Below are 144,179 nucleotides of genomic sequence, written 5' to 3' on the forward strand. Positions count from 1 at the left end.
CTATGTAATCATGATAGATAACTTGCACATTAAACCGTTATGTTGTCAAATTCTATAGACATATAGGGTCTCAATATAATTGGTGTTTATTCTTGTTCTATCTCTTTAGTGGATGTATGGTAGTAGGGTATTCGTACAACGAAAGTTGGCATTTACTAGTTTCTTGTTATCTGATTAGTGTCATCACCATTTCATGCTAAGGTTAAGAATAAAGGGACTAATGAATGAAGTATTTAATGAAGTTAGAATCCCATGTTTGTGTCATATAAGTAAATCAAACCTTTTAATCTCTTAGTTAATTGCATGTTAGTTAATATCTTAGTTATAAACAATCTCAAATTTTTATCATCTTAGCATTGAATAATAACCATACCATTGTTGCATAAGTGCATAGATTGAAGTTAATCTAAACCAGTCTCTGTGGGAACGAACTAGAAATAATTCAATATTACTTGTGAACGCGTACACTTGCGTGAATATTAGCGCGTATTTTCGTCCTAACAAGTTTTTGGCGCCGCTGTCGGGGACTCGGTGTTAATTTTTAGTTTATGTTCTTGACATCAGTGATTGTTAAAGTTCACTGACTCAGATATTTTACTTACTTGTTTGCTTGTTGCTTTTTCTGGTACTCTAGAGAGCGTTTATACTAACGCGTTCTCGATCTCGAAAGAGAACACTGAATAAAGCGGTGGAAGAAGTTTTAGTAGAGGAAGAAGTTCTTGTAGTAGAGGAGAAAGTTGATGAAGAAGCTCTTGTTGCAATGGGTAAACCAGAAATAAATACAAAGGCTCTGATGGACTACTCTCAGCCGAAGATCAATGATATTCAGTCTAGCATTGTTAGACCAGCCATCTCGGCTAACACTTTTGAAATCAAGGCTAGCACGATTCAGATGGTGCAGAACTCGGTTCAGTTTGGGGGTTCTCCAACGGAAGATTCCAATATGCATATTAGAGATTTCATCGAGACATGTGACACCTTCAAATTGAACAATATGTCTAAAGATGCTATAAAGCTATGTCTTTTCCCATTCTCTCTAAGGGATAAAGCTAAGTGTTGGTTGCATTCTCTACCACCAGGCTTTATCACCAAGTGGGAAGAACTTGTTCAGAAGTTTCTCACTAAGTTCTTTCCTATGGCGAAGACTGCTGCAATCAGGAATGCTCTTACTCAATTTGCGCAGCAATCGAGAGAATCTTTGTGTGAAGCTTGAGATCATTATAAGAAGATGCTTAGAAAGTGTCATCATCATGGGATGCCTGACTGGATGATCATTAACTGCTTTTATAATGGTTTGGGTGTGACTTCTAGACCCATGCTTGATACAACATCAGGTGGAGCCTTATGGGCTAAGAGCTACGATGAAGCACATGATTTGATTGAACTGATGGCTGCTAATGAATACCAGAACCCATCTCAGAGACTGACTCAAGGCAAGGTAGCGGGAATTCTGAAGGTAGATGTAGCTACTGCTATAGCTGCTCAACTTAAGGCTTTGATGATAAAGGTGGATTCTTTGGCTAATTATGAAATTAATCAGATCACTAGTGTCTGTGAGCTTTGTGCTGGTGCCCATGAGACAGAGCAGTGTGCTATTTCTAGTGAATCAGCTCAGTTCGTGAGCAACTTTCAGAGGTCGCAGCAACCAGTTACAGCCACCTATCATCCTAACAACCGCAATCATCCTAACTTTAGCTGGAGCAACACTCAAAATGCGGTGCAACAGCCTTATCAGCAGTATGCAACAAAGCAACACAACCCTACTGGTTTTTAACAACCGCATTATGCCCCAAGACAGCAAATCCAACTACAACAATCTAATAAAAAATCTGAATTGGAGGAGTTGAGGCTCATGTACAAGAGCCAAGCGGTATCTATCAAGACCTTGGAGAATCAAATTGGGCAGATTGTCGATGCCTTGCTGAATCCACAACCTAGTACACTCCCTAGTGACACATAAGTACCAGGTTAGAAGGAAACAAAAGAGCAGGTGAAGGCAATTACATTGAGGTCTGGGAAGGTTGCAAGCCAAGAAAAAGCTCAAGTTTTGGAATTTGAAGGTGTGGCTGAAGAAGAAATACCAAAGGAAGCAGAAGTGGAAACAAGGAAGAAAACTATAGAACACACTCCTCTTGAGGGTAATACAGGGGAGAAATAGGTCTATCCTCCGCCTCATTTTCCTAAAAGGTTGCAGAAGCAAAAGTTGGATAAGCAGTTTGCTAAGTTTCTGGAGGTGTTCAATAAACTTCATATCACCAAACCTTTCGCTGAAGCTCTTGAACAGATGCCTAGCTATGCGAAGTTCATGAAAGGTATTCTCTCTCGAAAAGAAGCTAGATGACTTAGATACCATTGCTCTCACGGAGGAATGCAGTGTTGTGCTACAATAGAAGTTGCCTCCAAAGCTTAAACATCCTAAAAGCTTCACTGTTCCTTGTACTATCGTAAAAGTGTCATTCGACAAATGCTTTTGTGACTTGGGAGCTAGCATCAATCTGATGCCTTTGTCTATCTTAAAGAAGTTGGATTTACCTAATCCAAATCCCACTTCTATGTCCTTGTAGTTGGTCGATCGCTCTATTACGTATCCACGAGGCATTGAGGAGGATATCTTGGTCAAGTTGGACAAACCCATCTTTCCAGCGGACTTTGTAAATCTTGATTTCGAGGAGGATAAAAAGATTCCCATAATTTTGGGAAGACCATTCTTGGCTACGGGCCGAACCTTGATTGATGTGTAGAAGGGTGAGCTCAATATGCGAGTGCTGGATCAAGATGTGACTCTTAATGTGTTTAACGCCATGAAATTCCCTACTGATAATGAGGAGTGCTTAAAAGTGGAGTTGGTCGATCCTGTGGTTACTTCAGAACTTGACCAAATGCTAAGGTCTGATGCATTAGAAAAGGCCTTCTTGGGGAATTCAAATAGTGTAGATGATGAAGGTGATGAGCAGTTGCAATATTTGAATGCTTCTCCTTGGAAGCGAAGGCTGGATATGCCTTTTGAATCTTTTGGATTGGAAGAGCTGAAAAATTCTCCAAAGCGCCTTAAGGAGAAAGCTCCTACACTCGAGCTTAAACCTTTGCCTAAACACTTAAGGTATGCTTTTTTAGGTGATGAATCTACTTTTCCAGTTATTATTGCATCTGACCTTTCAGGTAGTGATGAGGAAAAGCTTTTAAGATTTCTGAGAGAATTCAAATCGACAATTGGAAGAAATATAGCAGATATCAAGGGAATCAGCCCTTCTTATTGCATGCATAAAATTTTGCTAGGGAAAGGAAGCAAGCCAAATGTTAAGCAGCAGAGAAGGATAAATCCGATAATGAAAGAGGTTGTGAAAAAGGAAATTCTCAAGTGGCTAGATGCAGGGATCATCTATCCTATTTCTGACAGTTCTTGGGTGAGTCCAATACATTGTGTGCCGAAGAAAGGAGGTATCATTATGGTCGCTAATGAGAAGAATGAGTTCATTCCTACTCGAACAGTCATGGGGTGGAGAGTTTGCATGGATTACAGGAAGCTGAACAAAGCCACGAGGAAGGATCATTTCCCTCTTCCTTTCATTGATCAGATGCTTGACAGGTTGGCTTGGCATGAATACTATTGTCTTCTGGATGCCTATTCGGGTTATAATCAGATTTGCATTGCTCTAGAAGATCAGGAAAAGACTACCTTCACTTGTCCGTTTGGTACTTTTTCCTTTAGAAGAGTTTCTTTTGGGTTGTGTGGTGCACATGTCACATTTCAGAGATGCATGATGGCTATCTTCTCTGACATGATTGGTTAGAATGTGGAGGTGTTCATGGACGATTTTTCTGTGTTCGATGATTCTTTTGACGAGTACTTGCAAAATCTTGGCACAGTTCTTAAAAGGTGTGTTGAGACCAATCTGGTTCTCAACTGGGAGAAATGTCACTTTATGGTGCAATAGGGCATCATGCTTGGGCACAAGGTCTCTAGTAAAGGACTTGAGGTGGACAAAGCCAAGGTGGGGTTCATTGAAAACCTTCCTCCACCAATTTTTGTTAAGGGAGTCCACAACTTTTTTGGTCATGCGGGTTTCCATAGGCGGCTCATCAAGGACTTCTTGAAATTCTCTAAACCATTGTGCAATCTTCTAGAGAGAGATGTCCCATTTAAGTTTGATGACAAATGCCTAGCTGCTTTTGAGATCTTAAAGAAGAGTTTAATCACGACACCTATCATAACTGCGCCTGATTTGAATAAACCTTTTGAGATGATGTGCGATGCAAGTGACTTTGCAGTTGGAGTAGATCTTGGGCAGAGGAAGAACAATATATTTTATGTGGTCTACTATGCTAGTAAGACCCTAAATGGTGCTCAACTGAACTATATAATACTGAGAAAGAACCTTTAGCCAATGTCTACGGTTTTGAGAAGTTTCGATCTTATTTTCTTGGGATGAAGGTGACAGTTTTCACTGATCACATTGTTATTCGCTATCTCATCTCGAAGAAGGACTCGAAGCCTAGATTAATTTGATTGATTCTTTTACAGCAGGATTTTGAATTGGAGATCAAAAATGTTCTGGGAAGAAAATTTTGAAGATTTTGAATGTGCCGGGACTGACTAGGACATAAGTAAACAGCCATTTGCAGGTCTTTCTGCAACCTTTAGTAGTTTAATTTTTATATTAGATTTGAAATCTTTAAATACGGTGCTCCACAATTTTTAATCTGTCAAACAATTAAATTAACATAATTAAGTATAATATATTATGAAAATCATAATCTCCATTTTAGGTTACAAAAGGATTTATTATCTATCGATGTTTATCTAGAAAAAATAACTTGGCCTACTTACTGAGAATAAAACATTTAGCTATTCATATATACTGAACCATATGTATTTGATATGCATGATTCGTAGGTAATTTTAACCATCTTACTTGCCCTATGTAATCATGATAGATAACTTGCACATTAAACCGTTAAGTTATCAAATTCTATAGACATATAGGGTCTCAATATAATTGGTATCTATTCTTGTTCTGCCTCTTTAGTGGATGTCTGGTAGTAGGGTATTGATATAACGAAAGTTGGCGTTTACTAGTTTTTTGTTATCTGATTAGTGTCATCACCATTTCATGCTAAGGTTTAGAACAAAGAGACTAATGCATGAAGTATTTAATGAAGTTAGAATCCCATGTTTGTATCATATAAGTAAATTAAACCTTTTAATCTCTTAGTTAATTACATGTTAGTTAATATCTTAGTTATAAACAATCTCAACTTGTTATCATCTTAGCATTGAATAATAACCATACCATTGTTGCATAAGTACATAGATTGAAGTTAATCTAAACCAGTCTCTGTGGGAACGAACTAGAAATAATTCAATATTACTTGTGAACGTGTACACTTGCGTGAATATTAGCGCGTGTTTTCGTCCTAACAAGTTTTTGGCGCCGCTGTCGGGGACTCGGTGTTAATTTTTAGTTTATGTTCTTGACATCAGTGGTCGTTAAAGTTCACTGACTCAGATATTGTACTTACTTGTTTGCTTGTTGCTTTTTCAGGTACTCTAGAGAACGTTTATACTAACGCGTTCTCGATCTCGAAAGAGAACACTGAATAAAGTGGAGGAAGAAGTTTTAGTAGAGGAAGAAGTTCTTGTAGTAGAGGAAAAAATTGATGAAGAACCTCTTGTTGCAATGGGTAAACCAGAAATAAATACAAAGGCTCTGATGGACTACTCTCAGCCGAAGATCAATGATGTTAAGTCTAGCATTGTCAGACCAGCCATCTCGGCTAACACTTTTGAAATCAAGGCTAACACTTTTGAAATCAAGGCTAGCAACTCAACAGACAATCTTTGGTCCAGCATAACTTTCTCAGAGGAGCCTGACTCCAAAAGGAACTGGAACTCTGCCCTAACTACCGCGGAAGAATCTCCTAAGCATCTGTAATATATATAAAACATTCTGCAAGGGCGAGCGATTGCTTGCTCAGCAGTACCATTATATGAATAACAATAAAACAATGTATGATAAAACAGTGATAGGAACCGAATTCATAACTCGTTAGAAAACATTCATAACCGGATATTCAAAACTAGCATGCTTCCAGAAATAACAATATTAGTCCTTTGTTGTGTATAATTACCAGAATCAAGGCTTAGCATACTATTTCATTTTCACATCATCTGTCTTAATAAGTTGATTTGTTAAATCAATTTTAAAACTGAATCAATCAAATCTATTGGACGTTTAACGGTGAAGATAGCTGATCAGTCTACCCTCACTGGACAGCGACTAGCGGCCATCAAGAAATAGAATGTGTTCCAGAACTTCGGAAAAGACTAGCTAGGTCTTTCCCCCACGCTGGACTAATCGGTTAAATACGATGGTTTGATGGGTTGTTTTGACCTTAAATTCGAAATTAAACGAACCGAGTTGCAATTAAAATAAACTCGTAAAAGCACACAAATAGTTTTCAAATTTTCTAAAAATCCTGAAACTAATAAAATAAATTTTTCATAATTTTTAAAGCATTTTTGAAACACAACTCATACCCGCATTTGATAATTAACGAACCGAGCTACACTTAAAAGAAATTCAGAAAATCATGGAAACAGTCTTAAAATGTTACAAATATCTGAAGTAAATAAAAACGTATATTTCGAAATTTTAAAACAATTTCTGAAATGCAATTTATACCCGCTTTTCTCAAATAAATGAATCAACGCGCGGGTAAAATTAATCTCAAAAATCCCCAAAATAATTTAAAAATTCCCAGAATATTACCAACTTAAATAAATATGAGTTCCATAATTTTTGAAGAATTCGGAATTTAAATACAGATTTTACAAATAAATGCAGTTAGATAATCATACAGGGTTAAATAATTGTTGAAATATTGATTTCTAAATTTTATAAAATCCCAAAATAAATATTAAAATTATAAAGTCATAAAAACAATTTTAGAGACAATCCACATATTTACACAAATAAACTTGTATTAAATCCACTTTTAAAAGTGAAAACAATTCAATACAAGTCCATAATTAATTACACAACCACCCTGGACACCATAATTCACACACATAGATAAAAGTAAAACAACACATAGCTGACAGAAGCTATACACATATATTATCCAATTAATAATTTTGTAAATACACTTTAATTAAATATAAAAGTATACGAGTCGTTACAGATATGTTGTGCATTATTTTTTGATAAGCGTAATAGGCAATATATATCTATAGTTTGAAAACTGTGATATATTTGGATTTGAATGGGTAAATGTGTGTGTTGTCATCAACCATATCTCTTCTTAGTTATAGTTATTATAGAATTGGAGCTGAAGAATGGCCTAATTAAAACTATTGATTTGTAACTATAGATCAAAGAGAGACATGAAGGTAAGAAATATGCTTTGTAATTGTATGAAGTACCATGACTACTTATTAAATGAGAGAAATGCACCTCACATCTAAATAAAATTAGATCTTCTAATGGAAGCATTTCAAATTGCAAATAAACAATCTTAAAATGATATATGCCCCCAATATACACATAAACTTATGTGTGTATGGGCATCATTTTGTTAGCACAAAAATTAATAATGAAATGATAAAATGATAAAAAAAATGCACTAAACAGACCGAAAATATTACCAGGAAAGAGTATTTGTTGGTGCTCACTAATTTTTTGATATGGTTGGAAACCTCTTCCTCGTGGATGTGTTCTATCCATCTCTAGCTCAAGTGAAGTGAGAAATGCTAATTGTATAGTGTGTTTAAATGAACACAAGAGAGTTGTAGGAGTTGCATATTACACGTGCCTTTGGCATGTGGCAAAGACGTGATGAACGAGAAAATGAAGGGCAATATTACAAATTGGTCTTGTTTATCTCTAGTATATTATGCTTGAGTTATTAGTGAAAGTTAAATTTTGATGGTTAGTCCCCATTCCCAAATATGCTCACCTTTCACTGTGTCTAAATTCTTTGTATTTTATCAATAACATCATCTCCTCTGGTGCTCACCGTCTCTTTAAAATTTAAAATTGTAATTGAACCTTCTAATGTACATTTTATAATTTTATTATATTTAATTATATTTTCTAATCATCTTAACAATCAAATATATTTTTGATTCCATATTTTTATCAAAATTTATTGATTGCTTTTGTTTAACTGAATTACTATTAAAATTATTTATATAAAATAAGTTAAATTTCTAAAAATGATACCAACAATATCAAAAACATCAAAATATAACTAATTCAAAATGCTATTTTTAAAAATTTCTTAATGATTGTTATGTTGATCTTACACTAAGTTATTTATTGTGAAAATCAAACTAAATGCTTATATATAATTGAAATAAGTGGTTGATTTGATAGGGTTTTGTTAACAAAAATAATTCTAAACATAAAAAATATTTTAATAACAAATAATATTATAATATTAACCATGACTTATTACTAAACCGAGTTACTAATTAGCATGTTTGAATTTTATGCAAACACCCATTGATAATGTAAATATTTGTTTTTGGTAATATTTATACTTGAGAACTTATATATATTTTTATAAATTCGAACCTGAGAACTTATTTTAGTATTTGAATCTAACAGGATGTGATTATTTGATGAAGAAAATCCGACTATCCTAACCGAAATGAGGGTTAACCAAACTAAAAAGTATACCATATTCCATTATAGTATAGTATAGTATTGATATGTCTAAATTTGGATACTCCAACCATTTAAAATCCCCTTAGCTAAAAATATAGCCAACCTCCTCATATTGGCTAAACTTTTGTGAATCTCTAGAAAGATGTAGCAAATATCTAAGCATAAATTTAACATTATAACCGTCCCTAGTAGAACAGCTCAGTTACACGTTCAGTAAAGTTTACATAATCATCATTTTATATTATTTTAGACACCATTTACACTAATACCAGATGCTCTTATGTGGTATAGAAAAAAATGTTTAAAGTATGTATGCACATTTAAAAAGGTTGTACATTCTAAAATAAATCATAAAAGTAATTCTAAATATAATTAATATAAACTAAAATTTCTTTTAACATTATAATCAAAATTTTATAATTTGTCAAATATAACTTTAGAAAAATCTATAAGATTCTCCAAAATTAAAGGTAATCTCTTAAATAATGGCTGGTATTACTATATATATATGATCAATTATAAACCTACCTTAAAATAATACTAAAAACACCCTTATCTAGTACTATCCACCCACCTCACTTTTAATTCAGTGTACTGAATCCCCCTGACTCTTCCTTCAAAATCGCACACTTAACTTATCTCATTACACTACACCATATAAGGCCTATCGCAACTCCCGCTTGAAGAATGTTACCTGATATGTTACCCAAGATATGGTACTCATAAGCTAATCGAACATTGTGGTTTTTTTATCGTACGGAACCCACAACCGCTACCATTCGGGTGCACACTGGGTAAACCTACGGGCTCACGCAATAGCTTGCAAACCACGTGAGCCAAGGTAAATCGCATTTAAGTGACAAACTCTGACTCAGGAGGTATATTCATATATTCTCCTCCACAGGATTCGAACCTGTGACCAAGAGGATTGTTATCCCCTCTTTAACCAACTGAACGAACCATTGGGTGTTGTTTTTGTGTTACCTTAGCCAAAAAATTGATGTTGCATTAGGTAGAAAGTGTTGCAGCTTGGAGCATTTTTGTCAAAGTGTTACCTTAGAGTATTGAAACATAATTATAATATTTTTAAGATTAAATATTAATTTTAATTCATTTTTCAAGAATCTAAGCTGATATACTAATACAAATTTAATAAATGAGATATGTGATACACAAATATCTTTATAACAAAATAAAAAAAAATAAAAAAAATGTAATATACAAATTTATATAAAATATTAAAATACATAAAAATTGTATAATAATTTGAATATTAATTATTACATAACTGTTGCAATTTGGGCATGAACATATATCCAAATTATGGGCCCAGTAATTTGTAGAGAGGGGGAAATTTTGGGGAAAAATCTACCCAAATCTTTTTAGACAAATTGAGAATTTTTGCAAGTCAAACTAGTCCGCCTCTCATTCTATCTCAAGACACACTCTCTCGTTACCCATCTCTCTCAGCAAACTCTCTCTGTCCACCACTCTCTCGTTACTCTCTCTCTCTCTCTCTTTAGGTGCAAGTAGACACACAATGGCTACATGGTTTGAGAATAATATTTCCTAGGGAAAACCATTCAAACCAAGTTCAATTCAAATGGAGGTTCAGTTTATTTGAATAACATCCCTCACAACTATTGACTAAGATACACTTTATAGAAATGTTGAGACAATAAGTAAAACTATTTTGATTTGTCAAGATAGGAAACCCTTAAATTGGTAGTCCCTTTTTAAAGGGAACCAGGGTTTGAATATACTATCAAACTGAAAGATGTAGTTAAATCCCCTCTAGTATACTGGAGTTTCATGAAAGTGAAGAACACATCCATATAACCAAAGAAATCATTTAATGCTAAATCATTAATTATGTGAGTTCAGTTGTTCATTTCAGAACAAGAGGCATCTCACTCATTGAGACAATGCCTTTCTTAAATTCAGATTGATGTGATACCTGTCTCTGCAAAATTACAACCAAAATCTTGTAAATCAATCTTGAAATAAAACTCACATAATCACCGTAGCAGATCACCTACTCATCTCATGAATGTGGGTTAAATAACAATACCTCAAGGCAGTTTTACAACTCTTGAATTCATGGTGAAGTCTTTCACTAAAGCTAATAATCATAAATATCTCATTTAAATCACATGTATCTAAAACTATGCTCTTAACTCTTTAATTAATTTTCACAGACTTTAACCACAGTGACATCTTCTATCCACCTCATCAGTGACTATCTATCAGCCATTGATAAGTGTTAGTCCATCAATGGCTATTCTAACAGCACAACCATTGATGGTTTAAATTGTTCGATCAACTGCTACTTCATTGCAGTTGATAAAGGTACATGTTGTATTGCATCTCCACATGATAAAACAATTACTTTACCATATATAGGTATGAAGGAAGGGAGTGAACACTCTGAGAGTAGGGAACTGCTCTGGTACTAGTCAACAAAAGAGAAGTGTGAATGAGAGGTAAGCTAATTCTTCCGATCATGCAAGTAAGACATGGAGTTCCACCTTAGAAGGTTTTAAGTGGAATTTATGTCTACGTAGAACATCCTATAAAGGCTTGGATTGGTGTTTTGTACTCAAGTATTTTATGTATTTGATTAGTTTTTATAGTGTTTTGCATTTCAGGCATTAATAAGGGATCAAGGAGAGTTAGCATTGTTTTGGTGCTAAAGTGGTGTTAGGAGGGTGTCTAGGAAGTTTGATCCTGGAACATGGAAGTTTGTCGAGGTTTAATCACTTTTTATATTTAGAATTTAAATTCTCTTAATGGTAATATAACATGGATATTTAAAAATTGGAGAAAACATTGGATTTCATTGCTAGTTGTTGTGGTTAGGTGTCAAATGGCTAGTAGCCGGCTCATTTCATATGAGTAGACTAGGGTTGAACTAGATGGAGCGAAATGCACTCGTTTGGAAATTATGTGAAAAAAAAAAAGAAAAAAAAAGAAAAAAAAGAAAAAAAAAAGAAAAAAATATATGTCGATGCATAATTGATCACCAGTGGCCTCTTTAATACCCGAGTTATTAAGTTCTTAGGGGACTTTGTGCCTAGTGACCTACGGCTTTTATAGTATGGGATCCACTAACCTAATGCTCGCTACATGATTATTATTGTATATGTCTTTTGTGGACCTCACTCATTGCACGGTCAAATAAGCATATTTGTGATTGTTTATGTGTTATAAATAAAAGCATAAAACAAATAATAACTCCGATAAAAGAATTGAAGTGTTGTTAATCATTTTGAGTTTAGCTTTTATTTTATTTATAACCTTGTGATTGCCTTGATGAGTAGTGAGTCATGATTATTGATCTAGTTACGACAATATATCTGTTAAGCAATTGCACACACGCACATTTCTGGCTTGTGAGTTGATTTGTGGGATTTGATTGATCTTTGTGCGAATAACTTCTTTTGTTGAGATGTTACTTATTGGTTGGTTTAGTTATTCTGAGGGGATCATTGTATTCATGTTAGTTGCATTCATGCATTTTTATTTCTTGTTCTTTGTGTCTGTTTATACTTGAGGACAAGCATCGGTTCAAGTTTTGGGGTGTGTTAAGTGGCATTTATGTCTACAAAGAACGTCCTATAAAGGTTTGGATTAGTATTCTGTACTCTAGTATTTTATGTATTTGATTCGTTTTTGTAGTATTTTGCATTTCAAGCATAAATAAGGGATCAAGGAGATTTAGCATTGTTTTGCTGCTAAAGTGGTGTTAGGAGGGTGTCTAGGAAGTTTGCTCATAGAACACCATCTCAAACCAGTCAAGAAAACAAGCAGAAGTAGAAATTCCAGAATGTCAGCGCGCCCGCCCTCTGATAGCGCGCGCCCGCGCCGGAACTACAGAGAGACAGAACCCTGTTTCAAGTAGAGAACTGATTTTCTGGAATTATAATCTGTATGGGCTGCTATATAATGATGACTTAAGGTCGTTTTTCATAAGAATTACGTAACGGAGCTTAAGCAGAAGACATCGAGAAGACCTAGGAGCACAAATACAACAAAAGAGAAGAAAAACTTGTTTATACTTGTGATTCTTTAATTGAGTTGTAATCTTGGATGCTAGTTTTCTTATTTATTAATCTCTATTGAAGCGAAAGTGAATATAGGGGTTTAGAACTTGCTATTCTAGCATAGGTTCATGTAATTGATATGCATGATTCGTAGGTAATTTTAACCATCTTACTTGCCCTATGTATCATAATAGATAACTTGCATATTAAACCATTATGTTGTCAAATTCTATAGACATATAGGGTCTCAATATAATTGGTGTCTATTCTTGTTCTATCTCTTTAGTGGATGTATGGTAGTAGGGTATTCGTACAACGAAAGTTGGCGTTTACTAGTTTCTTGTTATCTGATTAGTGTCATCACCATTTCATGCTAAGGTTAAGAACAAAGAGACTAATGAATAAAGTATTTAATGAAGTTAGAATTCCATGTTTATGTCATATAAGTAAATCAAACCTTTTAATCTCTTAGTTAATTGCATGTTAGTTAATATCTTAGTTATAAACTATCTCAACTTGTTATCATCATAGCATTGAATAATAACCATACCATTGTTGCATAAGTGCATAGATTGAAGTTAATCTAAACCAGTCTATGTGGGAACGAACTAGAAATAATTCAATATTACTTGTGAACGCATACACTTGGTGAATATTAGCGCATGTTTTCATCCTAACAAGTTTTTGGCGCCGCTGTCGGGGACTCGGTGTTAATTTTTAGTTTATGTTCTTGACATCAGTGGTCGTTAAAGTTCACTGACTCAGATATTTTACTTACTTGTTTGCTTGTTGCTTTTTCAGGTACTCTAGAGAGCGTTTATACTAACGCGTTCTCGATCTCGAAAGAGAACTCTGAATAAAGCGGAGGAAGAAGTTTTAGTAGAGGAAGAAGTTCTTGTAGTAGAGGAGAAAGTTGATGAAGAAGCTCTTGTTACAATGGGTAAACCAGAAATAAATACAAAGGCTCTGAATGACTACTCTCAGCCGAAGATCAATGATATTCAGTCTAGCATTGTCAGCCTAGCCATCTTGGCTAACACTTTTGAAATCAAGGCTAGCACGATTCAGATGGTGCAGAACTCGGTTCAGTTTGGGGGCTCTCCAACGGAAGATCCCAATATGCATATTAAAGATTTCATCAAGATCTGCGACACCTTCAAATTGAACAATGTGTCTGAAGATGCTATAAAGCTAAGTCTTTTCCCATTCTCTCTAAGGGATAAACCTAAGTGTTGGTTGCATTCTCTACCACCAAGCTCTATCACCAAGTGGGAAGATCTTGCTCAAAAATTTCTCCCTAAGTTCTTTCCTATGGCGAAGACTGCTGCAATCAGGAATGCTCTTACCTAATTTGCGCAGCAATCGAGAGAATCTTTGTGTGAAGCTTGAGATCATTATAAGAAGATGCTTAAAAATTGTCCTCATCATGGGATGCCTGACTGGATGATCATTAACTGCTTTTATAATGGTTTGGGTGTGACTTCTAGACCCATGCTTGATACAACATCAGGTGGAGCCTTATGGGCTAAGAGCTACGATGAAGCACATGATTTGATTGAACCGATGGCTGCTAATGAATACCAGAACCCATCTCAGAGACTGACTCAAGGCAAGGTAGCGGGAATTCTGAAGGTAGATGTAGCTACTGCTATAGCTGCTCAACTTAAGGCTTTGATGATAAAAGTGGATTTTTTGGCTAATTATGGAATTAATCAGATCACTAGTGTCTGTGAGCTTTGTGCTGGTGCCCATGAGACAGAGCAGTGTGCTATTTCAAGTGAATCAGCTCAGTTCGTGAGCAACTTTCAGAGGTCGCAGCAACCAGTTACAGCCACATATCAACCCAACAACCGCAATCATCCTAACTTTAGCTGGAGCAACACTCAGAATGCGGTGTAACAGCCTTATCAGCAGTATGCAGTAAAGCAATACAACCCTACTGGTTTTCAATAACCGCAATATGCCCCAAGACAACAACTCCAACTATAACAATCTAATAAAAAATCTGAATTGGAGGAGCTGAGGCTCATGTGCAAGAGCCAAGCGGTATCTATCAAGACCTTGGAGAATCAAATTGGGCAGATTGTCGATGCCTTGCTGAATCGACAACCTAGTACACTCCGTAGTGACACATAAGTACCAAGTAAGAAGGAATCAAAAGAGCAGGTGAAGGAAATTACATTGAGGTCCGGGAAGGTTGCAAGCCAAGAAAAAGCTCAAGTTTCGGAATTTGAAGGTGTGGCTGAAGAAGAAATGCCAAAGGAAGCAGAAGTGGAAACAAGGAAGAAAACTATAGAACACACTCCTCTTGAGGGTAATACAGGGGAGAAACATGTCTATCCTCCGCCTCATTTTCCTAAAAGGTTGCAGAAGCAAAAGTTGGATAAGCAGTTTGCTAAGTTTCTCGAGGTGTTCAATAAACTTCATATCAATAAACCTTTCGCTGAAGCTCTTGAACAGATGCCTAGCTATGCGAAGTTCATGAAAGGTATTCTCTCTCGAAAAGAAGCTAGATGACTTAGAGACCGTTGCTCTCACGGAGGAATGCAGTGTTATGCTACAACAGAAGTTGCCTCCAAAGCTTAAACATCCTAAAAGCTTCACTATTCCTTGTACTATCAGAAAAGTGTCATTCGACAAATGCTTTTGTGACTTGGGAGCTAGCATCAATCTGATGCCTTTGTCTATCTTAAAGAAGTTGGACTTACCTAATCCAAATCCCATTCCTATGTCTTTGTAGTTGGTCGATCGCTCTATTACGTATCCACGAGGCATTGTGAAGGATGTCTTGGTCAAGGTGGACAAACCCATCTTTCCAGCGGACTTTGTAATTCTTGATTTTGAGGAGGATAAAAAGATTCCCATAATTTTGGGAAGACCATTCTTGGCTACGGGCCGAACCTTGATTGATGTGTAGAAGGGTGAGCTCAATATGCGAGTGCTGGATCAAGATGTGACTCTTAATGTGTTTAACGCCATGAAATTCCCTACTGATAATCAGGAATGCTTAAAAGTGGAGTTGGTCGATCCTGTGGTTACTTCAGAACTTGACCAAATGCCAAGGTCTGATGCCTTAGAAAAGGCCTTCTTGGGGAATTCAGATTGTGAAGATGATGAAGATGATGAGCAGTTGCAATATTTGCATGCTTCTCCTTGGAAGCGAAGGCTGGATATGCCTTTTGAATCTTTTGGATTGTAAGAGCTGAAAAATTCTCCAAAGCGCCTCAAGGAGGAAGCTCCTACACTCGAGCTTAAACCTTTGCCTAAACACTTAAGGTATGCTTTTTTAGGTGATGAATCTACTTTTCCTGTTATTATTACATCTGACCTTTCAGGTAGTGATGAGGAAAAGCTTTTGAGATTTTTGAGAGAATTCAAATCGACAATTGGAAGAAACATAGCAGATATCAAGGGAATCAGCCTTTCTTATTGCATGCATAAAATTCTACTAGGGAAAGGAAGCAAGCCAAATGTTATGCCGCAGAGAAGGCTAAATCCGATAATGAAAGAGGTTTTGAAAAAGGAAATTCTCAAGTGGCTAGATGCAGGGATCATCTATCCTATTTCTGACAGTTCTTGGGTGAGTCCAATACATTGTGTGCCGAAGAAAGGAGGTATCATTATGGTCGCTAATGAGAAGAATGAGCTCATTCCTACTCGAACAGTCATGGGGTGGAGAGTTTACATGGATTACAGGAAGCTGAACAAAGCCAAGAGGAAGGATCATTTCCCTCTTCCTTTCATTGATCAGATGCTTGACAGGTTGGCTGGGCATGAATAGTATTATCTTCTGGATGGCTATTCAGGTTATAATCAGATTTGCATTGCTCTAGAAGATCAGGAAAAGACTACCTTCACTTGTCCGTTTGGTACTTTTTCCTTTAGAAGAGTTTCTTTTGGGTTGTGTGGTGCACCTGCCACATTTCAGAGATGCATGATGGCTATCTTCTCTGACATGATTGGTTAGAATGTGGAGGTGTTCATGGACGATTTTTCTGTGTTCGGTGATTCTTTTGACGAGTACTTGCAAAATCTTGGCGCAGTTCTTAAAAGGTGTGTTGAGACCAATCTGGTTCTCAACTGGGAGAAATGTCACTTTATGGTGCAACAGGTCATCATGCTTGGGCACAAGGTCTCTACTAAAGGACTTGAGGTGGACAAAGCCAAGGTGGGGTTCATTGAAAACCTTCCTCCACCAATTTTTGTTAAGGGAGTCCACAACTTTTTTGGTCATGCGGGTTTCCATAGGCGGCTCATCAAGGACTTCTTGAAATTCTCTAAACCATTGTGCAATCTTCTAGAGAGAGATGTCCCCTTTAAGTTTGATGACGAATGCCTAGCTGCTTTTGAGATCTTAAAGAAGAGTTTAATCACGGCACCTGTCATAACTGCGCCTGATCGGAATGAACCTTTTGAGATGATGTGCGATGTAAGTGACTTTGCAGTTTGAGCAGTTCTTGGGCAGAGGAAGAACAATATATTTCATGTGGTCTACTATGCTAGTAAGACCATAAATGGTGCTCAACTAAACTATACTAATACTGAGCTAGAACTCTTAGCCAATGTCTACGGTTTTGAGAAGTTTCGATCTTATTTTCTTGGGACGAAGGTGACAGTTTTCACTGATCATGTTGCTATTCGCTATCTTGTCTCGAAGAAGGACTCGAAGCCTGGATTGATTCGATTGGTTCTTTTACTGCAGGAGTTTGAATTGGAGATCAAAGATGTTCTGGGAAGAAAATTTTGAAGATTTTGAATGTGCCGGGACTGACTAGGACACAAGTAAACAGCCATTTGCAGGTCTTTCTGCAACCTATAGTAGTTTAATTTTTATATTAGATTTGAAATCTTTAAATACGGTGCTTCACAATTTTTAATCTGTCAAACAGTTAAATTAACATAATTAAGTATAATATATTATTAAAATCATAATCTCCATTTTAGGTTACAAAAGGATTTATTATCTATCGATGTTTATCTAGAAAAAAATAACTTGGCCTACTTATTGAGAATATATACCCTCCATTGAAGCTTGCCAATAAAGATTTGTTACTTCTTCGATAACTAGATACTAAACTTTAATTTGTTTGAACTAACAAATGCAGAAATTTCGACAACGGCAGTAGAAATCATCATAGGCAATTAAGATCCATCCACACCTAGTTACAACTAGTGAGTTGGTGCAAGCTTTTGGTCAGTCCAGTATTCTACATCCAACAAATTTAAATTCCATGTTGAAATTATAATTTGAACTACTGAGACGTGCATTGGATGTTTCTGGATTTTAGCATGACACCCTTCAAGTTCAGGATTATTGTCCTTGTGTAATTACAGTATTTTGTAACTGATTTATTTTGACTCATTCTTAGCTTTAATTAATTAGTAGGAAAGGTTTTTTTCCTTCAGATCCTTTTTTCCTGCATGAGAACATCTCCATTTCAAAAGCCATGGATCTTTAAGTATTTCTGGAGGGAACAAAATTGGTACCTGATTTTAGTTGCTGCAATGTAGCTTCACCATTATTCAAGCATCAACATTATGAACCTTTGAGTTTTAAATATAAACTTTGAGATTGTCAAGTACTACACATATTTTTAAGGATTGAGATTTGCACTATGATGTGGATTGAAACATCTCAAATATATAAACATCTGCACTCACACACACAACAATAGGAGGAAACATTAATTTGCAAGCTTATCTACATCTGATAAAAATAATTCATTTAAAAATTAAGTTCTAAATATATGTGAGTTCTCATAATTTGGAATCTTTATTTGGTGCTTATATCCGAGTTAGCAGGGATGCCTACACCAATTATATATTATCTTATTTGAACTGCTTTCACTAAACTCCATCAAGATGATTAAATTGTTTATCAAAATTAGAGCATCTCAGACTTTACATCTACATAAATTAAGCACAAAAATTATTATTAAAGCACATATTGGTGTGGTTATGTAATAGACATGATATGATATGAGTATTGAATGCCCTTGACTTTGAAAATTATGGAGTCTAGACTTCACGACATAGCTTGTCAGAGTTTACTATATGGTGAGTTTTATTGACTATTTTACCTGGTGACTTCATGATATAATATTATGTACTTAATAATACTGCCTTCTCTAGGACTTTGAAATATCCTAATGTAGAAGAATCTCCTTCCACCATTTTTCTGCAACTGCATGATTTTGAAAGCCTTCTCCTTCACTTAGGGTATGATCAAGTTGTCTCCTTTCAAACATTTTTACACCGGCTTGATTATATAGAGAGTATATAAAATGTATCCTAACCTACTACATGCAAACTTGAATTTACAATAAAACAAAGGGTTCTACAGTTAATATGTCATGTAATGCATTGTATTACCTTACAATAAGTTTGTTACAGAATGCCTTTATGCCTAAAATAATAAAAATTAAGTATCATGGATTTTAAGTGGCCAAAGTACACATAAGTTAGACAAATACATTTAAATTCTCTAGAAGAACCCTTCTTTATAAAATCAAAAATCAATGCAAAATTAGCATAGATAATAACTATACACCTGGTTTTCCACTGCATTGGGATCATCAAGTGTTGCCCAGTAAAGTAATTGGTTAAGGGGGTTGGATAAAATTACTAAACAAATCAATGTATTATGAAAGTAAAGTAAGAACATGATAATCAAATAACAGTTTATATTGATCTTTGATAAACTGTTACAAAACTCTCTCAAGAACAATATTCTTAAGAGTTGTTAGGTTATACGAATACTCGAGTTAAGCACCACACCTAAAGTGTTAACCTATTATATGTTTGTATACTACACAACTACAATCAAACACTATCAATCACAACATATGTTATAGTATAATTCTACCACTTTCTATACATACCTAAATCAACTACGATCCTATAAATCAATACCTCCTGATTTATCCCGCAGAATTGACTTATCCACTCGGATCCTGACAGTCTTCTTATCTGACGTACTGACATATCCTGACTGTCGAACAGATCCTGATTGGCTTAACATATCCTGATTCCTTTGTCAGATCCTGACGCCTTGATAAATCCTGATTCCTGACATAAGCAGTTCCTAAAAATCTCCCCTAATTTATGCTTTGCAAAATAAGCATAAATTTTATTAATTTCTAGTGCCAAAAACCAAAGAGACAAATTGTAGAGTACAAAGCATACTTTATTTCATACTTGAATCTTCATATTCCTTGATAAACTCTACAGTATCTCTGAACAAAAGCTTTAACTCTGTCATTAATCTTCTTCAATAATATCTCTTGTAATCTGATCTTCAAGTTCTTCTCACATCCATATTTATCTGACAGTTGATAAATAGCAGCCCTTAAGTTTCTGATAGGAGTTCTTTGAATCATCAACTCCTCCACTGTCACATAGCAAGCTTTAGAGCCATCATGATTCATTGTTATGTATCTTTGTGTAAGAACATTTTCAATCATAGTTTCTCTTATCTTTATGTTGACTTCTTGCCCTTTGAAATTTATGTATGTAGGAATATATGATCCAAAGTAATATGGACCATCATCCAGTATCCTTTTTCTGATATTGGCAAGAATCATTTTTGACCATAACCTTAAAATTTCATCTTCAACTCTTAGCAAATAGTGAATGTATTTCAGTTCCTTTGTAGACATGATCAGCAGTTCATCCAGTAAAAGAAATTGAACTTGATCATTTCACAATATCAGTAAGATATTTTGTTTAGGTTCAGAACCATCATGTTTGTTAAGAATAATCTTCACAACTTCAATTATATCCAGATAATCAACAGTTACTTCCTGACCAAGACTATCAGCAAGCATGAAGTTGACGAGTTTAGTTTCATGATGTCTTATTCCAGCTCTTGTGAATGTTTCAATCATCTTGAAATTCTTGGATTGTACAAACCAAGACTTCTAATCTCCCATGGTATTAGAACCAAGTAAACCATCCATCTTTATTCCTCCAGACATAAAGCACGGTTTATCATCACAAATAAGATCAGCAATATTTCTCTATTTGTACTTATTCTTGATCTTTAGAAATACTTGAGCTTTCCTTTATGCTCTTTCATATAACATCTTGATATATGTACACCTCCATTTATTCCCTTCAGATCATTCAAGCATATTTTTGTATGCTTGATTTGCTTTATCAATAGTAATTCTAATTTTTTCTTCCTATGCCTTTTCTTCTCTGTCGAAAGCCATTTATTCTTCCTTGAAATTTTCAGCATTTAAAGCATCAACATTAGCAGAGAGAATTTGTAAATCCATCCGAAATAGAATCTCTTCTCTTCAATTTTAACAGAATCAGGAATTACTATCACTCTGTCAGTGTTAGGAAAAGAATCAGAACTTGTATCTTTATTGTCAGGAATTAAACTTGGGGTAACAAGAACAGCTTCTAGATTAGATCCATGTGATCTACCCTTAAAGACTTGAGTTGACGGTGTAGTTTGATTTTGAATTCCAGTTCCGGTTTGAATTATCACAACATCAGAGGTCTTCTTTGCTTACTTTTCACCATCATCATCAGAATTGGTATTTCTCCTCAAAACTGATTCAGGTTGAAACTCTGTATTTGATACTATCTCCCCCTTTTGGCATATAGACTTTGTAGAAGAGAGAGAGTAGCATCCAACTTAGAATTTTTTGCAATCTAACCATCCTCTAGAGATGTCATCATCTCAGACATATGATCTTGCTTAGTCTCCATGCTGAACATCCTCTTTATCAAGCCTTTATGTATGTTTGTTCCTTTAATAGGCACAAAACAGATCAGCAATATCTTCTCTAAGATCAACATTATCTTGTTTAAGTACAGAGACATAAGAATGCAATCCTTTGACTAAAACTGTTGTTGCCTTGATAGATGCTTTCATATCAGAAGTAGAAACCAAATGAACAGCATGATCAGCTAAAGTCGGAGCAGATTCTAGAGAGATATTTTCACTTGGTAATCTCCAGTAGTGATTCCATTCATGAGCCCTTGGAGTACTAAGAGTAGGAGCATGACCAGGTGATGAACCCAAATTATACATTTTAGATGCTTCTATTTCAGCTTTCAGAGCAGCATCATCAGGATAATCATCCTGACATAAATAGATGTTAAGAAAATAACATGATAATATAAAATAATAATTTTTACTATTATATGTTATATTAAAATATCCTAACAAAATTGACTAAAATAATTTTGTAAATTGTTAAATTACAAAGAGAGTGAGTTGTAACAACTAACAAGTATTATATTTGTTTATTTAAATATGGTAAGTAAATTTTATAATATTTTATTAAACTAAAATACTCTATATTTAAATGTGCAAATCAAATAATTAAAAAAAATAAAAAAAAGTGTTTTGGAGTAAAAGAAGCTATATTCAACTATAAAATCATACTAAAGTAAAAGAAGTAAAAGAAGTTTTTACAAAACTGGTTTTCAAATTTTATAATCATACTAAAGTAAGAAACAAATAAATATTGTTTGAAATTTAGGGAAAAATGTGGTGAGAGTAAAAGGAAAATAAAATAAATCACTATAATGGCCGACAATGTATATGTATTTAATGTAGGTGCTAGATGACAATGCCACATCATATCATTCTGTATATATTTTATGTAGCCAATTATGTGCACCTTGCTCTTCTTTTTAAGTTTCTTCACACTTGACCATCATTATGCCCAACCCTAGCAAAGCATCCCATTTTCATGTACTCTTCCACATTTTGATCATGTTCCAATGCATTATCAATCCCCAGCACCAGGCAGGGATGACAGTGGATGCTCATCACCTTCAGACTTAGGAAAGTTGTTCAGAATTATAAAAACTAGCGCTAAGTAGTTGTAGAAGCCTAAGTTAATCTTTAATGATATTAACACATCTGTCACTAATAGTGTTGCACATATCCTCCGGGCACCTAGTGGGGGCTGCAGTTGTCACAGTGCAGATGAAAGCCGAGACACATTCTTTCATAGATATCTTTTAGTTAAGTCAACCAGTTCCTTTTTGAACATTTATAAATATCCAGTACTGAATCTATTCTAGTTGCTTTTGCCTTTCAAACGCTAGAAAACATGCTTTAAATATGATGTGTTAGTGTGCTTCACTCAATTGTTGAATGATCTTGCTAGCATATACACTAAATTAGTTAGGAGACACATCAACCAAATTTCATATTAAATCAGTTCATTCAGATTCATGGTCAATTTCCTAAAGGTGTAAAAGGAAACATGAATTAGTTAAATTAAAGAGACAACAATAAAATAAACTTTAGCTACTAGTTTTTGGTACTAAAACAACAGACAAATCATTTTGATCAGATACTCCTAATAAGAGAGAACTACTACTCATTTAACGTCTCTAAGATACTTGACTTACCATCCTCTTTGCACTTAAAAGCTTATGGATCAAGGCTATTAGCTCCAGCACCAGAAGGTCCAGCATTGGGAACATCATGAACAAAGCCTCCGGTCATAGCCCCTAAAAGCGCAGTATGAGGTCCCCTATAGTACCACTACAAGAAATTCGGCTAAATTCGACCGAATTTTTTTGGTCGAATTTAGCTAAATATGACCGATTTTGGTCGAAAATAGCTATTTTCGACCAGCCAGTTGTTGGTCGAACAAACGCTAGTCGAAAATAAGGGGTGCGGTCGAATTTAGCTAAATTCGACCTTACTAAATTCGACCGAATAAATTTGACCAACAAAATTCGACCGAAATTGGTTGTAAAAACTCATTCCCAAAATTTTTTGACAAAATTTCAAAATTTCATAAAAATTCAAAAATCCCGCCCACAAATACTAAATTCGACCACATATGGTCGAAATTACTACGCTAAATTTGTCCAAATCTGGTCGAAATTACTATGCTAAATTCGACCAAATTTGGTAGAATTTAGTAAGCGTCAGATTTTTAAAAAAACAGCAACAAAATGTAGCAGAATGCATTTTGTTGCTCAAAATTTTTTTTTTGGAATTCTTTACTAGTTTTTCCATAATGTAATATTAAAAAATAATAACGGACACAATAGTAATTTTTATTTACTAATATTAAAATGCCATAAATATGTAATATAGATTTTAAAATACAACAAATTATATCCTTTAGTAGTAACACATTGAAAATCAAATATTATAAAAATTAACTCAACCAAATGATAAACAAATATGAAAAAAAATTAAAAAATAAACTTAAATTGGTTCATATACATGAACTAATTAATACAATTCTTATTTTACTTCTAAGTTTTCGGAAATAAATTTGTCGGAGGTGATGGTATAAACTCTCGTCGGAGGTGATGGAGTTGAACTCGCCGAAATTGTTGTGAAATGGTAAACTCGTCGGAATTGGTGTGAATCAGAATTGATTTAAATTAATTTTCCATTTGAAGAAATATAATTAAAGGAGATTTAGTATGAGAGATGTGTGTGTGTATGTATATATATATATATTATTTGGAATATAGAAAATATGAATGAGTGTGTATGTAGTTAGAGAGTAAGGTTATGTATGAGTGCAATTATAATTTTTTATAAGGGAATGAAATTGAATGAGGAATATAAAGAGAAAGAGATGAGGCTGAAAAATTGAATGGTTGGGATGAAAGGATTGAGAAATAAATGAATGATCAAGATTAATTCAAGTTGGCAATCCATGTGCTTTCTTCCCGAAGCGTGACAAATGGCAATTCTGAAATGTGCTAAATTCGACCAATAATGGTCAAATTTACTGTTTTCAACCAGATTTAGTCGAAAATAAAATACGGGTAAATTCTAACATTTTTTTTGAATTTAGCAGTTAAATTTGACTAATTTTTGTCGAATTTTGCACCTAAATTTGACCATTTTTTGTAGAATTTAATAGCTAAATTGAACAACTATTGTAGTATTTAATGCATATGACACATATATTTATTAAAATATTTAAGATTTTAATATTTAAATAGATTGATTTTTCACATGCACTCTTAATTTAAATATATATTTTTGTGATATGACAAAATGTTAAAAAAATTAATTTGATTTTCTATTTTAACAGTCAACCAGTAGTTTAATCGTCATTTATTACTAGTGTCTAACCCTATATTGATATATCAATTTTTTAATAAAAATATATGAATGATCCAAACATACGCATGTCAAGATCTATATATTTTAGTTATGAAAAATTGTTTAGAAATAAAATAAATTGATTGTGTCTGTTATTTTAACAATCAACTAATAGTTTTATTATTACTTCTAACTAGTGTTTAGTCTCATATTCATGTTTTAATTTTTTAAAAAAATATATATAAATAATCCAACCGTACGCATGTTAAGATCTATATATATTAATGATATCACAAAAATTTTATAAAAAAATAAATTTATCTAGTATGTTATTTCTAATCATATATTGATGTTTTGATTTTTTAAAAAAATAATTATGAATGACCCAACCGTACAGATATCAAGATGTATATATATTTTGGTGATGTGATAAAAGTTTTAGAAAAAATAAATTATTTTTGCTTGTTATTTTAACAATCAACCAATAGTTTGAATAGTACTTCTATCCGTATTCATGTTTCAATTTTTTTAAAATATATATGAATATCCAACTGTACGGATGTTAAGTTATATATATATTTTAATGATATCACAAAAAATTTAGAAAAATATAAATTTATTTAGTTTGCTATTATAATAGTTAACAAGTAGTCTCGCATGTATTTCTTAGAAGTGTTTAATCCTATATTAATGTTTCAATTTTAAAAAAAAATATTTATGAATGATGTAACTGTACGCATGTCAAGATATATATATATATATATATATATATATATATATTGGTGATGTGGAAAAAGTTTTAGAAGAAAATAAATTGATTTTACTTCTTATTTTAACAATCAACCAATAGTTTGAATAGTATTTCTAACCAGTGTTTAGTTCTGTATTGATGTTTCAATTTTTTTAAAATATATAAGAATAATTCAAGCGTATGGATGTTAATATCTATAAATTTTAATGATATTACAAACTTTTTATAAAAATATAATTTGTTTAGTTTGTTATTTTAACAGTCAACCAATAGTTTGACCAGTATTTCTTACTAGTTTTTAATCCTATATTGATATTTCAGTTTTTAAAAAAAATAATTATGAATGATGCAATTGTACGGATGTCAAGATCTATATATTTTGGTGATATAACAAAAATTTTAAAAAAAAATGATTTCGTTTGCTATTTTAACAGTTAAACACTAGTTTGACTACTACTTCTTACTACTGTTTAGTCTCATATTCATGTTTTGATTTTCTTTAAATATTTATAAATGATCCAACCGTACATATTTCATGATCGACATATTCAGGTGATATGACAAAAATTTCAGAAAAAAAATAATTTATTTTGTTTGTTATGTTAATAATCAACAAATAGTTTGCATAATACTTCCAACTAATATTTACTCCCATATTGATGTTAATATTTTATAAAAAAATATTTATGAATAATTCAACCGTAAGGATGTTAAGATCCATATAATTTAGTGATATGACAAGAATTTTAGAAAAAAAAAATAAATGTTTTTATTTTACTGTTTTAACAGCCAATCGTTTGACCAGTATTTCTTACTAATGTTTAATATATAAGTAAATATTTTTTTATGTACACTCTTTATTTTTGACAATGATCTCATTCGTATGGTTGATTCACTTAAAAAAAATTAAAAATAAATATTATAACCCTAATTCATACCATAAACTTCATGTTTAATTATGAAAACTTGTTCTTCATAATTATTAAATTAGAAGATTTTTTTTTCACCATGATAGCATGTTCTAGTAAATTTATATTTAAACATATGCCTTCTTGATATATCAATTTTTTTGTATTTTTTTAACTAATTAAGATTTTTTTAAATTTTTATCAAATATAACACAAATAGAAATTCAACATACTTATATTATATATATATTTATATTCTTAATTTTTTTTTTAAAGAATGAAAGTTTCCTTTAATTTAAATTTTTTCTTTACATGATATGTACTAACCATTTAAAAAACAAAAACATTTTTAAAAAAAAATTAGAAATTTTGACCGATTTCGGTCGCTTTTAGCTAAATTTTACCATTTTTTGTCTAATTTAGTAAAAAAAATTGGTGCATTTTCTTTAGAGGCAAATTTGTTATTTCCATTCATTTTGAAAAAAAGGCGGGAAATTTCCCACCCAAACCATTTACTGAATTCGACCAAAAATGGTTGAATTTATTTTTCTAAAATTCAAGTTATTGGTGGGAAGTTTCCCCCTTTTTTAGCAAAGTACTAAATTCGACCGAAAAAAAGTCATAAAAAGCGGTTGAATTTAGCTATTAAATTTGACCGTTTAAAAACGACTGCTCCTAAATTCGACCGTAAATGGTTGAATTTACCCGTGTCCCTTAAAATCGACCAAATACGGAAGAATTTAGCCGTAGTCATTTTTAGTTGGTCGAAAATACCCTGACTTTCTTGTAGTGTACCCTGGTGGAAATGTAGGAGGAATCCCTGTTGCCCCAAGCTCAACTGGCCTCCTCATCAGCGGCTCAACCCTTAATGATCTACGCTCACCACCATCAGCCTCGCGGGAGCCTTCTAGGTAGATGGTTAGTGGCTTAATGTAGTCGTCAAATCCCAAACTGCTCATCGCCCAAAGCACATCTCCCGCGGTTATGGTCTTAGATTTCTCCCTCTGGCACCGGAAGTTTGCTTCACTGGTGACAAAGCTGATGAACTCAGACACACTTTCTTGTAGTAGTTCTTTGGCATCACCGAATATTTTTCCATGGGATTAAATGCTTTTCCATGTAAGGCGGATCATATTTGCCATCAGCATGAACTGATCTGGGTCTTTGACGATGCATTATTTATCTCCAGTTGTTGGATTATTGTCAATCCGGGCACTTATCATCCCTGTTGAAAGGTATACAAATAGTTATATAGCATATAAATGCAGATACTTCCTGAAATTCACAAATAAAATTGGAGTAAATATCAGTTTGCCAATACTAGTGTAAGCTTTTACTATAGTTTTCTATTATCTTATTTTACTTATATTTAGAATTACACACATTGTAATTCTAATGTTTTTTTGCGCAACCTATAATCTATTGCTTGTTGATAGAAATGGGTTGTTAATTTTAGTTGTATGTTGGGAAAATGGATGCAAAAAAAAAAATCTCATCTACATATTGTTCGGTGTTCTGATAAAATTTTAACAAAATCATAAAAAATTTATATATGAATGTCATGACGACCTCAACCCCGGGGTCAGGAGTTGACGTTATCAACAACAACCATAAGATAAATAATTCAATAACAGGATATAACTACGACCCCTTTACCAAGATCTTTGCCAGGTTTAAGTATGATTTAGGTTACAACTATTACAACACCAACTTACTATAATTTATCCTGATGCAATTAACCTAATACAGCAACTCAACAGACCATCTTTGGTCCAGTATAACTATCTCAGAGGAGCCTGACTCCAAAAGGAACTGGAACTCTGCCCTGACTACCGCGGAAGAATCTCCTAAGCATCTGCAATATATCTAAAACATTCTGCAAGGGTGAGCAATTGCTTGCTCAGCAGTACCATTATATGAATAACAATAAAACAATGTATGATAAAACAGGGATAGGAACAGAATTTATAACTCATTAGAAAATATTCATAACCGGATATTCAAAACTAGCATGCTTCCAGAAATAAAAATATTAGTTGTGTGCTGTGTATAATTACAAGAATCAAGGCTTAGCATGCTATTTCATTTTCCCATTATCTATCTCAATAAGTTGATTTGTTAAATAAATTTTAAAACTGAATCAATCAAATCTATTGGACGTTTAACGGGTGAAGATAGCTGATCAGTCTACCCTCACCGGATAGCGACTAGCGGCCATCCAGAAATAGAATGTGTTCCGGAACTTGGGAAAAGACTAGCTAGGTCTTTCCCCCATGCTGGACTAATCGGTTAAACAGAATGCCCAATCCAATTAGCCACTTACGCAACCACATGATGGGCCGTTACCGAATAACGGGCCTCTTATGCAACTCCAATAGATCCACTGAATTCCCTTTTTGCCTCTTTCCCAAATTCCACGACATAGGTGGATCAAAACAGTCTCTTTATCCAGTTTCCAAAATCACTATCACCTATCTCTTTTTAAAACTAATCTATCACAGCACACTATTCAAAACGCTTTTCATTTAAATCACATTTAGAGATAGGTGTTTTCAGAAGTTACTTTTCCCAAAAACATAATTTTAAATAACATTTTCAAATACAGGGGATACGTAACTTAAAACGTTTATGTTCCATTACGAGAATAAAACATTTAGATATTCATATATACTGAACCATAAAAGAATGGCCAGGGGTACTTGCCTTGCAGAGCGTTACCACTATTACCGATCGACCTTGGACTAACTTGGACACTCTGCTTTGTCGCCTTACTATCAGACTATCCTGGATCCGACTTCAACGTTCAGGTTCTTCGCTTGAATCCTCGCTACACTTGTCGACTGATCACTAGGTTATCCTTAGTTTGACTTCACTTCTGGAGTCCTTTAACTAGAACCGGAATAGGAAAGTCGGCGAAGAGAACGTCTGGGAAATAAGAAAGAAACGGAGAGAAAGAAATAGGAAAAAGAACAACAAGAAAAAGAGAGCAGAGGAAGAGATATGAGAGGAGAGATCGAACAGAGAGAGTAAGAGAGAGTGAGGGAGAAAGATGAGTGAACAGGGGGTGGGTTGTTTATTATTTGTTTTTTCCCATACTCAGTTTGCAACATGTATTACTAATTCGCTGAAATGCTGACACGTGGAATTTGAGATAAATACGAAGGTTTGATGGGCTATTTTGACCTTAAATTCGAAATTAAACGAACAGAGTCGTGATTAAAATAAACTCGTAAAAGCACAAAAATAGTTTAAAATTTTCTAAAAATCCCAAAACTAATAAAATAAATTTTTCATAATTTTTAAAGCATTTTTGAAACACGACTCATACCCGCATTTGATAATTAACGAACCGAGCTGCACTTAAAAGAAATTCAGAAAAATCACGGAAACAGTCTTAAAATGTTACAAATATCCCAAAGTAAATAAAAACGTACATTTTGAAATTTTAAAACAATTTCTGAAACGTAATTTATACCCGCTTTTCTCAAATAAACGAATCAACGCGCGGGTAAAATTAATCTCAAAAACCCCCAAAATAATTTTAAAATTCTCAGAATATTCCCAACTCAAATAAACATGAGTTCCATAATTTTTGAAGAATTCGGGATTTAAATACAGATTTTACAAATAAATGTAGTTAGAGAATCATACAAGGTTAAATAATTGTTGAAATATTGAGTTCTAAATTTTATAAAATCCCAAAAATAAATATTGAAATTATAAAGTCATAAAAACAATTTTAGAGACAATCCACATATTTACACAAATAAACTTGTATTAAATCCACTTTTAAAAGTGAAAACAATTTAATACAAGTCCATAATTAATTACACAACCACCCTGGACACCATAATTCACACACATAGATAAAAGTAAAATAACACATAGCTGACAGAAGCTATACACATATATTATCCAATTAATAATTTCATAATTACACTTTAATTAAATATAAAAGTATACGAGTCGTTACATCCTTCCCCCTTAAAAAGATTCTGTCCGGAAACTGACTTAACTAAATAAGTGAGGATATTTGTCAAGCATATCTTTCTCTAACTTCCAGGTAGACTCTTCTACTCAATGATCTATTCAAACTATACTCACTATAGACATAAACTCATTCCTAGGGATTCGCTTTTAACGAACTAGAATTCGGATCGATCATTCAACGCAAACCAAATTCAGATGAGAGCCCTTTGACTCTCAATCAACAACTTGGTTTGAATCATGTATATATCGCCTTAACATTGACATGTATAACATATTATTTATATATATATATACTGCAACTATGGCGATAATACCAACTCATAAACAACTTTACCTATATTTCTTTATACCTCGAATGGTTCAATACATTTAGGACTCTACTTGTCCCTTCTATTTAACCAATCTCTTTCAAGGTGAAACTTTTTCCTGAACCACGATCCTAATTCTATATATTCATATTCTTTCGATGCAAATCCGCTTTCTTTCTTTATCTTTCCCGAGTTATTTCAATTCTCTTCCAAATCAACACAACTACACTCTTAAGGTACTGAATTAGTTCAGGACTTAATAATATCTCTACTTCCACTTTCTCTCACTTGGGTGAGGACTCACGCTTATGACCGCACAACACTTCGTAAAATAGTATTCTCTTACTAACAGGGTAACTATTATCATAGAGAACTCAATCCAAGGTAGGTGATTATTGCAGTTCACTTTTTAAACCCATCATATATATATTCTCCACATATCTTATATTTTCTAAATCACCTTCTCACTTTGACCCTTCATCTAAGGATGATAGGCAATACTCATTTTCAACTTAGTTCCAAACATTCAAACATTTTTTACTTATTCTCATCTGTCAAGGTTAGAAAGTAGCCTCATATATTCACCTTTAGGTATTCGAACTCCAACTTTTACTCTTTCCAATTCTTCTATTTAGTCCTTAGTAATCTTAACCATATTCATTTCTTCTCTCCTATTCAAGACATCGGTCCCAAAATGGACCTTGCTTATTTGGTAGTTACTCAAACAACCGGGCTCCTGACCAGAACTTCATACTCTTAAGGTTTAATATACAATTGCTACTGTTCACCCCTTTACGGCATTTCTTTAGGTTTTCAACTTGGCCTTCCTTAGCCCTTAGATGGCGAGGAAGTTATCAATAAATACGATTATACCATGCAAGAACTCCTGATACACCACATTCCTTAATTCCTTATAGATAACTGATACACTCGTTACTCCGCCTATTATCACCAAAACTTACAGCACTCATAACTCATTCTAATCACAATCTTTGGTATGTCCTCAGGCTTACCTTTAGCTGACAGTAGTCTGATCTTAGGTCTTCCTCCAAGAACCAACTCGTTCCTTTCATAAATAATCAATGTTATGCAGGGTTACTTATTCCTATTCGTCAACTTTTCCAACTTTTGATAATCATCACAAAACTTCATACATCCATTCCTCCTTCCTATAAATCACATCAGTGCACAACACAGAATGCACCTTATCTCATTATTCTTTCATCCCAAAATCCTGAAGTTTCCTTCTTAATATCCCTTATATGCGCTAATTACGCCTTATCTTCTTGTTTATGTCCTTGAATACTTATCCTAATATTAGTTTTCGTAGAAATTATCGTTCGCTTCTTCCGGTAATCAATTATTTCCCTGGTTCCTTATCAGGGTCCTGAGCAGCTAAACTTTTAATCACATTACAAGTCTTAGCCTTGGTTGTACTGGACGTCAAACCTTTTGATGCACTACCTCCCATGCTATCTCGGGAAGTACTTCTACATTTCTTGGCAACATGCCCTACCTTGCCATAATTATAACATACGACTTCTGGATTTTCCACCTTATATTCTGCCGCATTATGTCCCTTCTGACTACACCTAAAATATTCAGTATTTGTTTTACACCTTCCACCATGTCTCTTACCGCATTGCTTATATTCCGATATAGGCGATTTAACCGAATTGGCCTGATTAGAGCTGGCTGAGGTGTTACTAATTCTATTTAAAGAAATACTTTTCTCTCTAAATTCTTTATTCTTACTCCTTCCGACATTTTTATGAAACTTCTGACTGGATCCTTCTTGACCTGATGCTTCTTCCATATCATCAATCTTTCGCTTCTTATCTTCTTTTTCTCTAGCGGCTAACTTCTCAACAAATTCAATTACTAAGGCGGCCTGAACTATGGAAGGATACGTCTTGAGTTGCAATGCCACCACTCCACTACGAATTTTAGGCTTCAATCCTTGTTGAAACCTCCTTGCCTTCTGAGCCTCAGAGCACACATAACTAGGTACAAACCTAGCCAACTCTGTGAATTTAGCCTCATACTCAGCTACACTTCTGTCACCTTGCTTCAGTTCTAAAAACTCAATCTCCATTTGATTCATCACACAATCAGGAAAATACTTTTCCAAAAATAATTCAGTAAACCTAGCCCATGGAACAGGGCCTTCTCCTTCTAACGCCCTTGTTGACCCCCACCAATAATTTACTTCATTTTTCAAGAAATAGCTTGCATAATCAGTCTTAAGATTCTCACTTACTTGAACAAGGTTGAAAACTTTCTCCATCTCTTTTAACCATGCTCCAGCAGCTACCGGATTAGGTTCACCTTTAAATTCAGGAGGGTTAACATTCAGAAAAGATTTAAAACTAACACTTCGGTTCACTCTTTGTTGTTGCTGCTGCAATAGTAGTTGCTGTTGCTGAACCTGTTGGATTAACTGCAACTGTTGTTGCTGCTGCTGACGCAACAAGTCTAGAATTTCATTTATAGCTGGACTCTCCGTAAGACTACTACTATTTTCTTTAGACTGGGTAGCTTTCTTGGGTGGCATCTTCCTGAAATATATAATTGAGTTTATTCAATAACAAAAATATTTAACAAAAGGTATCACCGTTTAAACGATGCACCTGTATCAAGAAAATGCTACCCAATCACAATACCCATGTCTTTAATATCGGGGTCCATTTACAAAAGAAATTTAGATTAGAAGCATTGACAATAATGGCAATAATAACAGTAGCAGAATCAACAACAGTACAGAAAAACTAAAATATAAATAAACTAGTCACCGTAGCATGGCTCCTTAAGACAACAGCAACTAACTAACTTTCCGTCATTGCTCCATTACCATATCAACACTAATCTGCTACACGCTGGCTATATCAAACACCAATTGCATAAATCAACTAGTATATCAGGTCAGCTTAAGGAACACTGTACTTTTCTAGGCACCATAGTCCAATTCCAACCAATCATTCTTCTAAGAAGGATTTCTTATTACCCATAAAGAATTCCTCAACCACTGATTTACTCTCCCAAGTCTATAATTCCATCATTAAGTCCTAAATTCTCACGGTTACCATTATTCTTAAATGATATCTTGATATAGGACTCCTGTGCTTCTCAACAGCCGCTCTTACTTGATTTCCATAACGAGGACCATCTAATCGCAGAAATTCGTTACCGTAGAAAATCCAATAAAGTTTACGACTCGAGGGAATCGAATAAGAAGAAACAGTGAGGAAGATGTAGGTATGACTGGGAGCAACCATACAAGTACGTAAGATGGCCAGTCTTAGTACCATACGGTAACAACACATAATTCAGTGGCGTCCCACCAGACCCTTTTGTCATATAGACAAATCGTCAACTCAAATGCACTATTTGCCCCAATCAACCGATAGAGTCTCCGAGAAAAGAAACAATGCTTAAATAGAGATTGACAAGTAAAGAGGGAGAAATATCTGATTTATAACTAAACCAGCAGAACCCTGAGTGGTTTCCTCCGAGTTCCCAACTTTCTTACAGGAAAAGTAAGCAACGTATAGGATAAGAAACAATGACTCTGGAAACAAAATTCGTTTCAAGGAAGAAGTATAAGGGTTCAAAGATATCACCTCTCGATTCAATCCATATGTACTATAAAACTTGGTCGTCACACAATCGGGCCTATAACATTCCTTGACATAGAAGAGGTAATATTTAGGAATAACGCTGGCGTCCTCTCAACTTCCACAACAAGGCCCCGCTCAACGCTGAATCCTCACAACCAAACTCATTTTCTTGAGAAAACTAAAAAATCTCTATCGAACATTACTAATAATACATATACGAAGGGAACGTACTATAGGTTAGGGTTTTTCCAGTCAATCCTCAATAAACGTCAGGGATACGTTTCCGAAACCCTTGACTAAACCCATAGACTTGCTCCTCTAGTTGAGTTGATGACCCACATCTATATATAAACCTTCCTATACTCTTTTGACTCTATTCCTAACCTAAATCAGGGACTCAAACCTATAGCTCTGATACCAACTGTGACGGGCTCAACCCCGGGGTCAGGAGTTGACGTTATCAACAACAACCATAAGATAAACAATTCAATAATAGGATATAACTACGACCCCTTTACCAAGATCTTTGTCAGGTTTAAGTATGATTTAGGTTACAACTATTATAACACCAACTTACTACAATTTATCCTGATGCAATTAACCTAATATAGCAACTCAACAGACAATCTTTGGTCCAGCATAACTATCTCAGAGGAGCCTGACTCCAAAAGGAACTGGAACTCTGCCCTGACTACCGCGGAAGAATCTCCTAAGCATCTACAATATATATAAAATATTCTGCAAGGGTGAGCAATTACTTGCCCAACAGTACCATTATATGAATAACAATAAAATAATATATGATAAAATAGTGATAGGAACAGAATTCATAACTCGTTAGAAAACATTCATAACCGGATATTCAAAACTAGCATGCTTCCAAAAACAACAATATTAGTCGTGTGCTGTGTATAATTACCAGAATCAAGGGTTAGCATGCTATTTCATTTTTACATCATCTGTCTCAATAAGTTGATTTGTTAAATCAATTTTAAAACTGAATCAATCAAATCTATTGGACGTTTAACGGTGAAGATAGTTGATCAGTCTACCCTCACCGGACAGCGACTAGCGGCCATCCAGAAATAGAATGTGTTCCGGAACTTGGGAAAAGACTAGCTTGGTCTTTCCCCCATGCTGGACTAATCAGTTAAACAGAATGCCCAATCCAATTAGCCACCTACGCAACCACATGTTGGGCCGTTACCAAATAACGGGCCTCTTACGCAACTCCAATATATCCACTGAATTCCCTTTTTGCCTCTTTCCAAAATTCCACGACATAGGTGGATCAAAACAGTCTCTTTATCCTGTTTCCAAAATCAATGTCACCTATCTCTTTTTAAAACTAATCTGTCACAACACAATATTCAATACTCTTTTCATTTAAATCACGTTTAGAGATAGGTGTTTTCAGAAGTTACTTTTCCCCAAAACATAATTTTAAACAATATTTTCAAATACAGGGGATAAGTAACTTAAAACATTTCTGTTCCATTACGAGAATAAAACATTTAGCTATTCAGATATACTGAATCATAAAAAAATGGTCAGGGGTACTTGCCTTGCAGAGCGTTACCACTATTACCGATCGACCTTGGACTAACTTGGACACTCTGCTTTATCGCCTTACTATCAGACTATCCTGGATCCGACTTCAACGTTCAGGTTCTTCGCTTAGAACCTCGCTACACTTGTCGACTGATCACTAGGTTATCCTTAGTTCGACTTCACTTCTGGAGTCCTTTAACTAGAACCGGAATAGGAAAGCCGGCGAAGAGAACGTCTGGGAAACAAGAAAGAAACCGAGAGAAAGAAATAGGAAAAAGAACAACAAGAAAAAGAGAGGAAAGGGAGAGATATGAGAGGAGAGATCGAACAGAGAGAGTAAGAGAGAGTGAGGGAGAAAGATGAGTGAACAGGGGGTGGGTTGTTTATTACTTGTTTTTTCCCTTACTCAGTTTACAACACGTATTACTAATTCGCTGAAATGTTGACACGTGGAATTTGAGATAAATACGATGGTTTGATGGGCTGTTTTGACCTTAAATTTGAAATTAAACGAACCGAGTCGCGATTAAAATAAACTCGTAAAAGCACAAAAATAGTTTTAAAATTTTCTAAAAATCCCGAAACTAATAAAATAAATTTTTCATAATTTTTAAAGCATTTTTGAAACACAACTCATACCCGCATTTGATAATTAACGAACCGAGCTGCACTTAAAAGAAATTCAGAAAATCACGGAAAGAGTCTTAAAACGTTACAAATATCCTGAAGTAAATAAAAACGTACATTTTGAAATTTTAAAACAATTTCTGAAATGCAATTTATACCCGCTTTTCTCAAATAAATTAATCAATGTGCGGGTAAAATTAATCTCAAAAATCCCCAAAATAATTTTAAAATTTCCAGAATATTTCCAACTTAAATAAACCTGAGTTCCATAATTTTTGATGAATTCAGGATTTAAATACATATTTTACAAATAAATACAGTTAGACAATCATACAGGGTTAAATAATTGTTGAAATATTGATTTCTAAATTTTATAAAATCCCAAAAATAAATATTGAAATTGTAAAGTCATAAAAATAATTTTAGAGACAATGCACATATTTACACAAATAAACTTGTATTAAATCCACTTTTAAAAGTGAAAACAATTCAATAAAAGTCCATAATTAATTACACAACCACCATACCGACACCATAATTCACACACATAAATAAAAGTAAACCAACACATAGCTGACAGAAGTTATACACATATATTATCCAATTAATAATTTCATAATTACACTTTAATTAAATATAAAAGTATACGAGTCGTTACAGATGTGTTGTGCATTATTTTTTGATAAGCATAATAGGCAATATATATCTATAGTTTGAAAACTGTGATATATTTGAATTTGAATGGGTAAATATGTGTGTTGTCATCAACCATATCTCTTCTTAGTTATAGTTATTATAGAATTGGAGCTGAAGAAAGGCCTAATTAAAAATATTGATTTGTAACTATAGATCAAAGAGAGACATGAAAGTAAGAAAGATGCTTTGTAATTGCATGAAGTACCATGGCTACTTATTAAATGAGAGAAATGCACCTCACATCTAAATAAAATTAGATCTTCTAATGGAAGCATTTCAAATTGCAAATAAACAATCATAAAATTATATATGCCCCCAATATACACATAAACACATGCGTGTACGGGCATCATTTTGTTAGCACAAAAATTAATAATGAAATGATAAAATGATAAAAAAATGCACTAAAGAGACGGAAAATATTATGAGGAAAGAGTATGTGTTGGTGCTCACTAATTTTTTGATATGGTTGGAAACCTCTTCCTAGTGGATGTTTTCTATCCATCTCTAGCTGAAGTGAAGTGAGAAATTATAATTGTATAGTGTGTTTAAATGAACACAAGAGAGTTGTAGGAGTTGCGTATTACACGTGGCTTTGACATGTGGCAAAGACGTGATGAACGAATATTACAAATTGGTCTTGTTTATCTCTAGTCTATTATGTTTGAGTTATTAGTGAAAGTTAAATTTTGATGGTTAGTCTCCATTCCCAAATATGCTCACCTTTCACTGTGTCTAAATTCTTTGTATTTAAAATTTAAAATTGTAATTGAACCTTCTAATGTACATTTTATAATTTTATTATATTTAATTATATTTTCTAATCATCTTAACAATCAAATATATTTTTGATTCCATATTTTTTCAATATTTATTGATTGCTTTTGTTTAACTGAATTACTATTAAAATTATTTATATAAAATAAGGTAAATTTCTAAAAATGATACCAACAATATCAAAAACATCAAAATATAATTAATTCAAAATGCTATTTTTTTAAAAAAATTAAAGATTGTTATGTTGATCTTACACTAAGTTATTTATTATGAAAATCAAACTAAATGCTTATATATAATTGAAATAAGTGGTTGATTTGATAGGGTTTTGTTAACAAAAATAATTCTAAACATAAAAAATATTTTAATAATAAATAATATTATAATATTAACCATGAGTTATTACTAAACCCAGTTACTAATTAGCATGTTTAAATTTTATTTTAAAATTTTAAATTTTAGAAAAAGTTGAAAACAACTAATATAATATAATACTAACCCATATTTAAACTAAAATTTACAAAATTTGTAGTTAGGAAAATAATTAAAGAAAAAATTAATAAGCACAAAAGTTTTAATAATTTTAAAACTTTAGGAACATAATAAAAAAAGTTGAGTTAATATATTGCAACCTGATGCAAACACCCATTGATAATGTAAATATTTGTTTTTGGTAATATTTACACTTGAGAATTATATGTATTTTTATAAATTCGAACCCGAGAACTTATTTTAGTCTTTGAATCTAACAGGCTGTGATTATTTGATGAAGAAAATCCAACCATCCTAATCGAAATGAGGGTTAACCAAACTAAAAAGTATACCACATTCTGGTTATTATAGTATAGTATAGTATTGATATGTCTAAATTTGGATACTCCAACTATCTAAAATCCCCTTAGCTAAAAATATAGCCAACCTCCTCTTATTGGCTAAACTTTTGTGAATCTCTAGAAAGCTGTAGCAAATCTCTAAGCATAAATTTAACATTATAACGGTCCCTAGTAGAGCAGCTCAGTTACACGTTCAGTAAATTTTACATAATCATCATTTTATATTATTTTAGACACCATTAACGCTAATATCGGATGCTCTAATGTGGTATAGAAAAAAATGTTTAAAGTATGTATGCACATTTAAAAAGGTTGTACATTCTAAAATAAAGTATAAAAGTAATTCTAAACATAATTAATATAAACTAAAATTTCTTTGAACATTATAATCAAAATTATATAATTTGTCAAATATAACTTTAGAAAAATCTATAAGATTCTCCAAAATTAAATGTAATCTCTAAAATAATGGTTGTATTACTATATATATATGATCAATTATAAACCTACCTTAAAATAATACTAAAAACACCCTTATTTAGTAATATCCACCCACCTCACTTTTATTTCACTGTACTGAATCCCCCTGATTCTTCCTTCAAAATCGCAAACTTAACTTATCTCATTACACTACACCATATAAGGCCTATCGCAACGCCCTCTTGAAGAATGTCACCTAACATTGTGGTTTTTTTATCATACGGAACCCGCAGCCGCTACCATTCGGGTGCACACTGGGTAAATCCACGGGCTCACGCAATAGCCTGCAAACCACGTGAACCAAGGTAAATCGCATTTAAGTGACAGACTCTGGCTCAGGAGGTATATCAACTACACCATAAAAGGTGTGTTGAGACCAATCTGGTTATCAACTGGGAGAAATGTCACTTTATGGTGCAACAGGGCATCATTCTTGGGCACAAGGTCTCTAGTAAAGGACTTGAGGTGGACAAAGCCAAGGTGGGGTTTGTTGAAAACCTTCCTCCACCAATTTTTGTTAAGGGAGTCCACAACTTTTTTGATCATGCGGGTTTCCATAGGTGGCTCATCAAGGACTTTTCAAAATTCTCTAAACCATTGTGCAATCTTCTAGAGAATGATGTCCCCTTTAAGTTTGATGACGAATGCCTAGCTGGTTTTGAGATCTTAAAGAAGAGTTTAATCACGGCACTTGTCATAACTGCGCCTAATTGGAATGAACCTTTTGAGATGATGTGCGATGCAAGTGACTTTGCAGTTGGAGCAGTTTTTGGGCAGAGGAAGAACAATATATTTCATGTGGTCTACTATGCTAGTAAGACCCTAAATGGTGCTCAACTGAACTATACTAATACTGAGAAAGAACTCTTAGCCAATGTCTACGGTTTTGAGAAGTTTCGATCTTATTTGTTTGGGACGAAGGTGACAGTTTTCACTGATCACGTTGCTATTCGCTATCTCGTCTCGAAGAAGGACTCGAAGCCTAGATTGATTCTATTGGTTCTTTTACAGCAGGAGTTTGAATTAGAGATCAAGGATAGGAAAGTTACTGAGAATCAAGTCGCTGATCATCTATCGCGGTTAGAAGATTCGACTGCGACTTCACAGGATAAGACATTGATAAATGAGTCTTTTCCCAATGAGAATTATTTGGGGTGCAAGAAGGGGAACTGTGTTTCACAGACATTGTGAACTACCTTGTTAGCAATATAATGCCTCCAGACTTGTCTTCTGCTCAAAGGAAGAAGTTTCTTCATGAGGTAAAGTGGTACATGTGGGATGAGCCATTTTTCTTTAGGTAAGGAGCTGACTAAATCATCAGGAGATGTATTCCATACAGTGAGACGGGGGTATCTTGTGAGACTTTCATTCAATTGTTTATGGGGGCCACTATGGTGGAGAGAAGATAGTAGGTCGTATCCTTCAAGCATGATTCTTCTGGCCTACATAGTTTAAGGATCCGCATCGGTTCATTTTGAAGTGTGATCGCTGCCAGTGTGTTGGTAATATGTCTAAGAGGGATGAGATGCCTCTTAATATGCTTCTCGAGGTTGAGGTCTTCGATGTTTGGGGAATTGGCTTCATAGGGCCATTTGTCTCATCTTGCAATAATCAGTATATCTTGTTAGAGGTTGATTATGTCTCGAAATGGGTTGAAGTCAAGGCTTTACTGACAAATGATGCAAAGGTAGTGCTAAATTTTCTTCATAAGCAGATATTCACAAGATTTGGGACTCCAAGAGTCATAATCAGTGACAAGGGATCGCATTTCTGCAATCGCAAGTTCACTGCTATGATGCAGCGATAAAATATGAATCATCACATTGCTACAGCTTACTATCCTCAGACTAATTGTTAAGCTGAGGCATCTAAAAGAGAGATCAAACGTTATCTAGAGAAAGTTGTTTGTCCATCAAGGAAGGATTGGTCTTTGAAGCTGGATGAAGCTGTTTGGGTGTATCGAACAGCATACAAGACTCCGCTAGGCTTGTCACCGTTTCAGTTGGTTTATGGTAAGGGATGTCATTTGCCTGTGGAGCTAGAGCACAAAGCATATTGGGCTTTAAAAAAATTAAACCTTGATATGGATGCAGCTGGTAGGAAAAGGATGCTTTAATTGAATAAACTTGACGAGTTTCGACTTCAGGCGTATGAGAACAATAAAATGTATAAGGAGAAATTCAAGAGGTGGCACGATAGGGGTTTGGTGCTCAAGTCATTTGTGTCGGGGCAACAAGTTCTTTAGTTCAACTCTCATCTCCGTCTTTTTCCTGGAAAGTTGAAGTCAAGATGGTCAGGGTCATTTGTTGTCAAAACTGTGTTTCCACATGGAGCGGTGGAGATTTTTGAGAATGATCCAGGCCAAGCGTTCAAGGTGAATGGGCAGCATTGGAAGCATTACTATAGAGATATGGAAAACCGGGAGGTGGTTAGTGCCATTTTAATATCCACTTGATATGGGGATTCTACGTCAAGCTATCGACGTAAACCAAGCGCTTCTTGGGAGGCAACCCAAGTTTGTTGTACATTGGTAGATAGAGGAAGAAGAAAATAAGAAGAAAACTCCAAAAAAATTAGAAAAAGTAAAAAATTCAGTTCAACTACAGAAGCACGGTGCACCCGCGCTGGGAAGCGGGGCAGTCACGCTGATAGAACAGAGACTGTGCGCGCCCGCGCTGCCTGGCAGGGTGGCCGCTCTGGATTGACAGAAGCACGGCGCACCCGCGCTATGATAGCGCGCGGCCGCGCTAGCCCGTGAAGCTGAAAAAAAATAGAAAAATTCAAAATTAAAAAACAAAATAAACCCCATCCGAATTTTACTCCCTCCATTTCCATATTTCCTTCTCCAAATCAATTTCATTACCCCCATTACTCCCATTATTCCCTTAATCAAATCCCACTTCTTTTCCAAAACTAATTCCCTATATATACACACACTTATACACAATCTTCTCCATCACTTCTTAATTCTCAAACACAAATCTCTCTTATATACTTTTCTTTTCTCAAACTTATTCAAATTTAATGGCTCCCAAGAGACAAAGAACTCAAGTTAGCAGCAGCACCACCGATTCTTCGAGTGTTGGTGGTGTGAGGCCTTGGTTTTCTACTCCAGAGGCTGAAGCGGAGTATGTGAGACTGTTGAGGAAGCTGATTGCGAAGGAGAGGGGTTTCCTGCCATCGGGTAAGGATGGTAAGTTGCTAGAGATAATTTTGGAGATGGGTTGGGTCGTAAATTGTGAGACACCCGTTGTTCTGCCCATGAATGTTGTGCGCGAGTTTTACACGAATTCGAAGGCGCATAAGAATTGTTTTACTGTGGTGAGGGGGTTGATGGTGGATTACAGTGCTGAGGCTATTCAGAGGGTGCTTAACTAGCCCGAGAGGAGGCCAGAGCAGGAGGATTGGAATGCTAAGATGGGGGATGATTTTAACTTGGACTTGATTGTTGCTACGTTGTGTGTGCCAGAGACTCATTGGAAGTTTAAGAGGGGCACGAACGAGTATGCCACTTTCCCTGCATCGTGCATGAACAGGTTTGCACGTGCATGGAATTCTTTTATTTGTGCAAACATCATGTCATCTTCTCACGTGCATGATGTTAATGTGGAGCATGCACGGTTATTATGGGATATTCTGCAGGGTGATTATGTGGACTTGGGGCCTGTGATTTATCTGGGTATTTTAAGGTTTCTTCGAGGCAGCACTACAAGATCTATTTCCTATCCGTCTATTATGACAAAGCTGTGTATGGCGGTCGGAGTTCATTGGCCCACACACGAGCAGCTGCAGATGCCCAGTGCCCCGATGGACAGTTCGACTATAGCAGTGATGCAGGATTGGTACAGTAGGAAGCCGGATGAGAAGGGGCTCGGTTACTCTTTTGATCACTTGCCGGTTGGATGACCAGCTGATCAGACATATACCGGTGGTTCTGATCAGGCTAGTATAGCATCTTGGAGAGCTCAGAGGGGTGAGCCCGGTTCTTCGTAGCAGCAGCAGAATGGTGAGGGCAGTGCTAGTTTGAGTTCAGCGCAGTATAGCTGCTTGATGAGGAGGATGGATGCGATGCATGACATCCATAGCAGGTTTGCACAGGACCTTACCTAGGCGTTGGGGACTGCATTGAGAGCCACAGGAGTTAACATTCAGTGGCTAGTGTTCAGTGAGGACTCTGTGTACCCGCCTCCTGATACTCCTAACATTCCACCCATTGAGGGTGATGATCCTGATTCCGAGTATGTATGCCTGATTCCTTACCATTACCTTCATTGAGGACAGTGAATATTTTAAGTTTGGAGGTGCTAGTTAAGAAATATGTTTGTGAAGAGATATGGACAACTGCACTGTACAACTCAACAGACAAGACCATACATTCACTTTGAAAGGTAAGCAATTTTGCATAAATAGTGATATTGTTAAAGCATGCTTCAATATTCCTAATAATACTATAATTGCTCCACACACAGACACTGACATTGTTAATATGCTTAATTCCATGGGCTATGCACTCACTACTTCTAAATTAAGTGAAATTAGGAGGTTGGGTCTTAAGAAAGAATGGAGTTACCTGTGTGATGTAGTAACTAAGGTGTTTTCTGGTAAAGTTAGTAACTTTGACTTTATAAACATTTCTATGCTTAACATGCTAGTTACTGATAAGTATTTCAATTTCAGTGATTTAGTTTTGCTTGAGTTAAGATTTAAGTTAGGAGAGATCAATAAGAGAGGTAGAAGTGTCTATTATGCTAGATTTTTCATGATGTTTGCTAACCATCTTGTTGAGGAAATTGTAATTGAGAAACCAACCAACAAGCTGAATTGTTGGGTTCACGAAAGAAGGACCATTGCAGATTTAAATAGAGCAAACCATCACAAGAAGGTTCCCTTATTCTACTTTCCAGTAATAGAGGGACCTCAGGTAAGTGAGGTAATTTCTTCTGTTTCCACTCTTCCTACCTCACGAACTTCTTTGCTTTCTAGTGTAGCTATCGCAACTGTGTCAATGACCCAACAGTTGCCTACTCAAGCTACCGAACCAAAAAAAGTTTCTAAATCCAAAACTAAGAAAGCCCCCTCTGATTTCTTTCAAAAGAAACCAGTTGTAAAATCCACCAAACCTAAAGAGGGGAGTGTGAAGGTGGGTAAGAAAGGTGAGGGACAGGGTGAAAATCAAAGAAGCCCTAAGGATAAGGCTGGTGAGAAGATTGTACCCAAACCTAGCCACATCACAGTTTCCCAACAAACTGTGGTTATTAATAAGGATATTAGCTCATTACTGGTTTCATCCTCCCAAAAGGATGTTTCCATTGAAACAAGCTCCCAACCAGGAGCACAGGCCAAGAGGGGTAGGGACACTAGCTCACCATAAACTTATGCCAGAAAGAAAAGATCAAAAACACTTGGGGATGCACAGGGTTCACACACTGTGCAAACTGGTGCAAAAGACCCAATCACAGCACCTTCTCAAAGTCAGGTTGATGTGGCTCCAATAAATGTGGAGTCACAGCCAAAATTTCTTATAATAAATGCACCTGATACACCAAATTCTCCCACACACTCATTGGATGTTGATATGATTCATACATCTCAACCAAATTCTCCATCTTTAACTCTCTTGGAGAAGCAAAAAATCCATGCAAGTGAGCATCATCTTCTAGATGATTTGTTGGCTCACTTGCCATTTCTTTCTGAGACTATTGAGACATTTGTGCTAAAATTTTCATCAATCTGCACAGAGTCTACAATAGTCTCCCCTCAAAACTCAATTATTTCTTCTATCCCTATGGATATCTATCATTCGTCGAGTGGTGATTGTATCCCGACGGATAAGCTTAACAGCAGTCATCCGTCCAATAGTCAAACTGTTAACCTGATGGATATTCGTCATCCGTCGGGTGTCTCTGCACAGCTTCAAATTTCATCTATTCTTACAAGTGCAGAAGACTTAGTAGTGGTGCAATCACTCCTAGGACTGAGGGAAGGGAGTGATTTGAGTGTGAGTCTGGGTTGCTCCCAGGAAAAAGGAGAGGAAAAGAGTGATCCAATGTAGTCCATTTCTTCAGGACTGGCAAAAGTGAGTGAGAGGAGTCCCACCTTAGATGGTGAAGGTGGGGGTATGAGGGTGGGGAGCCAAGGTGAGACCTTGATGCAAGAAAAGAGAGATATTGAGAGAGGTGCAGGTACAGAAGATATAAGGGTGGATGTCATTGCAAGTGAGTTAATGAATGTCCAGGATGCAAACAGGGAGGGACTATTTCAGCAAAGTCAAGCTGTTATAGATTTTACCTCCTTGGATGCTGAGACATTTACTCACCCTGTTTCAACATATCAACTTCTAGCTGGACAGGACAATGACAATGCGGAAAGGATGCTCAATTTAGTGCACACCATACAGTCCATGCAAAGAGCAAAGAATGCAATCATAGCTTTTCCCTTTATAGCTTGTGATATTGACTATGAGACTGGTGGTTCAGAAGATTTCTTTGGTGGTGAGGATGCAGAAAGTGAAGAAGAGCCATTGGACATAGGGGGGAAGTAGGCCCTAGTTCCAGATCAGGCATGCCATCATGGGCTTCAAGAAATGTGATGAACACCATTTCAAGACCACACTCATCCAACTTATCAGCCAAACACACTTTGCTCTTCAATCAACAGCAAATGTCAGCACCAAGAAGCTTCTGCAAGCACATCTTGCTTCTCTTCAATTGCAACAAATCCAAGGATTTCAACATACTCAGGATGTCACCTCTATCAAAGGTGAAATTGATCAAATAAAAAGAGACATTTCTGACTGATTGGATTCCAAACTTCCAGAAGCCACAATGCTTGACATTAAGAGACAACACAGGAAGAATTCTGATCTTGACACAAAGATAGATTCCTTGGATACCAGAATGACAGCAATGGAAGCCTCTCTAACATCAATACATCTCCACCAAGCACAACAAACGGACTTGCTTCAAAGGCTAGTGGCAGCACAAACCTCCTCTTCTACTCAACTTGCTTATAACAAAAAGGGGGAGAAAGAAACTTCTTCTAAGAGGGAGAAAGAAAGCTCAATTGTCTTATTCAGTCAAGGGGAATCAAGAAGTGAGGGTAGCAAAAAGTGCTCAATATTCATATAAGTAAAGCAATTATGCCAACAATTGTTTTCACAAAGCCACCTGCTAAAGATAGCATAGATCTAATCAAAGAAGCAGCAGCCAATTTAAGAGCAACTGAGAAGAAGCAATTGAGTCCAATCAATTGGAAGAAAATTGATGAGAACATCCAGAAGATATTTGGCCCAACACAGAAGCCAGACAAATTTTTCAATCATCACTCTAAAGTCATGAAAATCTCTGTGAATGATATAAGTATGAACTATCTGGAAAGGGGTCAAACTTCCTGTGTCAAATCTCCAAAGAAAGATCTCATCATGAAGGCCAAATGGAACTATCCTAAGTTTTCAGACAAGAATCCTATGGATATAGTGTATGAGACACCAAAACCAGATGAAAAGAAACTGTTCTCAAGATCTATTGCATTCTACAAGGATCTAGCTGATTCAACATTGAAAAGAAGAATTGCCAAAATTTAAAGAAATGGTAAGGAGATTTGTGTGGGGTTGGACATCCACTATTTGTGGAAGCTAAGAAGGAAGAGAAAGAAAGAATCAGGCTAGAAAAGAAGCAAGCTGCTTTGGATGCTAAGAAGCAAAAGCAAAAGAAAGAACAAGCTGCTATCTTGGCCAAGCTTCAAGCTGTAAAACCACAACAGAGATTCCTGTATAACCAACTGTAATTACTGAACATAAGGATCTGAAAATGCAAGAAGAATCACAGCAGAAAAGGAGATTTAGATACAAACTCCATTCCAAGAGAAAAGTGAACTTTAATGATGAGGAATCGGAAGATCAGTTTCCCAAAAAGTCTACAACTATAAATCAGACATCAAAACCCTCAGTGGTATTTGAAGAATTCAAAGTGGTGGATCAAACAAGGAATATTCATGGTGAGCCAATTATTCCTAAGGATGAACTAGTAGACTATGATAGTTTACCAATTCTTGAGCTAAATTTACCCATCTTCAAGACAAAAAAGACAAAGATAAGAGCAAGCTCTAGCCAAATCCCAACCCACAGTAAATAAGGGAGACATGTTGTACATTTGTGACATCAAGGAGTTTTCTGACTGTTAGGTCACACAACACTGTAGAAGGGGTTTGAATACAGTGTTAATACAATCAAATCAATTTAACACAAGTATGTAACAAAGATCAAGTATATTGAATAAACTCTGTTACAATAAGAACTGTTGTTCTCTCTCAGTGATGAACAAATATCACTAAGAGTTGCTAGGTTACAATGTATAATCTTCTCGATAATGATAGCACATATAGTGTAAACCCTAAGTCTGTGTTTATATATTACACAGTTACACGATATATTCTAATTGATATGGAATATAATTCTGTCTCCTAAAATATATCAATTAGATATCTTTTATAAGTCTTCCAGTCTTCTAACTCTTTTCATGCATATCTTCTTTTGTTTTAGTCTCGATCTTCTATTGTAAATCAGCTTCCTTCCTTAACTGTAAGTCTTCCTGCACTTAAGTTCTAATATTAAGTTCTGACTTCCAGTAAGTCCTGATTTATCCTGTTGTTAAGTTCTGAAAACTAAACACAAATCATATTAGACATGACATCTCAAATATATCTAACAATCTCCCCCAACTTGTAAATTATGCAAAATATACAAGTTAATAGATTTGATGATATCAAAAACATTTAAGTACAAATGCAAATAAGAGTTTAACTAGATAACTAACTACAACTCACAGTCCTTGTAGCTTTTACCAATCTCACTGAGTCAATATGAATCCAAAATGATTCTTGACAAAGCTTGATATCAGCTTTTCTTCTTTAATCCTCAGGACTTGAGACATTGTAGTCTTCACTTGCTTTATCTCTTCATTCTGACTTTCAATCTGGTAGATTGCAGTCCTTAAAGCAGAGATATGGTTTCTTTCTAAACCATCATTCAGTCTTATTACCCTTGGATGAGAAGAATCTTTATTGTAGCACAGACATTTCTCATTCAGTAACACTTCAAGCTTAGCAGAATCCTTCCCCATTGGAGTTTCACTTCCATCATCTTCAACAATACTAGGAATAAATTTTGTAACTCTTGAACCAGAAATTCTTGCTTTATCTCTGATGGTATTCAATATAAAGTTTGACCATCTCCTAGTAATATCAGACTTTACCTCTAAAAGGTAATGAAAGAATTGAAGTTCTTTCAGTGATTTGTTTAGCACATCTGATTCTGATATCTGATATGTCCTTCCATCTTCTAGAAATAGAATCAATTTTTTCTTGACATTGTGCTTGTCATGAACATTCAGTACCACTTGAACAGATATAACTTTATCAAGATGTTTCTATGTAACATCTTCAAGAGGTCTGTCAGTCAAAAAAATGGATCTCTAGTAGCAACTTCATGTCCTGTCATGATCTTAGCTTCATCAGAACCTAGTCCAGCCCTGTCTCTTGGTTCTCTAGCATTTAACCCAATAGTCACGAAATCAGATAACAGTTGGCTTTTCTTTGGATATGATGGTTTGACATTTTTCCACAGAAGTTTATTTTTATCAGCTACTTCCATTTTTTCTAAATCAATTTGAGCACTGTCAGAGCTTGATGTCTTGATGAATTTATCAGAACTTGTTATTTCTGTTGTAGCTTGCAGTTCTTCACTCTGAACAACTTGAGCTTTGTTAGAGGTTGTCTTTGATTCTTCAGAAATCTTCTTTCTTTTCAGAGTTTGAACATATGCATCTTCAGCAAGAATATCATCAGTAACTTGAACCATTTTGCACACAGGTTCTATCAGAAATGAGGAATTTTTATCTCCTGTGGCTTGATTGGCTCATCAACTTTTCTTTTCCCTTTAACTTTGGGATCAATCTCAGTTTGTGATCTTGTTTTGGGCTTTGATGCCTCGGTATTTAATTTCTCCTTGATCACAATGCCTTTTTCCTTAGGCCTTGGAGGTTTCTTTGCAACAGAAGCTTTTGGCTTTAGATTTTTCTTTTCAGCTTTAAATCTAGCTTCTTCATCCTTGAGATTTTCTAAATCCATTCCTGGATTATGTTTCAGAAATAATCTTCTAGCAATTTCCTCACCAAGTGTCTGAATCTTGGGATCCTTGTAGTAGACAGTAGTCTGCTTTCCCTTGAGCTTCAGAGTTTGCATAAACTTTTGAGAATCTTGACTTCCACCTTGTATCAGAACATCAGGCTTTGTCAGACTTTGCTCATCAGAACTTGATATCAGATTTTGAATTTCAGTACTTGCTATCAGATTTTGAGTTTGAGCAATTTCAGAATTTATCTTCTTTTGAATAGAAAATTTGCTTGCATCAGTAATTAGTTTCCTTGAATTATAATTTAAGCACATATTACATGAAGATAAGACAATCTGTAAACACTGATCATAAAGTCTGATGCATGAGAACAAAAACTAAGCAGATTTAGAGAAAGAACCTGAAACCATTCCAAGTTCATTTACCTGTCCTGTAAAAGTAGCTTCACATAGTGGTTTTGTGAAGATATCTGCTAGTTGTTGGTCTGTTGGAACAAAATGCAATTCCACTGTACCTTCCATCACATGTTCCCTTATGAAATGGTACCTAATTCTGATGTGCTTTGTCATTGAGTGTTGAACTGGATTACCTATCATAGCAATAACACTTTGATTATCACAGTAAATAGGTATTTTAGAAAATTCTAACCCATAGACAAGTAGCTGATTCTTCATCCAAAGAATTTGTGCACAACAGCTTCCTACAGCAATATATTCTTCTTCTGCAGTTGATCTGGAAATTGATTTATGTTTCTTGCTAAACCAGGAAACCAATCTGCCTCCAAGAAATTGGCAGCTTCCACTAGTGCTTTTCCCGTCTATTTTGCATCCTGGAAAATCTGCATCTGAGTAACCTATTAGCTTAAAATCTGATTCTCTAGAATACCATAATCCTAGATCAGCTGTACTCTTGAGGTACTTGAAAATTCTTTTCACATCTATTAGATGAGGTTCTCTTGGATCAGCCTGAAATCTTGCACAAAGACAGGTTATATACATGATATCAGGTCTACTTGCAGTTGAATAGAGTAAAGAGCCAATCATACCTCTGTAATTAGTAATATCTATTGATGAACCAGTATCTTTATCTAACTTGGTTACAGTGGCCATGGGAGTGGATGCAGTTGAACAGTCTTGCATTTCAAATTTCAGCCTGAAATCTTGCACAAAGACAGGTAGCATACATGATATCAGGTCTACTTGCAGTTAAATAGAGTAAAGAGCCAATCATACCTCTGTAGTTAGTAATATCTATTGATGAACCAGTACCTTTATCTAACTTGGTTGCAGTGGCCATGGGAGTGGATGCAGTTGAACAGTCTTGTATTCCAAATTTCTACAGTAAATTTCTGGTGTGCTTAGATTGACAGATAAAAGTACCTTCTTCATTTTGCTTGACTTGATGTCCCATAAAATAGCTAAGTTCTCCCATCATACTCATTTGATATCTTGACTGCATTAGCTTTGCAAACCTTTCACAGAGTTTGGCATTTGTAGAACCAAATATGATATCATCAACATATATCTGTACCAAAAGTAAGTCCTTTCCATGGTTGAGGTAGAACAGTGTTTTATCAATTGTGCCTCTGTGAAATCCACTTTCCAGAAGGAATTGAGCTAAAGTCTCATACCATGCACTTGGAGCTTGCTTAAGGCCATAAAGTGCTTTGTCAAGCCTGTAGACCTAATTTGGAAATTTTGAATCTTCAAATCCTGGAGGTTGTTCAACATATACTTCTTCCTCCAATTCTCCAATGAGAAAAGCACTTTTCATATTCATTTGAAAGACTTTAAACTTTTTGTGAGCAGCATAAGCCAAAAAGATTCTTATGGCTTCCAATCTAGCAACTGGTGCAAATGTTTCATCATAATCAATATCCTCCTGTTGAGAGTAACCCTTAGCAACCAGCCTTGCTTTGTTCCTTGTAATTATGCCATCATTGTCAGTTTTGTTTCTGAACACCCATTTTGTGCCACCAATAGATCTGTTCTTTGGTCTTGGCACTAGGGTCCATACTTTGTTTCTTTCAAATTCATTTAACTCTTCCAGCATTGCTTGCACCCAATCAGCATCTTGAAGAGCTTCTTCCACTTTCTTTGATTCAGTCTGAGATAGAAAAGAATGATAGAGACATTTATTTGATGTTGCATTTCTCGTTCTGACACCTGCTTCAGGATCTCCAATTATTAAGTCAGGTGTATGTGATTTGGTCCACTTCCTTGCAGATGGAAATTGATTTCTAGAACTGGATCCTCCCCCATGATCCATGTTGTCTCCATCAGCATTTTCTGATGCTCCCCCTATAGTTATGCTCTCTGAAACTTCAGAATTTGAGTTTGATCCTTCAGGATTTGAATTATCAGAGTTTCCAGAATTATCAGAACTTGGCACATCAGAACTTGATGAATCAGAACTTGAAGAGCCAGTGACAGGTTCTGATGCTTCTTGTGAGTCTTGAGTTGTGGTAGGATCTTCAGCTTGCTCCCCCTGGACAGGTGCATTTTCCCTTGGAGTAGTTACCACAGTTTCAATGACATCAGAACTTAACTCGTCAGAAGTTACAGGATCAGAGTTTAAGTCTTCAGAATTTACAGTATTAGAGTTTAAATCTTGATTTTCAAATCTCAGTTGATTATAATCATTGAAATCTTCAAGTCCAGTAATTTTCTTATCAACAAAAGATACATTGATAGATTCCATGACAACCCTTATTCTTAAATTGTAGACTCTGAAGGCTTTTATCGAAAGTGGATATCCAACAAAAATTCCTTCATCGGCTTTTAGATCAAATTTTGACAGCTGTTCAGGATGAGTCTTAAGAACAAAACACTTACATCCAAATACATGAAAGTATTTCAGATTTGGCTTCTTTTTCTTCACCATCTCATATGGTGTTTTTCCATGCTTGTTTATGAGTGTAGCTTTCTGTGTAAAACAAGTAGTCTGCACAGCTTCAGCCCAAAAGTAGGTTGGCAGCTTTGCTTCATCAAGCATGTTTCGTGCAGCTTCAATGAGAGTCTTGTTCTTTCTTTCTACAACTCCATTTTGTTGTGGAGTTCCAGGTGCAGAAAATTCCTATTTGATTTTATGCTCTTTGCAGAACTCTTCCATGATTGAATTCTTGAACGCAGTGCCATTATCACTTCTTATAATTTTGACATAATCTTTGACCAATTTATCCAGCTGTTTGACATGATCAGTTAGAGTAAATGCAGTCTCATTCTTCTTGTGCAAGAAATACACCCAAGTGTAACTGGTGAACTCATCCACTATAACCATAGCATATTTCTTCTTTGTAATAGACATGACATTGACTAGACCAAATAGATCAACATGCAGTAGGTGATAAGGCTAAAAAATTGATGATTCAGTTTTGCTCTTGAATGAAGATTTTCTTTGTTTTGCCTTTTGACATAATCACAAAGGCCATCAGGAGCAAATACTGATTTTGGCAGTCCTCTCACAAGATCTTTCCTTACAAGCTCATTTATGTTGTTGAAATTTAAATGAGAGAGTTTTTTGTGCCAATTCCGGCTTTCTTCCATTGATGCTTTACTCAACAGACAGATTACAGAACCATTAGTACTTGTTGAAAGTCTGGCTTCATAAATGTTACCATGCCTGTAACCTTTCAGAACCACTTTGCCTGTAGAATTGTTTACAACTTCACAGTGTTCTTCAAAGAAATCCACATGATAACCTCTGTCACAGATTTGACTCACACTTAGCAGATTATGTTTAAGTCCTGAGACAAGAGCTACTGTTTCAATGATAATATTCCCAAGATTGATATTTCCATATCCCAGAGTTTTTCCCATGTTACCATCTCCATAAAAAACTCTTGGGCCAGCTTTCTCTACAAAGTCTGATAGTAGGGCTTTATTTCCATTCATATGTCCTGAACATCCACTATCCAGAACTACGATGTTTTTTATGTTGCCCTGCAATCACAAAGACCACTAATGGTTAGTTTTAAGGACCCAGACTTGCTTGGATCCTTTGGCCTTTTTAAGTTTGTTAGCATTTGCAGCGGATTTAATTTCAGAGTTTATGCTAATATGCTGTTTATCAGAATTTATATCAGACTTTGCATCAGACTTTACACTAGAGGGAATAATACTAACTTTCTTCAAATAAGGTTTTATTTGATAATAATCATAGTACAAACTATGATATTCCTTACAAGTATAAATGGAATGCCATAAACTACCACAATAAAAACAAGGATTTTGTGGATTAAACCTAACAGACTGACACTTAACTCCTGATTTAGGAGGTAAAGAGTTTATATCTTTATTCTTCCTACAAAAAGAAGTAAGATGGTTAGAGTTTCCACAGTTATAACATTTCTTTCGAGGAGTATTAGGAACAGGCATATAGTTATTGCTTTTATTCACACCTTCCTTTCCATTCCTATTTTTCCTAACTTCCTTTACCTTGTTCACATTTCTAATCTCTTTCAGCTTATGCTTAAGCTATTTATTTGTCATTAAGCCAATGTTGACTTCAGCTGGTTTATCCTGTTTTGATTTGTCAGAAGTTGACTTATCTTTGACTTATGTCACAGACTCTTTCATCTTTTCAGAATCAGACTTTACAGTTTTTGCTACAAACTTAACAGGATTTACCTTTGGCTTAACAGTCTGTTTAACAACAATTGGCTCAATTTGTTCAGTTCCTTTTTCACTTTTATCATCTCCATAACCTAAGCCATCGTTCCAGTTTCTACTACTTAATAAATTCTGAGTTGTTCTGCCAGAGTTAGTCCAAATTCTGATAATCTTTCTTTCCTTTTCTAAGTCAGCTTTTAGAGATTTATTCAATTTTAACAGTTCATCTCTAATGTGTAAAGCATCATCTTTTTCTTTCTTAGTTTGATGAAGAATAACTAACTCCTTTTCTAAATAATCATTTCTCTTTTTATAAGCAAAATTTTCAGATGTTAATCTTTCACATGTTAAAGTCTAATCTCTATAACTAATAAACATGGTTTTAAGATATAATATCAATTCAGTAATATCATCAGTATGAAAAGTATAAGTTGTTTGAGGTACCTTCAATTCAGCAGTTTCAGGGCTGCTATCAGTATTTGCCATCAAGGCATAGTTCACCTCACTTTCAGAATCTGAAGTGTCTGTCCAGCTTTTCTTCTTTGTGACAACTGCCTTGCCAATGTCATTTTTTCCTTTCTTACAGTCAGGAGATATGTGGCCTCTTTCACCACAATTGTAGCATTTGACATTTGAGTTGTCTTCTCTGTCAGACTTTTCACCTTTGCCTTCAGACTTTCTGAACCCTTTCTTATCAGAACTTACACCTTTCTTGGAAAACTTCTTTCCTTTTCTGAATTTCCTGTAGGCTATCTTTGTGATACCATTCACCATAATAGCACACAATTTCATCATCTCTTCATCAGCATCTATTTCAGGTAAACTTTCAGTTTCTGAATCATCATCATCAGAATATGATGACTCTGAATCAGACTTTATGATGAGAGCCTTTCCTTTTCCCCTCTTTGAGGAAACAACTTTAGGAAATGCCTCCTCAGCTTTAAGAGTAACTGTCCTTGACTTTCTTCCATGCCTCTTGCTCCCTTGATCCATCTCAAGTTTATAAGTCTTGAGCATACCATAAATTTCATCAAGAGTAGTTTCAGTAAGGTCATAGTTGTCTCTTATTATAGTAGACTTCAAATCCCAATTTTCAGGAAGAGCTAAAAAGAATTTTAGATTTGAATCTTCAAGATCGTATTCCTTGTCCACCAGTGACAGATCATTCAAGAGTTTGACAAACCTGTCATATAAGTCAGTTAAAGACTCATCAGCTTTTGAGTCAAAGTGCTCATACTCGTGAGTGAGTATAGTCCTCCTGTTCTTCTTGATTGCATCAGTTCCCTGGCATCTTGTCTCCAAAGCTTCCCATATCTCCTTTGCATTCATGCAATGAACTACCCTGTTTGACATGACATTATCAATGGCACTATACAGCAAATGCCTTACATTTGCATCCTTGGCAATAGATGAGATGTCTTCAGTTGTGTAATCACCTTTCTCCTTTGGTATGGTATGTGCTGGTTGATCAGCAACTACAACAGAGAGCTTGATAGGCTTATGTGGTCCCTCATTAATTCTGTCAAGGTATTATGGATCTGTAGCTTCCAGAAACATAGCCATCTTCACTTTCCAAATGGGATACTTAAAAGGTCTCAGTATGGGAACCCTAATAGTCTCATATCAAATGTGGGTTTGAGTGTTTTGAGTTTCTTGAGTTTTGGTGGGCTTCGTTAGAGTTTGTGCTTCTTCAGACATGATTGTTTGGATCTTTACTGTATGTGTGTTAACAGATAAGCTCTGATACCACTTGTTAGGTCACACAACACTGTAGAAGGGTGTTGAATACAGTGTTAATACAATCAAATCGATTTAAGACAAGTATGTAACAAATATCAAGTATATTGAATAAACTCTGTTACAATAAGAACTGTTGTTCTCTCTCAGTGATGAACAAATATCACTAAGAGCTGCTAGGTTACAATGTATAATCTTCTCGATAATGATAACACATATAGTGTAAATCCTAAGTCTGTGTTTATATACTACACAGTTACACGATATATTCTAATTGATATGGAATATAATTCTGTCTCCTAAAATATATCAATCAGATATCTTCTACAAGTCTTCCAGTCTTCTAACTCTTTCCATGCATATTTTCTTTTGTTTTAGTCTCGATCTTCTACTGTAAATCAGCTTCCTTCCTTAACTGTAAGTCTTCCCGTACTTAAGTTCTGATATGACCTTAAGTTATATTAAGTTCTGACTTCCAGTAAGTCCTGATTTGTCATGTTGTTAAGTTCTGAAAACTAAACACAAATCATATTAAACATGACATCTCAAATATATCTAACACTGACATCAACCTTTACTTAGATGAATTGGAAGAAGTTAGAGGAATTAATACTTACAGACGTCTTCCTGAAAGACTGGTATTCAAATACATGGGAGGAAGAGAGTTCACATGGCCACTTTATAGGATTCTCCTAGAAAGTCAATCTATGTTGATAAAGGTCTACTCATCATTCAAAAAGAACTTTGGTTACAATGTGACTGCAAGAAGACAAGTTCTAAAGAAGATTGAGGAGCTGAGGAGTATTAGAGCCAAAGATGCACTTCCAAGAACTCTATCTATTCCCTTTACAGGAAAGAGAGTGCATCTAAGGCCCTATTGGCTGATGGAATTCAAGGTTGAAAAGGGGGATAGAAGATTTTTCAGATTGGAAGACCAATTGAGTATCTCTAGCAGTGAGACTCTTTTGGAAATGCAGGAAATGCTAGATCTCTCAGAAGCTGATGAACTTGAATTCCACAGACAACTTCAGAATCAAATTGAAGAAAATAACAGAAGGCATGGGAAGAAATCCATAAAATCAAGGAAATAGATCTATCTTCTCAGACTAGAGGAGCGCCTTGATAATAATTGTGAGCAATTTCTTTGTGTACATTGCATTGTTCAACTTTCAGTAATTTTGTAGCACTTATCACTTTTATCTACTATTTTTCAATCTGTATCTTTGAGATGTTTTGTTATCATCAAGTTTCTCTTAATTTATGGCTACAATTCTAGTAGACATAAATTGGGGGAGATTGTTAGGAATATGTTGTGTACTTGATGATAAGCCAAACAAAACACCTTAGTAGATTTAACTTAGTGTATTTTGTAGCACCCGTGATCAATTATAGTCTCGATGGATGATTCAATATAGTTTAACGGATGACTAATTGATATCCATCGGGTGAGTAGCTTATGTAACAATAAGTCATGTAGCACATTTCTGCAAAAACTTTGTATAGATTCTGTAGTAGCTTATGAATCATGCAGACTACTAGTAGATCTGCAGAATAGGTTGATTAAATGTAAATATAAGATGTCTTGTAATTCTGCACAAATGAAATGAAGTCAAGTGATAAAAGCCTACCCGACGGATGATCAACAAAGCTACCCAACGGATGATTAACAAGGTTACCCGATGGATAACAAGAATGTACCCGACGAATGATCAATTCAAATAGTTGTTGACAGTGACAACACAGTCACAGGCGTCGAGTGTTTGCAAAAGGAATGTGGCAGCCTGTTTAGCAGGGTTTTGAGAAGAAAGAAGCATTACCATTTCCATGTAAGGTATGAAAATTTTCAAAGATGCTGGAATAGAGTAGTGAAGCAGCATGGAGTTAGACTTGATAGGTTTTGTTTTATTATCTTGTCTTACTCTATATAAACTTGGTGATATATAAACCAAGTGTAGCAAGTAGAACAACAACAACAATAGACTAAGCAAAACACATTTTTAGAGAAACATTTGTAAGCTGTATCCTGTAACATTTCTCTGCAAGTTTAGCTATTCACTTGTAAAGCAGCTGTGAGCTATTCAAGCTTCACAGGGTTCTCTTGATATATATTTATATATCTCTGGTGGATACATTCAAATCCACTAGAAAGTTTTAAAGATCTGAGTTTTTATTACTTTATGTTTGATTAACTTCACTATGTATTCCACACTGTGCAAATCAAACAGTTAGATATAAATCGAGTTCGAACCATTTTTCATAGATCTTAAAAAGAAGCCAGAATTACATTCAACCCCCCTTCAATAATTCTTGTTGTATTGTTAGGGAATAACACTAATAATGGTCAAACCATGATTGACTGTTATACTTTATTGATTATTTTGAATTTATTCGAAAAAATTGTTAACAGTATTTTTAATTAATCAGTGAGTGAGTGGAATATCTTTTAATTGATTAAATGGGTTAGCTATTGATGCAAGTATCCGTTGATACTTGAGTATTTATATTGGGAATAGGAAAATGAAGAGAGAGATTGCTTTTTCTTGTCTAGATACGTGTAATCGTGTATGCTTATTATGTCTAATTATTGCATGGTCAATCAAAGAGTCTCTTCAGTTTCCATCTTTTTCTATAAATACAACCCTTCACTCTCAAAGCTTCTCATTATCTTTTGCACTCACAAATACCTGTCTTACTCATCAAAATGGCTCAATCTCAGTTTTACAAACACAGCGGTGGTTGTTATCTACCGATTTGGTGATAAGAAGATATACTTTGACCCTTACGGATATAAGGTTCGTATTCATCGCGAAGTCTACCATCTAACTGAAGTTCCGACTTCAGTCTATGATCATCTCTCTTGGGATGATCAGTTGGAAATACACTTCTTCACTAGCGAGGTTCTTCTTCAAGAAGAACTTCAGGCTGAGTTGGCAGAACGTGCTCAACAAGAAGATTTCGAACTGCAAGAGAATATTATCTATCTTGCAGGCACAATGAGTAGGATTTATCACCGTCGAGCTCTCAAGAAGCAAGAAGAGATGAAGAATAAAAAGTTAGGATATATTCTAGGAATAGTCTAGTTCTTGTTAGGACTATGTTCTAATTTCTGCTTTGTACTTTTCTTTTCATGAGTAAATGAATATATATTGTCTTCTTTTGCTTCATTAAATGACTTCTTGATTACTTTCTTGTATGTGTGCTTGAATGTTCTTAAATGTTAAATGATTAATCAGTACTACATGCCAAATTTAAGATATTTTTCATATTGCATGTGAATAAACTAATCTCTGTTTGAGTTCATATGACACTTCAGTACAGATTGAGCACTATAAGAAGTAAATGTTGTTTGAGAAGAAAATTTAAGAAATATCTAATTCTTAATCACTAAGAGTTACAATCTTTGAGTGTTTCGTATAATATAAAATCTTTTGAAACTTTCTTTTCTTATCAAGAAAGTTGTCCACACTCAATCTCAAATTTCATATATCTTATATCTTAAATTTCTTCTTACAACTGAAACACTTGAATTCTTTTCTCAAATGTTGCCAAAAATCAAGTGTCATAATTCTAGAATTATGTTCACCACTTAGAAACAACATTTAGTTTGTTAGAGACCACTTGCTGAGGTAGATCTTGATGATACTAACAGAGACACGGAGGTTTCATCAGTTTTTACTGAAGACTTTGTGATAACTTTCATTAAACACATTTCAAGTGTTAGTGTTTTGCAAGAAGAACAAAGGTTTGAGATCATGGTACATGACAGTAACCTGATCAAATCCTCTACAATTCAAATGGAGGTTCTCATTATTGATGAACAACAACTGTCATAACCACAGTATCTACTATGAGTCTAATTATGAATTCGCAAGGTATAAATACTATTGTTACTTTATCAGCATTTAATTTAAATACTAATTTAGTTCTTTCAGCATTTATAGTATGTTTTTCATGATATAAATCATGTTGATATGATTGCATCTAGACCTTACAAAGGACTACCTCTAGTTGTATGATCACAGCTCACCTTTCTTTAGCCACCTCTTATTTCTGTAGGACAATCTTTCTGAGCCTTTTTCTGTGAGATGTGTGAAAAGATTGAGAGAAAAAACAGAATTTAAGAGAGGCAGGATCCTTCCTGGCAAAAGGAGAGGTATATGAGAGATATGATTTAGTAATCCTTGTGAGGAAGCTCTGACTATTAAAAGTCATAAGATGTGTGGTGTGAGGAGTAGTGAGGCTACTTTAAAAGAATAGAGAGATTAAGTTTAATTTGCTACATGTTTGCAGATGCTCAGAGTACTCAAGGAACAGATGCCGAACAGCAGCCTGTTGCATCTCAGGAACACTCTGATGTATCAAAGGCTATTGATCTCCCTGTAAGTCTAAGTATTGATACTTTCTTGCAGTTCATACATTCTACTATTCCATCACATGAGATAATCCATATTTTGTTAAAAAATAGTCCATACATTCTTCTATTCCATATGAGATAATTCTTGTTGTTACTGAAAATGTAGTAGCATAACAGTCCATTCATAAAGATTTATCCATTCAGAATCACCACAACATGTTACAAGAAATGAAGTTCTGGAAGTTATTGAAGTTCCAATTCATTTATCTACAATACTTGAAGATGTGGAGATAACTGCTGAAGGTGTTGAAGCTTCTAAAGCCACTGGATCAATTTCTCATTCTATTCTGCATACGGAAGCTGAAGATAAAATTCAAAAATTAGTGCAAGATCCAGCTGCCATTGAAGAATCTAACGATGATAAAGAAACTCTTGTAATTCTATGTTAGATCTTGAGAATAATATTGTCTTTCCTGAAGATATGCCTATGCATGTTCGACAACAGAAAATGACAGAGTTAGATGCTAAGAAGAAGCGGGATTATTCTGATAATCTCTAGAATGCTTATTGGAAAGAGACTACATATCCTATTTCCAGAATACGTGCAGTTGAACATCTGGAAACAACAGAACAAAAGATTGCAAATCCTGATATGCTGAATCATCTGAAAGCATCTACTTTGGTTGTCAGATCCTTACACACAGCTCATGAAGCAACAGCTACTCAAATCAATCAGATTAAAGAATTATTGGTTGCTTCAAAGCTGCTTACTCATCAGGAAATTCAGAAATAAATTTCACAAATCGTTACCAGACAAATTTCAGTTGAAGCCAGTCAAGCTAGATTGGAAGCTAATCAAGCTCAAATGTCTGATCAACTTACTAAAGTACAGAATTCAATGGAGTTGATTCTTTATCTACTACTTGTATGATGCCAAAAAGGGGGAGAAAATTGTTAAATCTAAATGCAAACAGCTGTCATTAATAAGTACTGATGATGAAAATTCTGATGGAGGTAATAAGAAGGAACAAGAGGAGATTAAAAGAGAAAGCAAGAGGAATGAAAGAAGAGTTGAAGATTTGACTGTGACTACTAAAATGCAAAAATCTTCACAAGTCACAAATGTTACTGATGAAGACCAAGGTATTCTGGAGAAAGAAGCTGGTGCTGAAGCAAGCTGATATCTTCAAACTCTGAAAGTTAAAGGAAGAAAGACAACTCTATTTTACAAAGATTCAAAAATTCAATTATTTAATTCTGAAGTAAGTAGAAGAATATATGCAAAGGAAAATCCTGGAGTTGATCTTGAACAGCTAAGGCAAACGGAGAAAGACTTTAAAATTGCTATAAAGACAGCAAATGTTGATATTGCTGTTGTTTCTCAAGTACTTTATGAAGATGATCCTTCTAACAGACCAACCAGAGGTATAGTTATAAGGGAAATCAGTCAAGCAGAAGGTGAAAGATCTCTTAGATCATAAGCTATTGGAACTGCTGACATGAAGCTTAAAGGAAAGGAGAAGATAGAAGAAAAGTCAAAGATTTCAAAGTCAAAAGCCAAAGCTGAAGACAGTATCTAAGAATTTAAATCTTAAACTCTGATAGATTTAATCTATACAGTAGTTAAAGCTCTTGATACTGAAAGAAAATCTTATTGAAGCAGAAATCATCCAAGTTGGTGATTAAAGGAAGATTTCTGGAAGCATTCTGAGCTGAGGAAGTGGAGTTAACCTCTGACATTGCTCAAGTTAAAGAAGTAGTTCAGGATGAAGAGTTAAAGTCTGATATTCACTGAAGCAATTTTGAATATGCTTAACTTGGTTTCTGCATTTAGATAGTTTTGACATCATCAATTGAAACTTGTCCATAATTCCATAATGAACAAGTAGGGGTAGATTGTTAGGAGCAATTGATGATATCAAACAGAAACTATCAGAAGCATCAATGGATGATGATTACAAGCATCAAAGGATGATGAGTTTAAGCATCAACGGATGATGATGACATCAATGGATGTTGGTATTCGACGGATGATGAAATCAGTATTTGTCACATCAGTTGATCTTTGAAGAGGCAAAGGAAACAAGAATTTCAAGTCAATGGAGGACTTTATCTTAGAAGCAATAGTATAGGTTTCCTTGTTATTAATAGAATTGGATTCCTTATACATTGGTAGTTGTGCTCTATATAAAGCATAGTTTAGGTTCATGCTATATGCATTAGGACATTGTTATATCTTTCGCATAACCTAGCAGCTCTCAAGGATTTTTGTTCATCCTTTCGAGAGAGTACTTATGTAATAAGTTTTTATAAGATTGATATAAAAACTGTTTGATTATGTTGAAGTTTTTTCTAGTTGATCGGATTAACTGTATTCATCCCCCCTCCAAAGTTGATTAAGGGCCTAACATGATAAATTGCAATGGCATAATTACACCCAAAGGGAGAAAAGAAATATCTTTCACTTATATTTACGTGATCGTAATTTTCATTTTATGCCTAAAAAGGTATTAAAATAGGAACATTTTTGTTGAAAGTTAGGTTGTAACTAAATCTGGCCATTTGTGAGAAGCTCAGTGCTTGAGTTATAAAGGCTTGTTCGTGTTTGGTTTAGGGCTTGTGACCAGCTTTAATACATATTTGAAATTATACTTGTTAATACATTTGTCAACTGTGCGCCCAGATAAACACACAACTACAACATACAACATTGAAAAATATTTGATATGTGAAGTTCAGTTATATTTTAATGTATGTTAAATTTTAACATATAACTTTATCTATCACATTGAGATAGTTGATAACTAGAATTTGTTGTTAATTGTTTTGGAAAAAAAAGAATGAGTTATTAATCACTTTTATCTAATTCGTTTAACCTTTTTTGCATGAACGGTTTACGCGTGTTGGGTTCAAAAATTCAAATACTCCTCCATTTCATTTTCTAAAAATCCCGAAACTAATAAAATAAATTTTTCATAATTTTTAAAGTATTTTTTAAACACAACTCATACCCGCATTTGACAATTAACGAACCGAGCTGCACTTAAAAGAAATTTAGAAAAATCACGGAAACAGTCTTAAAATGTTACAAATATCCCGAAGTAAATAAAAACGTACATTTTGAAATTTTAAAACAATTTCTGAAACGCAATTTATACCCGTTTTTCTCAAATAAACGAATCAACACGCGGGTAAAATTAATCTCAAAAATCCCCAAAATAATTTTAAAATTCCCAGAATATTCCCAACTTAAATAAACATGAGTTCCATAATTTTTGAAGAATTCGGGATTTAAATACAGATTTTACAAATAAATGTCATTAGAGAATCATACATGGTTAAATAATTGTTGAAATATTGAGTTCTAAATTTTATAAAATCCCAAAAATAAATATTGAAATTATAAAGTCATAAAAACAATTTTAGAGACAATCCACATATTTACACAAATAAACTTGTATTAAACCCACTTTTAAAAGTGAAAACAATTCAATACAAGTCCATAATTAATTACACAACCACCCTGGACACCATAATTCACACACATAGATAAAAGTAAAACAACACATAGCTGACAGAAGCTATACACATATATTATCCAATTAATAATTTCATAATTACACTTTAATTAAATATAAAAGTATACGAGTCGTTACATCCTTCCCCCTTAAAAAGATTATGTCCTCAGAATCTGACTTAACTAAATAAGTGAGGATATTTGTCAAGCATATCTTTCTCTAACTTCCGGGTAGACTCTTCTACTCAAGGATCTATTCAAACCATACTCACTATAGACATAAACTCATTCCTAGGGATTCGCTTTTAACGAACTAGAATTCGGATCGATCATTCCACACAAAACAAATTCGTATGAGAGCCCTTTGGCTCCCAATCAACAACTTGGTTCGAATCAGGTACATATCGCCTTAACATTGACATGTATAACATATTATTTATATATATATACTGCAACTGCGGCGATAATACCAACTAATAAACAACTTTACCTATATTTCTTTATACCTCGAACGGTTCAATACATTTAGGACTCTACTTTCCCTTCTATTTAACCAATCTCTTTCAAGGTGAAACTTTTTCCTAAACCACGATCCTAATTCTACATATTCATATTCTTTCGATGCAAATCCGCTTTCTTTCTTTATCTTTCCCGAGTTGTTTCAATTCTCTTCCAAATCAACACAACTACACTCTTAAGGTACTGAATTAGTTCAGGACTTAATAATATCTCTACTTCCGCTTTCTCTCACTAGGGTGAGGACTCACGCTTATGTCCGCACAACACTTCACAAAATAGTATTCTCTTACTAACAGGGTAAATATTATCATAGAGAACTCAATCCAAGGTAGGTGATTATCGCAGTTCACTTTTTAAACCCATCATATATATATATTCTCCACATATCTCATATTTTCTAAATCACCTTCTCACTTTAACCCTTCATCTAAGGATGATAGGCAATACTCATTTTCAACTTAGTTCCAAACATTCGAACACTTTTTACTTATTCTCATCTGTCAAGGTTAGAAAGTAGTCTCATATATTCACCTGTAGGTATTTGAACTCCAACTTTTACTCTTTCCAATTCTTCTATTAATTCCTCAGTAATCTTAACCATATTCATTTCTTCTCTCATATTCAAGAAATCTGCCCCTAAATGGACCTTGCTTGGTTGGTAGTTACTCAAACAACCGGGCTCCTGACCAGAACTTCATACTCTTAAGGTTTAATATACAATTGCTACTGTTCACCCCTTTGCGGCATTTCTTTAGGTTTTCAACTTGGCCTTCCTTAGCCCTTAGATGGCAAGGATGTTATCAATACATATGATTATACCATTTAAGTACTCCTGATACACCACATTCCTTAATTCCTTATAGATAACTGATACACTCGTTACTCTGCCTATTATCACTAAAACTTACAGCGCTCATAACTCATTCTAATCGCAATCTTTGGTATGTCCTCGGGCTTACCTTTAGCTGACAGTAGTCTGATCTTAGGTCTTCCTCCAAGAACCAACTCGTTCCTTTCATAAATAATCAATTCTATGCAGGGTTACTTATTCATACTCGTCAAGTTTTCCAACTTCTCATAATCATCACGTAACTTCATACATCCATTCCTCTTTCCTATAAATCACATCAGTCCAAACACAGAATGCACCTGATCTCATTATTCTTTCATCCCACAATCCTGAAGTTTCCTTCTTAATATCCCTTATATGCGCTAATTATGCCTTATCTTCTTGCTTATGTCCTTGAATACTTATCCTAATATTAGTTTCCGCAGAAATTATCGTTTGCTTCTTTTGGTAATCAATTATTTCCCTGGTTCCTTATCAGGGTCCTGAGCAGCTAAACTTTTAATCACATTACAAGTCTTAGCCTTGGCTGTACTGGACGTCAAACCTTTTGATCCACTACCTCTCATGTTATCTCGGGAAGTACTTCTATAATTCTTGGCAACATGCCCTACCTTGCCACAGTTATAACATACGACTCCTGGATTTTCCACCTTACATTCTGACGCATAATGTCCCTTCTGACTATACCTAAAACATTCAGTATTTGGTTTACACCTTCCACCATGTCTCTTACCGCATTGCTTACATTCCGATATAGGCGATTTTACCGAATTGGCCTGATTAGAGCTGGCTGAGCTGTTATTAATTCTATTTAAAGAAATACTTTTCTCACTAAATTCTTTATTCTTACTCCTTCCGACCTTTTTATGAAAATTCTGACTGGATCCTTCTTGACCTGATGCTTCTTCCATATCAGCAATCTTTCACTTCTTATCTTCTTTTTCTCTTGCGGCTAACTTCTGATCAAATTCAATTACTAAGGCGGCCTGAACTACGGAAGGATACGTCTTGAGTTGCAATGCCACCACTCCACTACGAATTTCAGGCTTCAATCCTTATTGAAACCTCCTTGCCTTCTGAGCCTCAGAGCACACATAATCAGGTACAAACCTAGCCAACTCTGTGAATTTAGCCTCATACTCAGCTACACTTCTGTTACCTTGCTTCAGTTCTAAAAACTCAATCTCCATTTGATTCCTCACACAATCAGGAAAATAGTTTTCCAAAAATAATTCAGTAAACCTAGCCCATGGAACAGGGCCTTCTCCTTCTAATGCCCTTGTTGACTCCCACCAATAATTCGCTTCATTTTTCAAGAAATAGCTTGCATAATCAGTCTTAAGATTCTCACTTACTTGAACAAGGTTGAAAACTTTCTCCATCTCTTTTAACCATGCTCCAGAAGCTACCGGATTAGGTTCACCTTTAAATCAGGAGGGTTAACATTCAGAAAAGATTTAAAACTAACACTTCGGTTCACTCTTTGTTGTTGCTGCTGCAACGGTAGTTGCTGCTGCAACGGTAGTTGCTGTTGCTGAACCTGTTGGATTAACTGCAACTGTTGTTGCTGCTGCTGACGCAACAAGTCTAGAATTTCATTAATAGCTGGACTCTCGTAAAACTACTACTATTTTCTTTAGACTGGGTAGCTTTCTTGGGTGTTATCTTCCTGAAATATATAAATGAGTTTATTCAATAACAAAAATATTTAACAAAAGGTATCACCGTTTAAACTATGCACCTGTATCAGGAAAATGCTACCCACTCACAGTACCCATGTCTTTAATATCGGGGTCCATTTACAAAAGAAATTTAGATTAGCAGCATTAGCAACAATAACAATAATAATAGTAGCAGAATCAACAACAGTACAGAAAAACTGAAATATAAATAAACTAGTCACCGTAGCATGGCTCCTTAAGACAACAGCAACTGACTAACTTTCCGTCATTGCTCCATTACCATATCAACACTAATCTTCTACACTATGGAACTTTGCTGGGTATATCAACCACCAATTGCATACATCAACTAGTATATCAGGTCGGCTTAAGGAACACTGCACTCTTCTAGGCACCATAGTCCAACTCCAACCAATCATTCTTCTAAAGAGGATTTCTTATTACCTATAAAGAATTCCTCAACCACTGATTTACTCTCCCAAGGCTATAATTCCATCATTAAGTCCTAAACTCTCACGGTTACCATTATTCTTAAATGATATCTTGATATAGGACTCCCGTTCTTCTCAACAGTCGCTCTTACTTGCTTTCCATAACGAGGACCATATAATCGTAGAAATTCATTACCATAGAAAATCCAATAAAATTTCCGACTCGAGGGAATCGAATAAGAAGAAACAGTGAAGAAGATGTAGGTATGACTGGGAGCATCCATACAAGTATGTAAGATGGCCAGTCTTAGTACCATACGGTAACAACACATAATTCAGTGGCGTCCCACCAGACCCTTTTGTCATATAGACAAATGGTCAACTCATATGCACTATTTTCCCCTATCAACCGATAGAGTCTCCGAGAAAAGAAACAATGCTTAAATAGAGATTGACAAATAAGGAGGGAGAAAAATCTGATTCATAACTAAACCAGCAGAACCCTGAAAGTAAGCAACGTATGAGATAAGAAACAATGACTCTAGAAACAAAATTCATTTCAAGGAAGAAGTATAAGGGTTCAAAGATATCACCTCCCGATCCAATCAACATGCACTATAAAACTTGGTCGTCATAGCAGCCCCTGACTATTATCATGTTATCCGAACTCACTAAGGTCACACAATCGGGCCAATAACATTCCTTAACATAGAAGAGGTAATATTTAGGAATAACGTTGGTGTCCTCGCAACCAAACTCATTTTCTCGAGAAAACTAAAAATCTCTATCGAACATTACTAATAATACATATACGAAGGGAACGTACTCTAGGTTAGGGCTGTTCCAGTCAATCCTCAACAAACGTCAGGGTTACGTTTCCGAAACCGTTGACTAAACCCATAAACTTGCTCCTCTAGTTGAGTTGCTGACCCACATCTATATATAAACCTACCTATACTCTTTTGACTCTATTCCTAACCTAAATCAGGGACTCAAACCTGTAGCTCTGATACCTACTGTGACGGCCTCAACCCCGGGATCAGGAGTTGACGTTATCAACAACAACCATAAGATAAACAATTCAATAACAGGATATAACTACGACCCATTTACCAAGATCTTTACCAGGTTTAAGTATGATTTAGGTTACAACTATTATAACATCAACTTACTACAATTTATCCTGATGCAATTAACCTAATATAGCAACTCAACAGACAATCTATGGTCCAGCATAACTATCTCAGAGGAGCCTGACTCCAAAAGGAACTGGAACTCTGCCTTGACTACCGCGGAAGAATCTCCTAAGCATCTGCAATATATATAAAACATTCTGCAAGGGTGAGCAATTGCTTGCTCAGCAGTACCATTATATGAATAACAATAAAACAATGTATGATAAAACAGTGATAGGAACATAATTCATAACTCGTTAGAAAACATTCATAACCGGATATTCAAAACTGGCATGATATTTCATTTTCACATCATCTATCTCAATAAGTTGATTTGGTAAATCAATTTTAAAACTGAATCAATCAAATCTATTGGACGTTTAACGGTGAAGATAACTGATCAGTCTACCCTCACCGGACAGCGACTAGCGGCCATCCAGAAATAGAATGTGTTCTGGAACTTGGGAAAAGACTAGCTAGGTCTTTCCCCCACGCTGGACTAATAGGTTAAATACGATGGTTTGATGGGTTGTTTTGACCTTAAATTCGAAATTAAAGGAACCGAGTCGCGATTAAAATAAACTCGTAAAAGCACCAAAATAGTTTTAAAATTTTTTAAAAATCCTGAAACTAATAAAATAAATTTTTCATAATTTTTAAAGCATTTTTGAAACATAACTCATACCCGCATTTGATAATTAACGAACCGAGCTTCACTTAAAAGAAATTCAGAAAATCATGGAAACAGTCTTAAAACGTTACAAATATCCCGAAGTAAAAAAAAACGTACATTTTGAAATTTTAAAACAATTTCTGAAATGCAATTTATACCCGCTTTTCTCAAATAAATGAATCAACGCGCGGGTAAAATTAATCTTAAAAACCCCAAAATAATTTTAAAATTCCCAGAATATTCCCAACTTAAATAAACATGAGTTCCATAATTTTTGAAGAATTCGGGATTTAAATACAGATTTTACAAATAAATGCAGTTAGAAAATCATACAGGGTTAAATAATTGTTGAAATATTGATTTCTAAATTTTATAAAATCCCAAAAATAAATATTGAAATTATAAAGTCATAAAAATAATTTTAGAGATAATCCACATATTTGCACAAATAAACTTGTATTAAATCCACTTTTAAAAGTGAAAATAATTCAATACAAGTCCTTAATTAATTAGACAACCACCCTGGACACCATAATTCACACACATAGATAAAAGTAAAACAACACATAGCTGACAGAAGCTATACACATATATTATCCAATTAAAAATTTCGTAATTACACTTTAATTAAATAAAAAAGTATGCGAGTCGTTACAGATGTGCTGTGCATTATTTTTTTGTAAGCATAATAGGCAATATATATCTATAGTTTGAAAACTGTGATATATTTGGATTTGAATGGATAAATGTGTGTGTTGTCATCAACCATATCTCTTCTTAGTTATAGTTATTATAGAATTGGAGTTGAACAAAGGCCTAATTAAAACTATTGTTTTGTAACTATAGATCAAAGAGAGACATGAAAGTAAGAAAGATGCTTTGTAATTGCATGAAGTACCATGGCTACTTATTAAATGAGAGAAATGCACCTCACATCTAAATAAAATTAGATCTTCTAATGGAAGCATTTCAAATTGCAAATAAACAATCTTAAAATTATATATGCCCCCAATATACACATAAACACATGTGTGTATGGGCATCATTTTGTTAGCACAAAAAATAATAATGAAATGATAAAATGATAAAAAAAATGCACTAAACAGACATAAAATATTACCAGGAAAGAGTAAGTGTTGGTGCTCACTAATTTTTTGATATGGATGGAAACCTCTTCCTCGTGGATGTGTTCTATCCATCTCTAGCTCAAGTGAAGTGAGAAATGCTAATTATATAGTGTGTTTAAATGAACACAAGAGAGTTGTAGGAGTTGCATATTACACGTGCCTTTGGCATGTGGCAAAGACGTGATGAACGAGAAAATGAAGGGCAATATTACAAATTGGTCTTGTTTATCTCTAGTATATTATTTTTGAGTTATTAGTAAAAGTTAAATTTTGATGGTTAGTCCCCATTCCCAAATATGCTCACCTTTCACTGTGTCTAAATTCTTTGAATTTTATCAACAACATCATCTCCTCTCTTGCTCACCGTCTCTTTAAAATTTAAAATTGTAATTGAACCTTCTAATGTACATTTTATAATTTTATTATATTTAATTATATTTTCTAATCATCTTAACAATCAAATATATTTTTGATTCCATATTTTTATCAAAATTTATTGATTGCTTTTGTTTAACTGAATTACTATTAAAATTATTTATATAAAATAAGTTAAATTTCTAAAAATGATACCGACAATATCAAAAACATCAAAATATAATTAATTCAAAAGGCTATTTTTAAAAATTCTTTAATGATTGTTATGTTGATCTTACACTAAGTTATTTATTGTGAAAATTAAACTAAATGCTTATATATAATTGAAATAAGTGGCTGATTTGATAGGGTTTTGTTAAGAAAAATAATTCTAAACATAAAAAATATTTTAATAACAAATAATATTATAATATTAACCATGAGATATTACTAAACCCAGTTACTAATTAGCATGTTTGAATTTTATTTTAAAATTATAAATTTTAGAAAAAGTTGAAAACAACTAATATAATATAATACTAACCTATATTTAAACTAAAATTTACAAAATTTGTAGTTAGGAAAATAATTGAAGAAAAAATTAATAAGCACAAAAGTTTTAATAATTTTAAAACTTTAGGAACATAATGAAAAAAGTTGAGTTAATATATTGCAACCTTGTGCAAACACCCATTGATAATGTAAATATTTGTTTTTGGTAATATTTACAGTTGAGAACTTATATGTATTTTTATAAATTCGAACCTGAGAACTTATTTTAGTATTTGAATCTAACAGGATGTGATTATTTGATGAAGAAAGTCTGACTATCCTAACCGAAATGAGGCTTAACCAAACTAAAAAGTATACCACATTCCATTATAGTATAGTATAGTATTGATATGTCTAAATTTGGATACTCCAACCATCTAAAATTCCTTAGCTAAAAATATAGCCAACCTCCTCGTATTGGCTAAACTTTTGTGAATCTCTAGAAAGCTGTAGCAAATATCTAAGCATAAATTTAACATTATAACGGTCCCGCAGCTCACTTACAGGTTCAGTAAATTTTACATAATCATTATTTTATATTATTTTAGACAACATTTACGCTAATACTGGATGCTTTAATGTGGTATAGAAAAAAATGTTTAAATTATGTATGCACATTTAAAAAGGTTGTACATTCTAAAATAAAGCATAAAACTAATTCTAAACATAATTAATATAAACTAAAATTTCTTTTAACATTATAATCAAAATTTTATAATTGTCAAATATAACTTTAGAAAAATCTATAAGATTCTCCAAAATTAAAGGTAATCTCTTAAATAATTGCTGGTATTACTATATATATATGATCAATTATAAACCTACCTTAAAATAATACTAAAAACACCCTTATTTACTACTATCCACCCACCTCACTTTTAATTCACTGTACTGAATCCCCCTGATTCTTCCTTCAAAATCGCACACTTAACTTATCTGATTACACTACACCATACAAGGCCTATCGCAACGCCCCTTGAAGAATGTTACCTGATATATTACCCTAGATATGGTACTCGTAAGCTAATCTAACGTTGTAGTTTTTTTTATCGTACGGAACCCGCAGCCGCTACCATTCGGGTGCACACTGGGTAAACCCACGGGTTCATGCAATAGTCTGCAAACCACGTGAACCTAGGTAAATCGCATTTAAGCGACAGACTCTGGCTCAGGAGGTATATTCATATATTCTCCTCCACAGGATTCGAACATGTGACCAAGAGGATTGTTATCCCCTCTTTAACCAATTGAACCAACCATTGGGTGTTGTTTTTGTGTTACCTTAGCCAAAAAATTGATGTTGCATTAGGTAGAAAGTGTTGCAGCTTGGAGCATTTTTGTCAAAGTGTTACCTTAGAGTATTGAAACATAATTATAATATTTTTAAGATTTAATAATAATTTTAATTCATTTTTCAAGAATCTAAGCTGATATACTAATACAAATTTAATAAATGAGATATGTGATACACGAATATCTTTATAACAAAATTAAAAAAAATGTAATATACAAATTTATATAAAATATTAAAATACATAAAAATTGTATAATAATTTTAATATTAATTATTACATAACTGTTGTACTTTGGGCATGAACATATATCCAAATTATGGGCCCAGTAATTTGTAGAGAGGGGGAAATTTTGGGGAAAAATCTACCCAAATCTTTTTAGACAAATTGAGAATTTTGGCAAGTCAAACTAGTCCGCCTCTCATTCTATCTCAACACACACACTCTCGTTACCCATCTCTCTCAGCACACTCTCTCTGTCTACCACTCTCTCGTTACTCTCTCTCTCTCTTTAGGTGCAAGTAGACCTGCAATGGCTACATGCTATGAGAATGATATTTCCTAGGGAAAACAATTCAAACCCACTTCAATTCAAATGGAGGTTTAATTTATTTGAATAACATCCCTCACAACTATTGACAAAGATACACTTTACAGAAATGTTGAGACAATAAGTAAAACTATTTTGATTTGTCAAGATAGGAAACCCTTAACAGTGGTAGTCCCTTTTTAAAGGAAACCAGGGTTTGAGAATACTATCTTACTGGAAAATATAGTTAAATCCCCTCTAGTATACTGTAGTTTCATGAAAGTGAATAAGACATCCATATAACCAAAGAAATGATTTAATGCTAAATCATTAATTATGTGAGTTCAGTTGTTCATTTCAAAACAAGAGGCATCTCACTCATTGAGACAATGCCTTTCTTAAATTCAGATTGATGTGATACCTGTCTCTGCAAAATTACAACCAAAATCTTGTAAATCAATCTTGAAATCAAACTCACATAATCACCGTAGCAGATCACCTACTCATCTCATGAGTGTGGGTTAAATACCAATACCTCAAGGCAGTTTTACAACTCTTGAATTCATGATGAAGTCTTTCACTAAATCTAATAATCATAAATATCTCATTTAAATCACTTGTATCTAAAAATATGCTCTTAAATCTTTAATCAATTTTCACAGACTTTAACCACATTGACATCTTCTATTCACCTCATCAGTGACTATCTATCAGCCATTGATAAGTGTTAGTCCATCAATGGCTATTCTAACAGCACAACCATTGATAGTTCAAATTGTTCGATCAACTGCTACTTCATAGCAGTTGATAAAGGTACATGTTGTATTGCATCTCCACATGATAAAACAATTACTTTAACATATATAGGTATGAAGGAAGGGAGTGAACACTCTGAGACTAGGGAACTGCTCTGGTACTAGTCAAAAAAAGAGAAGTGTGAGTGAGAGGTAAGCTAATTCTTCCGATCATGCAAGTCAGACATGGAGTTCCACCTTAGAAGGTGTTAAGTGGAATTTATGTCTACGTAGAACGTCCTATAAAGGCTTGGATTGGTATTTTGTACTCAAGTATTTTATGTATTTGATTACTTTTTATAGTGTTTTGCATTTCAGGCATTAATAAGGGATCAAAAAAAGTTAGCATTGTTTTGGTGCTAAAGTGGTATTAGGAGGGTGTCTAGGAAGTTTGATCATGGAACATGGAAGTTTGTCGAGGTTTAATCACTTTTTTATATTTAGAATTTAAATTTTCTTAATGGTAATATAACATGGATATTTAAAAATTGGAGAAAACATTGTATTTCATTGCTAGTTGTTGTGGTTAGGTGTCAAATGGCTAGTAGCCGGCTCATTTTATATGAGTAGTCTAGGGTTGAACTAGATGGAGCGAAATACACTTGTTCAGAAATCATGTGAAAAAAATAAAAGAAAAAAATATGTGTCGATGCATAATTGATCACGAGTGGGCTCTTTAATACTCGAGTTATTAAGTTCTTAGGGGACTTTGTGCCTAATGACCTACGGCTTTTATAGTCTGGGATCCACTAACCTAATGCTCGCTACATGGTTATTATTGTATAAGTCTTTTGTGGACCTCACTCATTGCACGGTCAAATAAGCATATTTGTGATTGTTTATGTGTTATAAATAAAAGCATAAAACATATAATAACTCTGATAAAAGAATTGAAGTGTTGTTAATCATTTTGAGTTTAGCTTTTATTCTATTTATAACCTTGTGATTGCCTTGATGAGTAGTGAGTCATGATTATTGATCTAGTTGCGACAGTATATCTGTTAAGCAATTGCACACACGCACATTTCTGGCTTGTGAGTTGATTTGTGGGATTTGATTAATCTTGGTGCGAATAACTTCATTTATTGAGATGTTACTTATTGGTTGGTTTAGTTATTCTAAGGGGATCATTGGATTCATGTTAGTTGCATTCATGCATTTTTATTTCTTGTTCTTTGTGTCTGTTTATACTTGGGGACAAGCATCGGTTCAAGTTTTGGGGTGTGTTAAGTGGCATTTATGTCTACATAGAACGTCCTATAAAGGTTTGGATTAGTATTCTGTACTCTAGTATTTTGTGTATTTGATTCGTTTTTGTAGTGTTTTGCATTTCAGGCATAAATAAGGGATCAAGGAGATTTAGCATTGTTTTGCTGCTAAAGTGGTGTTAGGATGGTGTCTAGGAAGTTTGCTCGTAATACACCATCTCAAACCAGTCAAGAAAACAAGCAGAAGTAGAAATTCCAGAATGTCAGCGCGCTCGCACTCTGATAGCGCACGCCCGCGCCAGAACTACAGAGAGACAGAACCCTGTTTCAAGTAGAGAACTGATTTTATGGAACTCTAATCTGCATGGGCTGCTATATAATAATGACTTAAGGTCGTTTTTCATAAGAAGCACGTAACGGAGCTTAAAGACAAGACATCGAGAAGACCTAGGAGCATAAATACAACAAAGGAGAAGAAAAACTTGTTTATACTTGTGATTCTTTAATTGAGTTGTAATCTTGGATGCTAGTTTTCTTATTTGTTAATCTCTATTGAAGCGAAAGTGAATATAGGGGTTTAGAACTTGCTATTCTAGCATAGGTTCATGTATTTGATATGCATGATTCGTAGGTAATTTTAACCATCTTACTTGCCCTATGTAATCATGATAGATAACTTGCACATTAAACCGTTATGTTGTCAAATTCTATAGACATATAGGGTTTCAATATAATTGGTGTCTATTCTTGTTCTATCTCTTTAGTGGATGTATGGTAGTAGGGTTTGTACAATGAAAGTTGGCGTTTACTAGTTTCTTGTTATCTGATTAGTGTCATCACAATTTCATGCTAAGGTTAAGAACAAAGAGACTAATGAATGAAGTATTTAATGAAGTTAGAATCCCATGTTTGTGTCATATAAGTAAATCAAACCTTTTAATCTCTTAGTTAATTGCATGTTAGTTAATATCTTAGTTATAAACAATCTCAACTTGTTATCATCTTAGCATTGAATAATAACCATACCATTGTTGCATAAGTGCATAGATTGAAGTTAATCTAAACCAGTCTCTGTGGGAACGAACTAGAAATAATTCGATATTACTTGTGAACGCGTACATTTGCGTGAATATTAACGCGTGTTTTCGTCCTAACAAGTTTTTGGCGCCGCTGTCGGGGACTCGGTGTTAATTTTTAGTTTATGTTATTGACATCAGTGGTCGTTAAAGTTCACTGACTCGGATATTTTACTTACTTGTTTGCTTGTTGCTTTTTCAGGTACTCTAGAGAGCGTTTATACTAACGCGTTCTCGATCTCGAAAGAGAACACTGAATAAAGCGGAGGAAGAAGTTTTAGTAGAGGAAGAAGTTCTTGTCGTAGAGGAGAAAGTTGATGAAGAAGCTCTTGTTGCAATGGATAAACCAGAAATAAATACAAAGGCTCTGATGGATTACTCTCAGCCGAAGATCAATGATATTTAGTCTAGCATTGTCAGACCAGCCATCTCGGCTAACACTTTTGAAATTAAGGCTAGCATGATTCAGATGGTGCAGAACTCGGTTCAGTTTGGGGGTTCTCCAACGGAAGATCCCAATATGCATATTAGAGATTTTATCGAGATCTGCGACACCTTCAAATTGAACAATGTGTCTGAAGATGCTATAAAGCTAAGGCTTTTCCCATTCTCTCTAAGGGATAAAGCTAAGTGTTGGTTGCATTCTCTACCACCAGGCTCTATCACCAAGTGGGAAGATCTTGCTCAGAAGTTTCTCACTAAGTTCTTTCATATGGCGAAGACTGCTGCAATCAGGAATGCTCTTACTCAATTTGCGCAGCAATCGAGAGAATCTTTGTGTGAAGCTTGAGATTATTATAAGAAGATGCTTAGAAAGTGTCCTCATCATGGGATGCTTGACTGGATGATCATTAACTATTTTTATAATGGTTTGGGTGTGACTTCTAGACCCATGCTTGATACAACATCAGGTGGAGACTTATGGGCTAAGAGCCACGATGAAGCATATGATTTTATTGAACTGATGGCTGCTAATGAATACCAGAACCCATCTCAAAGACTGACTCAAGGCAAGGTAGCGGGAATTCTAAAGGTAGATGTAGCTACTGTTATAGCTGCTCAACTTAAGGCTTTGATGATAAAGGTGGATTCTTTGGCTAAATATGGAATTAATCAGATCACCAGTGTCTGTGAGCTTTGTGTTGGTGCCCATGAGACAGAGCAGTGTGCTATTTCTAGTGAATCAGCTCAGTTCGTGAGCAACTTTCAGAGGTCGCAGCAACCAGTTACAGCCACCTATCATCCCAACAACTGCAATCATCGTACCTTTAGCTGGAGCAACACTCGGAATGCGGTATAACAGCCTTATCAGCAGTATGCAGCAAAGCAATACAACCCTACTAGTTTTCAACAACCGCAATATGCCCCAAGACAACAACTCTAACTACAACAATCTAATAAAACATCTGAATTGGAGGAGTTGAGGCTCATGCGCAAGAGCCAAGCGGTATCTATCAAGACCTTGGAGAATCAAATTGGGCAGATTGTCGATGCCTTGCTGAATCGACAACCTAGTACACTCCCTAGTGACACATAAGTACCAGGTAAGAAGGAAACAAAAGAGCAGGTGAAGGCAATTACATTAAGGTCTGGGAAGGTTGCAAGCCAAGAAAAAGCTCAAGTTTCGGAATTTGAAGGTGTGGCTGAAGAAGAAGTGCCAAAGGAAGCAGAAGTGGAAACAAGGAAGAAAAATATAGAACACACTCCTCTTGAGGGTAATACAGGGGAGAAACAGGTCTATCCTCCGCCTCATTTTCCTAAAAGGTTGCAGAAGCAAAAGTTGGATAAGCAGCTTGCTAAGTTTCTGGAGGTGTTCAATAAACTTCATATCAACAAACCTTTCGCTGAAGCTCTTGAACAGATGCCTAGATATGTGAAGTTCATGAAAGGTATTCTATCTCGAAAAGAAGGTAGATGACTTAGAGACCGTTGCTCTCACGGAGGAATGCAGTGTTGTGCTGCAACAGAAGTTGCCTCCAAAGCTTAAAGATCTTAAAAGCATCATTATTCCTTGTACTATCGGAAAAGTGTCATTCGACAAATGCTTTTGTGACTCGGGAGCTAGCATCAATCTGATGCCTTTGTCTATCTTAAAGAAGTTGGACTTACCTAATCCAAATCCCACTTATATGTCCTTGTAGTTGGTCGATCGCTCTATTACGTATCCACGAGGCATTGTGGAGGATGTCTTGGTCAAGGTGGACAAACCCATCTTTCCAGCGGACTTTTTAATTCTTGATTTCGAGGAGGATAAAAAGATTCCCATAATTTTGGGAAGTCCATTCTTGGCTACGGGCCGAACCTTGATTGATGTGTAGAAGGGTGAGCTCACTATGCGAGTGTTGGATCAAGATGTGACTCTTAATGTGTTTAACGCCATGAAATTCCCTACTGTTAATGAGGAGTGCTTAAAATTGGAGTTGGTCGATTCTGTGGTTACTTCAGAACATGACCAAATGCTAAGGTCTGATGCCTTAGAAAAGGCCTTCTTGGGGAATTCAGATAGTGAAGATGATGAAGGTGATGAGCAGTTGCAATATTTGAATGCTTCTCCTTGGAAGCGAAGGCTGGATATGCCTTTTGAATCTTTTGGATTGGAAGAGCTGAAAAATTCTCCAAAGCGCCTCAAGGAGGAAGCTCCTACACTCGAACTTAAACCTTTGCCTAACCACTTAAGGTATGCTTTTTTAGGTGATGAATCTACTTTGCCTGTTATTAATGCATCCGACCTTTCAGGTAGTGATGAGGAAAAGCTTTTGAGAATTCTGAGAGAATTCAAATCGACAATTGGAAGGAACATAGCATATATCAAGGGAATTAGCCCTTCTTATTGCATGCATAAAATTCTGCTAAGGGAAGGAAGCAAGCCAAATGTTAAGCCGCAGAGAAGGCTAAATCCAATAATGAAAGAGGTTGTGAAAAAGGAAATTCTCAAGTGGCTAGATGCAGGGATCATCTATCCTATTTCTGACAGTTCTTGGGTGAGTCCAATACATTGTGTGCCGAAGAAAGGAGGTATCATTATGGTCGCTAATGAGAAGAATGAGCTCATTCCTACTCGAACAGTCATGGGGTGGAGAGTTTGCATGGATTACAGGAAGCTGAACAAAGCCACGAGGAAGGATCATTTCCCTCTTCCTTTCATTGATCAGATGCTTGACAGGTTGGCTGGGCATGAATACTATTGTCTTCTGGATGGCTATTCGGGTTATAATCAGATTTGCATTGCTCTAGAAGATCGGGAAAAGACTACCTTCACCTGTCTGTTTGGTACTTTTTCCTTTAGAAGAGTTTCTTTTGGGTTGTGTGGTGCACCTGCCATATTACAGAGATGCATGATGGCTATCTTCTTTGACATGATTGGTTAGAATGTGGAGGTGTTCATGGATGATTTTTCTGTGTTCGGTGATTCTTTTGACGAGTACTTGCAAAATATTGGCGCAGTTCTTAAAAGGTGTGTTGAGACCAATCTGGTTCTCAACTGGGAGAAATGTTACTTTATGGTGTAACGGGGCATCATGCTTCGGCACAAGGTCTCTAGTAAAGGACTTGAGGTGGACAAAGCCAAGGTGGGGTTCATTGAAAACCTTCCTCCACCAATTTTTGTTAAGGGAGTCCACAACTTTTTTGGTCATGCAGGTTTCCATAGGCGGCTCATCAAGGACTTCTTGAAATTCTCTAAACCATTGTGCAATCTTCTAGAGAAAGATGTCCCCTTTAAGTTTGATGACGAATGCCTAGCTGTTTTTGAGATCATAAAGAAGAGTTTATCACGACACCTGTCATAACTGCGCCTGATTGGAATGAACCTTTTGAGATGATGTGCGATGCAAGTGACTTTGCAGTTGGAGCAGTTCTTGGGCAGAGGAGAACAATATATTTCATGTGGTCTACTATGCTAGTAAGACCCTAAATGGTGCTCAACTGAACTATACTAATACTGAGAAAGAACTCTTCGCCAATGTCTACGGTTTTGAGAAGTTTTGATCTTATTTTCATGGGACGAAGGTGACAGTTTTCACTGATCACGTTGTTATTCGCTATCTCGTCTCGAAGAAGGACTCGAAGCCTAGATTGATTCGATTGGTTCTTTTACAGCAAGAGTTTAAATTGGAGATCAAGGATATTCTGGGAAGAAAATTTTGAAGATTTTGAATGTGCCGGGACTGACTAGGACACAAGTAAAGAGCCATTTGCAGGTTTTTCTACAACCTATAGTAGTTTAATTTTTATATTAGATTTGAAATCTTTAAATACGGTGCTCCATAATTTTTAATCTGTCAAATAGTTAAATTAACATAATTAAGTATAAATATTATGAAAATCATAATCTCCATTATAGGTTACAAAAGGATTTATTATCTATCGATGTTTATCTAGAAAAAAATAACTTGGCCTATTTACTAAGAATATATACCCTCCATTGAAGCTTGCAAATAAATATTTGTTACTTCTTCGACAACTAGATACTAAACTTTAATTTGTTTGAACTAACAAATGCAGAAATTTCGACAATGGTAGAAGAAATCGTCATAGGCAATTAAGATCCATCCACATCTAGTTACAACTAGTGAGTTGGTGCAAGCTTTTGGTCAGTCCAGTATTCTACATCCAACAAATTTAAATTTCATGCTGAAATTATAATTTGAACTATTGAGACGTGCATTAGATGTTTCTGGATTTCAGTATGACACCCTTCAAGTTCAGGATTATTGTCCTTGTGTAATTACAGTATTTTGTAACTGATTTATTTTGACTCATTCTTAGCTTTAATTAATTAGTAGGAAAGGTTTTTTTCCTTCAGATCCTTTTTTCCTGCATGACAACATCTGAATTTCCATAGCCATGGATCTTTAACTATTGCTGAAGGGAACAAAATTGGTACCTGATTTTAGTTGCTGCAATGTAGCTTCACCATTATTAAAGCATCAACATTATGAACCTTTGAGTTTTAAATATAAACTTTGAGATTGTCAAGTACTACACATATTTTTAAGGATTGAGATTTGCACTATGATGTGGATTGAAACATCTCAAATATATAAACACCTGCACTCACACACACAACAATAGGAGGAAACATTAATTTACAAGCTTATATACATCTGATAAAAATAATTCATTTAAAAATTAAGTTCTAAATATATGTGAGTTCTCATAATTTGGAATCTTTATTTGGTGCTTATATCCGAGTTAGCAGGGATGCCTACACCAATTATATATTATCTTATTTGAACTGCTTTCACTAAACTCCATCAAGATGATTAAATTGGTTATCAAAATTAGAGCATCTCAGACTTTACATCTACATAAATTAAGCACAAAAATTATTATTAAAGCACATGTTGTTGCGGTTATTTAATAGACATGATATGATATGAGTATTGAATGCCCTTGACTTTGAAAATTATGGAGTCTAGACTTCACGACATAGCTTATCAGAGTTTATTATATGGTGACTTTTATTGACTATTTTACCTGGTGACTTCATGATATAATATTATGTACTTAATAATACTGCCTTCTCTAGGACTTTGAAATATCCTAATGTGGAAGAATCTCCTTCCACCGTTTTTCTGCAACTGCATGATTTTGAAATCCTTCTCCTTCACTTAGGGTATGATCAAGTTGTCTCCTTTCAAACATTTTTACACTGACTTGATTATATAGAGAGTATATAAAATGTATCCTAACCTACTACATGCAAACTTGAATTTACAATGAAACAAAGGGTTCTATAGTTAATATGTCATGTAATACATTGTATTACTTTACAATAAGTTTGTTACAGAATGCCTTTATGCCTAAAATAATAAAAATTAAGTATCATGAATTTTAAGTGGCCAAAGTACACATAAGTTAGACAAATACATTTAAATTCTCTAGAAGAACCCTTCTTTATAAAATCAAAAATCAATGCAAAATTAGCATAGATAATAACTATACACCTGGTTTTCCACTCCATTGGGATCATCAAGTGTTGCCCAGTAAAGTAATTATTTAAGGGGGTTGGATATAATTACTAAACAAATCAATATATTATGAAAGTAAAGTAAGAACAGAAGAATCAAATAATAGTTTATATTGATCTTTGATAAACTGTTACAAAACTCTCTCAAGAACAATATTCTTAAGAGTTGTTAGGTTATACGAATACTCGAGTTAAGCACCACACCTAAAGTGTTAACCTATTATGTGTTTGTATACTACACAGCTACAATCAAACACTATCAATCACAAGATATGTTATGGTATAATTCTACCACTTTCTATACATATCTAAATCAACTACGATCCTATAAATCAGTACCTCCTGATTTATCCCGCAGAATTGACTTATCCACTCAGATCCTGACAGTCTTCTTATCTGACGTACTGACATATCCTGACTGTCAAACTGATCCTGATTGGCTTAACATATCCTGATTCCTTTGTCATATCCTGACGCCTTGATAAATCCTGATTCCTGACATAGACAGTTCCTAATAATCTCCCTTAAGTTATGCTTTGCAAAATAAGCATAAATTCTATTAATTTCTAGTGCCAAAAACCAAAGAGACAAATTGTAGAGTACAAAGCATACTTTATTTCATACTTTAATCTCCATATTCCTTGATAAACTCTACAGTATCTCTGAACAAAAGCTTTAACTCTGTCATCAATCTTCTTCAACAATATCTCTTGTAATCTGATCTTCAAGTTCTTCTCATATCCATATTTATCTGACAGTTGATAGATAGCAGCCCTTAAGTTTCTGATAGGAGTTCTTTGAATCATCAACTCCTCCACTGTCACATAGCAAGCTTTAGAGCCATCATGATTCGTAGTTATGTATCTTTGTGTAAGAACATTTTCAATCATAGTTTCTCTTATCTTCATGTTGACTTCTTGCCCTTTGAAATTTATGTATGTAGGAATATATTGTCACGCCCCCAACTTAAACAGCAAATTAAATATAACTATTACAACATTTTAAAAAGAAGTAAACATAACCAACTCCAAGATCTTACAGTTTAGGGTTTGGAACAGCCCAACACTACCATCTATTACAACTGATTTTAAATAGCGAGTCCTCACACAAAACTACTATCTCTTATTCTACCTGAGCTCGAACATAAGCATCAGTATCACAGGTCTTACGGGCAGTCTGCTTGAATCTAACCATAGTTGCTAGCTATAATATTAGGGTAAAGCAAGGAGTGAGCCAAATGCTCAACAAGTGCTAACAGTACGATACAAAACATAAATCGAGATATACATTAAAGAATGACAATGGAAAGACATAACCAATAATAACGAGGGATAAAACTATGGGTGATGGCATCATTTTTGCTTGTATCAAAACAATTTCAAAATCATGTCTTAATGAAAATCATTTTATGACGCTACGGATTACAGCCGGTGATCAGCCGCGAAATAATCCCGAACCTCGCTGGGTTCTAAAACATTAATGGGAATCCCTAGGCAACTTTTAATCCTAATATAAGTGTGGAAAGGACTCGCGTCTCAGTCCAGATCCACCATTCAAAGAAAACATTTATCCCCCTTTGGGACTGAAAACCCATATTTTATTTATTTCAAAAACTGATGCCAAATTATAACAAAATCTCTTTTTACAGTAAACATTTTTATCAAGGGATTATAGATCAACTCGAAACACGGGAAATATGGTACTAAATCTCAGGGCCATGATTCACAAAACTATACTCTATTAAAGTAACTGAATGGTTTTCATATATCAAAGATTTAGACAAGGGGATTTAGTGAGGCTATTGGATATTATAAAAGGGTAATGCCAAATTGGGCTTTAAGCAATGGTTTCTCATCAAGGTTCAAGTGCTGGATCATCAAGAAAGTAAGCTTCATGAATACTAAGGGTGTTAAGGTATGCGGAAATGATCTTTAGCTCAGGATATATATATCAGAATTGTCAAGCTTTAGGATAAGAAAGAGGGTATCAAACAATGAGGAATCACGTTGGTAAGTATCTGACTATCAGAGTTCAAGGTAAGGTTCTATAGGGGTTCAAGTATCAGGATGAGATATTAATACTTAGGAATCATTAGCATGTTAATCAAGAGGATCAATCAAGTATTATAATAACTCTTTATTTTATCATGGCCTTCAACTATCATGAAAAGACTTTTGAACTACTTGCAATACGTACTCGGGGGTTCATGGCATCTCTATATAATTCAAAGATAAACATAAGATACGCTTGATTTAATATATCAAATGACACAGGATAGTTGTAGCAATGTATGAACTATTAGCAGTAAATACGAAGGTCAAATTGAATCACTTGCCTTGAGAAAGGCTAGTCTGGTCTGACTGGTAGGAGTAACTGGAGCTTCACTCGACCTTTATGGCAAGTTTTCCCTCGTCTCGAGATCCTACATAAATAATAATAATCCTCATTATAATATATTCTCACCAACTTAACCTATTTACAACCCAAAATTAAACACGGATGACACTTAGGCCTATATGCACTTAATTTTATATTCACTTTTAAATTACAATTGTACACACATAGCCACATAATCACATATCATATATTAATACCAAATAACACCATATACACCATAATGCAACACTAGGCGTGGATGATCTCGACTCACAACTTAAGTCACTTGGTCGCTAAACTAGACAAAGTCTTCAAATTTTGGCTTCCTAACTCGATGTGCCTTTACTAAACTATCCAAAACCTATTGACCCTCACCTGTGCCTTTTGCTCTACTGACCTTATACTATCTTAAAACTATGGTGGTCAACCTAAATCTCACTCCTAAGTCTTCTAAAACTATGTGATAAGTGAAAGTGCTCACTGGTGCAAATTTCAGAATGACAATTATGGTTTCTTGAGTGCATTAGACACTCTTAAACTACAATTTTTCCTTCAAAACTTTTACACAAGACTCTCCTGACCTAAGGTCATCTCCCAAACTTGATGTGGCTCAAGGGCCTGGCTTGGGCCTTCTTGGGCCTAAGCTAAAAGTCCAAGGTTCCCCTGTTTTTCTGGGCAGAAAACGCCCTGACTTGAATTAACTTGTGACACATGGTTCTAACTCATATCCTATGAACTATGGTTGGAAAAACTTCTATGACACTCCCTCTAACTAAGGCCCAACAGGGCCTAATGAGGGCCTACCCATGACATGGTCAAATCTCCCTATTTCTAAGTTGCAACAAAACTGTCCCCTGCTGGACAGATTTTGTTATTCTACTTGTGCACCTAACCAAATGACATGCAAACCTCCAACCAACACCTAAAACCTTTTATATACTCCCAATACTAACTTCTGGTGGCTTGGGCCTCAAAGTGCACATCAATGACATGGTCAAAACTCACTCTAAACCTCAGGGTACTAAACTGATTTTCTGCAGAAATTATAACTCTCATTTCTCCAAGGTTTTGACTTGACAAACTCAACTACCAACAACCCAATACCCAAACCAAGACTTAATCATGGTGATCTACTGAACTAACTCCCTCATTCTCAAAATAACTTTGGTGGAGATCATCCTTACCTAAGGTACAATTATGGCAAAACAAAAGAAACTACACTTCACAACTCAAAAATCATCAAGTTTTTGAAACAACAAGATATACATTTTTATAAAAGATAACCATGAATTATTATCATGCATCAAGGAGCATTAATCAATATTAATACCTTATTCCTACTGAAATTAAAGCTTACTACCAAAATCTTTCCAAATGATCAAAATCTTCCAACATTCCAAGAGAAATTTACATGCATGCATGTCTTCGAGTTTTACTAATCAAAGCAACATGTTTTCTAAATATATATTACCATGAAATTGACATGCAAGCCTATAATAAGCTATATCTAGATGATCACTTAGCATGCAAAGGGTTTTATCAAGACTTCACTAAGATTTTCATGTTATCATCACAAAAACACACAAAGTGGAACATGACAACCAAAACACCATCCATTCGGCTCCTATCAAGTCATGGCCGAATGGATTAGGGTGACAATAATAATTGCATGAGTGTAACATACTCATGTCTAGCCATTCTCAACCCTTTGCTACTATAACTCATGGTGAAAGCCTTGAATTCACAAGAATCAAGGATATTCACTTGGAGTTTTAACAATACACCACCATGCAAGGTCAACACATAAGTTTTTCTACTCTAAACTCTTAAGATATACAAGGACAACATGTAGGGAGTAGGATTACTTGATAATAGGATGATTGTTTGAGTGAGAAATGAAGAAAGAAGGGGATGGGGGCTCGGTTTTTGGGAATTGCCGAGAGGGGAGGGGGAAAAGCCGAGAGGGAGGGGAAGAAGGAGATGAGAGTGAAGTGGTGGGGTGAAGTGAAGTGATGATCACTTCTTTGAGTTGTTTTTATGTCTTGATTTGACTATAATGTGAGTGGGTTTGAGAAATGACAAGGGTATCCTTCTAGCTAGAACTAAGCTAACTTGCATGCAAGGTCAAGGAGGTAATTTGGCTACTAGTTCATGAGTTAGTGGGTTTGGAATTATCCTTTTTGTCCTTGAAAATAATGAAAGGGTGGTTTGCATGCAAGGGCTTTCTTGTAATTTGCTAAATACGACAACTAAAATTTATAAAGATTTATTTTTATAAAATAAAATACAAGTTCAAAAATTATAAAATTTATACCATAAAATAACTTGGATTTTTAGAAATTTTATAAAACTACTTTTGAATTTTGTGAACAAATAACTTTTTAAAAAGATATTTATTCAAGGTTTAAGATATTCCTTATAAATCAAAAATGAAAGAAGTAATTTAAACTTTTGATTTGAAAAATCATATACCACATATCGAAAATTTAAGACGCAGATATTCTCATTCACACAAGCATACAATAGTTGAATATATTGGCATTCGGCTTTATAATTACACCAAATTTTACAATTAATATTACATGGAAATGTCGGTTGTAACATATATGATCCAAAGTAATATTGACCATCATCCAGTATCCTTTTTCTGATATTGGCAAGAATCATTTTTGACCATAACCTTAAAATTTCATCTTCAACTCTTAGCAAATAGTGAATGTATTTCAGTTCCTTTGTAGACATGATCAGCAGTTCATCCAGTAAAAAAAATTGAACTTGATCATTTCACAATATCAGTAAGATATTTTGTTTAGGTTCAGAACCATCATGTTTGTTAAGAATAATCTTCACAGCTTCAATTCTATCCAGATGATCAACAGTTACTTCCTGACCAAGACTATCAGCAAAAGTGAAGTTCAACAACTTTAAGTTGACGAGTTTAGTTTCATGATGTCTTATTCCAGCTCTTGTGAATGTTTCAATCAACTTGAAATTGTTGGATTGTATGAACCAAGACTTCTTATCTCCCATGGTATTAGAACCAGGTAAACCATCCATCCTTATTCCTCCAGAATTAAAGCACAGTTTATCATCACAAATAAGATCAGCAATATTTCTCTATTTGTACTTATTATTGATCTTTGGAAATACTTGAGCTTTCCTTTATGCTCTTTCATATAACATCTTCATATCTGTACTCCTCCATTTATTCCCTTCAGATCTTTCAAGCATATTTTTATATGCATGATTTGCTTTATCAATAGTAATTCTGATTTTTCCTTCCTATGCCTTTTCTTCTCTGTCGAAAGCCATTTATTCTTCCTAATAATTTTCAGCATTTAAAGCATCAACATAAGTAGAGAGAATCTGTAAATCCATCCAAAATAGAATGTCTTCTCTTCAATTTTAATAGAATCAGGAATTACTATCACATGGTCAGTGTTAGGAAAAGAATCAGAACTTGTATCTTTGTTGTCAGGAATTAAACTTAGGGTAACAAGAACAGCTTCTAGATTAGATCCATGTGATCTACCCTTAAAGACTTGAGTTGACGGTGTAGTTTGATTTTGAATTCCAGTTCCGGTTTGAATTATCATAACATTAGAGGTCTTCTTTGCTTGCTTATCACCATCATCATCCGAATTGGTATTTCTCCACAAAACTGATTCAGGTTGACACTTTGTCTTTGATACTATCTCCCCCTTTTGGCATATAGACTTTGAAGAAGAGAGAGAGTAGCATCCAACTTAGAATTTTTTGCAATCTAACCATCCTCTAGAGATGTCATCATCTCAGACATGTGATCTTGCTTAGTCTCCATGCTGAACATCCTCTTTATCAAGCCTTTATGTATGTGTGTTCCTTTAATAGGCACAAAACAGATCAACAATATGTTCTCTAAGATCAACATTATCTTGTTTAAGTACAGAGACATAAGAATGCAATCCTTTGACTAAAACTGTTATGGCCTTGATAGATGCTTTCATATCAGAAGTAGAAATCAAATGAACAGCATGATCAGCTAAAGTCGGAGCAGATTCTAGAGAGATATTTTCACTTGGTAATCTCCAGGAGTGATTCCATTCATGAGCCCTTTGAGTACTAAGAGTAGGAGCATGACCAGGTGATGAACCAAAATTATACATTTTAGATGCTTCTATTCCAGCTTTCAGAGCACCATCATCAGGATTATCATCCTGACATAAATAGATGTTAAGAAAATAACAACATAATATAAAAAAATAATTTTTACTATTATATGTTATATTAAAAATCCTAACAAAATTGACTAAAATGATTTTGTAAATCGTTAAATTACAAAGAGAGTGAGTTGTAACAACTAACAAGTATTATATTTGTTTATTTAAATATGGTAAGTAAATTTTATAATATTTTATTAAACTAAAATATCAACTCTATATTTAAAATTATAATGTAAAGATTTTTTAGTCTCTTTAAATGTGCAAATCAAATAAAAAAAAGTGTTTTGGAGTAAAAGAAGCTATATTCAACTATAAAATCATACTAAAGTAAAAGAAGTAAAAGAAGTTTTTACGAAACTGGTTTTCAAATTTTATAATCATACTAAAGTAAGAAACAAATAAATATTGTTTGAATTTTAGGGGAAAATGTGGTGAGAGTAAAAGGAAAATAAAATAAATCACTATAATGGCCGAAAATGTATATGTATTTAATGTAGGTGCTAGATGACAATGCCACATCATATCATTCCGTATATATTTTATGTAGCCAATTATGTGCACCTTGCTCTTCTTTTTAAGTCTTTTCACACTTGACCATCATTATGATCAACCCTAGAAAAGCATCCCATTTTCATGTACTCTTCCATATTTTGATCATGTTCCAATGCATTATCAATCCCCAACACCAGGCAGGGATGACAGTGGATGCTCATCACCTTCAGACTTAGGAAAGTTGTTCAGAATTATAAAAACTAGCGCTAAGTAGTTGTAGAAGCCTAAGTAAATTTTTAATGATATTAACACATCTGTCACTAATAGTGTTGCGCATATCCTCCGGGCACCTAGTGGGGGCTGTAGTTGTCACAGTGCAGATGAAAGTCGAGACACATTCTTTCATAGATATCTTTTAGCTAAGTCAACCAGTTCCTTTTTGAACATTTATAAATATCCAGTACTGAATCTATTCTAGTTGCTTTTTCCTTTCAAATGCTAGAAAACATGCTTTAAATATGATGTGGTAGTGTGCTTCACTCAATTGTTGAATGATCTTGCTAGCATATACACTAAATTAGTTAAGAGACACATCAACCAAATTTTATATTAAATCAGTTCATTCAGATTCATGGTCAATTTCCTAAAGGTGTAAAAGGAAACATGAATTAGTTAAATTAAAGAGACAACAATAAAAATAAACTTTAGCTACTAGTTTTTGGTACTAAAACAACAGACAAATCATTCTCATCAGATGCTCCTAATAAGAGAGAACTACTACTCATTTAATGTCTCTAAGATACTTGACTTGCCATCCTCTTTGCACTTAAAAGCTTATGGATCAAGGCTATTAGCTCCAGCACCAGAAGGTCCAGCATTGGGAACATCATGAACAAAGCCTCCGGTCATAGCCCCTAAAAGCGCAGTATGAGGTCCCCTATAGTACCACTACAAGAGATTCGGCTAAATTCGACCAAATTTTTTTGGTCGAATTTAGCTAAATATGACCGATTTTGGTCGAAAATAGCTATTTTCGACCAGCCAGTTGTTGGTCGAACAAACGCTAGTCGAAAATAAGGGGTGTGGTCGAATTTAGCTAAATTCAACCTTACTAAATTCGACCGAATAAATTTGACCAACTAAATTCGACCGAAATTGGTTGTAAAAACTCATTCCCAAAATTTTTTGACAAAATTTCAAAACTTCGTAAAAATTCAAAAATCCCGCCCACAAATACTAAATTCAATCACATATGGTCGAAATTACTACGCTAAATTCGTCCAAATCTGGTCGAAATTACTATGCTAAATTCGACCAAATTTGGTAGAATTTAGTAAGCGTCAGATTTTTAAAAAAACAGCAACAAAATGTAGCAGAATGCATTTTGTTGCTCAAAATTTTTTTTTGGAATTCTTTACTAGTTTTTCCATAATGTAATATTAAAAAATAATAACGGACACAATAGTAATTTTATTTACTAATATTAAAATTACATAAATATGTAATATAGATTTTAAAATACAACAAATTTTATCCTTTAGTAACATATTGGAAATCAAATATTCTAAAAATTAACTCACCCAAATGATAAACAAATATGAAAAAAAAATAAAAATAAACTTAAATTGGTTCATATACATGAACTAATTAATACTAGTCTTATTTTACTTCTAAGATTTCGGAAATAAATTTATCGGAGGTGATGGCATAAACTCTCGTCGGAGGTGATGGAGTTGAACTCGCCGAAATTGTTGTGAAATGGTGAACTTGTCGGAATTGGTGTGAATCAGAATTGGTTTAAATTAATTTATCATTTGGAGAAATATAATTAAAGGAGATTTAGTATGAGAGATGTGTGTGTGTATGTATATATATATATTATTTGGAATATACAAAATATGAATGAGTGTGTATGTAGTTAGGGAGTAAGGTTAAGTATGAGTGCAATTTTTTATAAGGGAATGAAATTGAATGAGGAATATAAAGAGAAAGAGATGAGGGTGAAAAATTGAATGGTTGGGATGAAAGGATTGAGAAATAAATGAATGATCAAGATTAATTCAAGTTGGCAATCCATGTGCTTTCTTCTCGGCCAATAGAAGCGTGACAAATGGCAATTCTGAAATGTGCTAAATTTGACCAATAATGGTCAAATTTACTGTTTTCAACCAAATTTAGTCGAAAATAAAACACGGGTAAATTCTACCATTTTTTTTAATTTAGCAGTTAAATTTGACTAATTTTGGTCGAATTTTGCACCTAAATTAGACCATTTTTTGTAGAATTTAGTAGCTAAATTGAACAACTATTGTAGTATTTAATGCATATGACACATATATTTATTAAAATATTTAAGATTTTAATATTTAAATAGATTGATTTTTTACATACACTCTTAATTTAAATATATATTTTTGTGATATGACAAAATGTTAGAAAAATTAATTTGATTTTCTATTTTAACAGTCAACCAGTAGTTTAATCGTCATTTATTACTAGTGTCTAACCCTATATTGATATATCATTTTTTTAATAAAAATATATGAATGATCCAAACATACGGATGTCAAGATCTATGTATTTTAGTTATGAAAAAATGTTTAGAAATAAAATAAATTGATTGTGTCTGTTATTTTAACAATCAACTAATAGTTTGATTATTACTTCTAACTAGTATTTAGTCTCATATTCGTATTTTCATTTTTTTTTAAAATATATATGAATAATCCAACCGTACGGATGTTAAGATCTATATATATTAATGATATCACAAAAATTTTATAAAAAAATAAATTTATCTAGTATGCTATTTCTAATCATATATTGATGTTTTGATTTTTTTTAAAAAATAATTATGAATACCCAACCGTACAGATGTCAAGATGTATATATATTTTGGTGATGTGACAAAAGTTTTAGAAAAAATAAATTATTTTTGCTTGTTATTTTAACAATCAACCAATAGTTTGAATAGTACTTCTATCCGTATTCATGTTTCAATTTTTTTAAAATATATATGAATATCCAACTGTACGAATGTTAAGTTTTATATATATTTTAATGATATCACAAAAAATTTAGAAAAATATAAATTTATTTAGTTTGCTATTATAATAGTTAACAAGTAGTCTCGCATGTATTTCTTACAAGTGTTTAATCCTATATTAATGTTTCAATTTTAAAAAAATATATTTATGAATGATGTAATTGTACGGATGTAAAGATATATATATATATATGTATATATTGGTGATGTGGAAAAAGTTTTAGAAAAAAATAAATTGATTTTGCTTCTTATTTTGACAATCAACCAATAGTTTGAATAGTATTTAGTTACCGTATGGTTGTTAATATCTATAAATTTTAATGATATTACAAACTTTTTATAAAAATATAATTTATTTAGTTTGCTATTTTAACAGTCAACCAGTAGTTTGACTAGTATTTCTTACTAGTTTTTAATCCTATATTGATATATCAGTTTTTTTAAAAAAATATTTATGAAAGATCCAATTATACGGATGTCAAGATCTATATATTTTGGTGATATAACAAAAAGTTTAGAAAAGAATGATTTTGTTTGCTATTTTAACAGTTAAACACTAGTTTGACTACTACTTCTTACTACTGTTTAGTCTCATATTTATGTTTTGATTTTTTTTAAATATTTATAAATGATCCAACCGTACATATTTCATGATCGACATATTCTGGTGATATGACAAAAATTTCAGAAAAAATAATTTATTTTGTTTGTTATGTTAATAATCAACAAATAGTTTGCATAACACTTCCAACTAATATTTACTCCCATATTGATGTTAATATTTTATAAAAAATATTTATGAATAATTCAACGGTAAGGATGTTAAGATCCATATAATTTAGTGATATGACAAAATTTTTAGAAAAAAAATAAATGTTTTTATTTTACTGTTTTAACAGCCAATCGTTTGACCAGTATTTCTTACTAATGTTTAATATATAAGTAAATAATTTTTTTATGTACACTCTTTATTTTTGACAATCTTCTCATTCGTATGGTTGATTCACTTAAAAAAATTAAAATTAAATATTATAACCCTAATTCATACCATAAACATCATGTTTAATTATGAAAACTTGTTCTTCATAATTATTAAATTAGAAGATTTTTTTATCACCATGATAGCATGTTCTAGTAAATTTATATTTAAGCATATGCCTTCTTGATATATCAATTTTTTTTTATTTGTGTTAACTAGTTAAGATTTTTTTAAATTTTTATCAAATTTAACACAAATAGAAATTCAACATACTTATATTATATATATATTTATATTCTTAAATATTTTTTTTAAAGAATGAAAGTGTCCTTTAATTTAATTTTTTTCTTTACATGATATGTACTAACCATTTAAAAAAAATTAGAAATTTTGACCAATTTCGGTCGCTTTTAGCTAAATTCTACCATTTTTTGTCTAATTTAGTAAAAAAAAAATTGGTGCATTTTCTTTAGAGGCAAATTTGTTATTTTCATTCATTTTGAAAAAAAGGCGGGAAATTTCCCACCCAAACCATTTACTAAATTCGACCAAAAATGGTTGAATTTATTTTTCCAAAATTCAAGTTATTGGTGGGAAGTTTCCCCCTTTTTTGGCAAAGTACTAAATTCGACCGAAAAAAGTCATAAAAAAGCGGTTGAATTTAGCTGTTAAGTTTGACAGATTAAAAACGACTGTTCCTAAATTCGACCGTAAATGGTTGAATTTACCCGTGTCCCTTAAAATCGACCAAATACGGTAGAATTTAGCCGTAGTCATTTTTAGTTGGTTGAAAATACCCTGACTTTCTTGTAGTGTACCCTGGTGGAAATGTAGGAGGAGACCCTGTTGCCCCAAGCTCAACTGGCCTCCTCATCAGCGGCTCAACCCTTAATGCTCTACGCTCACCACCATCAGCCTCGCGGGAGCCGTCTAGGTAGATGGTTAGTGGCTTAATGTAGTCGTCAAATTCCAAACTGCTCATCGCCCAAAGCACATCTCCTGCAGTTATGGTCTTACATTTCTCCCTCTGGCACCGGAAGTTTGCTTCACTGGTGACAAAGCTAATGAACTCAGACACACTTTCTTGTAGTAGTTCTTTGGCATCACCGGATATTTTTCCATGGAATTAAATGTTTTTCCGTGTAAGGCGGATCACATTTGCCATCAGCATGAACCGATCTGGGTCTTTGACGATGCATTCTTTATCTCCAGCTGTTGGATTATTGTCAATCCGGGCACTTATCATCCCTGTTGAAAGGTATACAAATAGTTATATAGCATATAAATGCAGATACTTCCTGAAATTCACAAATAAAATTGGAGTACATATCAGTTTGCCAATACTAGTGTGAGCTTTTACTTCAACAAAATCACGAAGATAAACCAAAGAACCATTAGAATTTGCATACCATAGTTTTCTATTATCTTATTTTACTTATATTTAGAATTACACACATTGTAATTCTAATGTTTTTTTTGCGCAACCTATAATCTATTGCTTGTTGATAGAAATGGGTTGTTAATTTTAGTTGTATGTTGGGAAAATGGATGCAAAAAAAAATCTCATCTACATATTGTTCGGTGTTCTGATAAAATTTTAACAAAATCACAAAAAAATTGTATATGGATGTTGTGACGGCCTCAACCCCGGGGTCAGGAGTTGACGTTATCAACAACAACCATAAGATAAACAATTCAGTAACAGGATATAACTACGACCCCTTTACCAAGATCTTTGCCAAGTTTAAGTATGATTTAGGTTACAACTATTACAACACCAACTTACTACAATTTATCCTGATGCAATTAACCTAATACACCAACTCAATAGACCATCTTTGTTCCAGCATAACTATCTCAGAGGAGCCAGACTCCAAAAGGAACTGGAACTCTGCCCTGACTACCGCGGAAGAATCTCCTAGGCATCTGCAATATATATAAAACATTCTACAAGGGTGAGCAATTGCTTGCTCAGCAGTACCATTATATGAATAACAATAAAACAATGTATGATAAAACAGTGATAGGAACCGAATTTATAAATCGTTAGAAAATATTCATAACCGGATATTCAAAACTAGCATGCTTCCAGAAACAACAATATTAGTCGTTTGTTGTGTATAATTACCAGAATCAAGGCTTAGCATGCTATTTCATTTTCACATCATCTATCTCAATAAGTTGATTTGTTGAATCAATTTTAAAACTGAATCAATCAAATCTATTGGACGTTTAACGGGTGAAGATAGTTTATCAGTCTACCCTCACCGGACAGCGACTAGCGGCCATCCAGAAATAGAATGTGTTCCGGAACTTGGGAAAAGACTAGCTAGGTCTTTCCCCCATGCTGGACTAATCGGTTAAACAAAATGCCCAATCCAATTAGCCACTTATGCAACCATATGCTGGGCCGTTACCGAATAACGGGCCTCTTACGCAACTCCAATAGATCCACTGAATTCCCTTTTTGCCTCTTTCCAAAATTCCACGACATAGGTGGATCAAAACAGTCTCTTTATCCAGTTTCCAAAATCACTGTCACTTATCTCTTTTTAAAACTAATCTATCACAGCACACTATTCAAAACTCTTTTCATTTAAATCACGTTTAGAGATAGGTGTTTTCAGAAGTTACTTTTCCCCAAAACATAATTTTAAACAACATTTTCAAATACAGGGGATACGTAACTTAAAATGTTTTTGTTCCGTTACGAGAATAAAATATTTAGCTATTCATATATACTGAACCATAAAAGAATGGTCAGGGGTACTTGCCTTGCAAAGCGTTACCACTATTATCGATCGACCTTGGACTAACTTGGACACTCTGCTTTATCGCCTTACTATCAGACTATCCTGGATTCGACTTCAATGTTCAGGTTCTTCGCTTGGAACCTCGCTACACTTGTCGACTGATCACTAGGTTATCCTTAGTTCGACTTCACTTCTGGAGTCCTTTAACTAGAACCGGAATAGGAAAGTCGGCGAAGAGAACGTCTGGGAAACAAGAAAGAAACGGAGAGAAAGAAATAGGAAAAAGAACAACAAGAAAAAGATAGGAGAAGGAGAGATATGAGAGGAGAGATCGAACAGAGAGAGTAAGAGAGAGTGAGGGAGAAAGATGAGTGAACAGGGGGTGGGTTGTTTATTATTTGTTTTTTCCCTTACTCAGTTTGCAACATGTATTACTAATTCGCTGAAATGCTGACACGTGGAATTTGAGATAAATACGAAGGTTTGATGGGCTATTTTGACCTTAAATTCGAAATTAAACGAACCGAGTCGCGATTAAAATAAACTCGTAAAAGCACAAAAATAGTTTTAAAATTTTCTAAAAATTTCGAAACTAATAAAATAAATTTTTCATAATTTTTAAAGCATTTTTGAAACACAACTCATACCCGCATTTGATAATTAACGAACCGAGCTGCACTTAAAAGAAATTCAGAAAAATCACGGAAACAGTCTTAAAACGTTAAAAATATCCCGAAGTAAATAAAAACGTACATTTTGAAATTTTAAAACAATTTCTGAAATGTAATTTATACCCGCTTTTCTCAAATAAACGAATCAACGCGCGGGTAAAATTAATCGCAAAAACCCCCAAAATAATTTTCAAATTCCCAGAATATTCCCAACTTAAATAAACATGAGTTCCATAATTTTTGAAGAATTCGGGATTTAAATACAGATTTTACAAATAAATGCAGTTAGAGAATCATACAGGGTTAAATAATTGTTGAAATATTGAGTTCTAAATTTTATAAAATCCCAAAAATAAATATTGAAATTATAAAGTCATAAAAATAATTTTAGAGACAATCCACATATTTACACAAATAAACTTGTATTAAATTCACTTTTAAAAGTGAAAATAATTCAATACAAGTCCATAATTAATTACACAACCACCCTGGACACCATAATTCACACACATAGATAAAAGTAAAACAACACATTGCTGACAGAAGCTATACACATATATTATCCAATTAATAATTTCAAAATTACACTTTAATTAAATATAAAAGTATACGAGTCATTACATCATTCCCCCTTAAAAAGATTCTGTCCTCAGAATCTGACTTAACTAAATAAGTGAGGATATTTTTCCAAGCATATCTTTCTCTAACTTCTAGGTAGACTCTTCTACTCAATGATCTATTCAAACCATACTCACTATAGACATAAACTCATTCCTAGGGATTCGCTTTTAACGAACTAGAATTCGGATCGATCATTCCACGCAAAACAAATTCGGATGAGAGCCCTTTGGCTCCCAATCAACAACTTGGTTCGAATCAGGTACATATCGCCTTAACATTGACACGTATAACATATTATTTATATATATATATACTGCAACTGTGGCGATAATACCAACTCATAAACAACTTTACCTATATTTCTTTATACCTCGAACGGTTCAATACATTTAGGACTCTACTTGTCCCTTCTATTTAACCAATCTCTTTCAAGGTGAAACTTTTTCCTGAACCACGATCCTAATTTTATATATTCATATTCTTTTGATGCAAATCCGCTTTCTTTCTTTATCTTTCCCGAGTTGTTTCAATTCTCTTCCAAATCAACACAACTACACTCTTAAGGTACTGAATTAGTTCAGGACTAAATAATATCTCTACTTCCACTTTCTCTCACTAGGGTGAGGACTCACGCTTATGTCCACACAACACTTCGTAAAATAGTATTCTCTTACTAACAGGGTAATTATTATCATAGAGAACTCAATCCAAGGTAGGTGATTATCGCAGTTCACTTTTTAAACCCATCATATATATATTCTCCACATATCTTATATTTTCTGAATCACCTTCTCACTTTGACCCTTCACTTTTTAAACCCATCATATATATATTCTCCACATATCTTATATTTTCTGAATCACTTTCTCACGTTGACCCTTCATCTAAGGATGATAGGCAATACTCATTTTCAACTTAGTTCCAAACATTCGAACACTTTTTACTTATTCTCATCTGTCAAGGTTAGAAAGTAGTCTCATATATCCACCTTTAGATATTCGAACTCCAACTTTTACTCTTTCCAATTCTTCTATTAATTCCTCATTAATCTTAACCATATTCATTTCTTCTCTCCTATTCAAGACATCGGTCCCTAAATGGACCTTGCTTGGTTGGTAGTTACTCGAACAACCGGGCTCCTGACCAGAACTTCACACTCTTAAGGTTTAATATACAATTGCTACTGTTCACCCCTTTGCGGCATTTCTTTAGGTTTTCAACTTGGCCTTCCTTAGCCCTTAGATGGCGAGGATGTTATCAATAAATATGATTATACCATGCAAGTACTCCTGATACACCACATTCCTCAATTCCTTATAGATAACTGATACACTCGTTACTCCGCCTATTATCATCAAAACTTACAGCGCTCATAACTCATTTTAATCACAATCTTTGGTATGTCCTCAGGCTTACCTTTAGCTAACAGTAGTCTGATCTTAGGTCTTCCTCCAAGAACCAACTCGTTCCTTTCATAAATAATCAATTCTATGCAGGGTTACTTATTCCTATTCATCAACTTTTCCAACTTCTGATAATCATCACGTAACTTCATACATCCATTCCTCTTTCCTATAAATCACATCAGTGCACAATACAGAATGCACCTTGTTAGATATATTTGATAATGTCATGGCTAATATGATTTATGTTTAGTTTTCAGATCTTACTTAAACAGGATAAATCAGTACTTACTGGAAGTCAGGACTTAAGGATATCAATACTTATATTATCAGGAGATAATCATCAGAAGATGGATATCAGAACTTAAGTACTGAAGGACGTTCAGATAAGGACAGCAGCTGATTAAAAGAAAGAAGATCGAGACAAACATAAGAAGAGATATGCATGAAGAAGGAATTCTATGAAGAATAGAATACTTGGAAGAAAAGATATCTGATTGATATATTTTAGGAAGCAGAATTATATTCCATATCAATTAGCAATTATCTTGTAATTGTATAGTATATAAACACAGATATATGGTTTACACTATAAGTGTTATCATTATCGAAAATATTATTCACTGTAACCCTAGCAGCTCTCTCGATATTTGTTCATCACTGAGAGGTAACAGTTCCATACTGTAACAGAGTTTATTGTTTCAATAAAGTTTGTTTTTTGTTACTTGAGTTATTAAAGTTCGATTTGATTGTACTTTTCACTGTATTCACCCCCTCTACAGTGTGTGTGTGACCTAACAAGTGGTATCAGAGCCTATCTGTTAATGCACAAACAGTTTAAGATCCAAACATAATCATGTCTGAAACAGAAACTCCAACTAAGCCCACCAAAACTGAAGAAGCTCCAAAGACACAAATTCAAAGCCGATATGAGACTATCAGAGTTCCCATATTGAGACCATCTGAATATCCCATATGGAAGGTGAGGATGACCATGTTCCTGTAAGCGACAGATCCAGAATATCTTGATAGAATCAAGGAAGGGCCTCACAAACCAACCAAGCTCGTGGTTGCAGTTGCAGGTGAAGCAGCAAAGACTGTACCAAAGGAGAAGAGTGATTACACTGCTGAAGATATCGCATCAATTGCTAAGGATGCTAAGGTACGACACTTACTACATAGTGCCATTGATAATGTAATGTCAAACAGGGTAATAAACTGCAAGACTGCAAAGGAGATATGGGATGCCCTGGAAACAAGGTGTCAGGGAACTGATACGATTAAGAAGAACAGGAAGACAATACTCACTCAAGAGTATGAACACTTTGGTTCAAAGGCTAATGAGTCATTGACTAATTTATATGATAGATTTGTCAAACTCTTGAATGATCTGTCACTGGTTGATAAGGAGTATGATCTTGAAGATTCAAACCTTAAATTCCTGTTAGCTCTTCCTGAATGCTGGGATTTAAAGGCAACAACAATAAGAGACAACTACAATCTTGATGAAACAACTCTTGATGAAATCTATGGAATGCTCAAGACTCATGAACTTGAGATGGAACAAAGAAGCAAGAGGAAAGGAGGAAAGTCAAGAATAGTTGGTCTTAAAGCTGAAGAAGAATCCCCCAAAGCACCTACCTCAAGGAAAGACAAGGGTAAAGCTCTTTTCACAAAGTCTGATACTAAGTCATCAAGTTCTGAAAGTGATGATGACTCGGAATCTGAAAGCCTGCCTGAGACGGATGCTGATGAAGAGATGATGAAGCTGTGTGCTCTTATAGTGAAAGGGATCACAAAGATTGCATACAGAAAGTTCAGTAAGGGAAAGAAGTTTTCCAGGAAAGGCACAAGTTCTGATAAGAAGAATTTCAGAAGATCTGAGAGCAGAGGAGGAAAGTCTGACAGAGGAGATTATACAAATGTCAAATGCTATAATTGTGGTGAGAAAGGCCATATATCTCCTGATTGCAAGAAAGTGAAGAGTGACAAAGGCAATGCTCTTGTCACAAAGAAGAAAAGCAGGACAGACACCTCAGATTCTGAAAGTGAGGAGAATTATGCCTTGATGGAAAATGCTGATAAGGCAAGTTATTAGTCCCTTGACAATGTAGCAAGAATTACAGAAGGGGGGTTGAATGGAATTCTTGAACCTTTTTCTTGAAATAAAAATGTTCAACTAGATTATTGATATATTTGTTTTGATTAGCACAATGCGGAATATAAACTCAAATGAATCAAAACACAAGTAATTAAAAACAAGAGTCTTTAAAAACTTTCTGGTGGATTTAAACAATTCCGACAGAGATATATATAATATATCGAGAGGACTCTGTGTGCAGAAATGCTCACAGCTGCTTACAAATTGAACTGCTGAGAATACAGGAAATGCTAAAGATTATGCTTACAAAGATTTCTCTGTTTTTGTGTTTCTTAGCTATCTCAGTTATTTTTCTATTTGCTACTCTCTTGGTTTATATAATACCAAGATTACAAAGTCAAAAAGACTGAACAAATATAAAATCTAACAGTCTTAATTTTTGCTGCTTTTCGTCCTCTATTACCCAGTTAATGGGCTTCGACAATGTGTTTGTATCCAACTCGACGGCTGTGTGTCAGCTTTCACGGTTCAACTGATGTTTGAATTCTTGATATGATCATCCGTCGACTTTCAGATCATCCGTCGATGACTTAATTGATCATCCGTCGACTGCTATGTTAAACATCCATTGATAGTCATTTGATCATCCGTCGAAGGCTTTGTTAATCATCCGTCGGTAGCTATTTTGGCACTTGACTTCATTTCACTTATACAGAATTACAAGACATTGCTTATGTACAATTAATCAACCTATTCTGCATATCTAGTTAAAGTCAACATGACTTATATGCTACTACAGATTCTATACAAAGGTGCATACATCACTGTGCTATAAACTTATTCTTACATAAGCTACTCACTCGATGGATAATAAGTTAATCATCCGTCGGGAATATAATGAGTTATCCGTCGGGACTATAATTCTTATACGTCGAGTGCTACATTATTTCACTAAGTAAAATCTACTTAGATGTTTTGTTTAAGTGATCATCAAGTACACAATATATTCACAACAATCTCCCCTAATTTATGTCTACTGGAATTGTAGCCATAAATTAAGAGATACTTGATGATAACAAAACATCCTAAACATATATCTTTAAAGATAAGTAGATAAAACTGAAAGTGCTTTCAATTAACAAAATGTACAAGGTTTGGCTCACAGTCAATTCAAGATGCTCCTCTAGCCTGAGAAGGTTTTTCTAGTTTCTTGAAGGTCTGGATCTTCTTCCAAGCTTTCTGTTGTTTTCTTCAATTTGATTCTGGAGCTGCCTGTGGAATTCTAGTCATCAGATTCTGAGAGATCTAGCATTTCTTGCATCTCCAAGAGAGTCTCATTGCTACAGATACTCAATTGGTCTTCTAGTCTGAAGAATCTTCTCACACCCTTGTCATCAATGAATTCCATCAGCCAGTAGGCCCTTAGATGCACTCTTCTCCCTGTGTATGGGATGATTAGAGTCTTTGGGAGTGCATCTTTAGCTCTAACACTCCTCAGCTCTTCAATCTTCTTCAATACTAGTCTTCTTGCATTTACATTGAACCCAAAGTTTTTCTTGAAGGATGAATAGACTTTGATCAACACAGCTTGGCTTTCTTGAAGTATCCTGTGAAGAGGCCACGGAATCTCCCTTCCTCCTTTCTACTTGAACACCAACCTTTCAGGTAGGTTTCTGTATGCATCAATTGCCCTTACTTCATCCAGTTCCTCCAGATAAAGGTTTAGATCTGAGAATTCTTTGATGTCACACAAGTACAAGTAGTCTCCCCTGTTGACCTTGGGTTGAGCTTTAACTACTGACTTGGATTTGAGAGGTGACAGCTTCACTTTCTTGACTGCCCTTGATTTTGTCCTTTTTCGCTTGGTAAGGATTGGCAAGTTGAAGTCAGGAATTGGTAATTTATCCCACTCTATTGGCTCATACTTTGGCACAATAGGCTCTCCATGTATGTTCCTATAGGGGTCCACCACCCTTATGTCTTCAAATACCACAGAGGGCTTTGATGCTTGAGTTTTAGCTTGTGTGGATTCCTTAGGAAATTGATCTTCCAATTCCTTGTCAACAACATCCAGTTTCCTTTTAGTTCTTCTAGCCAATTCTTTCTTTCTTGGGGATTTCTTCTGTTCTTCAATCTTCTTCTTTGATTCAGCAGCTTCAGATGGTTGAGAAGGAATTTGTTGAGAAGAATTCACAGCCTGTAGCTTGGCCAAGTTAGCAATTTGTTCTTTCTTTTGTTTAGACTTCTTTGCATCTAGAGCAGCTTACCTCTTTTCCTGCTTTAATCTGGATTTTTCTTCTTTCTTTGCTTGAGCAAACTGTGGATGTCCAGCTACCACACAAATTTCCTTTCCATTTCTGAATATCTTAGCAATCCTCATTTTTTAGGTTGAATCAGCTGGATCTTTATAGAAGATAATGGATCTTGACAGAAGTTTCTTTTCATCAGGCTTGGGTGTCTCATACACAGTGTCCAAGGGATTCTTCAAAGATGACTTTGGATAATTTGCCCTTGGTTTGAGAATTATTTCAGCCTTTTGTGATTTGATGCAGGAAGATTGTCCTTTCTCCAGATAGTTCATGCTCATCTCATTCACACTGATTGGCTTGACATGAGAGTTATGGATGGCTGACTTAACTGGCTCCTTGACTAGTTCAAACTTTTTCTGTATCTCCTCATCAATCTTATCCCAGTTGATCAAACTCAACTTTCCTTTTTTAGCAACTTTCAAATTTGCTGCTGCTGCTTTAATTAGATCTATACCATCTGCAACCGGTGGCTTGGAGATAGTAATTGAAGGTACAATTACTTTGTTGATTTGTACTTGAAGTTTCTCCCTCTCTGTTGGTCCTTTCTCCCCCTTACTTGATTCTCTCTCCCCCTTTTTGGTATCATCGGGTTGAGGAGTTAGGCCTTGTGCTTTAGCTAGTTGCATGAGAAGATTTGTCTGAGTCTGTTGATTTTGAAGAAGAATAGCCACTGAATCTTCAATAACTTGAACTCTGTTTTCCAGCTTGGCTAGCTTCTTTTCAGAGTCTGATTCTCTCCTCAATCTTAGTAGTAGATCTTGCATGGTACCATATGACATTACTGAATCCAGCTTCTCAGAGTTATAGGTCTTCAAGTCAGCTATATCTCTTTTCAATTCATCCACACTGAGATTCTGTCTTAAGTGCTGGATCTTCATTAGATGTAGAGAGTCTAGGTGAGCTTGAAGAACAGCCTTGGTACCAGCATCTGAAGTTTTTTGAAGGGCATGTTGAATAGCTATTACTTGTTTGACCAAAGACACCTCAAATTGTCCTGGTGTAGATTCCTTTGCCCATGCCCATTCAGGTAAACTTAAAGCAAAACTTGGGCCTTTAGCTCCCCCTAAGTTCATGCTTCCATCCAAAGAACCAGAGTCATCATGATTAGAATTTACTCCAAATTTTTCAGATGGCTCTCCAGCTTGAGAAGGCATCCTATTAACAACAGCTTTATCTCTTTGAAGAGATTCTGTGGTGTGCACCAAATTCAAAGTCTGCTCTGCCTCCACATTGCCCTGAGCTTTATAAAAGTGTCAGCATCCAAGGAAATGTTATCAATTTCAGCTTTGTAATGTTGCTGAAATTGTCTTCCCTTTTCAGCATCATCCACAATCATTGACTCACTAGCAATGGCTGGATCCACCCTTATTTCTCCTATACCTGCCTTTCTCTCATATTCTCTCTTTTGTTGCATCAGGGTCTCACCCTGGCTCCCCACCCTCACACCCTCACCTTCACCTACTAAGGTGGGACTCCTCTCACTCACTTTTGCCAATCCTGAAGAAATGAATTGCTGAGATTCACTCTGTTCCTCTCCTTTTGCCTGGGAGCAACCCAGCCTCTCACTCAAAGCACTCTCCTCTCTCAGTCCTAAGAGTGATTGTATTACCACTAAATCTTCTGCACTAGAAATAACTGAAGTTTGAAGTTGTGCAGAGACACTTGACGGATAAGTGATATCCATCGGGTGAGTGGTAAAGCTATCCGACGGATAACTGCTGTTAAGCTTATCCGTCGGGATACAATCACTACTCGACGGATGAGCAATATCCATCGAGAGAATAGAAATGAATGAGGTGGGAAGAGAAACTATTGTTGACTCTGTGTTGATTGAAGTTATTTGAGACACAGATGTCACAATAGTATTTGAAAGAATTGGCAAGTGAGCCAACAAATCATCTAAAAGATGATGCTCACTTGCACTAGATTTTGGCTTCCCCAACAGAGTTAAAGAAGGGGAATCAAGAATTGAAGTGTTTATCATATCCACTTCCAGTGAGTTAGTTGGTGAGTATGGTGTTTCAGTGGCTTCTATTATAAGAGATTTTGGCTGTGACTCCACATTTATTGGAGCCACATCAATCTGAATTTGAGAAGGTGCAGGGACTGTGTCTTTAGCACCAGTTTGCACTGTGTGTGTGCCCTGTGCATCCCCAATTGTTTTGGATTTCTTCTTTCTAGTGTAAGTTTGGAGTGAGCTTATGTCCCTAACCCTTTTGGTCTGTGCTCTTGGATGAGAGCTTTGTTCAATAGCCACATCATTTTGGGAGGATGCAGCTAGAAGTGAGCTTTTGTAGAAGTGAGCTTTGTTCAATAGCCACATCCTTTTACCTGAGGTGTCAGCATTATAGGGAAATAGAACATTGGCACATCCCTATGGTGGTTGTCTCATTTCAAATATGCAATGATTCTTCTCTCTTGAACCCAACAAGCTAATTTGTTGTTTGGGTTCTCAAGTGCAATTTCTTGACAAAGATGGTTAGCCAATATCATAAAAAATCTAGCATAATATATGTTCTTTCCCCTTTTGGCTAACTCACCTAGTTTAAAACCTCACTCATATATGACAAGGTCACTGAAATTGTAAAATTTGTCTGTAACTAGCATGTATAGCATGTTAAGCATGGAAATGTTCACAGAATCAAAATTACTGATTTTTCCAGAGAAAACTTTAGTTACAACATCACACATAAAAATCCATTCCTTCCTATGACCTAATCTCCTAATATCACTTAGCTTATTAGTGGAAAGTGCATAATGCATGGAGTTAAGCATATTGATCAAATCAGTGTCAGTGTGTGGTGAAGTTACATTATCATCAGGAATCTTGAAACATGCTTTTATCACATCACTATTGATACAGAATTCATTACCTTTGATGGTCAGAGTGATGGTTTTGTCAGTAGAGTTGTAAATTGCAGAGGTCCACATCTCTTCTACAACTTCACAAAAGATTGTGGGTGATTCAAGCATGGCAAAACTTAACTTGCAGTTCTTCACGAAGTCCATCATCTTGTGATAGTCTTCTGATTGCTGAATGCCATTGTTGACCAAAGCAGTGAAGTTGTTCTTCTCATAAATGAACCCAGTCTGAGACATAATCTTTACTACAGGTGCCATTGTTAGAGAAGGAAAGCTTGAAGAGAAAGAGGATTTTTGCTTGAGAGAGAATGAAATAAACACAGTTGAATTTGAGAATGATAAAAGAAAATGATTAGAATGAAATAAGCTTTTATACTTTGCTCAAAAACAACGGATAAAAATAATAAAGAGAAGTAAATTACCCAATAGAAATTGCCTAAATTAGCCGTTTTTAAAAATAAACTGTAAAAATTCCACTCATTATCCGTCGTGTAATGCTTACTAACTGTAAGTATACTCGATGGATAATGTTCAGGGAATTAACGGTTAAGATTTAGACACTTCGACGGATGAGGATAAACTGTTATCCGTCGAGTTTTAAAAGATTCCAGAAAAATAATTGATTTTTATTTGCACATTGTATATCGACGGATGACTTAACTCGATAGATAATCGTCATCTGTCGAGATGTAAATTTTGACTTAGTCAAAAATTTCATTCATGGCTAAAAATCAGTTAAATTTCTGGCTACTTTTTAACTTGCAAAATAACTCAGATAGATTCAAGAGTAATTAAGCATACCTAACTCACTTACCAACCTAGAAAAGGTGGATTCATCCAGTGGCTTGGTAAATATGTCTGCAAGTTGCTTCTCACTTGGAACAAAATGTAACTCTACAGTACCATTCATTACATGTTCCCTTATGAAATGGTACTTGATGTCTATGTGCTTTGTCCTTGAATGTTGCACTCGATTTTCAGTGATGGCAATTGCACTTGTGTTATCACAGAAAATAGGAATCCTCTCAACTTGCAGACCATGGTCTAGCAATTGATTTTTCATCCATAAAATCTGTGCACAGCAACTGCCAGCAGCAATATATTCAGCTTCAGCTGTAGAAGTAGAAACTGAATTTTGCTTTTTACTGAACCAGGACACAAGCTTGTTTCCTAGAAATTGACAAGTTCCTGTTGTGCTTTTTCTGTCAATTCTGCAACCTGCATAGTCTGCATCTGAATAACCAGTTAGATCAAAACCAGAATCTCTAGGATACCAAACGCCAAGTTTTGGTGTTCCCTTGAGATATCTGAAAATTCTCTTAATAGCTATTAAGTGAGACTCTCTAGGATCAGCCTGAAATCTAGCACATAAACATGTTGCAAACATTATATCTGGCCTACTAGCTGTTAAGTACAGAAGTGAGCCAACCATGCCTCTATAGCTTGAAATATCCACAGACCTTTCAGTAGTGTTTAGTTCAAGCTTAGTTGCAGTGGCCATGGGAGTTTTTGCAGATGTGCAATCCATTAGATCAAACTTCTTTAAAAGATTAAAAATATATTTAGTTTGACTAATGAATATTCCATCACTAACTTGCTTAACTTGTAAACCAAGAAAGTAAGTTAGTTCTCCCATCATACTAATTTCATACTTACTTTGCATCAGTTTGGAAAACTTTTTACAAAGTTTCTCATCTGTAGAGCCAAAAATAATATCATCTACATAAATTTGAACAAGTATGCTAGAGCCATTAACATTTCTGAAAAATAAAGTTTTATCTACAGTACCTCTTGTGAAGTGATTTTCTAAAAGGAACTTTGATAAAGTGTCATACCAGGCTCTAGGTGCTTGTTCAGTCCATAAAGTGCTTCAGTAGATAATAGACATACTCTGGAAAATTTGGATCTTCAAAGCCAGGAGGTTGACTAACATACACTTCTTCCTCCAAATCTCCATTCAGAAAGGCACTTTTGACATCCATTTGATAGACCTTGAAATTGGCATGGGCTGCATAGGCTAAGAAGATTCTGATGGCTTCAAGTCTTGCAACAGGAGCAAATGTTTCATCAAAATCTATTCCTTCTTGCTGGCAATAGCCTTTAGCAACCAATCTGGCTTTGTTCCTTACTACTATGCCATTTTCATCCATCTTGTTTCTGAATACCCATTTGGTGTCTATTGGATTCTTTCCTTTAGGCTTGGGTACCAGCTTCCAAACTTTATTCCTTTCAAATTGGTTTAGCTCCTCCTGCATAGCTAAAATCCAATCAGGATCTAACAAGGCTTCTTCTACCTTCTTTGGTTCTTCCTTTGACAGAAAGATGCTGTATAGACATTCTTCTTGAGTGATCTCCTGGTTTGAACTCTAGAAGAAACATCACCAATAATCAGTTCAAAGGGGTGATCTTTTGTCCATTTCCTTGGTTGAGGTAGATTAGCTCTAAATGAAGAGACCTCAATGTTGTCTTGATGTGTGATTGAGTTTTGATTTCTAGAAACTCCACCTGAGTTTGTGGATCTTTGATTTGTGAAAGGGGTACTTTCTATAGGTGACCTTTCTTGATTTCCTGCTCCTTTAGATAACCCGACGGATGGTGGATTTTGAGTACCGACGGATGAGGTAGGTTGTCTTCCGACGGATAACACAGATTGCCTTCCGACGGATGAAGCATTATGTAACTCGACGGATGTTGAGTTATGTGCTTCATTGGTGGTAGATTTGTCTGCATTATCCTTAGACACTGTTTCTTGATCACTCTCATCATCACTTTCATCACTGACAATCTCAACATTGTCGAATTTGAGGCTCTCATGGTAATCTCCATCTTTTAGTCCTTCAATCTTTTTATCATCAAACACAACATGTATAGATTCAACAACAATGTTGGTTCTTAGATTGTAGACTCTATATGCTTTACCAACAGCATATCCAACAAAAATTCCTTCATCTGCTTTAGCATCAAACTTCCCATTTTGATCAGTTTGATTTCTTAGAATATAGCATTTATAGCCAAAGACATAAAGAAAGTTTAGAGTTGGCTTCTTGTTCTTGAACAATTGATAAGGTATCATGCATCTTGCTTGATTAATCAGAGAGATGTTCTGAGTGTAGCATGCAGTGTTTACAGCTTCAGCCCAGAAATATGTTGGTAATTTTGATTCTTCAAGCATTGTCCTTGCAGCTTCAATAAGAGATCTATTCTTTCTTTCCACTACTCCATTCTGTTGTGGAGTCCTTGTTGCTGAAAACTCATGCAAGATCCCATTTTCCTCACAAAATGCTCTCATGACATAGTTCTTGAACTCAGTTTCATTGTCACTCCTGATTCTTCTAACTTTGAAATCAGGATGATTGTTAACTTGCCTTATGTGATTGATGATGATTTCACTAGCCTCATCTTTAGACTTTAGGAAATATATCCAAGAGAACTTTGAGAAATCATCTACAATTACTAGGCAAAATCTTTTCTTTGAAATTGACAATACATTGACTGGTCCAAACAAATCCATGTGAAGGAGTTGCAGAGGCTCTTCAATTGCTGAATCAAGTTTCTTCCTGAATGATGCTTTGATCTGCTTCCCTTTTTGGCAGGCATCACACAGTCCATCCTTTGTAAACTCCACTAGAGGAATGCCTCTAACTAGCTCTTTCTTTACCAGCTCATTCATGGTCTTGAAGTTTAAATGGGATAGCTTCTTGTGCCATAGCCAACTTTCATCTTGACTTGCTTTACTGAGAAGACAAGTTACAGATTCTGCTTTAGTTGAGTTGAAGTAAGCTAGATACACATTTCCTCTTCTCACACCAGTGAGAACCACTTTGTTGTTTTAATTGTTAGTCACAACACAAGCTTCTTTGTTGAAGGTTACTGAGTTGCCTTTATCACAAAGCTGGCTGATACTCAACAGATTGTGTTTGAGACCATACACTAAGGCAATCTCTTCGATGATGACATTGTCCTTTGAAATCAAGCCATATCCCACAGTATATCCTTTGCTGTCATCTCCAAAAGTAATACTTGGGCCAGCTCTTTCCTTAAACTCTGTGAGCAGGGTAGAATTACCAGTCATGTGTCTTGAACAACCACTATCCAAGTACCAAAGATTCCTTCTGTTTCCCTGCACACATCAAAATCAAATCAAGTTGATTTTGGTACCCAAGTTTCCTTGGGTCCTGCCTTGTTAGCTTTTTTCTTCTGTTTCTTAGGTCTTAACTCATTTGACTTAGGAATTTCAGATTCTTCCTTAGTCATTTGGGTTGGGCCTTTGAAACCACTAGATGCAACAGAATTATCATGCATGTTATGGCTAACAGGAAATGGCATGCTTGGTGTAAATATGTTATTCCAGTAAGGCATGCTAAATGGCATTTGAGGCATATTGTATGCAGCATAATATGGATTAGGTGCAAATGGCATATTAGCAAACTGTGCATTCATATTCTGTGTAGGCATAACATTAACAGGCATGGGAGGCATGGCATTCATGTTAGGAAATTGAGGTTGACCAGACATGGGAGTAGGCATGGCAGATTTGCAATTAACAGACAAATGATTTACACTACCACACTTGACACAGATCTTTCGAGGAGCATATTTATCAGGTGTGTAGTTATTGTGTTTGTTAATCCCTACTTTACCATTCTTATTGGTTTTCTTTTTAGTCTCTGTTTTTACCTCTATTTTCTCAAGTCTGTCACTTAACTGTTTGACAGTCATGTGACCAACATTAGCCTTTTTCCCTTTCTTAGCTTGACTTGACTCTCCTGAAACAAAGTTCTTGGATATAGACCCATACTTATCATTTAGCTTGATTAATTTGGCTTTGCTAATGGGTTTGCTTACAGCCGACGGATGAGGATTTTTATCATTCGACAGATAACACTTTTTGTTATCCGACGGATAGTCCTCATCATCTGTCGAGTCTACATCTGTCAGCAACGCATCTACCAAAATAGGTTCTAGTTTCTCCTTATTCTTTTTCCAGGCTTCATCACAAAAAGACTCAATTCCTTGAACCTTGGTGATTTGAGCATGAACATCTCTGGATGTTTTCCAGGCTTTAATCACCTCTTGTTTACGATCGAGCTGCTTCTTCAAAATTTCTTCCTTTTTCAAGAACTCAGTTAATTCCTCCTTGGCAATCCTACACTCAATTTTTAGTTTCTCAAACTCAACAAATTGAGACTCAAGCACATTATTCCTCTCACTTAAAAACAAGTTGTTTTCTTTGATTTTAGCATTTTCCTTAGTGAGAGACTTAAGTGTAACACGCAAATGATACAATTCTGTAGACATGTCATTTATTGCATCATTACACTTAGCTATAGATAAATGTGCAAGGTTTGTAGTGATTACCTGATTGCTTGAGGAACTTGTCTCTGTTTCATCAGACTTGGCCATAAGGGCTAGATTAACATAGCTGACATCTTTATCTTCATCCAAACCATCAGATGCCCAGTCATTCTCTTGTGTAATAAAGGCCCTTTCCTTTTGTTTGAGTAGATCAAAGTATTTTTGCTTGTAATCTACAGACTCAAATCTTTTCTTACTGGAATCTGACTTTCTACACTCATTTGCAAAATGCCCTGCCAAGCCACATTTGAAACATTTGAATTTTGACTTATCCACCATGTTTCTATTTGGCTTGGCTGCTCCAAAGTTCTTTTTGAACTTGAGCTTGGAAAATCTTCTTGAAAGGAATGCTAGGTGCTCATCAATGTCCTCCATGTCATCTTGGCTCAATGATTCTTCATTTTCTGCAGCTAACCCCTTACCCTTGCTTTCACAGACCTTTGAAGTTGATTCCACAGCTTCCATCTTCACTTCCTTCTCCTTTTCCAGATTAGTAACTAGTGCAATGGATCCTCCTTTCTTCTTTCCTCTCTCCATTCTTTCATCCTGCTCTATCTCAAGCTCATAGGTTTTCAGAATGCCATACAGTCTCTCAAAAGTAAACTCCTTATAATCTTGTGAGTTTCTCAATGAGACTGTCATTGGTTTCCATTCCTTTGGAAGAGATCTGAGAAATTTCATATTGGAGTCTTTAGTCTGATAGACTCTTCCATGCAACTTAAGAGCATTTAGTAGTTTTTGGAATCTACTAAAAATGTCAGTGAGTGACTCACTTTCTTCATTGTGAAAATGCTCATATTGCTGAATCAGGAGCTGCATTTTATTTTCTCTTACTTGCTCAGTGCCATCACAAATTATCTGTATTGTGTCCCAAACTTCCTTGGTAGTTTTGCAGTTGATGATGTTATCAAACATGTCTGCATCAACACCATTGAACAGAATGTTCATGGCCTTTTTATCTTTCCTGACTTGTTCAATGTCAAAATCAGACCATTCATGCCTTGGCTTTGGAACAGATGGCTTGTTTCCTATTGCAGCTCTCATTGGAACATGAGGATCTCTTTCTATGCAGTCCACATAGGCCTTATCTTGAGAAAGCATGTGAAGATGCATCTTTACCTTCCAAGCATGTGCTGAGTATAAGTCAAATCTGTGACAGAGGTTATCAAGTTGATTTCTTTGAAGAACACTGTGAAGTTGTGAGTAAATCTACAGGCAAAGTTGTTCTGAAAGGATACAGGCGTGGTAACATCTATGAAGCCAAGCTTTCAACAAGTACTGATGGTTCTGCAATCTGCATGATGAGTAGAGCATCAATTGAAGAAAGCTGGAATTGGCACAAGAAACTCTCTCATTTAAATTTCAACAATATAAATGAGTTGGTCAAGAAAGATCTTGTGAGAGGACTGCCAAAGTCAGTATTTGCTCCTGATGGCCTTTGTGATTCTTGTCAGAAGGCTAAACAAAGAAAATCCTCATTCAAGAGCAAGACTGAATCATCAATTCTTGAGCCTTATAACCTACTACATGTTGATCTATTTGGTCCAGTAAATGTTATGTCTATTGCAAAGAAGAAATATGCTTTGGTCATAGTAAATGTTACCATTGTTCCTTCTAGTGTAAGTTCTGATTCAAAGTTTGATAGTGTAAATTCTGATAAGAAAAATGTTAACATAAACTCTGATGCTAAATCCGCTGCAAAGGTTAACATACTTAATAAGGCCAAAGGATCCAAGCATGTCTGGGTCCTTAAAACTAATCATTAGTGGTCTTTGTGATTGCAGGGCAACCGGAAAAATATCCTAGTTCTGGACAGTGGATGTTCAGGACATATAACTGGAAATAAAGCCCTGCTATCAGACTTTGTGGAGAAAGCTGGCCCAAGTGTTTCTTATGGAGATGGCAACATTGGAAAAACATTGGGATATGGCAATATCAATCTTGGGAATGTCATCATTAAAGAAGTAGCTCTGGTCTCAGGACTTAAACACAATCTGCTGAGTATAAGTCAAATCTGTGACAGAGGTTATCATGTTGATTTCTTTGAAGAACACTGTGAAATTGTGAGTAAATCTACAGGCAAAGTTGTTCTGAAAGGATACAGGCGTGGTAACATCTATGAAGCCAAGCTTTCAACAAGTACTGATGGTTCTGCAATCTGCCTGATGAGTAGAGCATCAATTGAAGAAAGCTGGAATTGGCACAAGAAACTCTCTCATTTAAATTTCAACAATATAAATGAGTTGGTCAAGAAAGATCTTGTGAGAGGACTGCCAAAGTCTGTATTTGCTCCTGATGGCCTTTGTGATTCTTGTCAGAAGGCTAAACAAAGAAAATCCTCATTCAAGAGCAAGACTGAATCGTCAATTCTTGAGCCTTATAACCTACTACATGTTGATCTATTTGGTCCAGTAAATGTTATGTCTATTGTAAAGAAGAAATATGGCTTGGTCATAGTGGATGAGTTCACCAGATACACATGGGTGTATTTCTTGCACACAAAAAGTGAAACTGCATCTATCTTGATTGATCATGTCAAACAACTGGATAAATTGGTCAAAGATTCTGTGAAGACAATAAGGAGTGATAATGGCACTGAGTTCAAGAATTTGATAATGGAAGAGTTCTGTAAAAACCATGGAATCAAGCAGGAATTTTCTGCTCCTGGAACTCCACAGCAAAATGGAGTTGTTGAAAGGAAGAATAGAACTCTCATTAAAGCTGCACGTATAATGCTTGAAGAAGCAAAGCTTCCAACCTATTTCTGGGCTGAAGCTGTGCAGACTGCTTATTTTACTCAAAATGCAACACTCATTAACAAGCAAGGAAAGACACCATATGAGATGGTGAAGAAAAAGAAGCCAAATCTGAAGTATTTTCATGTATTTGGATGCAAGTCTTTCGTTCTTAAGACTCATCTTGAACTGCTATCTAAATTTGATTTAAAAGCTAATGAAGGAATCTTTGTTGGATATCCACTTTCCACAAAAGCCTTCAGAGTCTATAACTTGAGAACAAGAGTGGTCATGGAATCTATCAATGTCTCTTTTGATGATAAGAAGATTACTGAACTTAAAGATTTTATTGATCATGATCAGCTGAGATTTGAAAATAAAGACTCAAATTCTGATACTGAAAATCCTGACAATATAAGTCCTGATACTGCAAACTCTGATGGATTAAACTCTGATGTTATTGAAACTGTGGTGACTACGCCAAAGGAAGATGCACCTATGTAGGGGGAGCATACTCAAGATCTTACCACATCTCAAGAAGCATCAGAACATACATCTGGCTCTTCAAGTTCTGATTCATCAAGTTCTGATAAGCCAAGTTCTGACAGTACTGAAAATCTAAATTCTGAAGAATCCAACTCAGAGAGCATAGTTTCAGGGGGGGCATCAGAAAATGAAAATGAAGAGAGCATGGATCATGGGGGAGCATCCAGTTCTAGAGAAAACCTTTCATCTGCAAGGAAGTGGACTATAACACATACACCTGATTTGATAATTACAAATCCTGATGCAGGTGTCAGAACTAGAACAGGTACTTCAAATGAATGTCTTTACAATTCTTTTCTTTCTCAGACTGAGCCAAAGAAAGTGGAAGAAGCTCTTCAAGATGCTGATTGGGTGCAAGCAATGCAGGAAGAGTTAAATGAATTTGAAAGAAACAAAGTCTGGACCCTAGTGCCAAGACCAAAGAATAGATCTGTTGTTGGTACAAAGTGGGTATTTAGAAACAAAACTGATAGTGATGGCATAATTACAAGGAATAAGGCAAGGCTGGTTGCAAAAGGATATTCTCAACAGGAGGGAATTAATTATGATGAAACATTTGCACCAGTTGCTAGATTGGAAGCCATAATGATATTTTTGGCTTATGCTGCTCACAAAAAGTTTACTGTCTTTCAAATGGATGTGAAAAGTGCTTTTCTCAATGGAAAATTAGAGGAAGAAGTATATGTTGAACAACCTCCAGGCTTTGTAGATTCCAAATATCCAGATTATGTCTACAGGCTTGATAAAGCACTTTATGGACTTAAGCAAGCTCCTAGAGTATGGTATGAGACTTTAGCTCAGTTTCTTCTGGAAAGTGGATTTTACAGAGGAACTATAGACAAAACACTGTTCTACCTCAACCATGGAAAGGACTTACTTCTGGTCCAGATTTATGTTGATGATATCATTTTTGGGTCTACAAATGACACACTTTGCAAGAAGTTTGCCAAACTGATGCAGTCAAGGTATCATATGAGTATAATGTGGGAACTTAGCTATTTTCTGGGCCTTCAAGTCAAGCAGAATAAAGAAGGCACTTTTATTTGTCAAACTAAGTACACCAGAAACTTGCTGAAGAAACTTGGAATGCAAGATTGTTCAAGTGCATCCACTCACATGGCCACTGCAACAAAACTGGACAAGGATACTGCTAAATCAGTAGATATTACTGATTACAGAGGTATGATTGGCTCTCTACTCTATCTAACTGCTAGTAGACCTGATATCATGTATGCTACCTGTCTTTGTGCAAGATTTCAAGCAGATCCAAGAGAACCTCACTTAACAGCTGTAAAAAGAATATTCAAGTATCTTAAGGGAATAGCTGATCTGGGATTGTGGTATCCCAGAGAATCAGATTTTAAACTAATAGGTTACTCAGATGCAGATTTTGCAGGTTGCAAAATTGACAGGAAAAGCACAAGTGGAAGCTGCCAATTTCTTGGAGGCAGATAGGTTTCTTGGTTTAGCAAGGAACAAAAGTCAATTTCTACATTAACTGCAGAAGTAGAGTACATTGCTGCAGGAAGCTGTTGTGCACGGATTCTTTGGACGAAGAATCAGTTACTGGATTATGGGTTAACATATTTCAAAATCCTTATTTACTGTGATAATCAAAGTGCTATTGCTATGACAGGTAATCCAGTTCAACACTCAATGACAAAGCACATCAGGTACCACTTCATCAGGGAACATGTGGATGAAGGTACAGTGGAATTGCACTTTGTTCCAACAGATCAACAACTAGCAGATATCTTCACCAAACCATTGTGTGAAGCTACTTTTACAAGATTGGTAAATGAACTTGGAATGGTTTCAGGTTCATTTTCTAAATGTGCTTAGTTTTGTTCTGATGCATCAGACTTTATGATCAGTATTTACAGAAATTACTCTCTTTATGTATTCTGTGCTTAATTGAAAACTTGCTTAAGTACTGACTGTTGTCTGATATAACTGTTGTATGATGTAACTTTCTAAACTCTGATAGTGATATGTCTGTTTATGTAACTATTCAATCCTATGAGGATACCTGTGCTAGATGCTGACCTAGTAGTCTTTAATAAACTAGGGATCCCATGTTAGAAGTAATTATTTCTGTGGAAATCTATTGACACAAGCAAATTTTGATATTGAGCTTAGTTGAGTTTACTTTGTCTATCTTATTACTAAGTCACAAACTAGAATAATGCTTCTCATCTGTTAAGTTCTGATGCTAGTAAATCTGTTGAATGTCCTAAGTGCTGATAAACCTCTCTTATCAAAAGAAAAAGAAAAGAATCAAGGATTAAAATCAGGTACTCCTTTGAGATCTAGAGTAAAAAATGTGGAAGGAACGACCCAAGTGTATTGCTGGTATTAAGTAAATATGCATCAGAAAAGAAAAATATTTTCTTAGTGACTTTTCATACTCTATGGTTATTGGAGAAATACTCTGATAATAGCATAAATTCTGATAAGCAGTCGTGACTCACTTACACTGAGAAGCCATTGTAAAATGGAATTTAAAAAGATGCATAAAATTAGCACAAAATAGTTGAGGTGGACTCAAGCATGAACTCATTCAATAGTAGGTTTCAGAATAATGACAGATTTTTAGTAAAGTTTTAGTTATGCCTTATTTCTAAGATGTACTGAAGTGAATCAGACTTTATTCTTTGTCTGATATTTAGCTTAATGCACACACTAAACACTCCATATGAATGATGAAAATTACTGTGGTGATCTATGTTATTTTAGATGAACAGTTTATGTTTCACATTGCACAAATTCTGAGGACAAGTTCTGATTGCACGTTCTGATGATTAAGTTCTGAAGAATCTATATTAGAATTTGTGTGAGGACTTACTAAGATAGGCATTTATTTTTTGAGTTCAGAAATCATGTTCTGATAACTGTTAAGTTTTGATATAAGTCTAAGTTCTGATACTAAATTCTGATCCTTTACTTGACTTATTTGTGGATAAACTCTAAAAATAGTCTCATTTTAAATCAGAATATGTTTGGGTAGAATATTAACAGTCAATATCATTAGGGATAGTGGTTCACGTACATGTACAGTAATGTTTACTAGTTACTTGTGCGCATTTCACTTCCAATGACTGTTTTTCATCTTCCGAATCTAGGGAGACGAGGTAGAATTAACTCTACTTATTTGCATTAAATTTCCTTGCATCTCCTGGCATTCTTTTGCCTATATAAACAACCACTTCACATCAGCCTTCACATCAACTCTTTTATCATAAACTCGCCTTCATTCTCTTTATATCAAAAATACCATGGTCAATTACAACATGTTTTTAAACTATGAAACATTCAACATGGAGCTGAGCTGTGAAGCCTGGCAGCAGGAATGGCACGTCACTACCATTCCTGATGAGATATGGGACTCAGTTCCCCAGGAGGTACTCACCCACCTCCTGTTCTTCTACATGGATTACCATCGCCATCTGGAGCGATTGGAGGCGGAAAGGCTGGAAGCTCTCCGCCAGCAAGAGCGAATCATCAGACTCGTTATTCTGTTTGTCGAGAGTAGGAAGAAGAAATGATTTATTTTCTTCTTCCTATTTTTCTTCATCATCAGCCTTGCCCTGCTTCTTGAGCTAGGACAAAGGTTGTTGACGTTAGGTTTAGCAGCTTAGGACAATCTTGTAAAAGTTCTGATGTAATTTAAATTTCATGAATGTATTCTCTTAATATATTAATGAAATTTCTTTTTTTTGCAAGTTCTTGTCTCTGAGATGTTTTGTAATGCATTGATAAATCCTGATAAATATTCATATTCTAATGACCATTTCATATTTTGATTTAACTTAAGTTCTGGTTTTACATTATCAGTACTTTTTACCTTGATTTATTTTGGTCATTCACACTCGAATTTTTTTTCAGAATATTGGTGTTGCAGTGAAAAATAATTGAATAAGTGGGAACAGTTTTAATTTTGAATTAAAACTGATTTACCTTGATTAATGGAATTACTGGGTAAGTGGAACGGTTTTTCCTTGAAAAACTGCAAGTGGGTAAGTAATGATTACTGTTTTCCCGTGTCCATTAACTATTCATTATTACTGCATGTCTGACAGGTGTCTAACGGTTACATTTTTTTTCAATGTATAAGTAAGACAGAGAGAGGATTTTCTAATCTTTTATTCACTTTTATACTTTATCTCTCTATTTGCTTTTACTCTCTTTCTTCTCCTGACGTTGATTTTTCATATAGACATTTTATCAAACACCTTACAGGCACTCTTAAATCTCGATTATTTTCATGGCACCTAAGGATTTGATCATTGATGGAGCTAAATTTGTTCCAAATAACTATGCTGCAATTCTTGATAATGCTGAAGCTCCGTCTGAGTTGCATTTTGTGCAAGATCTTCTTGCACACAGTGAAATCGGGTATGCATTGACCCAACCCTCAACCTTTTCGAGCCAACAAGTTCTGACATTTTGGAGGACTGGAAACTTTGATAATGGTGGTCCAAATGGTACACCTAGTATTGTTTTCGAAGTGGATGATTCTACATATGGGGTAACTCCTGGTACAATTCACAAAGCCCTACATCTACCAGAAGGATGTACTTTTTCAACCCCACAGGAATCAGCTCTTAAAGAGTTCATGGCTAGTTTGGGGTATGAGCAGAGTTTGGAAAAGCTTGGGCAGTTGAAACGGGCTCATATCAGAAAGGAATGGAGCTTCTTCTTTGACTGCATCACTAAAGCTTTTGGGAATAAGTGTTCAAACTTTGATGTTATCCCTATAATGAGTCAGCACATCGGGTATTCTATCATTAACCAAACTCATTTTGATTTTGCAAATGATGTGATATGTTTTATTGGGGATAGGATGACAGAAGATAGGAATGTTGTCTACTTTGCTAGATTTTGTCAGCTTATTTATAACTATTGTTGTGCTGATGAACCCCAACCTACCACTAACTTAACTCCATCGTTCAAAATTACAAAACGAGCCTTTAATGATTTGGTAAATGCTGATGTTAAGAAAAAGGTGGTTAGACCTCTACAGATTCCTCAATCTGTAAAATAGATCTTAGTAAATGCTGATCCTGACACCTACAGATCTGTTTATGCTGATGTTCAACCAACCACCACATCTCAAACACCACAACAACCATCAGAACATACCATTCATACTACTCAACTACCCTCACGACATATCTCAAATCATATCTCTCCACTTTACAGACAGCTCAACCTTCATCCTCAGCACCTACTGTGAAGCCTTCATCTTCCAAGCCTAAGAGGACAAAGAATGTTCCTCAAACACCTCAGAAGAGAAGGAGGATTATTTTGAGAGATAAATCTGATAGTGAGGAACAGGTTCCTACTTCAGATTCTGTTGATAAAGAGGCTGAGAAAGTTCCTTCTCAGAAGGAAATTGGGGGATCTAAGCTTCTCAAAAGGCTTAGAAGAATGATTGTTGATGACACTCCAAAGGAATCCATACCTTCAAAGAGATACAAGAAATAGAGGGCAAAAGGCCAGTTTCAGATGATGAGGAAGCAGCAGCTAAGGAAGGAGATCAGGAATCTTTGATCTCACAAGAACCAGAATTTGCTAAAGTCAGTGCTTCTCCATTAACTCCAACTGAGGAAGCTGCTACTGAAAAGGCCAACACACCATCTGTGTCTCCTAAAACTGTATCTCCTGTTGATTCAGGAACAAGTGCTGATATTGATATCCAGAACTTGGTTGTGCCTGACGTACTTTACTTAGAAGCTCCAACAGCAACTAATCCATCAATAACACCTGTTACTAATGCTGCTCAAACTCCAGAATTCTCTACTACACCTTCTCTGCATCTAGATGCTGATGATCAGAATATAGGTGAGCATCAGGATATGGCTGTTGATCAGAACTTGGAACCAGATCAGCAATTAGAGGATGATACTGAAGCCTCTATTGCTACTCATACTGTTGTTTTATCAGAAGATATTGATTCTGTAAGTTCTGATGCTGTAAATGTTGGAGATACTGGTGATGCTGCTCCAAATGCAGATGCTGATGAAGCAGGTCCTTCAGGACATACACCTCAACAAACTGTTCTTAAATCTGAACTTGTTAAGAAGTTTGTTACAAGAGAAGCACCAGTGCCTTGGAGTGAAACTCCTGCAGGACAGGAGTGGACTAAGGAATGGAACTCAGTTACATGTGCTCCAACTGCACAGCATCTGGCTGAGCACTTGAAAAAAGCTGATGAGATGTTAAATACTGATGATTTCAAAACACAGCTTAGAGTCACTGCATTGAGTACTAAACATTTACAAGGTCTCCATTCAACTACTCATGCAGAGTTACATCACTTACGGGAAGAATTAATGAAGCAAGAACAAGTTCAGAAGATTGACAAGAAAAAATTCTTCCAACCTACCTTTGATAGAGTTGCTTATATTGAGAAGACTCAAGAGTCACAACAAGCTCAGATTGATGATATTCTGAAAAATCAAGCTTCTCAGCAATCTCAACTTAATGAAATCCAAGCCTCAGTGGAATTGCTTGTCTCTCTTCTCTTACCTGCTGATGCCAAAAAGGAGGAGAAAGTAATTAAGTCCAAATGCAAAACTGATAAGACACTGAAGGGGAAGGATGATGAAAAGGATGATCAAGGAAACCTGGAATGGGTAGAGGTCATAGTCAAGGTAGAGGTCTCTCATCAAGAAAAGCTGAAATTACAAGTCACATGACAAGTTCTGATACTGGAAAAAGAATTAGTTCTGCTACTGGTAAAAGGATAAGTTCTTATGAACATTTAGATCTTGATGAAGAAATGTCAAGACAGTTATTTCTTCAGCAAAATCCAGGAATGGACTTGGAGAGTTTAATGGAAGAAGAAGCCAAACTTAAATCAGAAAAAGTCAAGTCTAAATCTGAAGCTTCTGGTAAAAAGACACTTCCAAAACTCAAAGGCATTGTGATAAAAGAAAGGACAAATACTGAAGCAACAATGGCTAAATCACAACCACAGATAGATCCAAGATCCAAGGGTAAAGAAAAAGTTGGTGAACCTATCAAGGTTTATGTGCCTCCTGTGAATGAAGAAATTAATGATGAAAAGGATGATCTTGCTCTGACTTCGAGAAAAGTTTTTAAGACAACCTCTGACATGGCTCAAGTTGTTCAGAGTCAAGAGACAGTAAGTTCTGATATTTCGAAGAAGCAAGTAACCTCTGTGTTAGGTCACACACACATTGTAGAGGGGTGAATACAGTGTATAGTACACTCAAATCGAACTTTAAGAACTTAAGTAACAGAAAACAAACTTTATTGAAACAATAAACTCTGTTACAGTATAGAACTGTTACCTCTCAGTGATGAACAAATATCACGAGAGCTGCTAGGGTTACAATGAATAATCTTCTCTAATAATGATAACACTTGTAGTATAAACCCTATGTCTGTGTTTATATACTACACAGTCACAAGATAATCGCTAATTGATATGGAATATAATTCTGCTTCCTAAAATATATCAATCAGATATCTTTTCTTCCAAGTATTCCATTCTTCACGGAATTCATTCTTCATGCATATCTCTTCTTATGTTTATCTCAATCTTCTTTCCTTTAATCAGCTACTGTCCTTATCTGATTATCCTTCAGCACTTAAGTTCTGATATCTATCTTCTGATGAATATCTCCTGATAACATACGTACTGATATCCTTAAGTCCTGACTTCCAGTATAAGTACTGATCAACAGTTAAGTACTGATTTATCATGTTCAATAAGATCTGAAAGCTAAATATAAAACATATTAGCCATCAAAGACACAAATTCAGAGTCAGTATGAGACCATCAGAGTTCCCATACTGAGACCATCTGAATATCCCATATGGAAGGTAAGGATGACCATGTTTCTGGAAGCAACAGATCCAGAATACCTTGATAGAATCAAGGAAGGCCCTCACAAACCAACCAAGCTCGCTGTTGCAGTTGCAGGTGAAGCAGCAAAGACCGTACCAAAGGAGAAGAGTGATTATACTGCTGAAGACATAGCATCAATTGCTAAGGATGCTAAGGTACGACACTTACTGCATAGTGCCATTGATAATGTAATGTCAAACAGGGTAATCAACTGCAAGACTGCTAAGGAGATATGGGATGCTCTGGAAACAAGGTGTCAGGGAACTGACACAATTAAGAAGAACAGGAAGACAATACTCACTCAAGAGTATGAACACTTTGACTCAAAGACTAATGAGTCATTGAATGATTTATATGATAGATTTGTCAAACTTTTGAATGATTTGTCATTGGTTGATAAAGAGTATGATATTGAAGACTCAAACCTTAAGTTCCTGTTAGCTCTTCCTGAATGCTGGGATTTGAAGGCAACGACAATAAGAGACAACTACAATCTTGATGAAACAACTCTTGACGAAATCTATGGAATGCTCAAGACTCATGAGCTGGAGATGGAACAAAGAAGCAAGAGGAAAGGAGGAAAGTCATGGATAGTTGCTCTTAAGGCTGAAGAAGAATTCCCCAAAGCAGCCTCCTCAAAGAAAGACAAGGGTAAAGCTCTTTTCATAAAGTCTGATACTGAGTCATCACGTTCTGAGAGTGATGATGACTCAGATTCTGAAAACTTGCCTGAGACTGATGTTGATGAGGAGATGATGAAGGTGTGTGCTCTTATGGTGAAAGGAATCACAAAGATTGCATACAGGAAGTTCAGGAAGGGAAAGAAGTTTTCCAGGAAAGGCATAAGTTCTGATAAGAAGAATTTCAGAAGATCTGAAGGCAGAGGAGGAAAGTCTGACAGAAGAGATTACACCAATGTTAAATGCTATAACTGTGGTGAGAAAGGCCACATATCTCCTGACTGCAAGAAGGTAAAGAGTGACAAAGGCAAGGCTCTTGTCACAAAGCAGAAAAGCTGGACAGACACCTCAGACTCTGAAAGTGAGGAGAACTATACATTGATGGCAAATGCTGATAATATAACACCCTCCAAGTCCGGGGTATAGATTTGGGGCATTATTAACAACAATTACCAACTATACCTGCACAAAGCGGAATATAAATATAATAATTACCCCGAACTATCACTACTCAGGATCTTTTAAGGGTTGAGTTTGAAAACAAGAATCATGCACTACACTTTATTACAAACCCAACTAAATAAAACCTGTCTCAATAACTCTCTTTATTACAAACTTTATTCTATCTACAGTTTCACTACACAATCTTTTATTCAAACTACACAAAACTTTTATTCAACCCAACATTACTACTTATCCTGCTACACCTGATCTGGCAATTCAAAACTCTCTTCGAGAATAGGAAGGAACACTTTTGGTATAAGAGGGTCCCGCTGCTTGACTCGCTTCTTGACTATGCGGGTCCTGATGGGTTTCATTCTCTACCTTAACTGTAAAACAATAGGAGTGACAATAAAAGAAATGAGCCAAAATTGCTCAACAAGCCTGCAACAATATATATATATATATTATAAAGAGAGAGAAATAAATGAACCAATAAGCTGCTGGTTTGAACAACCATCTGTATCTGTATATGATAATAATTTGCCAATAATGGCGAGTGCCAAATGAACAAGACTGGAAACAAGAACCAACATATGCACTATAATCTGCTGATCAGTCAGAATATAGTGCGGATCTATACCCAACTGCATAGACCCAACCAACATAAGGAGTACTCAGGCAACTATGGCCTATTAATTAATGGTCTGGGAAAAACCCAGCCTTTATAGTAACCATCCAGTCCAAGGCTGAGCATCCGGAACAATCGGTATGCTATTGATATATCCCAACACCAGGATATACCAGAGTATATGTAGGGTAAAAGAATTGAAATATGAACAGGGAATTCAATAAATTGGGTAAATCAAGAATTGAAATGAAACTGGAACAAGTAATAATAAATGGATAACAGTGTATATGAACAATGATTATCAAAGAGAATTGATACGATAGAAAAGAAATATAAATCACTATTCTGAATTTAAAATAGGGGAAAAACTTGCCTTGCGCGTACTTAACCTGGTTTAACTCACTGTCTTCTGACCCTAGCTTGCTCTGCCTTGCTAACACTGAACAAATCATGGAAAGATAGGCGTTTAGATAATTTACTATATACGCATATCTTGAATTGATATCACGCAACCTTATCAGTCTACCCATGCGTTTCTATCTGACTCGCATATATATATATACATTTATACAACACATCTATTCACATAATCACATAAAGCACGTAGCACGTAAGGCACATAATTAATTTTTAGATTTATAATTATTTTTAGAATCAATTCTGGGCTTATACCTATATTACTAGTCGTATCTGATTTTATTATAATTTTTCGGGATTTATTCAACTCAGTTATACCCCTATTAGGGCCTACGAACTATTAATTATCACAAGATCACTCTCTTCCGGGAGAATTTATGACTCACAATTATTTTTATTGGATTCGTCTCATTTTTCTGAGTCTAGGGGTCTTCGTTTTGCTCAAATCGGACTAACGGTTTAATTATTATGAATTAAACAAGATTTAATTAATTAATAACTAATTATAAATAATTAATTATAATTAAATAATCCTTAATTATATTTTTAGATAATTATTTAATAATTATTGCATTTTAAAATAATTAATCCCTAATTATTAGGACTAATTACAATTTACTACACTAATTTACTAATTATTAACGCTTACCCGATCAGATCGATTATTTACAAATAATCAATCGATACAATTAACTGATACGTTATTTATCAAATAACTACGAATTACTCGAATTATAAATCACTTAACGATTAATCACTCGTATAATTATGAGCTACTCGCAATTCTTGCCTAATTATCGAATTATTCTATTATTATTAAAACCTGTACGATTCGCTAAACAGATAATTACCGATAACTATTTATACGGTACAAATAATTATTACAATATTATTCGAATAACTAACGCTCCAATAATAATTCTAATTATCGAATCATTATTCACACTATTAACTAATTATTAGATTATTAATTACCTCACTTAATTATTTCTAATCTTTATTCACTAATTAATTACCTAATTATTAATTAATTACCCAATTATTAATTAATTAGATAATTAATAAATAATTAGATAAATTATTAAATAATTAATTAAATAAATAAATTCAAATTTATAATTAAATAAAATAATTCAGAAATTATAAATACTATTTTTCATAATATAAAACTAATTTTTTATTTAATTATTAGAATTATTAAAACTGATTTTTACTTACTAAAATATAAATAAATAATTAATTTATTTAGAAACACAAAAACATAACAGGATTTAGGGTTTTTAGGATTGAAACCGGGTCGAAACCGGGTTGCAAACCGGGTCGTCCCCGACCCGATCGGGTCGGGAAGAACACCGCCCGCATTCCCAGAATCCGACGCCGGCGGAGATTTTCCGGCGAACCAAACGCTCGATTCCAGGTTCTTCTCGAAGCATAACAACACAACGACATCTCCCCTTCTGCTTCCTGGCCTTTCCTCGTCCTCCTTCCTCGTCGAACACCGCCGGAGACGAAGAACAACGGCGGCGTCGCCGTTTTTCCGACGAACCCAAAACCAAAGCCAAACACCACGAATCCGGTACCAAACTACTCCCTATTCGACGATCTACAACCTCATGGCAACGAAATCATTAAACAATCAACAGAAATTCAAACCCGAATTCGCGATTAAAACTCGAAAATATGAAAGTAAAATCAGATAATCAAATATTAAAACTAATTACATAATCAAAAACTACGATTCTTGGGCTTCAAAACGGATACTTACACTAACGATCTGGACTCCGGAATCACGATGAAAATTGCCTTTGATCCTCCTGCTCTGTTCTTCACAAAACCCTAACCCTAATTTCTTTTTCTTTTTCTTTTTATTTTCTGATTTTTCTGAATAATTAACTGATTTAATTACTAATAAATCGTGTATTTATATTTATGAAAATAATACCCCTAAGTAAAATTAAGGGTCTAATTACACTCCTAATAAAAATATTTGGCCCCAATTTTTATAATTTTTGGGTATTAATAATGAATTTTTAAATATCCAATAAATACAAAATAAATACTAAAAATTCCCTAAAATTGTGAAAAATACAAAAATACAAAGAAAAATGATATATGATAATTTCATGATCATATAAAATAAAAATGTGATTTTTGTGGGGTTTTTGGTACCCGAAGGGGTCCGGAAAAGTCGTTTTTCGCGAAAAAGGTCAATTTGTAAAACGTCTAGGGATTCAAAATAGCGATATGGTATAGGGCATTTTTGGTAAAATAGGACCAATAATTTTATTTGAAATACGGGCTTTTAAAACACTGTTTGAGCTGTACGGGTTTTGATATAAGATATATAACTTGCGATAAAACATTCAATAAATATCCAAAACACATTCGGATCATAACAGACAACACGTAGCACATAACGATTAGGGTTTAATGACTCAACACAGTTAATCACATAATAATACACACAATTTATCTTTATTATGATATAATACAAGCGTAATTTCTCGGTCGTTACATTTTCCCCCCCTTAACAGGATTCTGTCCCCAGAATCACATTATGCAAATAACTGAGGATACCTTTCTAACATTTCACTCTCAAGCTCCCAGGTTGATTCTTCAACCACTGGGTTTCTCCATAAAACTCTCACTAATGACACAGACTTATTCCTTAATACCCTTTCTTGTCTATCTAGAATTCTTATCGGCTGCTCTACATATGATAAATCTGCCTGAAGTTCTATTGGCTCATACTCTATTACATGCCTTGTATCAGGATTATACTTCTTAAGCATAGATACATGAAATACGTTATGAACATGCTGCATATGGGGTGGTAGAGCTAACTCGTACGCAACCTTCCCAATTTTCTTCAAAATCTCAAATGGTCCAATGTATCGTGGCTTCAATTTTCCTTTATTGCCAAATCTGGTCAATCCTTTCCATGGCGATATTTTGAGCAATACGCGTTCTCCCTCCTGATAGTCCACATTCTTCCTTGCTTGGTCTGCATATCTGCTTTGCCTGTTTTGTGCTGTCTCGATTCGTTTTCGAATGAGTTTAATCTTTTCTTTTGTCTGCTGAATTAATTCTGGACCCAAAATCTTGCGTTCTCCAACTTCATCCCAATGCACTGGTGATATGCATTTCCTTCCATATAATGCTTCATACGGTGGCATTCCAATACTGGGGTGATAGCTGTTATTATAAGAAAATTCCACTAGGGGTAAATGTTCATCCCAACTACCTTCAAAATCGATCGCACAAACTCGTAACATGTCTTCAATCGTTTGAATTGTCCTTTCACTTTGACCGTCAGTTTGCGGATGATAGGCTGTACTCATATTCAACTTCGTTCCTAGACATTCTTGGAATTGTCTCCAAAATCTTGAATTGAAACGAGGATCTCGATCCGATACAATTGATACTGGTACTCCATGACGCATCACAATTTCTTTGAGATACATGTGCACTAATTTGTCGAGCGAAAATCTTTCATTAATTGGTATAAAATGTGCCGACTTCGTAAGTCTGTCAATGATTACCCATATCGCATCATGATTTGCCCTAGTCCTCGGTAGTCCTACCACAAAATCCATCGCTAGATGTTCCCATTTCCATTCTGGAATGTCTAATGGTTGTAATAACCCACTCGGACGTTGGTGTTCTGCTTTAACTCGCTGGCATGTGTAGCATTTACTCACCCATTCTGCTATCTCCTTCTTCATATTCGGCCACCAAAAGTTTTCCTTCAAATCGCGATACATTTCGTGCTTCCTGGATGAATGGAATACTTCGAATTGTGCGCATCTCGCATAATTTCTTCTTTTAATTCTGCCACGTTAGGGATCCAGATTCTTGACGCAAAACGTAAAATTCCTTCATTATCTTTCTGAGTTGTAATCTCTTCTCCTGTTAAGTTGTCATCTTGACTCATCACTTCTTCTTGACAACGGCGAATCTTTTCCAGCAATTCTGGTTGGAAAGTCATAGCGTAGATAGTTTCTGCAGATTCATTGGGAATACGAATTTCGATTTCCAATTTGTCGAATTCCTTGGCCAATTCTTCGCATGAAGTTAACCGATTCAATCTTTCTTTTCTGCTTAGCGCATCTGCTACAACATTTGCTTTTCCTGGATGATAACTGATTGTAACATCGTAATCTTTAATCAATTCCAGCCATCGACGTTGCCGCATGTTTAGTTCCTTTTGCGTGAAGATATACTTCAGACTTTTATGATCCGTGTAGATTTCACATTTTTCACCGTACAGATAATGTCTCCAAAGCTTCAATGCAAATACAATTACTGCCAATTCCAGATCATGCGTAGGATATTTCTGCTCATGAGGTTTAAGTTGTCTCGACGCATATACAATGATGTTACCATGTTGCATCAACACACATCCTAAACCATGATATGAAGCGTCACTGTAAATAACAAAATTTCCTTGCTCGTCTGGTAGTACTAATACTGGTGCCGTCACCAACCGATTCTTCAACTCTTGAAAACTTTCTTCACACTTTCTATTCCATTCAAACTTTTCACTTTGTCGAGTTAACTTGGTCAGCGGTGTTGCTATCTTCGCAAAATCTTTGACAAATCTTCGATAATATCCTGCCAAACCTAAGAAACTTCGAACCTCTGTCGGCGTCTTTGGTCTTTCCCAATTCAACACAGCTTCAATCTTTGTTGGATCAACTTGAATGCCTTCTCTGCTGATGATGTGCCCTAGAAACTGCATTTCTTTCAACCAAAATTCGCATTTGGAAAATTTTGCATAAAGCTGCTCCTTCCGTAATATCTCCAATGTCGTTCTTAAATGCGCTGCATGCTCTTCTTCCGTCTTTGAATAGATCAAGATGTCATCAATAAATATAATGATAAACTTATCCAAATACTTCTTGAATATTCGATTCATCAAATTCATAAGCGCTGCAGGTGCATTCGTCAATCCAAAAGTCATTACAAGAAATTCATAGTGTCCGTACCTTGTTCTAAACGCTGTCTTTGGAATATCTTCGGCCTTGATCTTTAACTGATGATAGCCTGATCGTAAGTCGATTTTCGAAAACCATGCTGCTCCTTTTAGTTGATCAAATAAATCCTCAATGCGAGGTAAAGGATATTTATTCTTGATAGTTAACTTGTTCAGCTCACGATAATCAATACACAGTCGCATACTACCATCCTTCTTTTTCACGAACAATACTGGCGCACCCCATGGGGATACACTTGGCCTTATAATTCCTTTGTCAAGAAGTTCTTGCAACTGCTTTGCTAATTCCCTCATTTCAACAGGTGCCATTCGATATGGAGCTTTCGAAATTGGTTCAGTCCCTGGCGTCAAGTCAATAGTGAATTCGATTTCTCGATCTGGTGGAAGTCCTGGTAATTCGTCTGGAAAAACATCAAGAAATTCACAAACTACAGGAATATCTTCAATCTTCAAATTTCCCTTTTCAACATCCCGTACATAGGCTAAATAAGCTTGACATCCTTCACGTAGCAATCTTCTCGTCTGCATTATTGATAGGAATTTCTGCTTTTGCTTCTCACCTTTAAATATTACCGTTTCATTTTCTTCAGTTTGCAATTTCACTCTCTTATTCAGCACAATCAATTTGAGCATTATTACTAGACAGCCAATCCATTCCTAAAATAATATCAAATTCCCCTAACCTAAAAGGTATCAAATCAACTGAAAAATGACATCTCCCTATCTCAATATCACAGCTCGGACATACTCGATCTACTGCAATCTGATCATTATTCGCTAATTTTATGACTAACACTTCATCCAACCACTGAATCTCACAATCTATCTTAGAGATAAAAGCTTCCGAAATAAAAGATCTAGTAGCTCCTGAATCAATCAATACCAAAGCATATACGGAATTTACAGGGAGTGTACCTGCAACCACATTCGGACTCTGTACCGCTTCCTTCATTGACCTGTTGAAAGTCCTTGCTCTGGGCTGATTTTGCTGTGGTAGTGGAGGTGGAGGTAATGCTAAAATTCTTGGAATACTGGCAGCCATTACAATTCCTCTGCAGTCTTTGGCGATATGTCCTTTTCTCCCACATTGGAAACAAGTAACTTCTGCCTTTCCCATTGGACATTCTCCAGAATAGTGTCCCCTTTGCTTGCACTTGAAACACGTAACATTTAGCTTGTTGCAAACTCCTGTATGCTTTCTACCACACGTTCTGCAGTCAGGTATAAGCGGTCGGATAAGTCTCTGCTGAATTGGGGCTGGAAGTCGATTTCCCATCCTCTGATTGTTCTGCTCTGGCCTTTTAAAATTTACTTTTCCCCGAGCTTGAAATCCCGGCCTTTTGTTGAAACGATTCTGAAAATTCCCTGGTCCTTTCTCTTTCTGAGCTGCTTCGCTTTCTCCTTCAATAATCATAGCCTTCTGAACAACAGCCATATAAGTTGTCAATTCAAACACAGCTACCCTGCTACGAATCCATGGTTTCAGTCCTTGCTGAAATCTCTTGGCCCGCTTCTCGTCCGTATCCACCTGCTCTGGAACAAACCTTGCCAATTCAGTAAACTTGGTCTCATAATCCGCAACCGATAAGTTGTCTTGTTTCAGCTCCAGGAACTTGATCTCCATCTGGTTCTTCATAAAACGAGGAAAATATTTCTCCAAGAAAAGATTAGTGAATCTGTTCCAGGTCACCACACCTTCTTCCAAAGCTTTCTTTGATTCCCACCAGTAATTAGCTTCGCCTTTTAGAAAATAGCTAGCGAAATCTGTCTTCTCCTCTTCCTCAACCTTTACCAACGAAAAAGCCTTTTCCATCTCTTTCAGCCAAGCTCTCGCTTTTGTGGGATCTGTGGAACCCATAAATTCCGGTGGCTTCACTGACTGAAATTGCTTGAAAGTAGTCGTAGGTGCTGCTGGTGGTATTTGATGTCCTGGATGAGCGGCTTGCTGTAACATCTGTTGCTGGAACTGCTGTTGCTGCTGCTGCATTTATTGTTGCATCATCAACATCTGCTGTTGCATAAGATTAAACATCTGATCCATCTGTTTATTATTGTTTTGGCCATCGGTGTTTCCATTCGATGAGTCGGGCTGCGCTTTTCTCTTAGGTGCCATTTTTCTGGTAAATAAATAATGGATCTTATTTAATAACAGTATATTAAACATATATTAAAACAGTCGATTTGAGAAAATAAAATAACTTATTAAATAACTGAATAGATAAAACAGTATGATATGTTTTAAATTTAATTAATAATTTTTTTTTTTTACAACATGATCGTGAATAAAATTACATTTGTAAATATGCAATGGTACTGAAATAAATGTAAATGCTTAAATGACTGGGAATAAAATAAAGAAAACGTGCAAAAGATTATCTCATATATATATATAGGTAGAACACCAGCTACACGTGTCAATGCTTGATACAAAAACCTATGATATAACAGTCGTACTGCTACCACTATCAGTCAGAGTCAGTAGCTACACTCATACAATACTATACTGCCTCTATCTACAAAATATACATAATACAACACTCATCGATCTGCTAATCTCAAAATCCTGGTGGTACATGGCTCAACTCCTCCTGCAATGCCTCTAGCACTGCCTCGGTAAGTCCTAATGCTCTGCGATATGCTGTCTCCGCGCTAAGATCCTGCTGTCTCAAATCAGTAAGCTGCTGAAAACTATTCTGACGAATCTGATGTAGTCTCTCTCTCAGTATATAATCTGGTCATAATGCTCTGACAGGACCATATGTCTGCGTCTCATACAATCCAAGGATCTCTCTACACTGGTTCTGCCATCTAATCCTCTCCTCCCTCTCTGCCTGAAAGCGCTGGTAAGTCACTGTATGATGCTCATGAAGATCAGTGCTGGAACCTCGATGATAAAGAAGCCATCTAATATACATAAAAATAATAACACAAAAACAATCAAATCACAATCCTAAACTCATAAATTCTAATCACATAGACAAACAATCCTAACACTCTTAATCTCATCCTATCTCATTTTCCTATCTTATCTTAGCCCTAACGTTCTTGTTTTCAAAGGTCAAACCTAAGCTCTGATGCCAACTATAACACCCTCCAAATCCGGGGTATAGATTTGGGGCATTATTAACAACAATTACCAACTATACCTGCACAAGCGGAATATAAATATAATAATTACCCCGAACTATCACTACTCAGGATCTTTTAAGGGTTGAGTTTGAAAACAAGAATCATGCACTACACTTTATTACAAACCCAACTAAATAAAACCTGTCTCAATAACTCTCTTTATTACAAACTTTATTCTATCTACAGTTTCACTACACAATCTTTTATTCAAACTACACAAAACTTTTATTCAACCCAACATTACTACTTATCCTGCTACACCTGATCTGGCAATTCAAAACTCTCTTTGAGAATAGGAAGGAACACTCTTGGTATAAGAGGGTCCCGCTGCTTGACTCGCTTCTTGACTATGCGGGTCCTGATGGGTTTCATTCTCTACCTTAACTGTAAAACAATAGGAGTGACAATAAAAGAAATGAGCCAAAATTGCTCAACAAGCCTGCAACAATATATATATATATATTATAAAGAGAGAGAAATAAATGAACCAATAAGCTACTGGTTTGAACAACCATCTGTATCTGTATATGATAATAATTTGCCAATGATGGCGAGTGCCAAATGAACAAGACTGGAAACAAGAACCAACATATGCACTATAATCTGCTGATCAGTCAGAATATAGTGCGGATCTATACCCAACTGCATAGACCCAACCAACATAAGGAGTACTCAGGCAACTATGGCCTATTAATTAATGGTCTGGGAAAAACCCAGCCTTTATAGTAACCATCCAGTCCAAGGCTGAGCATCCGGAACAATCGGTATGCTATTGATATATCCCAACACCAGGATATACCAGAGTATATGTAGGGTAAAAGAATTGAAATATGAACAGGGAATTCAATAAATTGGGTAAATCAAGAATTGAAATGAAACTGGAACAAGTAATAATAAATGGATAACAGTGTATATGAACAATGATTATCAAAGAGAATTGATACGATAGAAAAGAAATATAAATCACTATTCTGAATTTAGAATAGGGGAAAAACTTGCCTTGCGCGTACTTAACCTGGTTTAACTCACTGTCTTCTGACCCTAGCTTGCTCTGCCTTGCTAACACTGAACAAATCATGGAAAGATAGGCGTTTAGATAATTTACTATATAAGCATATCTTGAATTGATATCACGCAACCTTATCAGTCTACCCATGCGTTTCTATCTGACTCGCATATATATATACATTTATACAACACATCTATTCACATAATCACATAAAGCACGTAGCACGTAAGGCACATAATTAATTTTTAGATTTATAATTATTTTTAGAATCAATTCTGGGCTTATACCTACATTACTAGTCGTATCTGATTTTATTATAATTTTTCGGGATTTATTCAACTCAGTTATACCCCTATTAGGGCCTACGAACTATTAATTATCACAAGATCACTCTCTTCCGGGAGAATTTATGACTCACAATTATTTTTATTGGATTCGTCTCATTTTTCTGAGTCTAGGGGTCTTCGTTTTGCTCAAATCGGACTAACGGTTTAATTATTATGAATTAAACAAGATTTAATTAATTAATAACTAATTATAAATAATTAATTATAATTAAATAATCCTTAATTATATTTTTAGATAATTATTTAATAATTATTGCATTTTAAAATAATTAATCCCTAATTATTAGGATTAATTACAATTTACTACACTAATTTACTAATTATTAACGCTTACCCGATCAGATCGATTATTTACAAATAATCAATCGATACAATTAACTGATACGTTATTTATCAAATAACTACGAATTACTCGAATTATAAATCACTTAACGATTAATCACTCGTATAATTATGAGCTACTCGTAATTCTCGCCTAATTATCGAATTATTCTATTATTATTAAAACTTGTACGATTCGCTAAACAGATAATTACCGATAACTATTTATACGGTACGAATAATTATTACAATATTATTCGAATAACTAACGCTCCAATAATAATTCTAATTATCGAATCATTATTCGCACTATTAACTAATTATTAGATTATTAATTACCTCACTTAATTATTTCTAATCTTTATTCACTAATTAATTACCTAATTATTAATTAATTACCCAATTATTAATTAATTAGATAATTAATAAATAATTAGATAAATTATTAAATAATTAATTAAATAAATAAATTCAAATTTATAATTAAATAAAATAATTCAGAAATTATAAATACTATTTTTCATAATATAAAACTAATTTTTAATTAATTATTAGAATTATTAAAACTGATTTTTACTTACTAAAATATAAATAAATAATTAATTTATTTAGAAACACAAAAACATAACAGGATTTAGGGTTTTTAGGATTGAAACCGGGTCGAAACCGGGTTGCAAACCGGGTCGTCCCCGACCCGATCGGGTCGGGAAGAACACCGCCCGCATTCCCAGAATCCGACGCCGGCGGAGATTTTCCGGCGAACCAAACGCTCGATTCCAGGTTCTTCTCGAAGCATAACAACACAACGACATCTCCCCTTCTGCTTCCTGGCCTTTCCCCGTCCTCCTTCCTCGTCGAACACCGCCGGAGACGAAGAACAACGGCGGCGTCGCCGTTTTTCCGACGAACCCAAAACCAAAGCCAAACACCACAAATCCGGTACCAAACTACTCCCTATTCGACGATCTACAACCTCATGGCAACGAAATCATTAAACAATCAACAGAAATTCAAACCCGAATTCGCGATTAAAACCCGAAAATATGAAAGTAAAATCAGATAATCAAACATTAAAACTAATTACATAATCAAAAACTACGATTCTTGGGCTTCAAAACGGATACTTACACTAACGATTTGGACTCCGGAATCACGATGAAAATCGCCTTTGATTCTCCTGCTCTGTTCTTCACAAAACCCTAACCCTAATTTCTTTTTCTTTTTCTTTTTATTTTCTGATTTTTCTGAATAATTAACTGATTTAATTACTAATAAATCGTGTATTTATATTTATGAAAATAATACCCCTAAGTAAAATTAAGGGTCTAATTACACTCCTAATAAAAATATTTGGCCCCAATTTTTATAATTTTTGGGTATTAATAATGAATTTTTAAATATCCAATAAATACAAAATAAATACTAAAAATTCCCAAAAATTGTGAAAAATACAAAAATACAAAGAAAAATGATATATGATAATTTCATGATCATATAAAAATAAAAATGTGATTTTTGTGGGGTTTTTGGTACCCGAAGGGGTCCGGAAAAGTCGTTTTTCGCGAAAAAGGTCAATTTGTAAAACGTCTAGGGGTTCAAAATAGTGATATGGTATAGGGCATTTTTGGTAAAATAGGACCAATAATTTTATTTGAAATACGGGCTTTTAAAACACTGTTTGAGCTGTACGGGTTTTGATATAAGATATATAACTTGCGATAAAACATTCAATAAATATCCAAAACACATTCGGATCATAACAGACAACACGTAGCACATAACGATTAGGGTTTAATGACTCAACACAGTTAATCACATAATAATACACACAATTTATCTTTATTATGATATAATACAAGCGTAATTTCTCGGTCGTTACAGTTAGTCAAGATGAACACTATTCAGATAGAGAGAGATAATGCTGTATATGTTAAGAATGAATTGCTTAAATAGAATAATTATCTAAAGACTGAATTAGAAAAAGAAAGAGAAATCATCAGGACTTAGACTAACTCAGGCGGAACAACTCAGAATATTCTAAGTAGTGGAAACCGGAAAGAGGGGTTAGGTTATTGTTAGTTCCTTAACAATATAGCAAGAATTATAGAAGGGGGGTTGAATGGAATTCTTGAACCTTTTTCTCAAAAATAAAAATGTTCAACTCGAATATAAATATAATGTTTTGATTAGCACAATACGGAATAGAAATTTAATTGAATCAAAACATAAGTAATTAAAAACAAGAGTCTTTAAAAACTTTCTGGTGGATTTAAACAATTCCACCAGGGATATATATTATATATCGAGAGGACTCTGTGTGCAAGAATGCTCACAGCTGCTTACAAAATGAATTGCTGAGAATACAGGGAAATGCTAATAATTCTGCTTACAAAGATTTCTCTGTTTTTGTGTTTCTCAGTTCTTTTCTATTTGCTACGTTCTTGGTGTATATATTACCAAGATTACAAAGTCAAAAAGACTAAACAAATATAAAAACTATCAGTCTTAAGCTTTGCTGCTTTTCGTCCTCTATTACCCGGTTAATGGGCTTCCACGGTAGATTTGTATACATCTCGACGGCTGTGCTCAGCTTTCACTGTTCAACTATTGTTTAAAATTCTTTATTAGTTGAGTACATGATCATCTGTCGGGTTGTTGATCATCCGTCGGTTGCTTTGTAGGTTAACCGTCGGGTAGCAATCAAGTATATGACTTCATTTCACTTATACAGAATTACAAGACATCATTTATGTACAATTAATCAACCTATTCTGCATATCTAGTTAAAGTCAACATGACTTATTTGCTACTACAGATTCTATACAAAGGTGTATACATAACTGTGCTACAGACTTATTATTCCATAAGCTACTCACTCGATGGATAATTAGTTAACATCCGTCGGGACTATAATGAGTTATCCGTCGGGACTATAATTCTTATCCGTCGAGTGCTTCATTATTTCACTAAGTAAAATCCACTTAGATGTTTTATTTATGAAATCATCAAGTACACAACATATGCACAACAATCTCCCCCAATTTATGTCTACTGGAATTGTAGCCATAAATTAAGAGGTACTTGATGATAACAAAACATCCTAAATATACAGCTTTAAAGATAAGTAGATAATACTGAAAGTGCTTCAATTAAACAAAATGTACAAGGTTTGGCTCACAGTCATTTTCAAGATGCTCCTCTAGCCTGAGCAGATTTTTCTAGTTTCTTGAAGGTCTGGTTCTTCTTCCAAGCTTTCTGTTATTTTCATTAATCTGATTTTGGAGCTGCCTGTGGAATTCCAGTTCATCAGATTCTGAGAGATCTAGCTTTTCTTGCATTTCCAAGAGAGTCTCATTGCTAGAAATACTCAATTGGTCTTCTAATCTGAAGAATCTTCTCACACCTTTGTCATCTATGAACTCCATCAGCCAATAGGGCCTTAGATGCACTCTTCTCCCTGTGTATGGGATGATTAGAGTCTTTGGGAGTGCATCTTTAGCTCTAATACTCCTTAGTTCTTCAATCTTCTTCAATACTAGTCTTCTTGCAGTTACATTGAACCCAAAGTTTTTCTTGAAGGATGAATAAACTTTAATCAGAACAGCTTGGCTCTCTTGAAGAATCCTGTGAAGAGGCCACACAATCTCCTTTCCTCCTTTGTACTTGAACACTAACCTCTCAGGTAGGTTCCTGTATGCATCAATTCCCCTCACTTCATCCAGTTCATCCTGATAGAGGTTTAGATCTGAAAATTCTTTGATGTCACACAAGTACAAGTAGTCTCCCTTGTTGACTTTGGGTTGAGCTTTAACTACTAACTTGGATTTGAGTGGTGACAGCTTCACTTTCTTGACTGCCCTTGACTTTTCATTTTTGGCTTGCTAAGGAATGAAAAATTGAAGTCAGGAATTGGTATTTTATCCCACTCTATTGGCTCATCCTTGGGCACAATAGGTTCACCATGAATATTCCTGTAGGGATCCACCACCCTTATATCTTCAAATGCCACAGAGGGCTTTGATGCTTGAGTTGTAGCTGGTGTGGGTACCTTAGGAAATTGATCTTCCAATTCCTTGTCAACAATATCCAGTTTCCTTTTTGTTCTTCTAGCCAATTCTTTCTTCCTTGGGGATTTCTTTTATTCTTCAATTTTCTTCTTTGATTCAGCAGCTTCGGATGGTTGAGAGGGAATTTGTTGAGATGAATTCACAGCCTGTAGCTTGGCCAAGATAGCAATTTGCTCTTTCTTTTGTTTAGACTTCTTTGCATCTAGAGCAGCTTGCTTCTTTTCCTGCTTCAATCTGGCTTTTTCTTCTCTCTTTGCATGAGCAAATTGTGGATGTCCAGCTACCACACAAATTTCCTTTCCATTTCTGAATATCTTAGCAATTCTCCTTTTTGAAGCTGAATCAGCTGGATCTTTATAGAAGACAATTGACCTTGATAGAAGCTTCTTTTCATCAGGCTTGGGTGTCTCATACACAGTGTCCAAGGGGTTCTTCAAGGATGATTTTGGATAATTTTCCCTTGGTTTAAGAATTGTTTCAGCCTTTGGAGACTTGATGCAGGAAGATTATCCTATTTCCAGATAATTCATGCTCATCTCATTCACACTGATTGGCTTGACTTGAGAGTGATGGATGGCTGACTTAACTGGCTCCTTGACAAGTTCAAACTTTTTATGTATCTCTTCATAAATCTTATTCCAGTTGATCAAACTCAACTTTCCTTTCTCAGCAACTTTCAAATTTTCTGCTGCTGCTTGAATTAGATCTATACCATCTGCAACTGGTGGCTTAGAGACAGTAATTGAAGGTACAATTACTTTGCTAATTTGTACTTGAAGTTTCTCCCCCTCACTTGGTCCTTTCTCCCCCTTACTTGATTCTCTCTCCCCCTTTTTGTTATCATCAAGTTGAGGAGTTAGGCCTTGTGCTTTAGCCAGTTGCACGAGAAGATTTTTCTGAGTCTGTTGATTTTGAAGAAGGATAGCCACTGAATTCTCAATAACCTGAACTCTGTCTTCCATCTTGGCCAACTTCTTTTCAGAATCTGATTCTCTCCTCAATCTTAGTAATAGATCTTGCATGGTACCATATGGCATGACTGAATCCAGCTTCTCAGAATTGTAGGTCTTCAAGTTAGCTATATCCCTTTTTAGTTCATCCACACTCAGATTCTTTCTTAACTGCTGGATCTTCATGCGATGTAGAGAGTCTAGGTGAGCTTGAAGAATAGCCTTGGTACCAGCATCTGAAGTTTCCTGAAGAGCCTTTTGAATAGCCATCACTTGCTTGACCAAAGATACACCAAATTGTCCTGGTGTAGATTCCTTTGTCCATGCCCATGCAGGTAAATCTGAAACAGAACTTGGGCCTTCATCTCCCCCTAAGTTCATGCTTCAATCCAAAGAAACAGATTCATCATTAGAATTTACTTCATATTCTTCAGATGGCTCACCAGCTTGAGAAGGCATCCTATTGCCAGCAGCTTTATCTCTTTGAAGAGATTCTGAGGTGTGTACTAAGTTCAAAGTCTGTTCTGCCTCCACATTGCCCTGAGCAGCCAACAATTGATAGGCTGACACAGGATGAGTAAAAGTGTCAGCATCCAAGGAAATGTTATCAATTACAGCTTTGTAATGTTGCTGAAATTGTCTTTCCTTTTCAGCATCATCCATAATCATTGACTCACTAGCAATGGCTGGATCCACCCTTATTTCTCCTGCTTTTCTCTCATAATCTCTCTTTTGTTGCATCAGGGTCTCACCCGGGCTCCCCACCCTCACACCCTCACCTTCACCTACTAAGGTGGGACTCCTCTCACTCACTTTTGCCAATCTTGAATAAATGGATTGCTGAGTTTCAATCTTTTTCTCTCCTTTTGCCTGGGAGCAACCCAGCCTCTCACTCAATACACTCTCCTCTCTCAGTCCTAAGAGTGACTGTACAACCACTAAATCTGCTGCACTTGAAATAATTGAAGTTTGAAGTTGTGCAGAGATACTCGACGGATAAGTGATATCCGTCGAGTGAGTGGTAATGCTATCCGAAGAATAACTGCTGTTAAGCTTATCCGTCAGGATACAATCACTACTCGACGGATGAGCAATATCCATCGAGAGAGTAGAAATGAATGAGGTGGGAAGAGAAACTATTATTGACTCTGTGTTGATTGAAGATATTTGAGGCACAGATGTCACAATAGAATCTGAAAGAATTGGCAAGTGAGCCAACAAATCATCTAAAAGATGATGCTCACTTGCACTAGATTTTGGCTTCCCCAACAGAGTTAAAGAAGGGGAATCAGGAATTGAAGTGTTTATCATATCCACTTCCAGAGAGTTTGTTGGTGAGTATGGTGTTTCAGATGCTTCTATTATTAGAGATTTTGGCTGTGACTCCACATTTATTGGAGCCACATCAAACTGAATTTGAGAAAATGCAGGGATTGTGTCTTTAGCACCAGTTTGCACTGTGTGTGTGCCCTGTGCATCCCCAGTGGTTTTGGATTTCTTCTTTCTTGTGTAAGTTTGGGGTGAGCTTGTGTCCCTAACCCTTTTGGCATGTGCTCTTGGCTGAGAGCTTTGTTCAATAACTACATCCTTTTGGGAGGATGCAGCTAGAAGTGAGCTTTTGTCCTTTTTAAGCACTGCAGTTTGTTGAGAAACTGCAGTGTGGCTAGGCTGGGATTCACTCAACTCTCCAACCTTATCCTTGGGGTTTCTTTGATGTTCACCCCTTCCCTCACCTAACTTACCCTCCTTCACACTCCCCTCTTTGGCTTTGGTGGATTTTTCAACTGGTACCTTTTGAGAGACACCAGAGGGGGTTTTCTTTGATTTGGATTTAGAAATAACAGTTGTTTTGTCAGATTTGGTAGGCAACTGTTTGGTCATTGTCACAATTGCCATACCTGCTCCTGAACTCAAAGAAATTGAGGGGGTTGGAATAGTTGAAGGGATGGATGAACTTACCTCACTTACCTGAGGTGCCTGCATTACAGGAAAGTAGAATATTGGCACATCCCTGTGATGGTTGGCTCTGTTCAAGTCTGTAATGAGTCTTCTCTCTTGAACCCAACAAGCCAGTTTGTTGTTTGGGTTCTCAAGCACAATTTCTTGACATAGATGGTTAGGCAATAACATGAAAAATCTAGCATAATACACATTTTTTCCTCTTTTAGCTAACTCACCTAGTTTAAAACCTAACTCAATCAAGACAAGGTCACTGAAATTGTAAAATTTATTTGTGACTAGCATGTATAGCAAGTTAAGCATGGAAATGTTTACAGAATCAAAATTACTGATTTTTCTAGAGAAAACCTTAGTAACTACATCACACATGAAACTCCACTCCTTCCTAAGACCCATTCTTCTAATATCACTTAGTTTAGAAGTAGGAAGTGCATAATGCATGAAATTAAGCATATTGATAAGATCAGTGTCAGTGTGTGGTGAAGTCACATTATTATCAGAAATTTTGAAAATGCTTTTGTCACATCACTATTGATACAGAATTCGTTACCTTTGATGGTTAGAGTGATGGTCTTGTCAGTCGAGTTGTAGATTGCAGTGGTCCACATCTCTTCAACAACTTCACAGAAAATTATGGGTGATTCCAGCATGGCGTAATTTAACTTGCAGTTCTTTACAAAGTCCATCATCTTGTGATAGTCTTCTGATTGCTGAATACCCTTTTTGACCAAAGCAGTGAAGTTGTTCTTCTCATAAATGAACCCAGTTTGAGACATAATTTTTACTACAGGTGCCATTGTTAGAGAAAGAAAGCTTGAAGAGAGAAAGAGAAGATTTGTTTGAGAGAGATTGAGATAGAAGCAGTTGAATTTGAGAGTGATAAAAGAAAATAATTGAAATGCAATAAGCTTTTATACTATCTCAAAAACAACGGATAAAAATAATAAAGAAGAGTAAATTAACCAATAGAAATTGCCTAAAATAGCCGTTTAAAAATAAACTGTAAAAATTCCACCCATTATCCGTCGTGTAATGCTTATAAACTGTAAGTATACTCGATGGATAATGTTCAGGGAATTAACGGCTGAGATTTAGACAATTCGACGGATGAGGATAAACTGTTATCCGTCGAGTTTTAAAAGATTCCAGAAAGGTAATTGATTTTTATTGGCTAATAGTATATCGACGGATGACTAAACTCTATGGATAAGGGTCATCCGTCGAGATGCAAATTTTGACTTAGCCAAAATTTCATCCAAGACTTAAAAATCAGCTACATTTCTGGCTACTTTTCAACTTGTAAAATAACTCAGATAAATTAAGAGTAATTAAGCATACCTAACTCACTTACCAACCTTGAAAAGGTGGATTCATCCAGTGGCTTGGTAAAGATATCTGCAAGTTGCTTCTCACTTAGAACAAAATGTAATTCCATAGTACCATTCATCACATGTTCCCTTATGAAATGGTACTTGATGTCTATGTGCTTTGTCCTTAAGTGTTGCACTGGATTTTCAGTGATGGAAATTGCACTTGTGTTATCACAGAAAATAGGAATCCTCTCAACTTGCAAACCATAGTCTAGCAATTGATTTTTCATCCATAAAATCTGTGCACAGCAACTACCTGCAGCAATATATTCAGCTTCAGCTGTAGAAGTAGAAACTGAATTTTGCTTTTTACTGAACCAGGACACAAGCTTGTTTCCTAGAAATTGACAGGATCCTGTTGTGCTCTTTCTGTCAATTCTACAACCTGCATAATCTGCATCTGAATAACCAGTTAGATCAAAACCAGAATCTGTAGGGTACCAAATGCCAAGTTTTGGTGTTCCCTTGAGATATCTGAAAATTCTCTTAATAGCTATCAAGTGAGATTCTCTAGGATCAGCCTGAAATCTAGCACACAAACATGTAGCAAACATTATATCTGGCCTACTAGCTGTTAAGTATAGAAGTGAGCCAACCATGCCTCTATAACTTGAAATATCCACATACTTTTCAGTAGTGTTTAATTCAAGCTTAGTTGCAGTGGCCATGGGAGTTTTTGCAAATGTGCAATCCATTAGATCAAAATTCTTTAAAAGATCAAAAATATATTTAGTTTGACTAATGAATATTCCATCACTAACTTGCTTAACTTGTAAACCAAGAAAGTAAGTCAGTTCTCCCATCATGCTCATTTCATACTTACTTTGCATCAATTTGGCAAACTTTTTGCAAAGTTTCTCATCTCTAGAACCAAAAATAATATCATCTACATAAATTTGAACAAGTATGCTAGAGCCATTAACATTTCTGAAAAATAAAGTTTTATCTACAGTACCCCTTGTGAAGTGATTTTTCAAAAGGAACTTTGATAAAGTGTCATACCAGGCTCTAGGTGCTTGCTTCAGTCCATAAAGTACTTTCAGAAGATAATAGACATATTTTGGAAAATTTGGATCTTCAAATCCAGGAGGTCAAGACAGATCACCATAAGAATGTCTTCTTGAATTATCTCAGAACCAAGTCAAATCATCATGATACCCGGAAAACAGCTCCTAGAATTCTTGCTAACGAATGAAAAATCATTTGCAAATAGTTAATAAATTATATCATTTGTTTTTACAATTACCTGCATTTCATGCCAACCTCACCTATTATGACAGAACTTCCAACTTAAGGGCTATGTCAATTCCGCCAAATGATTTACTTTACTACAGGAGGTTGACTGACATATACTTCTTCCTCCAAATCTCCATTCAGAAAGGCACTTTTGACATCCATTTGATAGACCTTGAAATTGGCATGGGCTACATAGGCTAAGAAGATTCTGATGGCTTCAAGTCTTGCAACAGGAGCAAATATTTCATCAAAATCTATTCCCTCTTGCTGACAATAGCCCTTAGCAACCAATCTAGCTTTGTTCCTGACTACTATGCCATTTTCATCCATCTTGTTTCTAAATACCCACTTGGTGTCTATTGGATTATTTCCTTTAGGTTTGGGTACCATCTTCCATACTTTATTCCTTTC

At 35.1% G+C, this 144,179-nt stretch overlaps 3 non-coding genes and 2 pseudogenes across 3 annotated transcripts; all 5 read right to left on the reverse strand.

Annotated features, from left to right (window-relative positions):
- Positions 1-1,150: 1,150 nt before the first annotated feature.
- LOC141699023 (small nucleolar RNA R71) lies at positions 1,151-1,257 on the reverse strand. The gene has a single exon (XR_012565514.1). It is a non-coding gene; the product is annotated as a small nucleolar RNA R71 (small nucleolar RNA).
- Positions 1,258-14,038: 12,781 nt separating this feature from the next.
- On the reverse strand, positions 14,039-14,145 carry LOC141699616 (small nucleolar RNA R71). Its single transcript, XR_012566058.1, has one exon. It is a non-coding gene; the product is annotated as a small nucleolar RNA R71 (small nucleolar RNA).
- Positions 14,146-23,117: 8,972 nt separating this feature from the next.
- LOC141696226 (uncharacterized) lies at positions 23,118-87,318 on the reverse strand (annotated as a pseudogene).
- LOC141698806 (small nucleolar RNA R71) lies at positions 76,642-76,748 on the reverse strand. The gene has a single exon (XR_012565308.1). It is a non-coding gene; the product is annotated as a small nucleolar RNA R71 (small nucleolar RNA).
- A 2,471-nt stretch (positions 87,319-89,789) lies between the features above and the next one.
- LOC141696227 (nuclear transcription factor Y subunit B-1-like) lies at positions 89,790-94,226 on the reverse strand (annotated as a pseudogene).
- Positions 94,227-144,179: the final 49,953 nt, after the last annotated feature.

Source organism: Apium graveolens, chromosome 11, assembly GCF_009905375.1.
Source record: "Apium graveolens cultivar Ventura chromosome 11, ASM990537v1, whole genome shotgun sequence".
Lineage (NCBI taxonomy): Eukaryota > Viridiplantae > Streptophyta > Magnoliopsida > Apiales > Apiaceae > Apium > Apium graveolens.